The 142,777-nt window shown below is 32.2% G+C and overlaps 2 protein-coding genes and 2 long non-coding RNA genes across 8 annotated transcripts; 1 reads left to right on the top strand and 3 right to left on the bottom strand.

Moving 5' to 3' along the window:
- Positions 1-1,820: 1,820 nt before the first annotated feature.
- Positions 1,821-37,684, bottom strand: LOC118191166 (uncharacterized). 3 transcript variants are annotated; one of them, XM_035361970.2, is made up of 11 exons: positions 37,169-37,684; positions 31,356-31,507; positions 25,972-26,034; positions 23,999-24,172; positions 23,861-23,899; positions 21,373-21,465; positions 18,729-18,839; positions 17,291-17,407; positions 15,098-15,252; positions 7,198-7,709; positions 1,821-2,268 (listed from the first exon to the last, which is right to left on the bottom strand). In XM_035361970.2, the coding sequence occupies exons 1-11, from the start codon at positions 37,390-37,392 to the stop codon at positions 2,187-2,189; spliced, it is 1,722 nt and encodes a 573-aa protein (XP_035217861.1). In that variant the 5' UTR covers positions 37,393-37,684; the 3' UTR covers positions 1,821-2,186. The 3 variants fall into 3 exon arrangements, with proteins under 3 accessions (XP_035217861.1, XP_085669182.1, XP_035217862.1); XM_085813056.1 differs by having other exon boundaries at positions 37,172-37,684; XM_035361971.2 differs by lacking the exon at positions 18,729-18,839 and having other exon boundaries at positions 37,169-37,682.
- A 33,685-nt stretch (positions 37,685-71,369) lies between these two features.
- Positions 71,370-108,013, top strand: LOC118191165 (serine/threonine-protein kinase haspin homolog). The gene is made up of 10 exons (XM_085812435.1): positions 71,370-71,442; positions 74,831-75,027; positions 78,713-78,840; positions 79,768-79,944; positions 81,026-81,088; positions 90,645-90,736; positions 90,847-90,920; positions 93,869-94,100; positions 100,591-100,702; positions 107,773-108,013. Exons 1-10 carry the CDS (start codon positions 71,370-71,372, stop codon positions 107,978-107,980), a joined length of 1,356 nt encoding a protein of 451 aa, XP_085668561.1. The 3' UTR covers positions 107,981-108,013.
- Positions 108,014-114,969: 6,956 nt separating this feature from the next.
- On the bottom strand, positions 114,970-130,603 carry LOC118191164 (uncharacterized). Of its 3 annotated transcripts, none has more exons than XR_015040001.1 (2): positions 130,473-130,576; positions 114,970-115,320 (listed from the first exon to the last, which is right to left on the bottom strand). It is a non-coding gene; the product is annotated as an uncharacterized LOC118191164 (long non-coding RNA). The 3 variants fall into 3 exon arrangements; XR_015040000.1 differs by lacking the exon at positions 130,473-130,576 and adding an exon at positions 119,943-120,076 and having other exon boundaries at positions 114,976-115,320; XR_004758535.2 differs by lacking the exon at positions 114,970-115,320 and adding an exon at positions 127,327-127,666 and having other exon boundaries at positions 130,473-130,603.
- A 7,638-nt stretch (positions 130,604-138,241) lies between these two features.
- LOC118191163 (uncharacterized) lies at positions 138,242-140,699 on the bottom strand. The gene is made up of 2 exons (XR_004758534.2): positions 140,601-140,699; positions 138,242-138,545 (listed from the first exon to the last, which is right to left on the bottom strand). It is a non-coding gene; the product is annotated as an uncharacterized LOC118191163 (long non-coding RNA).
- Between the last annotated feature and the right edge of the window lie 2,078 nt (positions 140,700-142,777).

The raw sequence follows: 142,777 nt of genomic DNA, 5'->3' as shown, positions 1-142,777 counted from the left end.
AAAATCTAAGCCAGACACAATGTTGTTGCTTTACCTAATTTTGTGTTTCACTTTGGCATATTTCACTTTTGTTTTGATTACCATTGTTCTAATAATTAAATTTAGAGTTCAACTGTTAATTTTAAAGACAGGTTTGAATGCAGGTTTATATGACTATAAATAAAGCAGCTATTGCATTTGGAGAGTAACTGAATAACATTTTTGGAATTTATCTTGTGCAAGTATCTAGAGCTCAACACAAACACTTCTAAATTTATCAGAAAACACTTTTCTTAAAAAAATTTTGGATTTTGGAAATGTGCCTGCTTCAGATTACAGAAAATTTAAACTATTATTTGCTTGAATTTAATAACACCTCTTTGTATTGTAGTGATTTACAAATATCTGAAGTGTTAAGTTCTGAAAGCTACAGCTGTAATTATGTTTTTCCTGAATATTCTTCCACATCTGTTCACAGAATTATAAGGATGTTTTAAAACACTGATTCGAACACTTCATATATCTTACTCAGATATTCACATTGATTCTGATTTAAGACTCCGAAAAGTTATATAGCACTCTTTGGCACCAAATTCACTTTGGTAAATTTGCCATATCATGTCGTGTGTTTCTCTACCTCGGAGAATTTTCCTTTTGTTGATTTTTTTTTATTTTGATTTGGCCACTAAATATTTGTATATGGTAGCTTAATGTTTATGTGCATTGATTTGCAGCTCAGAGGACTGGGACAGATTTTGTTTCTTGGCCCCCTTTTATCCTTATTAGTTCTGCTCAAAATATTTTCATATCAAAATGTAAATTTTTTTTATTCAAAATATATTTTTTTCATAATTTTATAATTGTCTTTTCCTGTTTAAACTTTACACTATAGTAAAAAATGTAGTTTAAGTATTAAATTTCAGCAGAAATTCTGTTTTTACTCCGAGTATAGAAAAATTGTTCCTAATACTACAGCAATGAAACATATGTGACATCTCTTTTTAAGGTCCTGGTCTTAATTAATGATATAAGATTACATTCAATTCATTAAAATTCCTATTTAATTCAGAAATCCAATCTTATCATAAAATTATGAAGTTACTAGCAATGATTAAAATTTTTTGATTCAAAAATCCATCATTGCTAGCAGCTGCACAACACCAAAAAAATCAAATATTTTGAGAAACTGCTAAAATCTAGCAGATTGCATTAACAATTAAAAGTCTTCATTTGGAAGTTTTTTTTTTTTTTTTTTGGGCTATTCTATGGCATACCAACAAAAATTCTGTCATATTCAGTTCAACTGCTACAAGAATTTGTAAGAAACATTAACACTAAATAATAAAAAAGTTCCCATGGACAGAAAAGTTGTAAAAAAAGGAAGAGGGTGGTAATAGAAGAAATCAATCTAAAGAAAGCTTTTAAAGGTAAACTTTTTATAACAATATTTTATGATAACATTCAAAACAGTTGTACACATATTTAGTTTGAATATTTTAAAAACAAACCCATTAACATTTTGAGAAATTAGTTGGGGGAATTTCTAATTGATAAATCAATAGTATGAACAAACTTTCAGATTTATTTGGATGCTCCATTTTACTTAATTTAATTTTTTTAAATATTCTTCAGAAACTTTTATTAAAACTATTATTATTGAGAAACTTTCATTGTATCATATCAAATTAATAATTTGCATTTTAATGATATGCTTTAATTCCATTTCATTTACTTGAGCTTCTTATAAAAAATATGCACTTCCATCTTATTTTGTAACCTTGCATTTGAAATGACTAACATGTAGATGATACAGATAAACTTTTATACTAAATTTTGAAATACACTGTGTATAAAGACAGTTTTATTCAACATAAAAAAGTTAACAAATGCTGCCAAAAGTTTAAGATAAAATATCGTAAAAATCATTATTAATTTTTAAACAGGCTTTGTATAAAAGTTTTAATAACAACTTACATTTTCAAAATTTAGTAGTGTTCATAATAGTAAAATACATGCAAAGAATTTACTCAATTCCTTCACATCAACAGATTTTAAGTTACATTATACAACTCAAATTATCACAAATTTAATCAATTAAAAACCTTTGGCAACCTTGATCATAGGCACACGGGAAAATGCACAGATGGCACTGACTAAAAACATGGCACACAAACAAATCATAAAATGCACAAGTATAGTAAATTTCATCAGAAACAGTCGTCACTCCAACTGTCATCATCAGCATTAGCCCTGGATATATAAGGCATTGAAGGCACTGGTATTCCAGATCTGAAGAAAATGAATTATAATATGCAATTGGAAATTGAAATGATTATAACAGAATATATGATGGTACATGCAATGATTATAGAAGAATGTATGATAGGTGCAATGACATTCATAAAATTATAAACTGCTCTTATTAAACATTTGCTGCAAGAAGTCCTGTCCTTCACATTCCTTTTTAATGTTTAAATTTTTTTATTAATTTAGTTTTGAAGCACATACTATAAGTTATACCAAGTCATTTATCTATTTGTATTTTCCATTCTGTTACAGTATTGCACTAGACATGTTCTGTTTTCAAGTTTTATAATTTTTCTTGCCAATATGGTTTAAGTTACATTTATCACATAAAAGAAAGTTTTGCATTAAGGAACACAAATATTCTTAGCCATTCCTTTTATCCAAGTTTAACAAAAAACTTCCAGTTAACAAATAAAATTTCCTTAAAGCGTCATTTATCAAAATTTATCAGTTTTTCCAGTCCTGTTTATATCATAATTTCTTAATTCTTTTTTATTTTTTTTCAATAAATGACACTTCTAAAGCTGTATCTTATTATTATTATTATTTATTTAATCCATTTAAGTGACTGTGACTATTTCTAGCAAAATGGCATATAATAATTTTGTTCTTTGGGGGGGGGGAGGAAAAGTTCTTTCTGATTGACAAAGATTTATGTTCAGTACTTTCAAAATGCATAAAAAACAATTTTTTAGAAACACTGGGGGGGGGACTTTTAAATTTCAATGCTAAAGCTTTTGTAATATTACATGTTTCTTTTTAAACTGTTTCAATTTAAGTCCATGTAACTGTGATTACCATTATTATTATTATTATTATTATTGCTTGTTCATGAGATCACATCACTGGTTATAATTTTACAAATCTGGCTTAATATCCAAAATTTCTCATAAGAATATTTTTTATTGTGATGAGATATATGTGGTACTGTTTGTTACAATTCTCTGCTTTATGGAAATGTTAATACATAGCATATTTGCTTGACATAAAAGCAACTTGTACAAGCCAATCACAAAATCAGTTTGTCCCATTACAATAAAGCAAAGATTTTTACAGAAAGCATATATATGTGAGGGCATATTCTTCCACTCCCTCTACTTCAACTTCTACCCAGCAAGGCACGACGTCATCACAGCTTAGCACAGCGTGGAGCAATCAAGACAACGCCCAGATAGCTTCCAGACGTGGAAAGGAATGGAGGCAAGCAGACGGCTTGCGTATCCTCCAAGAGTTGGCAGAAATAGATGATTTCCTTCGATGATCAAGTTCCTTGTGGTCCAAATGGACGATATTCGTCTATAGTTAGCCGTGGGTGAATGAGAATAGACGTATTCTCTCATGGCATGAGCCTACGTGCCTGTAGAACTGTTAGAAACTGATAGTGTATGAGAATGATCATCGTTACATGAATTCTGTTTGGACTTACTTTAATTGTGAGGTTACCAGCTTATTCACTTTCACCTTAATTCATCTTTTCATTCATTTTATTTCATAATAGTAAAATAAAGTACTTAGTTATGTTTAAGTCGTGCTCTACTATGTTCTTATTGAGGTTAATCTTACATATATATATTTGCTTTAAAAGATGGAATAGTTACAGTAGTTATGAATTTATATTTCTTTCAGGCAAGGTTGTGAATTTTTTAATGATATAATATTTTTATAAATTTTTTACACTATTTCATTTTAATTCTAAGGTCATGAATGAAAACTGAAATCCATGATAATTTAAAACAAATATTAACAAAAATTAACAAATTTAAATTACTGAGAAGCTATAGGATATATTACTATTAATTTGTCATATAAATGTAATGAATTTTTAGTTAATCACTTTTAAAGAACAGTCTTCCTTTAGAATGAATGTACAAGCAGCCCTCGATTTTTGCACACTTGAAAATTTTTTTTGTCAATACTGCAAAAATTATTTGTTTTTATACAGCTGCTCCTACAGAGCCTCCTAGAGTAGTCGACTTTTCAGAATCATAGTGATATCTTTAGGATTCCCAAGCTGTGGTGGTGGGGTCAAATGTAAACAGTGTATTAGACAAATTCCGTCTTACATTAGAGCATGCATCGATGCATTGTATGTTTTACCAATTTATTTATCTACATTTAAATATTTTACCATTACAAATTTATGAGTGAGAAATGAATATATATAAACAAACCGTAGTTAAGCTCTCATAAACTTCATAGAATCGAGATAAAGATGGAAATATTGAAACATTCTGAAAGCGGTCAATCTTTTCCTTCAATTGCCCATTTGTATGACATAAACAGGTCTATGATACATTCCATTTTGAAAAACAAGAATAAAATTAAGGAATACATTTAAAATTGTACAAATATATCAAAAAATGTTTTCAAAAGACCATAGTAATGGATGGAATGGAAAGAACTTTGTCATCATGGACTGATGGTCAAAATCAAAACAATGTCATTCTGAGTTTTTTAATTTTTTAAGCTAAGGCTCTTAGTTTGCATGAAGATTGAAAGATTAGATTAAGAGATGATTCCAACATGGTATTTCAAGCAAGTAGTGGCTGGTTCGACAAATTTAAAATGAAGTACTAGTTACATAATATTAAACTTACTAGAGAATTAGCTAACGCAGATAGAGATGCTGCAAAGAATTTATTTCCTCATTGCCCAGAATTATTGTAGATGGAGGATATTCTCCTAGCTAAATACTCAATGAAGACGAGGGGGAGGGGAGGAGATAATCATACATATCTATCAAAGGAACAGTCTGTTCTCCTGGACATAAGCATTCTAAAAGCTAATTGATATTGTTTTTTGGTGGAAACTCAGCTGGTGATTTAAAATTGAAGCCAGTGTTAGTTTAGAATGCAGAATATGCCAGAACATTTAAAGGAAATGATAGAGAATTGCTTCCACTCATTTTGAAATAAAATAAAAAAGCCTGAGTTATTGCATTAATATTTAAAGATTGGTTCATGTTTTATTCATATTGGCATTTAAGCAATATTGTAAAGATAAAAATTTACAATTTAAAACATTATTAATCTTAGACAGTGCTCCAGAAGACAGAAAATTTCTTAAAAATTTATATCCATAATCAGTGTTTCTTACTACTTGCCCATACTGCCCATGGATCAAACAATTTAAATGATATTATATACGAACAATAATAAATCAGATCAAGGCAACTAACTGGCAGGAAAGGTGAGCTTACATTAAGAGATTTTGGAAGAACTATAATATATGGAACACCCTAAACAATACTGGAGATTTGTGGGCTGAAATCAAAGACAACAATGAAAGCAATTATGCCCACCAATGATGAACAATTTTATAAATTCTGAAGGAACACCTGAAACGCAAATGAAATTAGCTTAATGACTGAACTAAACTTGGACATCTACAATGAAAATGTTAACTGAATGTCACTCAGTAACCTCTTCCAAATAAAGCAAGTTAAATGAATAAAGCAACAAGAGTTAAATGATAGTGAGGGAAAGAAGCTGATAAATTCATCAAAACTTTGTCAATAAAAAATATGAATGAAGCCTTCATGCATGCAAATTTTTGATTATCATGGAAGAATGCTATCTCAATGGAGAATGTACACAGTCAAGTACACAGGTCGACTGAAGAGACACATCATGTTATTCAACTCTTTATCAAGGAAAGAAAAAAAATATCTGATGTGGACACCACATGACTTCATTTTATGGCCTATATTATACACATTTTTTGCTGCACTTCATTTAAACTTACTTCCTCGAATTTCCTTACAGATAGGTTTCTCATTCCATTAATTCAATTCTCACTTTGTGACAAGACAAACATACATAAAACCTACATCTTCATTGAAAATTGTAAAATGCAGAAAAACATGAAATACAGTTAAAAACAGCAAAAATAAATAATTAAACAATTAGAGTTTCTATGCAAAAGCAAGCGATTTGACCAGTGGGCAGGAAGACAGACTTTTTTTATGCATAAAATTTAAAGTTTACTTTTGGTCTAACTCGGAAAAAAAGACACTGAAGTTGGTGCACAAACTGACTTAATTCACTATCTACGAAGACTTTTAAATGTAAACAAATAGCAGTCACATTAGGGTTATCAATACTTAAACAACTTTTAAACTGTTGCATGCAGATTAACTAAAGACATAAAAACCTTAACTGGAACATAAGAACAACATAATTCAATCAATATATATATATATATATATATGTACATGTTTCAGTGGTACATATGTTCCGATTGTAACAAAACAGAGAGATGCACAACTACATGTTAAAGTGTTACATGTTAATATACAAAATTTCAACGTTCTGAGTCTACTTGTTTTTGAGTTATGCAAGATACAGACGTATGTATGTACAGACCTATTTTTTTGTGGAAAAAAAAATCTCCTCTGAATCCATTTTAAATCTATTTTACAATTCATTCTGGGAAAAAAAAAAAAAAAAAAAAAAAAAAAAAAAAAAAAGTATTTTAATCTGTCCTTATGTACAGATGTTACACAAAAATGTCATTCAAATGGATTTAAAAGCACTCAAATTGATTTTTTCAATGAAATATGATACCCTAAATTTTTTGTGATTATAATATTACCTTTACATCGTACAAGTAAAAAGTTGGTGTTTAATTACCTTTTGACATGCTTATAAAGAAAACACCTAAAAGTGCTTAAATACACCTTGTTAATTTAATTATTTATGTTGATAAGTAAATAATATTGCTGATATATAAGCATTTTAAAATACATTTAAAATTTTTTTTAAACATCCTCTACTTTCAAACATTAAAAATTTGTACACATTTTCAGCAACCAGTTATGTGCTAAAATCGAGGGCCGCTTGTATGCAAAATCTAAAAATTTACAGAATTTAAATTAGCGTTAATATCATTATTATATAACATACAACTTACCTTGAGGCTGGATTAGGTATTTTAGATGGCAATTTCAAGCTTCGGAAGTCCCCATTGCGAGGTGAAGCTGGACTGTTGCCTCGCTTTGGTGATTGATTATGAACTGGATTTAAAGGTAATCGTCTAGATGGGGAATGTGAAGCATTTCGGTGGTATTCTGCACTAGGTGGAGTCTTCTTGGTTTGAAATGAATTGTTGTGTGCTTTGGTGGGACTTTGTAATACTGGTGAGGATGCGCTGCATCTTTGGTATAGTGTTGGAGATGATACTGGTGATAAAAATCTACGAGGATTACATGGTGCTGAATCTCTTCGATTTGTGTCTGAAACAGGATTGCTTTTATAACTGGGGAAGAAAGGTGCAGATTCACGGCGAGGTGAAGGAGTGAGATTCAAATCTCTTCGAGAAGATGACTTACTTCTCGAATTGACTCGATACGATGACGGTAAAGTTCGAGATTCTCGATAAGCATAAGGTGGAGATGTCATTTTAGCTTGAGATTCAATAGGTAACTGAAAAAGAGAAAGTAAAAATGCATGTTAATAATCTCAGAACTTATGTCTAACATAGGAAAGTGTTACTAAATTAATGTTAAAACTTCCTTTAAAACTGTGCATGTTTAGGTCATGCTCAAGTTCTCCATTAGTTACTAATACGAACTGCAAATATTTAAAAATTTACTTTGGTGTGATATAAAATCTGCATCCTAAACTCAATAATCATTATTATTTAGCCTTTCTCTTGTTGCAATCCACTCATATGTTTCATATTAAGGATAAAACTATGATCTACTCTTGGTGAAACAAAGTTGCCTTGGATCTCACTGATCTCAGCCAATTTCTGTGCAGTTGTAGGAAACTTTAAAATCAATGTAACAAGAAATACCTAGTATGTACATTTAAAAAATAAACTAGAAAATCAAGTTTAAAATTTCATGTAATGTACATATTATTTGAATTAATCAATTTAACAAGGTCTCTTATGGCCTCAAGTAAGTTACCTGCAGCAAATAAAATATCCCCAGTTCTAAGTTTACAAAACTTCTAAATGGTTCAGTGACAAGTCAGAGGTCCAGCAGATGAATCCACAGTTCTCATCTACAGAGTTTTTCCTTTTATTTTATTTTGTGCAACATTTTTTCCTTATAAAAATATTTGAATGGAGTAATTCAAAAAATGAAATTAACTTTCTATAATATTTCTCTTCTTTCTTTAAAATGCTAGCTTTCGTAAAATTTAAATTAATTTTACAACCATTTTATTGCACCAAATCTGAAATTTCCTTATCAGAAAATGCCATCAAGATTTATTCTTTAATATATTAATATCTAAATACTCAAAAAATTAATATATGATTGATTTTTCTCAAGGCTTAGTAAATTATGGATGAATGTTTAAGAAAGTTAACAATATATTTTCCTTCCTTTGAATTTTAACTTAATATAACCTTTTAATCCTTTTCTGAAAAAAGTTTAAATTGTAATATAACATTTTATACATTTCTTTAAAATAATTGTTATGATTATTTTACCTCCAAATGGAAAGGACACCTGAAGAAAGAATTGTGCACATTTAAAATCTCAAATCTTTCATCTGCATGCCAGTATGTTATCCAAGTGACAAAATTTATTTCCAGTTTGACAAAGTCACATAATATACTGATTATTTCAAATTTTTGATTTGATTTTCTTCTTGAGAGATACATGCTAGGCACTTTCAAATGTAATGCTTTTAAGGTCTCTTGTAATTGCATGAAGTTTGAGTGACAGTGGTGAGTTAACAGTTCTACAGTAGGTATAATATGTAGTTTCCCAATATGTGCATTACTGCTTGTTAGTGTATGCTAAGAATATGTGGAAAGCATTCATGATTGAAAATTTTGGTTTCCTACATAGTTTTTGAACCAGCACTTGAACATTCACATAAGCATTTAAATTATACATCTTTACAAGAATTACATAAAATCATGTCCACTGACTCTTCATACATATTGGCCCATGTTTTATTGATGCAAGATTATTTTTTTATTCCAAGAAAAGATACAAGATGTTAGTTACAACCTATTGTCTAATTTTTTATTCCAAGAAAAGACACAAGATGTTAGTTACAACCTATTGTCTACATTTCTTACAACCACAGTCTATATTTGCAGTTACATCAAGAATGCACAAGTACGATATTCTTTTAATGCACTTCAGGTACTTATATATTTAGTGTGTATGCAGTTATATATTTAGTGTGTGTCGGAATTCAAACATGTATTGACAGGTTCATGAAGAAAGAGAAATTTATGCAATTTCATGGAGCCCTGCATTCCAAAGGACTAATTAATAATAAGAAAGACTTACATGTTCATAGTTGCAAGCAGATTTATGAAGTGAGGGATCCACTTCATCAGTATTTGGGGGTAAGGTCCTTCATTTTAACACATAGAATATGATTATTGGTATTACCAATAATAATAAATAGTGTTAAAATGTTATATTATTTGAATCAGATCTTACAATTTTATAAATTTAGTTCAGTTTGAAAATGGCTTGAAAGTACTCATTCAGTTGATAACACCAATTTCTAATTATCAGGTTTAAACAAAAGTTTCCCGCCACCACAAACAAATATTGTCTGCACAAACAGTTCATGTTGGCATGTTTAATCAAATTTTGTCAAAAGATTTTTGGCATTTGAAAGAGACTTGCTTTAGAGTTTAGATTTTATGTTTTTTAGACCGTTTTGTGAAATTTGTATAAAATATCGTTATCATGAATAGCAAGGTGTCTGAAATGGAACTATCACACTACTAAATTAGAATCATCATTTACTTCCAGTTTTGTTGCAAAACGTCAGCTACAGAGGGTCATCAAATCATGTGTACAGCTTTAGGTACTAATGTTATATCATATGACACTGTGAAGGCTTGGTACCGAAAGTTAAAAAACAAGGACAAGCTTGCTAAGGAGTTAGACGTTAGTACCATGTCCATTAATCACGCTATGCATTGCATAAACTTGATGTACAAGTTCAACTGCTGAGTGCTGCATCAGCTGACTCAAGCGGATAAGGACAGATGCGTTCAGGCCTGCACTAATCTACTCAAATATCAATGCAAGGACAAAATTTTCTGGACCAGATATTTTTTGCCTCCCTCATTATTTTCACATATTTTTTAATCTTCCTCAAGTCATTTAGAAAGCAAGCTTCTCTAAAAATTTTTAAATAGATTCACTTATATAATAGTTTTTGTCTTGCAATTGATTTGCTCACAGATTTTGGATGCTTGGGCTCTGACTGATGAAGAAATAATAGTAAAAAGCTTAAAGGAAAAAAAAATTACCCCACACAGGAATATCTAAGGCTTATGATGGTTCTAAAAAATCATCAGACAATGCTGAAACAAAACCTCCGTGGTATCATAGTTAGGGTAAATAAGAAAGGCTGGATTAATTCATTGGATTAATCTAACCTAAAAGATATAATCAAAGGTTGGATCATTCGACTTGATAAAAGAGTGGTTCAAAACTGTATGGAACCATCTTCTACAATAAGAAGTCATTATTAGTTTTCGACAGTTTCCACAGGCATCTCATGACTCTGTTCCTGTCATTATTCTAGAAGGCTTACATGAATTCTGCAGCCTTGAATGTATCAGTGAATAAACCATTCAAAGACCATCTCCAAAAGTTTTATAATGAGTGGACATCAACAAGATAGCACTGTTTTACTAGAACTCGCAAAATTCAGAGATCATCCACTGAACTGATTTGCTTGTGGATTTTGGGAGCACAGATTCTGACTGATAAAGCAATAATAATGAAGAGCTTCAAGAAAATGGATATATCTAATGCTCTTGATGGTTCTGAAAATCATTACAAGTATGAAGATGGATTTCACGATGATGCAGACTACGAAGATAGCTTGTAAGCTGTAGCAGAAGCCTCAGATAGCAGTTCCAGCAGCATTAAATAATTTAAGGCATAGGGAGTAGCAGTAGACAGCAACGAGAATGAATGACATAAAAGTTACAGGGAAGCACAAATGAAGATATCGTATTAGCTATTGTAATGTTAATACTATGTATTTTTATTGGAATGCAGGGGTCTGCCACCGCTGCATCTTAGTGTGAAAAAAGAAGCAAGTTATCAAACAGTCACCCAATTAGGCCAACCAGCAACCCTCCATGAGGATAATTATTTCCCAGAGGAATATGAGAAGAAGTTGATCCGGCTATGTGATCATCCAGCGAAACAGGGAAAAGGGTTGAACATTAATATCAAGCAAAATACCAACATAATGAATGCTGATTTAGTGTATTATACAGATGGCTCCCAAATAGATGATAACACAGGCTTTGCCTACATAGCCCTGCAAAACCTGGATACACTAACACTTTGGAAAGGTCACCTGGACACCAATAATAATGTGTTCCAGAGTGAGGTGTTAGCAATTGACCGGGCACTAAACCACATCATATACAGCAGCAACATAATGGAAGCTTCATACTGACAAGATAGTTTATCGTCTCTGAATGAACTTTTAAATCCAGTGCACTATTCCCCGCTCATAGTGGACATCCAGTCGAAATTACATGACAACAGTCATTTAAACGTAAAGCTGCAATGGATAAAGGCCCATGCTGGCCAAACAGGAAACGAGCTGGCGGATCAGCTAGCCAAAGAAGCAGCACAGAACATAAATGCTGAACAAATTAAGATACCCTGGCCAATATCTTGGCTAAAGAAAAATCTTACGCAAAAAATCAAATCCCTATGGCAGGAATAGTGGAACTCAAACGACACAGGACGTAGTGTTTATTATCATATCCCCACAGTAACTTATGATCGCCTCATAATACATGCTCAACTTGTATGGTATATAACGGGACATAGTCCTTTTCCTGTATATTTTGAAAGGTTTGGCATTACAAATACGGCACAGTGCATTTGCGGTGAGTTGGGCACACCCGAACATTATGTAGCTAACTGCCCACTAACAACTGATTTGCACCTGCCGATCCCGTCAACGAATGAGCAAGCATTTAGCAGTTTCATGATTAATAACAAGCAAACAGTACGGAAGATTAACAAAATTGTTTATAAACTTACCTCGGTACTGACCTGTGTCAAATCTAATTTTATATATATCTCTAAAGTATATCATAAAATAAACTATCTTGACCTGTGCTAAAACTAATGCAAATAAAAACTAAGAATTATCCCGTTATGTGGACTCCCTTGGCTTTAAACAATCCTCTGGCTTTGGAGCGGACATGTCAGAGTCAGAAAATCACTCTCTTGCTATTCCAAATGTATCTAAAACTGTTCTAATGTACTGTAAATAACATACTGTACTATACATAATGTACAGTACATCCAGTAATATGGACTCCCTTTGGCTTTACTTTCCTTTGGCTGTGGAGCGGATATGTCAGGTAGCTGTTCTGCTATTTCAAAATTAATACTATAATAGGTACAATATGATATACTTAATGTTTTGATATTGACTTGGCTAATATGACTAATAACATGTATGGTTTTATTATTATTTATTTGAGTAACTGCATAAAATCATTGAGAGATGACTTTGCTTCCTTGTACTATAAAATTTACATTTAAACTGAATAATTATTTTAGTAAAGTAATCGTTTTGTATCAGAGTAATTGTGTATAGTATTAATTCATTGTATCATAGTTTTGAAACATCGTAATAGAGTAATCATATTGATGATCGTATAGATGATAAGGTTATTACTTTTAATGTTTACCTAACTAGTATAATTGATGGCAGAATAGTACTGTTACTAAATAGAGTAATCATATTAAATAAGAGTAATTGTATTGTTTTATAGTATCATTGTGTTAACTGGTTTGATATGATTAATCATTGTACTTAGTAAATGCATAGAATCACTGTAATAAATTATTATATTTTAGTAATCATAAAGAATCATTCTATTGAATCACTGAATTGAAAAAGCACACAGAATTTATTGCATCTGAAGCCTATATGAGAAGATTTATTGGAATATTATTGCTTACAGGATAGCATTCTTTACCTCAAGAAAAAATGTATTGGTCTTTTGATAGGCACATTTCTGTTCCTGTTGTACGAGAATCAACATCATGTTTGCAGTACAGAAATATGAAGCAGAATTTGCATTTGACAATACTGATAAATTATATGAAGTGAGACCGTATCTAAACTTATAAATATCACCACTTTTTACTACTGGAAATATAAAGTCTCTTTTAGATTTCAGACGTGAGAATGCATTATTCCTTTTGCAAACTCCTATTGAGAGTGTAGAATCAGTCAGAAATAGATCAGCGACAGGAAGACCTAGTACATTCAGCATTCAAAAACCATTGCATGGAGATGGTAGACATTTTATCGTAAAATCCGTTGATAACAAAAGACTTCGTTGTAATCCTGCGCGCCACTCAAAAGAAACATCACACGAGTACAATCCTACTCACTAAACATCCGTAGTCTTATTCCGCTGACGTTGCGCGAACGCAACACTCGCGTTTTCCACAGGTAAGAGCATTTTTTTTAATTTTCACTGTAAATTTATGTTATAATTGCTTAATTTAATATTTGTTATTATTTTCATGAGAAAAGAAACATTCCTTGTAGTTTCGGCGGTTAATGGGTTAAGCATTATTTTTCAGCAAATACATGCCTACATGAATTGACAGAGGGCACTATTATTATTTTTCTCATCAAAATATTAATTTCATGTGTAAAAGCTCTAACTTTCTGTTCCCTTTGATTTGTATAACAAAACATGATCTCTTTTTATTGAGAACTTGACAACAACATAAAAATCTGCACAGATTAAAAAAAAAAGTATTTAAAGTTTCTATTAAAATTATATCAGTTATATTTTATATGTATTACACAGATTTAAATCTATTATTATAATAATGTATTATTATATAAATAATATTACATAATTTTATTTCATATAAAAATTTGCAGCAATTTGTAATAATAATAATAATTACATCTTTATTAGATGGAGTTTCATCATAGGCATACTTGATTCCTTGGATTATGCATTCCTAAATCAGTGGGATCAAATAATCCTAACATTGATGGATACAGCTTACTCTAACTTAGCCTCTTCTTACTTCTTACCTGATTTGCCTGCCAGCCACCTGCCATATAGGACATTTCTTCACCAGCTCAGTGCTCTACTTCATTTATATACAAATCACTGTTTCTTGTACCATATTGCTATCAGCAAGCTACTAGATGGAGTCGATTCAGGGAAGGTTTCGGATGATGTTGCTCATTTATTTTACCGACTTCATTACTATTTACATTGATATTTTCAACTCCTATCTACTGACGTCTTCCATGAAATGCTACTTCACTACTGCTTATCGTACAAATTCTCTGCAAAATGCAATGAACTCTCACCCTCTATATATTTTTGCTTATCATGCTATCAACTGATCGAAAATTGTACAACTACTTAATTGGATTAGGGCCCTGCACAGGCACAAGCACCTGAACATTCAATCAAATAACCTTACCATCTGTTCTAAACAAAAATCATTTATAAATAAACATCAATCATAAATAAAATTACTACAATTAAATTTCTTAAGTTGCAAATGCTAGAAAATTACATAAGTAATGTATTTACTTCTAAGAAAGTGGAACCTAGCCATTTAGAAAATCACTTGTCATGTTAAAGCAGCTACAAATTATTATAAACTACTTATTTTTGGCCAAAAATATAACATTAAATGTGTTACCAAATTTGAAAATGTTACTTACTTGATTTTTATAAGCTTTCTTTCAGGAAACAAATATGCTTAGCAATCATAAATCCTTAGTCTCCCTTACCCTTCATTAAATTATGTGAATAAGATATTAATAAAATTCACTTTTAATACCTCCTTCACTGATCCGTTGGCTGTCACTTTTGGATGGGAAGGATATATTGGCAGTGGACATGGTGATTTCTGATCACTAGGATGCTTTGATTTCCTTTCTCTTCTAAGGCTGTAATACCCACGATTAATATTTGGAAGACTACCGCAACATAAATCTGAAAAGAAATGATATTTCACATAAAAAAGATCTGGATATGTTAGTTGTTTAAAGTAAAATTAAACAATTTCTTCAAAATAACTCTCTTTTTGAGTGTTAAATGAAAGTATATTTATATATATATATATACTGTTTATAATTGACGTTATTCTAAAAGTGAGAATTTTTATTACATAGCACGGATTTTAAGAAGTATTTAAGGTGAAAATAATTCATCTCTGTGCTAGTTTTCATTCATCAACTGATCAAAAGTAACCAGAATTTCTTTTGGACTCTATCAAATAATGTGAACAATCTGTCAAATATCATTTATCTAAAATATTTTTATTATGCTTTGTTCTGCTGCAAATCTTCATGTTTACCATTTGCTACTAACATATTAATTAAATTGAATTCTTAAATAACTATCTATTAAACACATTAAAAAAATTTTTCACTTTCTAGGATGGGATCTAAAAATAAAACTATCCACCAATATGCCAATTAACACTCTGATGTATCATGGGACAAATGCATCTCTCACACTAAACTGCATGCCTTAGCTCATTTATACATACAATAATGCCAATGATTGCATATAACTAATTCGGATGTCTATTATTCGGAATGATCTGTAATCCGGACCTCAAAGCTACAAACTAATGCATGTGCGTAAAGTGTTTATGCATGTGCGTTTGATGCATGCATCCGCTACGCATGGGCGTAAAGTCAGTAAAGCCTTTACCCATGCGCACTTCCGATAGTGAAGAAAGTAACAGAGAACATTATTGAAAACAAAAAAAATTTCGATATACAACTTAGTCGGTATTCTCGACACAGTAATTACAGGACTTGAACAGTGGAACTTTGTAACTGAACAAAAAATTATGTCTGTTTATAGAATTAAAGAGAAAGTATTAGCACAAAAAACGAAGTAACTCAAATAACTTACATTGAAAGAAATGTTTAATAAAGTAAACAAATAAATATTAATTTTCTTTTTGTAAATTTTGATACCCTTTAGTTCATAATTCTCTTTATTTCATAAATTATGATTTCATATTTTTAATTGTATAATTTCTGCATGCCATCTTACCAGATTTAAATTGATGATCTATAATCCGGAAAATCCCCTAATCTGGAATCGTTGAAGTCCCGACGAGTTCGGATTACGAACTTTGTACTGTACCAACAAAATTTTAATCTGATGTTTTCATCACTAATTAAGTATTATGTTAGCTGAGTATTCTTTTCATTCCTAATTAATAACGTTCTTTCAAAAACCAACCTTTTTAACATCTTCATTTATTTTTTGTTAACTAATTTCTTACATGTATGAAATTATTTCAGTTCTCCAAACTCATATGCACTTTTTCTCTTTTTAAGTTCCCCCAAAACAACTTAAACACTTTGCGCATACCAAATTTCAGCTGAGGTGTGACACTGATCCACTGAATATTTATTAATCTTATTACATATTTACTTCTCTTAATATATTAGAATACGTGTTTACTTTAAATATCTACTAATTACTGCAAAATCTATTAAAATATTTATTAAATTGTTATTAAAACTTATTTTTTGGCTTTATAATTACAAAACAATTTTTTAAAAAACATAATATAATTATGCCTAGTATTTTGCGCATTAAGCTGCTAAAAAATCATCAGTAAAGACAGATCTTTGTGAAAAATTGGTTCTAAATTTCTTTCTATACATATTGTTAATTTCATTCCTTGCAAGTTAATTTTATTTAACTTTATGTTAGTTTCTTATGAAACAATATCTTATTTATATATATATAGTAAATTGCATTAAAATAATTACCAAAGTAACAAAAATAAACAAATAAATAAAATAAAAGAAATAATGTATGTGTCTTGGTTACGACTTATTGTTAATTTCATTCCTTGCAGCAATGGCGCAAGAGAATTATTTAATTTTAATTAACTTTATGTTAGTTTCTTATGAAATAATATATATATAGTAAATTACATTAAAATAATTACCACAGTAACAAAAATAAACAAATAAAACAAAAGAGATAATATACGTGCCTTGGTTACGACTTAAAGATGCCGAAGAACCAAACATATGCTGCTGTTTTATTCCCTGCATAGGATGTAATCCATATGCTCCAGAATGGTTAATCTTCCCATTACATATATTCAGAGCTGAAAGAAAATTACATTAGGATGTTGCATTAAGTGCAAACAGATAAATTTAGAATCAATGTAGAATTAATAATCAGTTTTATAATTCCTACAGAAGTTTGTATCAGTATTAAATTTAGTAACAATTATTCAATTGGCAATAATTTATAAAATCGTCTGCAGTCTTTCTCTCCAGTTTGTTTTAGAATTTTTGTGTTTTTTAGCTCTGTGCAGCCATGAATGCTAAACGAAAAGAAACTTTGCCTGAAATTCGAAAATTAGTTATTAATTTGCATATTGAACGTGGAAAATCTATTAGAGAAACTGCTGAAACAGTTAACATCAGTCATTCAACAGTTTTTAATATCATTAAACGATATAAAAAGAATCATATGATTCAGGATAAAAGAAGACCTGGCCGACCATCAAAGCTATCCAATGGAATAAAGCGAATTATTGTTCAAAATATTAAAAAAAATCCAAGAATGAGTGCTCCTAAAGTTGCTGCTGATTTACAAGCATTATACGGAGTAATTGTTAATCCTGAGACTATTAGAAGAGTAATTCGATCTGCTGGATATCACGGTAGAGCAGCCAAGAAAAAATTCTTCATAAGTGAAAAGAATAGAAAACTCAGACTGGCTTTCGCAAAATCCAACATAAATAAGAACTTTGATTACTAGAATGAAGTTATATTTGCTGATGAGAGTAAATTTAATATATTTGGTTCTGACGGTAGAATCTTGGTGTAGAGAAAACCCAGGAAAGAATTTTGCAAACAGAACTTGGTGCCAACAATAAAACATGGTGGAGGAGGAGTTATGGTATGGGGGTGTATGTCGTCCGCTGGAGTTGGTAATCTTGTTTTTATTGACAGTATAATGTTGCTACTGTTGTTCCATAACAACAGTAGCAATTGATGAATTTAACTTGTTCCATAATAATAGTAGCAAAAGCCAATAATAAAGAATGAAACTTTTATCATCAAAATACTAGATTAAATGCAACGGTAATGTTCTGTTATTGGGACATCATTAAAACATGTATAAATGAGGTAGATACACATACATACACATGTGTATGTATGTATGCACATGTGTATGTATATGCATATATGTGTGTGTACACACACGCAGACATGCATGCACACATATATACACACAAACACATCCATCCATCCACACATGCATACATACATTTCTGAATCCGGTTATGATAACAGAACAATACCATTTAAACAATATATTAAAAATATTACTCCTAATTTTTGTTTTGAGGGTTGAGATAATTTCTGGCACTTTCAATAACTTTGTTACTTCATACTTGTAAGTAGGATGGCTACCTTGTTCATGAAGCTTTACTTTTTCTATAAGCATCAGCTCAAAGTTCCTGGAGCCATCATTCTTCATTGCTTCCAGCATAACTTGTTGAAATAACAGAAATGTATTATCCACTATTTCAGGAGAAATATTATCAAAGGCTATGTTTACTGCTTCTGAAAACATTTTATTTAATCTGAGAAGGTATTTTATTTAGCAAAACCGAAATTAGTTACATTATTTTTAATTTAATATTTACTGGAAAGGTTTTGCTAATTCGTCCCAAATTCTATTGAATTTATACAATTATAAATACAAACACATAATTATATTTTAATTTTTCAGCAGCTTTCAAAAATTATAAAATTTTAACAATATATATATAGATGGTAATTATTAGAAAAACCTTGACTTGTATTATTAAATCAGAAAATAAAACAAATAAGCACTTTACAGCACTTCCATAATTATATACAGGTTAATGGTAAACTGAAATTTTACTTAATCTAAGACTATGTTTAAAATACTAGTTAGATCAAAATTATACTAATAGCTTAAAATGGTATTGTGATTTATACATACTAATGATAAAGTAAATGCATAATTAACATATAAAAATCAACAGTGCTAATTTTTATATAAGATATAAAACAATAATACATTTTATTGCTTGTAGTATTTTGGTTCTTTAACTCTGAACAACTGCAATGAAAAGTGTATTACATAAATTTTTTTAAACATACAGTGTCTCACAAAAGTAATGGGACACTTGTGCTTTACAAAAAGAAACTGTAATAAAATAAATTAAAAAAGCATGTAAAAATTTTCTGTGGGTGTGTTTCATACTTAAATTTAGTAACAATTATTACATAACATACATTTTCTCAAAATATTAAAATAGTAATTTAATAAAAATACAATTGTTTAGAACGGAGCAAAAAATGGCTCACATAAGTGATGGGACACCATTAGATACTACTACGTACAACAATAAAAATATTTTTTTGGGTTTTTATTTTTACTCAAAAGCAATTGGCAATAATTTATAAAATCGTCTGCAGTCTTTCTCTCCAGTTTGTTTTAGAATTTTTGTGTTTTTTAGCTCTGTGCAGCCATGAATGCTAAACGAAAAGAAACTTTGCCTGAAATTCGAAAATTAGTTATTAATTTGCATATTGAACGTGGAAAATCTATTAGAGAAACTGCTGAAACAGTTAACATCAGTCATTCAACAGTTTTTAATATCATTAAACGATATAAAAAGAATCATATGATTCAGGATAAAAGAAGACCTGGCCGACCATCAAAGCTATCCAATGGAATAAAGCGAATTATTGTTCAAAATATTAAAAAAAATCCAAGAATGAGTGCTCCTAAAGTTGCTGCTGATTTACAAGCATTATACGGAGTAATTGTTAATCCTGAGACTATTAGAAGAGTAATTCGATCTGCTGGATATCACGGTAGAGCAGCCAAGAAAAAATTCTTCATAAGTGAAAAGAATAGAAAACTCAGACTGGCTTTCGCAAAATCCAACATAAATAAGAACTTTGATTACTAGAATGAAGTTATATTTGCTGATGAGAGTAAATTTAATATATTTGGTTCTGACGGTAGAATCTTGGTGTAGAGAAAACCCAGGAAAGAATTTTGCAAACAGAACTTGGTGCCAACAATAAAACATGGTGGAGGAGGAGTTATGGTATGGGGGTGTATGTCGTCCGCTGGAGTTGGTAATCTTGTTTTTATTGACAGTATAATGGATCAGTACAAGTATATTGACATTTTAAATCAAAATTTGAAATCTTCAGCACGAAAATTTATCCTTCATAACGATTTTAAATTCTACCAGGACAATGATCCCAAGCACACTGCTTTGAGACTCTGCCTGCTGTATAACTGTCCTGAAATAATAAAAACACCACCACAATCTCCAGACTTTAATCCCATAGAGAATATTTGGCAAGAATTGGAATCAAGAATTTGCAAACACACCATTTCTTCAAAACAACAATCAAAATCATTGCTTCAAGAAGAATGGGGTAAAATCACTCCAGAAATCACAAAAAAATTAGTCGAATCCATACCAAGAAGATTAAATCACGTTTTAAAAGTAAAAGGAAATCCAACAAAATATTAAAACATTTTAAGAAGTAAAATTTTTGGATAAATATTTGATGGAAAAGTAAGTGTCCCATCACTTATGTGAGCCATTTTTTGCTCCGTTCTAAACAATTGTATTTTTTATTAAATTACTATTTTAATATTTTGAGAAAATGTATGTTATGTAATAATTGTTACTAAATTTAAGTATGAAACACACCCACAAAATATTTTTACTTGTTTCTTTAATTTATTTTACTTCAGTTTCCTTTCATAAAGCATAAGTGTCCCATCACTTTTGTGAGACACTGTACATTACACGGAATCTCTGTGCCTGCCACATTAAATGAAACTAAAATGCATTAAATAATTTTATAAAACTAAGTGAAGGGGAATCATAAGTGATTAGTCACAAAATAAAATGAGTAGTCCAGAATTATGTTGAAATATTACATACATTATATTTGTTTATAATATATATCTATACACAGATATTAGTTATTTGTTTTACATTATACAAATGAAAATATTTATTATTAATGAAAAATTTCATAAAAACTTCACCTTCAACAGAAGATGGTTTTGTAAGTCCTACATTTTGAACAGATATACTGGAAGTCATCTTACTATCTTGATGCAAATGCTTTCCTGAGATGTCTATAAAAAGATTTCATCAGTAAACAGCATAGTTTCTAAATTTAATAATACTTAAACAATTGCATATATCTATAGCAGATATTTATTTTAAAATCTACTCTATATCATAAACTCAATATTTTCAACTTAGTGTCAGATACATTTTACATATGCAAAGTGTAAATATGCAAACCTACATAAAGGTACTACTTATAACTAAAACCCATTTTTTTTCACATACAGCAGAATTATGATAATACACACAACTTGTGGCTGGAGCTTATACGAAGTAATAAGTTTTGCAGATTATAAGTTCTTTCCCAGTTTTGTTTACATGTTTCCCTTTATAATTTTTACATTAAATCTGGATTATATATAACCATGAATAATCTTTTAAAATACATTCATACTTCAAGAGCTATTTAATCAAGATTCACTGAACATAAAACTATTAAATTTTTTTCAACATGCAAATAAAATAATGTCAGTACAGAACATACATTATTATTACTATAATTTCCATTTTTTAAACAATAAGTTGATGCTAGGATTATTTCCAGATTCATGTTTAAGACTCATATACATTTTGTGGCTATCATGTTTCTGCATTTGCTTTTAAATCTAGCATCAGAAGAGTTTTCTTGTTCCAAGGCCTTTTGTGACAAAACTCACAAGGTAAGACTCATGATGATGACAAAGTGTGCCTCGTTAATTTTTATTATGCCACTTAGCCGAGCACCACAGTCTTTCAACATTTTGTGTATGAACAGCAGTTTCTGGATTAACAAAACAAAATTTACGGTTAACTGTAAAATGTCTCCTACTTGCTGTTACCATTCCTTTGTTTTATATGTTTGCCAACAGTCTGAAAAAACTGTTAATCCCTCTTGTACATGGTCATGGTTTTTGTAATGAGTGAGGCTGCCTCTCTGCATGGAGCCTGACCAAGAGAGAACCGACCAGTTTCTCAGTGTAACTGAAGAACCAAGTTGCCTTTGTTTTTTCCCTGTAAAAACCCAATATTGTTTATGTCAACAATTTTTCAAGATCTAGCTGGTTGTCAGATTGATACAGAGAATATATCTCTCTCATAAACTGTTCCAATCCCAGTCAATAATTGTAGTTTTGTAAAGCTAAGTTGCTTCTCTCACCTTTGTCTAATAAACGTCATTTCCTCTGACCAACAGTAAATAAATCACTGTGCTGTTACAAAAAGTATTCTAAAACCATTGAACCAATTGTCAAGATGTATGCCTTTCCTTCATGTATAACTTTTCAAGTTGTGTCTCTAAATGCTTTCATCGATATGCTGCTTTTTCGCTTGCTGCTTTTATCGATATGCTGCAGTTAAATGAGAGGTAAAATGCATCTTCATCACTTCTCAATAAATCAAACATTTTAAGAACATTTTTTTAAAGAAAATACTTTAACACATGGAATAACCAGAGCTCTTTTCATGATGACAGAATCATATCTGATTGTGACTTGTTAACATATGATAATGTGTGGTTTATACATAAGTTACACATAAGGATACTATAAATTATTGTTGTAGATTGCCAGCCATTTGAAGATTGCTGATGTATTGATAATCTTGGCACCATTTACAGAATGGAGGCTGCAGTAATAAGGAAGTACCCAAGGGAGAAACATTAGGAGAGTTAAAATAGTGATTTTTTTAGTACAGAAACCTTTTCATAAATAGAATTTTATTTTTAATTTCAAAGTAATTTTATGCTCTTAATTCTTTTATGATGGTTATATTAGCCATTAGTATGCCACTAATGAATTTAATGAAATTATAATCTTGAGATACTGATCAGTATATTTAATTATATATAATTGCTATTTGCAACAGTCAAATCCTATTCACAACTGAGGTAAACATGTTCACTGTATGGATAGTACATATATCTATTGAGGCATGCTTAACCTTCTGACAGGCAAAGCCATATAAATATGGCCTAAAATATATTTTATGATGTCCTTAGAGAATATATATATATATGTCATATTTTTTAAGCACAGTCATACTGGCTAGAACTCTCAACAGCTTTCGATGCCCATCATGGCTGTGGTTAAGGCATACAGATGAAGATGATAAAACATGAACTTGAAGAATTTCCAGTCTCTATTTTCACACATAATCCAATTAATTGTTATTCATTGTTAATATAAAATTCATTGTTAATATAATTGTTATTATAAAACTGTTATTCATTTTACACAGTAGCTTTAATAAAATTGAGAATAAAATAAATCAGTCATTTCTTGTTAACATTATAAATTCTACCATAACCTTTATACTATCATAAAACAGCCATTAATATATCATCAAATATATCTACATATTTCTTTTCCCAAACTAAAGTTAAAAAATAGCAGTTTTGTTCTGAATAGTAAAATTGATATATACCAGCTTGACTTTGAAATCTAGATGTGCTTTGCTTCAGCCCTGTTAAAAAAAGAATTCAAATTTCAGAATAAAAATAAGAATATAAGCAAAATTAAATTGCATATTTCAGAACATTTATGTTTCTATTATTATACATACGTTCTTCTTGCAGCCGAGCAATTTCATGCACATCCATAACATCTAAGACATTTTCTGAGTTTTTATTTGGCTCTTGTTCAAGTTTTATACTACTAACTATCTGCTTCTGATTCAGATGGTTATCTTTGGCTTTTGTAGTGACTTCAACCGCAGGAATTACAGCAATTGTTTTATCTGTTCGCAAAGATATAAATATAAATCTAGGATATTAATAACACAATAACTGTAAAATTTATGTCTGTAAACTTATTTTAAATTAACTGCAAAATTTATAAACTTATGTTACATATGCATGCATGACATTTATTAATGCTTTCATGCAATGGGTCTTTCATAACAGAGATAATGTGATAAAAGTAGAAATATAAGTTAAAATTTTAACTTTAATGTTTTAACAACCCTCAAAGTGACCCTTTCAATTTAATTATTTTCCATTTCTATTCCAAAAATAGTAAAATATTGTTACGTTTTTCTTCCTTCAAGTTCGTACGGGGTTCGTGTGGATTTGGAGTGAATAACTACGACACTTGATGAAGTATTGAAACATACTTTATTAGCCAGTATTGTCAGGACAGCTCCAAAACACGTTTTACAGTCGTCAATGAACTACTATAAACACGCTGACACGATAAGAGCCTTCAGGTTATCAGGCAATCATGGTGGAGACAGCTTCACTGCAAAGCACCAGAGTAAAGCTTGCGACACTGCTCGGTCGTTCTCGGAACTCCATATACTCTCGATACTCTCCACGCTACAACTCAAGATGCACTCGACGACACACAGAGCACGGCTCCCGACTCTTCGGTTCAGTCATTCCCGGAGCTCAACATGCTCTTTCGACGATGCACTAACCGTGATACACTGAGACTCCTTCGGTGCACTTGATGACCCACTCGGCACTCGTTGCCCGGCTGTCAACTCGATCGACTCCGCAGGGATTGATTCGCTAGATGAGACACTAACTCGATACTGACTCTTTCTCACTCTATGTGAGGCACACACACTGACTGCAGACCAGCACGGTTTATATAGTTTTCGGCTTGTGTTCGAGAACATTTTGGGCTAAACCGATAAGAATTCGTTCCAGAAGGTTCTCCATCCGTCCATGGGATATAGCCAAATGTGGCAACCTTGCCTTATCTTGCCATTTTATGGCAACCCTAAAGCTGCTTTGTAGGGAAGCCGTCTTACCGCGCATTGACATTGCGTAACAATATTTACAATAAGTCATTCTGAAATGTCTCATTTCAAAACGAGTTCATCATGTGATTCTCATATGATACAAATGAGACACACATTTAGATAATGGCAAACGGAATGAAAGAAAATCTTTTATCAAGTTTAATCAAAATATTTAATTAACCAATACCAGATACAATGTCTTTCGACTGAGTATTAAAGTAACTTCACCATTCTTAACTTAACATCAGAAACATAAACAAAACATAAACTTGATTTTCTAAAGCTAGCTTTCACTCTAAGAACATGTCTTCTGCAGCTTCTTTTCTGTGAAAGGCATGCTTAAAACTATTAAACTCCAGAAATGCTCACTGTTCAAGAAATAAATTACCATTACCTAAGTCAGAACCACTCCAAATTCTATTAATTACACATATAGCTAGGACCCGGATGTTCACTTCTTTCTGTTCACTTGTATGCAAATAGTTTGATAATACTTGTATTAGAATACTTATAACAAATAAAGTATTTAAAAAAATTAACATTAGAAAAATTATTGCACATATAAAAGAACCTTTTACTATACATGTATATTTTTCACACTTTTTTATCTAAAAATTCCTAAAGATAAATTTTACATAATTTTGTAAGAAGACATACATGGTGAAAATCTGTGCATACTTGATTGTGAAAGTATTAATTTCTGGATTGTTTTACAATACAACAAAAAATATTTTGTTTTCAACATTATTTTACAGTTGCTATAAATATAATACACTGATTAAAAATCATACCATTTATCTGATTATGTGATGCAGTTGTTTTGTCTTTGGTTAACCTTTTTTCTACATCAGCATCTAAAACAATAATTCTGTTAGTTAATAAAGATAACAATAAATCTAACAATAAAGCAAAAATATTAAAATTTAACAAAAAAATTTAAAAGGGGGGAAATTAGGAAGTACATACTCGATTAAAAAAATTATACATATACATAAACATATAATTATATAGAAAAATAATTAACTAAGCTTGGAACTGAGATCACAGCCCATTTTGAATAACTGATATATGGATAATGACACTTTTTTTTAAATAATGCACATGTTAAATACAAAACATGAATACCTTATACTTAAAAGGGAGAAAGACACATTACCCACAACAGGACAGGACAAGAAGTAGGAGGGAGACCACAACTTACCAATGGCTTCACAAGTATAGTCAACATCACATTAATTATACAGCTCAACAGATACCTTAGGACAGGGATGGGTAAACTTTTTCGGTCGCGGGCCACAAATCAATAAAAAAAAGTTTGGCGGTCCAACATAAATTTTTCTAAAATTTTAAAAACAATATACAAGTATTACAATTTAAATATGTTAATGAGATGAATGAAATTGCGATTTAATTTTTAAAAGTTCCTTATATTGAGCTTCGAAGTGAGATGTACTGATTCTAAGGAACGAGGCTAAATGCTCATCAGTCTGTCTACTTCTGAAATAATTCTTTTCCAAGGTTTATACTTGAAACACTTGTCCACATATATAAGATGAAGCAAACATAACACTGATTTTCTGGGCGTGAGATATTAAATTTGGGAAACTTACGTTCGATAATGATTTGTAAAACTCTAACTTTGGCATATTTAGAAACAACTGCTTGAGATGATTGTTAGATTGCAATTCAATTAATTCAAGCTGCAAATCTGAACACACTGCTTCACAATTTATGTTGAAAGGTATGGTAAAAATATCCACTTCTGTTTGAATGGCACTGAAATCTTGCGATCTGGATACTGTTAATCTTCTTATAAATATTTTGTCAGCCAAATAATTTTTTACAAAGACTTTCTGCATTTTGTTTGCTTTCATATTCTTCATAACTGGAATTCTTATGTTTAGGTGTGAAATGACGGGAAATGTTATATTTCTTGAAGACTGCTTCAGCTTCATTGCACATGAGACACACTGGTTTATCTTTTACAACTGTAAAAAATATTTCCAGGTCCATTCATCATTAAAAGCACTGCACTCTGAATCAACTTTACGTTTATTAGTAGCCATTTCGGGGCTTAAATATTTTACGAATAACACAAACAAGCACTAGCTACGCTATACTTTTAATAATTTCACCACTATTCACAATGATGCTATATGTCCGCAATCTTTCCATACGCAATGAATAATATTAGACCTCGCGCCAAAAGAAAAGGACGCTGGCGGGAGCTTAAAATGCGCAGTCTGCCACATGTGAAATCTAATTCACCTACACTAGATTCCCACATGTCTGCTCCCCGAGAAAGCGATAACGCTTGTTGGCGCCAATCTACAGCTATAACTAAGAAAGAACTTCCCGCTTTTAACACTTTTCCGATTGAAAGCCATCTGTGCTTGCTATTTCCATCAATTTATGTTTTGTAGAACAAAAATATAGAAAATAAAAAGATCATCAGTCTTTTGGGAAAGAAGAAAAAAATAATATTTAAAAGAAGTAGAAACGGAGATGAATATATAATATATAAATATGTATTTCTTTTAATTTGCCTCGGACCGGCAAATTAAAATTCTATTGGCGGGCCGGATAGAATCTTCAGGCGGGCCGGGTTTTGCCCGCGGGCCGTAGTTTGCCCATCCCTGCCTTAGGAGATGGATTAAAGGATTAGGAGACCTTAGGGAAAAAACACCTTAGGAGATGGCTCTGAGGATCTTCCATCTCAATTTCCTTACAACTAAACCTCTCAAAAAGACTTCTAGATCATCAGTATTTTAAGTGTATCCACAGCACACAGGCACTATAGAGATATGCTGCAGACTTGCAAACATCCAAGCTTTCTGTGAGATATAAACTCAGGCCTAACACTCCAACAGTTAGCACCAATCAGTCTATAAGAAATAGCACTTCTCCTTTAGCTGGACACAAATGTTGCTAAAAACTGAATTTTATCTATTTTGGTGATGATGCACCACACCACTCTAAGTTGAAAAATTTAAACACATACGTATCCACATTAAATGAATAATACGTATCACTTAAAATGAAATAAATCATCTCTTTCTCTTCTCCCACAAATTTAGCCTAGTAAGACTCCATGTCAAAACATACTGTTCCACAATACTTCCTCTTGTGAAATTTTGATTTTGAGAAATGACTGTAATATCAGTGACAGCAATTGAAATAATATTTAATACTTTATTAATTGTGCCTAGCTAAAAGAAAAATATCCCCAAAATAATATGACAGATATCACAAAGTTTTTTTTTAAATTAAATGAATGATTTGCTGCATGCTACATGGGAAGAAAATTCCATGCAGAATGATGAAACTAACACAATACTTATTATGCTACTATTACAACTGTTATTATGTTATGTTATTAAGTACTTATTATATTTAAGCAATGAATTACAAAACAATTTCCATCAATGATTACATCCTATATATTTGCTGGACATTGCAGGCCAGTTTACATGCCATAAATCTAAATGAATCCAAGAGCTTCTTAAAAAGTACACACTATATATATATATATATATATCACAGATTTATATTATTTACACTAATGTAAAAATATGAAAAGCAAATAAGTTAAATTAGAAGCAAGCCTTATACAGTACAAAATCTGTAATCTGGGCTTGTAGGGACTTCGGGTATTCCAGATTAGGGTTTTTTCCGGATTATAGATCATCAATTTAAATCTGGTAAGATGGCATGCAGAAATTACACAATTAAAAATATGAAACCATAATTTATGATATAAAGAGCAATTATGAACTAAAGGGTATCAAAATTTACAAAAAGAAAATTAATATTTATTTGTTTACTTTATTAAACATTTCTTTCAATGTAAGTTGTTTAAGTTGCTTCGTTTTTTGTGCTAATACTTTCTCTTTAATTCTATAAACAGACATAATTTCTTGTTCAGTTATAAAATTCTACTGTTCGAAGTCCTGTAATTGCTGTGTCGAGAATACCAACTAACTTGTGAACCGAAATTTTTTCGTTTTCAATAACCTCTCTGTCACTTTCTTCACTATCGGAAGCGCACATTAAATGCGCATGCGTGAAACTTATTAAAAAAAAAGTTTGTGGCTTTGAAGTCCGGATTATAGATCATTCCGGATAATGGACGTCCGCATTACGGACTTTTGTACTGTATTAGGTTACAAAGAATATATAATTAAGGTATATTGGAATGCTACTGCTCAACAAAAAAATTTATTATCCATTGATTATATGGGTACATAATTGTTGAACATTATGGGATACTTTGCATAGTCTATTAATCTATTATTTATTTATTTTTCACAGTTTATGTGACAACCAGAGATGTAACCAAAAAGTATTCATATGGTAATGCAATGCATGTAGCAGATGTCTATTTTGGCCAGCGTATGTATACATGGACAGAACAACAGTGCAAAAAATAAGAGTGCCTCGAAAAAAATAAGTGCTTTATTACAGATGTTTATTTGCTTTTTGAATTTTATTGATTGTTTACTCTTGTATGGAATTCTTAATGCATTACCATTTTGAAAACAACTATTGCTTTTCATACATAAGCTTGATGAAAATTTAGTCAGCAATGAGTTTGTAACTTTTCAGTGGGAATATGAATAGTCAGGAAGTACCACCAAGTATTTCATAGCCACCTCTCTAAAATAACCACCTCTAAATTATTAGTCGTGCGGATTTCACAACTCTAATAAACAAGAAAAAAGAAATATTCTGTTAAAGATATCTTTAACTGATCTAACTTAATATTTTTATGAAGACTGAGGATATTTAAAAGATTTACAACATAAGAAAAGAAAAAAATTATAAAAAATATTAATCTTTAAAAATATAGACTCTGTAAAACAGGATAATTTATATGTCACACTTATGAAGAATTTTCTCCCTTTTTTTCTGCAAGTGTAACTGCAAGCATGTCCGACACATTATTTGGCAGATCTGGAGTTTGAATCCCTGTGAGGGCAATTGCATATTTCTTCAGTTTCATGATATAAAAAAAAAATTCTAAAAACTCTACGAATGGCACCTGATATAAAAGGTGATATATGATAATTCATCACCACTACGAGTTGGTGAATTAATCATTTAATCCCCAGTCACCTTTGAAAGGGGGAGTATAAAGGTATTTTCTTCCTTCTTTCTGCATGCCTTCATAGAGTAACTGGAAGCATGCTTGATGCATATTCAGGAGGTCCGGAATTTGAATCCTGGCAGGGGCAATTACATATTTCTTCAGCTTCCTAATGTCAAAAAACATCTAAAAGATTACACGTAAAACTTATAATTCACTATAACTAAGGATTGGGGGGGGGAATCTTTTTATAGTATCGACAGTAAATGAACAACTTTTATTTATAAGACATATCATAGCAGAAATATCAGATTCTAACATAGCGCTGATAAAACTATTCCAGATGAATTATTTACTAATAAAGCAATGAATATAACTATTACATCAAAATTTCAAATATCATTACTCAAAGACTATTTTAAAAGCATTCTGCCGCAATTCATCTATTTTATAGGAATGTCCTAAAGAAAGATTTATAAAAATCAATTGAAGCTTCATGAAAATTATAAAATTTTTTATGTAAACTAGCATTTAGGCTGTGCTGCAATTCTGAAGTTAATTTCACAATTAAAATATATGAAGTAATAACACTTAATTCTTAACACAATATTTACAGTAGAACTTCAATAAATTGAAAATTTTTATATGTCCAATTCAATACCAAAATATTAAAACAGAATTTAATACTTCTTCAATAAACAGGAATTTTTTACTACTCGAAATACTTTTCTGATTCCTTCAGTTTTGATCATACATAAAATCTTAATTAATTCTGTAAATGGTTGGCTATTTTTATATATTTATTCAATATGGTAGTTGTTTAGATTGCAATGATTTTTCCAAAGGTGTTTTAAAATTTTGTTTAATAGCTTTCACAGAAAAATTTCGTTAGGTTAACATAACTTCATTATAGAAATTATATTAAATTTAAATGTGACATACCAAAATTCAGTAAGATATTTCCAAATTTATGATAGTGTCTAATCAAAATTCTAGCTTCTCAATAATTATTCAAAATCATAAAAATGAAAAATAACAATAATAAAAAAAGACTGGTGTTTTAAGATGTAATAAACAATTACCACTTACTAAGCATTTTTAATTGATTAAGTTTGCTGACAAGAGCATTTTTTGTCACATACAGCTCCACGTTATCCATTTCTTCAACATCTTTATGAAGCCACTTGTATGTGCTAAGTGCTTTCTCATCAGAAGTGAGTTTCTTTGGTGATTTATACAACCTAAATAAATATAATATATTAAAATTAATTTGATAGGTAATAATTTTAGGTACCTCATAAAAGTACTGCTAAATATCTTCAGTGAATTGAGTACTTTATATGTTAAATTATCCAGAATTCAGCATTTCCTGAGCTAACACTGTATTAAGGTTAAAGCACAGTTATATGCCACTTCACATTAGATGCATTATACAGTACAAAGTCTGTAATCCGGACCTCAAAGCCACAAACTTTACGCATGCGTGTAATGTATGCTTTACGCATGCACCGATTGAAAGAAATGTTTAATAAAGTAAACAAATAAATATTAAGCTTTTTTTTGCAAAATTTGATACTCTTTAGATCATAATTGCTCTTTATTTCAAATTATGGTTTTATATTTTTAATTGCAGAATTTCTGCATGGCATCTTACCAGATTTAAATTGATGATCTATAACCAGAAAAACCACTAATCCGAAATCGCCGAAGTCCCGACGAGTCCTGATTGCGGACTTTGTACTGTACTAAAAATATGAATATGAAATGCAATTCGTATTAATTATTGAATTAGTCTGGTATGAAACTGTACTTAATTATAGTTGAATAAATATCTAGCTCTTGTTAGGGGTAGAAATAACTGCTTTATAATGGACTGGATGCATAGTTTGAAATGTTAGTCTGAACTGAGATCTTCAATTAGGATATAAATTTAAAATCAAATGCATTTCTTCAGAATGGATTATTAATAATCACCACTTCAAGTAATACTGTTTTTGGCCCAATATGAAATATAGCGGCAGTTTGGTATACATCATTAATCTGTTCCCGTTCCTTAAATGTAAATCAAATGAATTTTAACATAGTTTAATACTAAAATACAAATACAGTGATAGAAATACATCAAGTATATAAATGAAGCACTGCAAATACAGTCAAAAGTCGTTAATTCGGACTTCAAAGCTAAAATCTTTCTGCGCATGCGCCACATTGACGCAGGCTCATAGGCGTTTTACGCGTGCGCGCAAGACATTTACGACTGCGCATATGCGTCTGCGCAGAATACGTTTTTGCGTGCGCGTTTAATGTATAACGGACAGTATAAGCTAAAATTATCTATTTCAGTTAATGTTGATGATTGCGTTGTTCCTTAATCTTCGAATTGGATATTATTTTTTGCAGACTGTAAGAGCAATTTTATAAAAGTAAGCTTGAACTTTCGATTATGTCAAATAGAATTTCCGATGCTGGAGCTCCCAAAGGATCTAGAAAACGAAAGTATGATTCTATGTCCATCAAACAAAAAACGAATTGCTACAAAAAATGGATAAAGATATATCCTTTGTTTATCTAACTGTTCCGAAATCTGTTTATCAATTTCATGCTGCTCTGCGCGGGGGGGGGGAGGACAACGCGGCGCGCAATGAACTGGAAGTTGATCTGTGACCACTCGTTATCTTCCTGGCAGATGTTTTTATTTTATTCGGCTTATAATTCCTTACTAAATGTAGTATTTAATCTTGATGTACTCCGTCTTTTATATGATTTAAATCAAATTCCTCGTCATTATAAATATCACGAATACAAATCAAATAGTTTTCTGGTTGCAATTTTCTAATTTCGGCTATGCGTAACGTACGCATGCGCGCGCTGAAAGAAATGTTTAATAAAGTAAACAAATAAATAAAGCTTCTTTTTTTGTAAATTTTGATACCCTTTAGATCATAATTTCTCATTATTTTATAAATTACGGTTTCATATTTTTAATTTTTTAATTTCTGCATACCATCTTACCAGATTTAAACTGATGATCTATAATCCGGAAAAATCGATAATCCGGAATCGCCAAAGTCTCGACGAGTCCGCATTAAAGAGTTTTGACTGTATTTCTGTCATCTGTATTAAAAGTAATTTTTCAACATGCTCTAAATGTCTCTGATCTTTGTTTGATAATTGGTTTCATCCTCTTTATATTATCAGCCAATTTAATATCACATTGACCAATTTAATATACTTGATTGTATGCAATAATAACAATAACTGACTAATAACAATCTAATAATTTTCTTTATCACTTGACTCCTTTCATTAACTTTCCTAAAACTCATTGTTAATGAATTTACAAAAAAAAAAAAAAAAAAAAAAAATTACATAAAAAAATACAAAATCACATAAAAATTCAGAATTACAGTATAGGATGCTTTAGTAGCAACAAGCATACTTATGCCCGTAGGCAGTTGTTAGCATTATCTCAAAAGAGGTAAACGAATGTAGTGGACACAGTCTTGACTCATCCTCATCGACCACACGTATTTCAAACAGGACACATACCAAGTTGGGTGTATTTCAAAGTAGAAGTATACAGATATACCACATTACTAAATAAAGCATATATTCTTGAATAAAATACTATAGTCAGCTATGATTTCTGGTGCAATAAAACATCTATTACTCGGCATTTTTGATAAGTCACACTGAATATGAAAATAAAATTTGAAATTAATAGTATTAACTTTTAATAAGATGATTTTCCTCTTTCAGAACTCTCCCCCCCCCCTTGATTGTTTCATTTGGCTTATCAAAGTTCAACCTTAATTTCTACTCTATAAAAATTTGAGTTTTGTAATTTTACAGTACAAAGGGTTCTTTTGATGTTTCAAATAATATGATATGGCAATTTTCTGAAATTATTACATTAAAACAGTGGATTAGAATTTGATGCTCAATCCCTTTTGCAATCACTTGACGAAGATGGCATATTTTTTTAGTATATTAGTTTTACTCTTGGTATAGTAGCTGTATAATTTTACTAACACAAGTTGGAGCTATGGCCCTTTTGTTCATAATCAGGGCCAGTTTGGCTGCACCGGGGGGTGGGGAAGGATTTTAAGTCAGAAAGTAAAGGGGTAGCAGAATTCTCACAGAGTTTGCAATAAGTAGTGAACAATTTAACAATAACCCTGTTTGTAGGCATGTATTATAGCAAACAAGTCAAAAGCATACTTAGAATATGCAGCTAAATACAACATACGGTTTTATACTACGAGCAGTTTTGGTAGCCTTCTTGCACTGAGATGCATAAGCACAAATCCTAGTAAGCTCAGGAGTATATGAGTTAATCCTAGAATTTGAATAGCAAGCTTAAGAATGGAGCAAAATAGTTAATCAAAAATGGAAGATACATCAGTTCCATTTTGAAAGCATTAGAAAAAAACTGCATTGGAATTAAAGTTAAATTTTTGGAAATTAGAAAAGCTCCAGTTCATCAACTAAATTATGCAGTTAATTTTAGCAGAACCAAAATCAAAGCTTCCATTAAGTGACCAGCTAAAATTAGCTATTGGAGTTTTATTCACTATTCCTTTTTGAACAAAAGATCAACATTCTGCTTTTATATTCTTTTAGCATTTACTTAATACTAGTATGCATTAAATAATACTAAGAAGTATTACAAATTCTACAGAAATTAAAATCAGAGATAATGCTTTTAAGAACTGAATCAGGAATTTTATTGATAGATTGGGGGGGGGGCTGTGAAAATTGTAAATGAAAAAAAATAAAATAGGGTCAAAGCAAGAAGACTATTGTTAATTCTAACAGGATAAATGGCAATTAGTTAATTCTAACAGGTGGCAAAAGAGAAAAAATTTAAGGGGTATCAGAAAGCCCTATACCGACAATGTTAAATTGGCCATTTTTGATGTACCTTTTCTCAAAATCTGCTGTAGATACAAGCTTGAAATTTTTTCTGTACTTAAAGTATACCTATCTGATTATACTGAAATGAGCTTTTGAAGTATTTTGAATTTTAGAGTAAATTACAGAATATTTTGTTAGGCATAGTAAAATTTAGCACTTTTCTCACACAAAAAAAAATTAAAAAAATTTTTTTTTCTAAGTTTATTAGAAAAAGCTCATTTCAGTAAATATTAGGGAACATAATAAATAAGCCATAAAAAGTTTAGATACCTGTGAGCAGAAGTTCCTGAGAAAAGGTACATTGAGTATAAAAAAATCACGTTTGGAGAAAAACGCGTTTTTATGTAAAAATCATCATTGATCAAAGCAGTAGATGACAAATTAAAACTAGATTTTTTTACAGTTCTAATTTTCATAGAGATTAAGGAATGGTATTTTTAGAAAGATAAAAGTGTAGAGAATTTGAAAATGCAAAAATCCGAAATTACAACTGTTTGACGATTTCGGGGTTCCAACACCCCTTAAAAGCCTCTTACTATTACTAGAGATTTATCAGTATAAAAAGATTCCAAGGAATAAATCCTGAGGTCAAAATAAATATAAAAATAAAAAGAAGCCATTTTTTAAAGAGCAAAATGATACGATTCAGTGGGGGAAAAAAATAAACAGAAAAGGTGTTTTCTGTTATCAGAATCTGATTCAGAAATGTATGTATGTATACATGTATCTATACATGCAAGCGTATATACATTTCTGAATCCGATCCCAATAATAAAAAAGTACCAAAAACGTTTACAAAAAACAGGAATATTGAGATCAAATTTATTACAGTATGTCTAGGAAAAATGGAAGTTGCGAGATTTAATTTCAAAAGTTAATTGCATGATTCGATCTTCCGAAATTATACAAGGTAGAATATTTGCTAAATCTTCTTTATCACCATCCAAATACAGAAAAGTATCAACACACAATTCGGACTATGAAAAAAGTTTTTCGAATATTTTAATCTCACAATGGTATATACACTTCAGTAAATATGGAAAGACTTCTGATAATCATTCAATTTGACAACAGTTATTATTTTGGAAAACGATATGGATCTCTGACTCTGAGAAAACTTTTAGCAACAGAGTTTCGTTCTGAAAACTCAATAGCTTAATTAATGACTGACTAATTAAGCCAAACCTTCATTTTACAAATACAATAGGAAAATTCTTTACACAGTTACCATATGCTGTTTTATGCAAAGCTAACTTTAAATGTTAACCTTATGCATAGTTTTTACACATGAACATCAGGCCCACTAATGTTTCACTAGATAAAGACACAGAACAGTGATATCTGAAAATAGGTCAGACAGGTAATCTGATAGGTTGCCAGAATTTTTTCAGACATATAGTGCATGTCAGCCAATTCATTTAAAAATGCCCTTTACTAAGGTATTTCTCCCCTTAAGCCAATAGCTATTGTATATTTTGCCTAAATTAATAAAATACCAAATTTCTGTACTGATTATTACAATATGTAAGAATAAATGTTATATGGCAGGGTTGCTCAGCTTTTTCAGGAGCTGAGTTGCAGGGGGTGATATCACAGTTTACAAGTGCACAGATAATATAAAATAATTTCATTAAGGCAGTAGATCAATAGCTCAGGTTTGAAGGCTGGCCAGTAGTGAAGTTTAGTAATGTGGCATAAATCTGCTACTCAATATCGAATTTACTTTAATTTATATTTCTAATGTTTCACCTGAAACAGGATAACAGATTACATGGGACTTTATGAATTACACACTGTACAAAATATCATGCACAAAGGAAAAACTGAAAACGGAATTTTTCAGATAACGCTCTAAAATCCTGTGATGACATTTCCGCAATCTAGAGAAACAGATTATCGTTCTCTTCGTATTAGAAAATATGATTCAAAGCCATTGCAAATAAAACATGTGATCTATTCCTATCATAAATAATTACGATTATTACCACGATTCTTCATCAGAAAGCTCTATGTCGTCAACGTCTATAAGTTCGGTCTCAGTTGGAATCGAAAGTTCAGATTTATTGGTATGAAAAGACTCAATTGATGATTCACGATCACTGGGAGCATCAACAAACTCCGCTTTATCCTCTTGTGTTTGGTCTTCATTTGATGTTGCGGAAGACGATTGATTCTTCGATTCCATATTATCTGGCAAAGTAAATTGCATAGTCCAGCTTCTAATTCATCTTCGCGAGACGAAGAATTAAAGAGCAGAATATGACTAGATTTGCATCTTTCAGAAATCTTTTGTTCCGTCATTTGTGTATTTACTTCAAACTTTCCATCAAATTTGCTGGTATAATTATGCTTTTATATTACATGACATGAATGTAATCTACTGGTACCTTAATAATCGGCAGATTAAAAGAATATATGTATATATACAGTTATTTAGTTGTAAAACGCTAGTCTAATTATCGTACTAAGCGATTGGGAACCATCAATTAGTCTGTCTGAGTTGTTTCTTTCTGCTGGTTTCGGATTCAAGTTTCAAATAACGCTAAGTTAATAACGGTTAACTTTTGCCGGTATTTAATACGAAAAGTACTAAAATACTTTAGAAATTTTCCATAAAAAAGCTGGGTTACAGAAGGAAGTCAGATCCCGGATTTAAGAAAAAAAGAGTATTGTATGTATATAGACTTCGGCCTTGTAGGGGTTGAATTGCTAACAAAGACACAGATTACTTTGATTAATTTTCTGAGATTATTTTTAAATATTAAACTTTAATTTTTCATTTGTGCCTTTGTTAGTTCAGAAACAGTCTAATGTATTTCCTTCTTTCAACCCCCTGATACCAATGCAACAAAAGAAGTAAATTATTGTTTCTTTTTTGGTTTTAACAATTTTTGAACCTTTCATGCAATTTTACAATTTTACGCCGTACTTCTGGTATTTAATTTTTGTATATGGTTTGTTCCGAACTGAGTATGAGATAGATTTTAGGTATAGTAATTAAATTTATTTTGCATTATTACCACCATTTATTGTTGGAAGAAGCTCACACTGCTTTTTATTTTGCATTTATTCATTTATGTAGGTATATGTTGTAATAATTTTGCAGATGATGACACCAAATAATTCTAATGAGATACATTCCGATGACCTCGTTGATCACGTGACTTATGTATACCTTTTGGAGATCGGAGATCATCATTCGTTAAGTGGTGTTCGACCCGAGGGCCTTTACCACTACATGTTTATCAATCCCCTAAGGACCTGTAAAAGTTCGGTAAATTCCATAAACTGGAAAAGTCCTGTGCACTTGTAATAAAAGTGCAAAGTCTTCAGTAGTGAAGAAGTTGATCAGGGGTGGCGACTTATATCGGCCACAGATGAAGTCTTCGTTGGATAAGCTATAATAGCAACTAAATTTTGGCATATCTTTTACACATTATCGTATATTTGACACAGTATCGTACATTAGTAAGATGAAAAGGATGATAAAGATGAAACAAAATCTAGATTAAATAGTTGAAAACAATAAAATATATACAAGAACTAACATCTAACATTATGATGTATAGTTCTGGGCCGTTTATGCGGCTGTTCGATTAGATAGTCGTACTCCCCTATGTTTTTAATAACTTCGTGAGTGGAGGAATCACATTTTTCGCAGAATTTGAATGTAATCTTTAGTAATTCAGCATCTAATGGTAAAATCTTTAAAGAATTATGGATGACAGTGTTCCTAACGAACCACGGAGAGTTCGAGAGGAATCTGAGAGTTTTACTCTGAAAACTTTGAAGCCTTGCTCGGTATGAACGCGCAGTAGCTGCCCACGGCGGAGCGGCATATAGAATTATGGGTCGGATTGCCTGTGCAGATGACCTCAGAGATCACGTGGCTTATGTACAAGCTAATGCAAACAAGTAAGATCATTCTTCCTCTTCTTCTCTTGCGGAATGTATCTCATTATGACCGAGGCGTTTAGAGATATGTGACTGGCAAACAAATAGAATACTGTTACGAATTTGGTATTTATAAAGCTAATGTTAGTTCAATTAAATGGTTTTATTTCTCGCGCAGTGCAGCGCGTGACGAATATTAAAAGAAAGCTAAGCCGGAAAATTGAAAATACAAGAGCGCGTGCATTAAATAAATAAATATCTTTTTTTGATTTCGAGAAAGTACTGGAAAATTCTAGCGCGTGATTTTAAAACCTTATAAAAGGAGAAAAACATCTCAGTTTGTAGTAGTTGCTTACTTTGTTGTTGTTTAGAAAATTGCTCTTGTTGATTGTAGCGAATTCGCGGATTAGCGTTCTTTAGCTGTTTTGAATTACGTTCTATTGGACATTTGAGTAGTTAAAAGAAAACTACTGTGAGATATTGTAATACTGCATGATAATTTGAGAAAATTTAAGCATTTTTGTAGTGATAATAATAAATTTTGGTTCATTTTTCATCGGACTTGTGCATTCATTTCGTAACGAAATCGTACGCACGCAACAATTTTTGGTGTCAGGAGTGGGGTTTGAATGCCAATAGCAAGAGCCATGGAAGAGCAATTAAGGCAGTTAATATCAGCCTTTGCCTCATCTAAAGAAGAAATTAAAGAGGAAATGAAATTGGGCCAGGAATCCGTTAAGGAAGAAATGAAATTGGGCCAGGAATCCGTTAAAGAAGAAATGGAATTGGGCCAAGATTCCGTTAAAGGAGAGACGAGATCCATTAAAAAGGAAATGGAAGCCGTTCACGAAAAGTTGGAAGCTGGTCAAGTAACTTTTAAAGAAGACATAAAAGCTGTACAAGAAAAGATTGAAGCAGGCCAAGACGAAATGAAAAGAGAAATAATCTGCGTAACAGAAAGTAAATTTGATGCTAGGGAAGACAGAATAGGAGCTGTCGAAAATAAAGTCGGGCAAATTGAAGAAAAGGTTTCGTCTGTCAAAGATGAAATAGAAGATAGAGTGTCGGCTGTGGAGCAACGAGTCAAAGGAAGAGTTTCGGCCTTCCAACAACAAATTGAAGAAAGAGTTTCTGCCGTCCAAGGACATATTGAACAACAAATTGAAGACAGAATTTCTGCTGCCGTCGCCAAAGAAGTTGACACTTTAAAGAAATTCGTAGCGACGGCAGGAAGCACTTCACTTCGGATGGTTTAAAATTTCTACCCATGCCTGCTCGTCCCTCTCTGAAGCTATCGACATATGATGGGAAGACCTCCTGGCAGGTGTATAAAACACAACTTTCTATCGTGGCGGATGCGAATGGATGGGATTCCCAAGCTAAGGCCTGTCATCTCGCCGCTTCTTTAAGAGCCGACGCAGCGGATATCCTTCAGACTCTTCCCGAAAACAAATGGTTAGATTTCGAAGCTCTGTCCGGCGCCTTGGAGCTGCGCTTCGGGGAGAAATGTTTAAAAGACTACAGCAGGCTCCAATTAAAATCCCGTCAACAGAAGCTCACCGAAACACTTCAGGAGCTCGCCACGGATGTCGAAAGGCTGTCACACCACGCCTTTTCAGAGTGCCCGACAGAAACAAGGGAAATCCTGTCCCTGCAATATTTTATCGATGGCATCCGGGACCCTGAAATACAGAAAGCACTGCGAATGGCGGATGCTAAAGATCTGAAAAGCGCTTTAGTGTACGCCATGAAATTTGAGGCAGCCCAGCAAGCCACTCGTAGAGACCGCCACCCAATCAGAGCTGCTCATGTCCGGGAACCAAGGGATTAAGTTACTGTTCGTCTAGATGATATAACCAGACAACTCAATGACTTAAGAAGAAATATCAGTGAAAAGAAACCGACCTTAAATTGTTGGAACTGCGGTGCTGAAGGACACATACGACGAAACTGCAGAATTCCCTACAGTACGGATGTTAACACCGCTCCTAACAAACAGCAGGGAAACTAATTAGTGGCCATCTCGCGGGGCGGAGGTTGCCAGATAATGAAAAGCCCCAATTTAAAGCGTGTCAGCTTTCTGCAGTGAGAGGCGGCAGTAATGGACTTTTCATAATAGGACATATTAATGGAGTTCCCTGCAATATGACGATAGATACAGGAGCCAACGTTACCATCATCCAAAAGGATTTGGCTTGACAACTGGGAAACAAACTTATCTGGACGCCGCCCTGCGTTACCCTCCAGACTGTGTCCGGTGAGAAGATCGACATCGATGGAAAAGTAAATGTTAATATCACGTTTGGAAGTGCCGCTTACTATCACACGGCATATGTAGCAGAGATCACTGATTCTTGCATACTCGGATTGGACTTTCTAAGGAAATACAATTTTTTCTTGTACTTTAAAAATAACGAATTGCATTTTAGATCTGAGGACATAGCCTTATTTGAAGTTAATGATGAAGAAGTTAAATCTGTCCATAAAATTATAGCACATGACAATATCACAATACCGGCAAGAACAGAAATTTTACTTCCTGGATCCATAGCCGAAAACAGAAATTTCCGCTACGGCATCATAGAATATCCCAATAGCTGTAATAGCCCGAAAGGAGTACTAGTAGCCTCAACACTCGTCGACCTATCCAAAACGGTTATTCCAGTGAGAGTCGTCAATATAACTGAGAAGGGGAGAGTTGTTAAGAAAGGTGAAGTGGTTGCTGCATGTACTCCAGTAACCAGCGTTGAAAGAAAGAGTAACATCCAAGAATCCGTATCTTCAGAAAGCATTACATCGGAGTTATTGCAGAATGCGCAAATAAACGATGAAGAGAAGAATGCTGCCGATCGCGTCATTAAAGATCTTCAAGTTGTTTTCTCCCGCTCGTCTTCTGACGTGGGTCGAACTAGTTTGACACAACATAGAATCGATACCGGCGATCATCCCCCGATCAAGCAACATCCAAGACGTCTACCGTTTGCTAAACAGGAAGAGGTACGAACACATTTAAAGGATATGGAAGAAGGCGATGTCATCGACCCTTCAGCAAGTCCATGGGCATCTCCCATCGTCCTTGTCAGAAAGAAAGACGGCTCAACAAGATTTTGCGTCGACTATCGGCGGTTGAATGAGGTTACGAAGAAAGACAGTTACCCTTTTCCTAGAATTGACGACATTCTAGACACTCTTTCTGGAAGCAAGTGGTTCTCAACACTTGATTTAAAGAGTGGGTATTGGCAGGTAGAAATACAGCCTGAAGACCGAGAAAAGACGGCATTTACTACAAGGGCTGTGGCAATTCAAGGTAATGCCGTTTGGACTGTGTAATGCGCCGGCAACATTCGAACGTCTTATGGAGACTGTTTTGAAATGCCTTTCCTAGGAAGCCTGCCTGATATACCTGGACGATATCATCATCGTCGGAAAGAGTTTTGAAGAACATTTAGAAAATCTTAGGAAGGTGCTTCAGAAACTGAAAGAAGCCAATCTGAAGCCGAGTCATTCTAAATGCAAATTGTTCCGAAAGGAAATGACTTACCTGGGACATGTCATCTCTGCAGAAGGTGTGCGCACGGATCCTGAAAAGGTATCAGCGGTTAAATCCTGGAAACGTCCCGAAAATGTCCATCAGCTGAGAAGCTTCCTAGGGCTTTGCACCTAGTATAGGAGATTTGTGAAGGACTTTTCTTCCATCGCAAGAACGCTTCACAAGCTGACAGAAAGCAAGCAAAAGTTCTTGTGGACAAAAGAATGCGAGGATGCATTTAAGAACTTAAAGGAAGCTTTAACTTCTGCTCCAATCCTGACGTATCCTCAGCTCGACAGAACATTTATTCTCGACACGGACGCGAGCAATGAAAGTGTCGGTGCGGTTTTGTCCCAAGAAATAGACGGCCAAGAACGTATAGTGGCGTACTGGAGCAAGTGCCTGTCTAAATCGGAGAGGAATTACTGTGTCACCACGAAAGAGTTGCTCGCCATAGTCAAAGCTGTAGAACATTTCCATCATTATCTATGCGGCAGAAAATTCCTCCTCCGCACGGACCATGTCTCACTGGCCTGGCTTTTAAATTTCAAGAATCCTGAGGGTCAAATAGCCAGGTGGATAAAGAGACTCCAAGAATATGACATCACTATCCGTCATCGTAAGGGATCATCCCACGGGAACGCAGACGCCCTGTCTAGAAGGCCTTGCCAAGAAAGCTGCCGATATTGTTCCAGGGTGGAAGCGAAATACGAGCTGCTGACTCCGGTCGCAAGACAAATTACAACATCAACATCGGCTGATCGAGAATCGTGGAGTGATGATGAAGTCAGGAAAGACCAGCTGGAAGACCGCGACATTAAACCCATGATTGATTTAATGGAGTCATCAAACAGAAAACCTACCTGGCAGAACATTTCTATCTGTAGTCCTACAACCAATCAATACTGGGCCCTCTGGGATTCACTTCACATTCGAAACGGCGTCTTATACCGGAAATTCGAACCAGATAATGAGAAGACGTTCCGATGGCAACTTATACTTCCAAGATCCCGCATTCCTGATGTCCTTAAAGCATTACATAGTAGCCCTACAGGAGGTCACTTTGGAATAATGAAGACCTTGGAGGGAGTTCGTGAGCGCTTTTACTGGAATAATGCAAAGGATGACGTGCAAAAGTGGTGCCGATCTTGCGATGCCTGTGCAGGTCGGAAAGGACCGAGGAGACGCAGCCGAGGCAAGCTGCAACGTTACAACGTAGAGGCGCCTTTTGAACGCATCGCCTTTGACATCCTGGTACCTCTGCCACGAACTGCTGAAGGAACCAAATACATACTCATTGTCATTGATTACTTCACCAAGTGGCCTGAAGCTTATCCTATTCCTGATCAAGAGGCTGTCACAGTAGCTGAGGTAATGATACAGCAATGGATTTCCAGGTTCGGAGTGCCTCTTCAGTTACATTCCGATCAGGGAAGGAATTTTGCCTCGGCAGTAATCAAAGAAGTATGCAAACGACTCGGCATTGACAAAACTCAAACGACGCCATTGCATCCCCAGTCGGACGGCATGGTAGAGAGGTTCAATCGAACCATCCTTAATAACTTCTCATTAGTGGTTTCCAGAAACCAACAGGATTGGGACAAGAAATTACCACTCTTTTTACTGGCTTACCGCAGTGCTGTCCACGAGACTACTGGCTATTCTCCATCACACATGCTCTTCGGTCGTGACCTTCGTCTGCCTTGTGATCTCTTGTTTGGTCGCCCTCCGGATGCTCCTTCATCGCCTGAGGAATATATTCAAGATCTCCATGCCCGGTTTGAAGTGATGCACAACTTTGCACGAGAGCGAGTCAACTTGGCGACGGAGAAGATGAAGACCCGATACGACACAAGAGCTACTGAACATCAATTCCACGAAGGAGACAAGGTGTGGTTGTGGAATCCGACTCGACGGAAGGGACTCTGTCCGAAATTACAGTCACCTTGGGATGGTCCGTACACAGTTCTAAACAGGCTGAATGACGTCGTGGTTCGGATTCGTAAGTCTTCGAAGTCTAAACCTAAAGTCGTTCATTACGACAGGTTAGCTCATTACTATGGCCATAGTACGTAATGTAAATAATTGTAAATAGTATCAGACCATGGTCCTTTATGTTTTTAAATGTGTATTTGATTTGATTTGTATTTAGTATTTGATTTGTATGTGATAGCATTTGATTTGTTTAAGTTAGTTATTGCATTTTATTGTTCATGTTGTTTATTATTGTAATGTAATACTTATTATTGTATTCATGCTTTAGTTGTAAGTTTGGCTTCCTGTCCAGGGATTGTACTGCCCGGGACGTGCAGTCCTTGGGAAGGGGGCAGTGTTACGAATTTGGTATTTAAAAAGCTAATGTTAGTTCAATTATAAATTAAATGGTTTTATTTCTCGCGCAGTGCAGCGCGTGACGAATATTAAAAGAAAGCTAAGCCGGAAAATTGAAAATACAAGAGCGCGTGCATTAAATAAATAAATATCTCTTTTTGATTTCGAGAAAGTACTAGAAAATTCTAGCGCGTGATTTTAAAACCTTATAAAAGGAGGAAAACGTCGCAGTTTATAGTAGTTGCTTACTTTGTTGTTGTTTAGAAAACTGCTCTTGTTGATTGTAGCGAATTCGTGGATTAGCGTTCTTTAGCTGTTTTGAATCACGTTCTATTGGACATTTGAGTAGTTAAAAGAAAACTACTGTGAGATATTGTAATACTGCATGATAATTTGAGAAAATTTAAGCATTTTTGTTGTGATAATAATAAATTTTTGTTCATTTTTCATCGGACTTGTGCATTCATTTCGTAACGAACCCGTACGCACGCAACAATACATAATAGATATTTCGATAGAATTTAGAACACCAGAAATAGTTGTGTATTCGCCACATAAACTTGTTTTCTTGAAAAATAACTTCTTAGGGCACATTTTCTCCTTTTCACATCTCTATGGCTGCGACTAGCACTCACATATTTATATATATTTATTATATGTCGAAACAATCAACAATTAGCAAAGCGGTGAGAAACACGAAAGCAAAGCATTAACAAGTAAAAAATTCAGCAAAGGCATATAAGATCTGAATATTTCATTTAAATTCTGATGATAATATATGATCTAAATGATATTCTAAGTTACTGTAAAAACACAGGAGTCTTGCACAAGGGGATCCATGGCTCACAGAGCAAGCTCTTCCACTAGCTCTGAATTTGGATTTCTTTAGGAAATAGTTACTTAATTTAATCAAATGACATTAATTAATGCAGATTAAGTTAATGTTTTCAATGCAGGAAGAAAATGACTTTGAACAATTTATTTGGCATGATAAAGAAAATGAAATAATAAAAGTAGAAATTTTACTGATTAGAGTTTTGATTGAAACAATTAGCCCCGGTCACAAGACTTTACAGTCAAAAATTTGTATTAATAATTTTATTCCTTACTTTAGTAACTCTAGAGTAGAGTTTTCATTTCTCTATTAGATAATTCTATTCTAAGAAGGCATAATTCTTTTCTTAAAATTTTTCGCAGAAAACTTATATTATTAGTTTTAAGAAAACTAAATTAGAATTGCTGAAAAATAGTACAAATTAAAAGCATCAAAGATCAATCTAAAGATATGATATAGTATTAACAGCTTCTGTGCAGTTGCATTTCAGCCGCAAGGTATTAATAGCCGAATGGAAAAGAATTTGGGGATTTTAATTAGGGTATTAGTACATAGATATAGAGAAGTATCGATCATTGTTTGTCGCGTTTTTAATTTGCAACATATTAATTATAACGTCAAATTTTTGACTCCTTCTAAATCACCTTTTTAACTGTACTGAAACTCCTATGATAGTTCAGATAAGCGTTTCGTAAACGCAGGCTCGTGACCCCAAGGAGGTTAGCCTAACCTCCTTGCGTGACCAGATCAGGGAAGCAACAAATCGGGTGCAGGTAAACTTAACGAAATTCCTAGTCTTAGAAATTGCAGTAACATGAGATTACGTTATAGTTTTTCAATAGAAAATGTCGCTATTTAGTTATTAATGTCTTCATAGATGACACGTGATATTGAAATTGATCGCACGTAATCGAAATTAATTTATTTCTTAGTTTAGTTCTGTAAAGTATAGCATTGTTCATCTACATTCAACAAGTGTAATATTAATTTCCTTTTAGTTTTGCTTTGAGTGGCAACAGCTGTAAAACATTATTATTTTGGTAGAATAAACTTGTTTGGTTGTGTTTAAATTCTTTAGAGAGATTATTTAGGTAGAAATGAGTAGATGAATGGGCAAAATGGCGTGAACTTGTCGTATATAACAAGTTCTGTGGCATACCTTGAATTTAATTTTTGGGAATAAACTCATAACCATAATATCAAAACTACCATTGCACAATCAGTCTTACTTACCATTTTGCATTTTAAAAATTGAATTTAATATAAAAATCGTATCCGCAAATATATCAGATTATTCAAGTACCATACATGACACATTCAATTGCAATTGTAGTATTTTGCTATTATTAATGAAATTTTAATAAAATACCAATCAACAATAAAAAATGCTTACCTTATTTTTGCAACAGGATTCTTAATGTTTTTTTTTAGTACGACGGCTCCTGCAAGTATTCAGGGCAGATTTTTGTTTTTATTTTCGATTTTATTTAGCTTGACGAGAGTTTTGCAATACGAATTTTAACGCATATGGTTTGCCTTGGCTAATAACAGTATTTTCTAAAGCATTAGCAGGTAATTAGGAATGCTTTTGACATTTTTTCTGTTGGTGGTCACGGAATCCCCTATTGCAATTTTAGAATTACGAAAACGTTCGTTCCTTCATTGTCCTAATACTTGGTTGTTTGATTGGTCTGTATATCTCTTGGCGAATATTACGCGATATTTAAAAAACACTACATCTTAAATTTTAGAGTAAGACAGCTAAGGATATTCAAATAGTAATGCATATTTAAATTTTTTATTTACATTGTCTAATGAAGAGTTTGGAAAAACGTACTTTGCTGTTGGACTTTCAAGAAAATCGGGATTCGTTTCGGCATTTAATTTACGATTTTGATGCTTCATATTTTTCCTCTTTTAACAGATTTTAATTTCAGCTAAAGCTTCGTAGAGGCATCTGAATTAGAATCAAAAGTACTACCAGAAACAGATTCTTCAGATGAGTTCGTTTTCAGCTTCCTGCTGAATCTTAGCACTCTCGAGTGGTCACTCATCCTTGGATGCGATAGTTATTTGCTTGCATTTCATTTTTCAATTCAGCTTCATGATAAATTTTGAAGTAATTTAAATGAAATTTTATCGTTTCTTACTCAATTTGAAATTAGTGTATCGACACTTTTATGACTATATCACTGTGTCTGAGTTGCTCGAGTTTGAGCAAATTACCCCTTGATATTCAGAAATGTTAAATAAATAGCAGAAAATAAAGCTAAAGAAATAACCAATACCCCTTACCTAAGGATAGTATAGTGACATTTTTTCTCTTCAACGAGAGATGAGGAAGCATCCTGAAGTAACGGGGCCTGGGATTCTAAATTAACTTAAAGTGCCCGGCTTGATGAATTTTTTGTTTTCAAAAGCAATTTCGGTAACTGAGATTTCATTTGGGACTTGGGGCTCCACTCACAGGTTAGGTATTTTTAAACTCACAGGTATATTTTTAAACTGGATCATTTGACTATCATTTTCTGCAGCACGCTTTTAACAAATGTGAACAATAACTCTTCAGCGGTTTGATCACCAGAATACATGTTTTTCAACTGTTTAGTGAATAACGGGAATAGCCTCAACAAAATAGGCATATGTTATTTCTTCCGATAAAATCGGAAAAAAAAAAAAAAAAAAAAAAAAAAAACAGAGAAGGCAATCCAAAAAGACCTCCTTGAATAAAAAATTTAAAAAATAATAAAATCTTCAGTTTTTATGAATTTTTTTATCCAAAAAAAAAGTTTGAGGGAATGCGTATGTACTCCCTGGTTTAGTTATTTATTTCTTAATTAATGTTATCCGCGGCGCCACCAAATCTTAACTAGGTTTTACTGGTGTACGACAGCAGACGTAACCAATGCTTTTTTATGTGAGCGATGACTTTGAGTCTAGATTAGAGCGAAAAAACATTGCTAGAGTCCACTTTTCGAGTTAACCTTTGATAGCGACACGGATTTATTTGCACTTTCTGTGATTATTTTTTAGTTATTAGCTTACACACTGAGTAAGTTTTTACACTTATTTACTATTGTTGCGTTTCTTACGGGTTCCTGGATTTGGAGTGATTAACGACAACACTTAATGAAGAATGAAAACAAAATTTATTAACCAGTATTACTCAGGACAGTACCAAAAACACGTTTACAGTTGTCGAAAAACTACGACAAACATGCTGAAACAATCAGCAACACAGCCTATCAGGCTATCAGGCTATAACGATGAAGACAGCTTCACAGCAAATTGCTAGAGTACAGCTCCCGACTCAGTTGATCGATTTCGGAGCTCAACAACACACTGACCTGACCGCCACTATGAGAGCTCCCGACCGAAGGAGTTAACCAAACGGGATAATGCTTTCATAGCGGATTGTCATTTATTGAACAAAAAGTTTTACAATTACAAGAAAAATGTTTACAAGATGTACATTGCAGTTTAGCACAAAGTGCTGCGTGTACATTCATTATTCAGTACATATCTTAATTAGTACATAGTTTATTTAGCTTGTAAGGATCCTAAGTTTAACTAACGTTTATTTTATTTTAAATCTTTACTATCACTTCTTATTTTCTACTTCCGGCCAGAATTAAAAGCTTTAACTTATTTATGCAAATTTGTCTTGCTAACGCCAAGTATTTAAGTTGTGACTTTTTGCCAAGCAAGAGAGAGGAAAGAGTTATTGCAAGCCGCTTGCCATAGTAGTTTTACTCGGCTGCTGGTTGCCTTCAAGGCCAGAGGTTTAGTCCTCTTGATAAGTTCAAACGTATCGTAGTTTTAGCAGCTCTCTGTACTACATACGGATTTTGTTAAATAAAGGCCAATCTTAAAGCTAGGCGCTTGTATATTAATCCAAAGTTTAGTTAGAGTTTTATTTAATAGTTTTATATTCTTACGTTCAGACCACAAGTGGTTGATCTCTGTATTCCGAAATTCCGGAAATCTCTGTAAAGCTAGAAAAATAAAGGTTTTCGTATACCCTTCCTGTGTGTATTGTCTACTTCACAATTTATTGAACATAGCTTGAGTAAGCTCCCTGTTCCGTAGACTTTGAACAATAGCGAAGTCATATGTGTAGTTCTTGACATGTCGCAAGTCAAATGAGCAATAATCATGTCATAGTCTTTAGAATCATAAAATGATTAAATAATCATGTAATAGTCATAGTTTATATAATCATATCAGAGTTATTATTAGTCATTATCAGACATTAACATTACAATTATACAAATAATACAATTGTACAATTATACAAATGTTGATAAGTACATACTTTCATATCTTACAATATAATGTCAGTATTACAATACAATGTCAGTAGTACTACATATCTGAATCACGCGTAATACAGTATATTCAGGACATTATTCATAACACAATTAATACACTTAATACATTATATTCATGACACAGTTTAAATTATGCATATTAAGAATATAAGAAAGTTCGTTTAAACACAGTACTATTATTATCACTACAACGCTATCATCATATATACACATATAATTATATACCAGCATTTACGCATACCACTATTAGATACTACTGTCGACTATGTATCACAACAATAACAATGTAAGTCAAAATTCAGTCCTACACACCAACTTCCACATTGTTCACAGTACAGCAGTGGAATATAAGGTTACTACCAGAAATGCATTGGTTATTAGGTATTGGGGAAAATAGGAATACGATAGAAATTAATACATAACAGGTATAGACACAGAGCAGGACTCAAGATTACCACTGACTCAATACAAAACTATTAGCTCTATACGAAGTTAGCATTTAAACTTAAAATCTAAAACAATTATATTAGCAAAGTGAAGAATGATTATAAACATATCTACACTACATCTATATAAACATTATAAGCATATTAATATTACAAATATTTCCTAAGTTGAATACTAAGAAATTAAAGTCAAATAAGTAATGATATAGGATTATTATAAACATATCTATACGACAAATATTGACTCATTATTAACATTTGATACACTTATTCCAAATTCAAGACAGAAGAAATAGCAAAAGAGACAAATATTAACAATTCGGTGCCCTACTCTGTTCTATTGCTGACTTCCCTAAACACCATGCAAGACCGTGAATTTGAAGGATGTTCAATATCATATAATGTACCATGTTTATAATTAGACTAATGACAATTAATATACGACGGTGCATTGGAGCATGAATGCAAGAAACCATCATGGACCTGCGCACAAACTGGACATATTTGAACTTGAGTACATGTGTTCGCCGAATGACCGAAACACTGGCATTTAAAGCAACGTTGGATGACGAAGAATTGACGATAGTAATAGGAAGTAAAACCGACATATAACTTTCCACGACGACCCATCTGATTATAGAAAGATCTGCGGAGATTGACAATCCAATTACATCGTCCATTCGGACGAGTAAAAGCAGTGTGCAGCGTCAAGTCCTCCCGTGTAAGCGAAGGGAATCTACTAGAGAAAGATGCAAAGAAATCATCAAAAGTTATGTCCGAAGGTAATCCAAACAAGACAATAGGAACTACTGCCAGCCCCGGAGAACGGATTCGCAATTTATGCCTCAATGATTCAGAGCCCTTTAGTAGAGAGAACAACTTGGAAGCCGACGTAGGTGATGAATAAACTATTTTTAGTTCGCCAGAACGGGTAATTGCCGTGTAGTTGATGTTAAGATTAAACTGTTTGTGCGAATATGTACTGGCCAGTAAAGAACGCACCTCAGAAGCAGAAAGTGATGAATCAATTGAAGACACCAATAATGTCTGATCAGATGACTGACGTTGAAATGAGTGAGTACCTGAATTTGAAACTGATGGAATAAAAGTCTGCGACTGAAGTTCAACATCCTTTCCAGAACGAAGTGTATGCGGAGTCACCTGCTGAATCCTTGTGGCTTAATGAGTCCGTTTGCACAGCACTTGAAAGAATAGACAAAGAAGTATCCAAAACTGTAGTTTGAGTTGCTGTATCCTTACTGGCGCCATCTAGTTGAAAATCAACTCGAGGTACGATTCCCGATATTAAATCAGTAGTTTGGGAATCACTATCACTAAAATCAACATTAACGGAAGAATATTCTGTCTGAATAGTAGTCTACCAAGATACTTGGGCTAGTTAGAGATAGACTATTTTCAGTCTGTGTTACTACAGAAGAACTTAAAATGACTGTTTGAGCTTTTTTTATCTTCGCTTGTTACCAGGATGCAATTCTGTATAACGCACAGACCGTATCGGAACACATTCCTTCGTCTGATCAATTTTAGATTGGCAACTTGATATAAATTAGGAGTAGTTAGTAACTAAGTTTCCAGAAGTGTCTAATAGTTGTTGCAGTTTCAGAAAATCTTTCTTAGAGAATTTAGTCGTAGAACCTTTTAGAATTTAGTCGTGATGCCTTTTAATTTAGTTATAAAGAAATTAGAGAGTTTTTGAAAATCCTGTATTGAGACTTCTGTAGTTTTCGTACCTTCTGCCATAATAAGCAGAGAACACAATGATCAAGTGAGGTCAATAATAATCTCTGTAGGTTCTATCTTAAATCACTAATGAGAATACTGTACTAACAAATATTGAAAAAACAACAAAATACTATGTATAAAATACTGCAAATAATACAGAGAACACAATATAAAACCAATATAATGTGTACAATATAGAAGTTTGAAATAAAATTGACACTAAGTATGCTAAATATGTCACTATGCAATTAAAAGCTATTGAGTTAACCGTATTAAAGGATTTAGTGGAAAAATGGGTGAAGTCAAAGAAATTACAATGTTAAACCTATGGAAATTATATTTTTGTGATAATACTATGAAATTTGGTGAAAAGATGGCAAAGGTGAAAATGTGCTTTAGCCCACTGCTTGGCGATTTTCAGTAGTGGCGATGTTTAGAAAATCGCCAGTAAAATCTCAGAATACGTTGCTAAGGCGGAGCTAAGTGACGCCCTTAAATGGATGGGACTAAAATTGTGACGTCACAATGTATTCTCTATTGATATAGAAATAAGTATAATAAATTCGTTTTTAAATTTTAACAAACATGTATATGCGTAAAAGTTATAATAATGCAGTAAGTGAATTGTACCAGTTATTCAAACGGTAAACAACGTCGCAGTCTCTCATATTTGTATTTCGTACAGCTTCAATATTTTCAAAGATTTTAGAATTTATACAAATAAAAAAAATTTATTATTATATTTATTGCGGCAATTATATCAGAATGTTGCAAATTATTGCGTGTCTTTTAAATAATATAGTATATACTCTAATTTACGTTAAATCTATTAATATAAGGGCTTAATAAATTTCAAGACTTATCCCCCCTTTGATGGTTTTTTTAAAGCTGGATTATATTCTGAATAGCTACTAGAAAAATACTAACTTCTTCTTTTGTGAATGATTCAACGTAAAATAAATCATACACATGATTTTGATTTTTTTGGGTGTTTATATTGACATAATATTATTTACATTTTTAGTTTAAAAGGATAATCATTTAAAGAACAATATCTGATTACAGCCGATTCAAAAACTACCAAAAGTCGAGTTCAAGTTCTAAAAAAAAGTGCTAGTTCTACGGTTTTTCGTCTGGTTTCTCTCTGTTGCCGATACGCTCGAATAAAAAACCATTTTCCACTTTTTTTTTCTTTCTTTCTTTTGCCGGAATAGTTACCAACAAATTTAAATTCATATTATCGAACATTTTAATTTATCATTTTTACAAATTACTTTGTTCCTACGTAACAACACAATCCCTTAGGTACTAGTAAGTAGACAATCTTCATTATTTTCTAAAAATTTTAAACTTTACATTAATAAAAAAATAATAAATATTTTTATTGCAGATCAACATCATACACAGCTTTCATATCACCGTTTCTTAAATTCTTAAATCACGTCATAATCTAAAAAATCTAATTTCTCACAATGAATGAAAATAAACACTACAAATTTGGAACACTAAGCAATGCTTCACACACACACACACATCTTATCAATGAACTCATATTATCAAGTGCAATTGCGATAGCAAATACTAAGTATTAAAATAAAAAAAAAAGTATAAGTTATTTATAGGGTAAAATTTTGCTACTATTGAGTAGATCGTCGGATTATCGATACTTTTCGGAAACATTATCAACATATCAAAACCAAACAATTAAAAGTACAATAAAAAAAAGATGTCTAAAGTATAACTTGCAATTAAAACAACAATGCAAATTTAAAATACACAAACGACACATTAAACATTGCATATAAAATACGTAACATTACAGCTCGGTATAACGTACAGCCTCGCTTTGTTCATGTGCCCAAAGATCTGTATTCGCTCGAAAAACTTCAAAGAATTCCAAAAAATTGGTGTCGATGTACACATCCATCTATGTTCACTAAAAAAAATCAGAGAATTGCACAAACTTGGCATTGCGCATTGCCTTGGCTTTGTCCATGTGAAAGTCGATATATTTTTCTTAGAAAACATTAGAGAATTCCACGTTACATTGGCTTTTCCCATGTACACATCCATTTATGTTTACTAAAAAAATCATAGAATTACGCAAACTTGGCATTGCGCACTGCCTTTGTTTTGTCCATGTGCAAGTAGATCTATTTTTACTTAGAAAACATAAGAGAATTGCACAAACTTGGCATTGCGTGCTACATTGGCCTTGAACATGTACACATCGATCTATTTTCACTTAAAAAAATCAGAGAATTGCACAAACTCGGCATCGCACACAACGTCGGCATTGCGCACAGCATTGGCTTTGCCCATGTACACATCAATCGATTTTCACTTAAAAAACATCCCAGAATTGCACAAACTCGGCATTGCGCACCACATTGGCTTTGCCCATGTGCACATCGATCTATTTCCATTTCAAAAAACATCCCAGAATTGCACAAACTCGGCATCGCGCACATCCTCGGCATTGCGCACCATATTCGCTTTGCTCATGAGCACATCGATCTATTTTCACTTCAAAAAACATCCCAGAATTGCACAAACTCGGCATCGCGCACAACCTCGGCATTGCGCACCACATTGGCTTTTCCCATGAGCACATCGATCTATTTTCACTTCAAAAAACATCCCAGAATTGTACAAACTCGGCATCGCGCACAACCTCGGCATTGCGCACTGCATTGGCTTTGCCCATGTATACATCGATCTATTTTCACTTAAAAAAACATCAGAGAATTGCACAAACTCGGCATTGCGCACTGCATTGGCTTTGCCCATGTACACGTCGATCTATTGACACTTAAAAAACATCAGAGAATTGCACAACCTCAGCTTTTCGAATCTTCTAGGATCGAGCCAAAAAGAAATACCAAATATTAAAAATAAGCAACTTTAAAACGAACTATACAAAAATATTTTTTTCACTTACCCATTTCAAAAATCTTTTTGAGGGGTTTTATATATGTATATTGAATTTATCTCAGGGGGAAACCTTTTGGATCCCCCCTCATCTTTAAATAAATTTACTAACGTTTTATACTCCATTTCCGAAATATATGCAGAAAAAAGGCAAAAACCCACAGGGGGAAAAATACTCGATTGAAAAAAGAACCACCACATAAGAACATTCAAACCGCAACAGACCATAAAATTCAATTCAACAGCAATATCGCAAAATAATTTTAAAATGAACATATATCTTTAGAATTTCCGATACACAGTTTTGCGTTTTGCACGTAATTTTTTTTTTTTTTTTTTCACGTACTATGTTGCCGTTGTTCGCTTTGAAATCTTTGAGTTTGTTAATCAAAAATTCGTTCAAGTTTACAAAATATCAATCAGATAATAAAAAAATTCCAAATTCCAAGTTTGGGCTTCCAGATGCCCATATTAGTTTGGAAACGTATGTTATTCAAAATTTGATGGCTCTAGGTACCGTTGTTTTATCACAATGCGAGAAACATTTATACCGATTTTTTCATATTTAATTTCTTTAAATATAACACAGGGCGATAACATCTAGTGACAACAGAATAACAACACAGCTTCAAAACATCGGGTTAGCCATATTGGCACGTTTATTGCCCATTGAAAAACAATCGCAAAGCAGTGGGATTCAACCGATGGCAAAGTAGTCGAAAACGTCAACACCACCCTTGTTTTTTCTAAGATCGAACTATTATAAGGGTTATTAATTGATAAAGTTTTGTTATTATGCTATGCTAAAAAGAATAAAAAATACACTAAGGCAGTATTGTTATGGATATGGTTATGAAAGATAAAAATAAGAATGCATATGAAAATGAATTACGCGAGGTATTTATATGATTAAAATAAAAATAAGTAAGAAAATAAAGTGACAATTTAAATTAAAGCATAAATATACAAATAATTATTATCAAATATTTATGATATGAGAAAAATAGTCTGTTTAGGAGTGGCAACTATTATTTAAATTTCAAAGAATTCAAGGAAAGCTATTATGAGCAAATTTAGAGGGAAAATGGCGTTTGTATCACATAACTCTTTTTAATTATTAAATGTGAAACGCTATATAGTGATGAGATTATAAAAGCTACAGTTTTTTCCAAATAGGATTTAATACATCTCATTAAAGCACTTTTTACTGCAATTCGCGCATTTTTTTCACGCATAATTTATGTACAAACATCTTTACTTTGGTAAAACGGTAAAAACTCTAAGCACAAAATTTATGAACTTAATTTTGCGTAAAATAAAATTAAATAAGATTTATAGTAAGCGATGCTTTGAAATAAATAAGGTAAAATTAAACAAGATCTGATAAATTTTTTAAAATTTAATGAACATTTTCAAGCAGTGATTTTCCAAACTATAATAACATTACAAAACGATCATATTTACTTGATTATATGATCATTAAATTATTAACATTAAAGTGGATTAGTTATTTTAATAATTAATAAAATTCGGAGCATAAAATTTTCTGAGCTTAATGGAAAATAATAATAATAATAATAATAATAATAATAATAATAAATAAAATAAAATCTAAAAGCACTCAGGTTTTATATTACGTCCAAAAGGAACCTCTTTTTAAAGTCTTGTGTGTTACCTATATTTATTGAATATCATGTTCTTCGCCCTTAAACCATATACATTTGAAAACAGCATATCTTTAGAATTTTCGCACTGGAGATAAAACTGTTATTTTCCGTACAGTGCTCGCTCTGAACTCGTTGAGTTTGTTAATCAAAAATTCGTTAAAGTTTTACAAAATATGAAATAGATTAATAAAAATTCGAAATTCGGCAGTCCAGATGCCCATGTTCGGGTGGAGGATTACATTATTCAAAATTCGATGGCTCTAGATACTGACGTTTTTGTCACAGTGCGAGAAACATACATTGTATTCATGCAGATTCTTCATTATTTAATTTCTTTGCATATAATACATGGCGATAATATTTGGTAACAACAATTTGCAAGGAGACACGGAGATTTATAGTAAAACAGCGCAAAATGCCGCTTTGAAACTAACAGCCTTTCTAGGCGACCGCCCCTTTAGGCTAATAAATTAAATTAACAGTAAATAAAAAAAATCTTACGCAAAACTAAAAATAAATTAAACAAAAATCAGTATAAAATACAAGTAAAATTAATTATTACGGTTAAATACAATTTTAATATTAGAATTAAATGCATAAACGTTTTTAAGGAGTCAAATGTGTTTATCACTATGATGTATTATGAAATATACTTGAAATAAAATTCCTTTATAGAAATTGTGCTATAATACTCATCTATAATTTAAAAAAAAAACAGCACAATTTAGAATTTTAAACACAACTTTCAAAAATTCATTTTTAAATATTTTAGTATTTTTTACTTATTCACACCAATAAAAAGCATAAAAATTGCAAGAGAAAATTGCTTGTTTGAAGTTTTCTATTAGTTCAGATTTAAAATATTATTTTCTAAAAGAAGTAGTTACAAATTTCCTTACAACATAGGAAAAGCTAAAAAATGTCCAGGCCTGAATGCATGCAATAGCTTTTTAATTATTTGGAACATTAATTATGCTTGATAAATATGCTAAATTTTTAAAAATCAATCTCAATTTCAAAAATAAAAATATGTAGAAATTCTAATTTGTGAAATGAGGCTCTACAACCAGCTTTTCCTTGGCAATTATACACGCTGCGATAGGCAACCAATGTTAAATTTCTGCAAGTAGTCCCTACTCCTCCGGGTGTGATCAAGGTGACAGCCAGCAACGCCTCAGACGAGGGAGAAAACTCGTTTGGGTTAGTCTATTTCTTATAAGGTCCATGGTAGTCTCGCATTTACACTAGGTGTACTTTCTATTTTTTCTTAAAAATAACAATAATAAATTGTTTATTATTGTAAATTAATATCAAATTCTTTACTTTTAATTTACATTTATAACATTTATGTTTAGGCGTTACTGGTAATAAGTATAATAAATTGTTTATATTTAAAATTACCATGATACAGTGAGCGAAGGTAATTTTAAATATAAACAATTATTAAAATGATAAACAACTTCGCAGTCTCTAATAGTTGTAGAGCTTCAATGTTTTCAAAGATTTTTTATAAATTATTATTATTTTTTTATTAATTTTTTTTATTTATACTAATAAACTATTTTTTAAATTTAAATTCATATTGTGGAACATTTCAATTTTTATCATTTTTACAAATTACCTTCTTGCTACGTAACGACATAATTCCTTACATACCAATAATTAGACAATTTTCATTATTTCTAAAAATTTTAAACTTTACATTAATAAAAAAAAGAAGAATATTTTTTATTGCATATGAACATCATTACACAGCTTTCTTATCAGTTTCTAAAATTCCTAAATCACTCCATATTCTGTGTAGGCATGCTAGAATTCTACGCATTAATAAATAAAAAAATCTAATTTCTCAGAATGAAAGAAAATAATATATAAAATAATACTACAAACTTGGAACACTAAGCAATGCTTCACATACGCACACACACACATATTATCAATGACCTCATATTATCAAGTGCAATTACGATACCAAACACTACGTATTAAAATATGAGGTAAACGTTACTTCAAGGGATAAAGTTTACAGTTTTGCTACTGTTGAGTCGATCGTCGGATTATCCATATATATCGTAAGTCGGAAAGCGTTATAAACATATCAAAAAACAAAAAATTAAAAATACAATTTAAATGAAAAATTATGTTTTAAATATAATTCACAATTAAAACAACAATACAAATTTAAAATACACAAACGATATGTTAAACATTGCACATAAATAAAGTTACATTACTCCTCGAAATCACGCACAACCTCGTTTTCCCTTTTACACAACGATCAGTACTCGCTCGAAAAACATCAAAGAATTCCACAAACTCGGTGTTCATGTGCTCATTTATCTATTTTCACTTAAATAAAAATCAGAGAATTGCTCAAACTCGGCATGGCGCACCACATCGGCTTCGCCCATGTGCACATCGATCTATTTTCATTTAAAAAAACATCCCAGAATTGCACAAACTCGGCATCGCGTACCACAATGGCTTTGCCCATGTGCACATCGATCTATTTTCACTTAAAAAAACATCCCAGAATTGCACAAACTCGGCATCGCGCACAAACCCGGCATTGCGCACCACATTGGCTTTGCCCATGTGCACATCGATTTATTTTCACTTAAAAAAACATCCCAGAATTGCACAAACTCGGCATTGCGCACCAGAAATTTGCTTTCACTTAAAGAAATCACAGAATTGCAGAAACTCGCGCGGAACCAACTCCATTGATTCGAGTTGCAAGAAATGTGTCCAGAAAAATGATACAAAACAAAAATAAAGCTGCCAGAATAAAGCAACTACCAAACATCCAAACTGCCATATTAGAAAAGCACCCAATATTTTACTCAAGTCAATAATAATAAATGAAACTTATCTTCAGTCGGTTGATCTTTACAATATGGTAACTGGTAGTTTGGCGACATTTTGAAGGCGATAAAGGTTACTACCTGGGACTTTGGTAATAATGTGAGCAGTACTCAGTTCCGATTACGCATTATTTTGTGTGGGGGGAAATGAGAGATCATGGGATATGTCATGTGATATTAATGGACGAATTACGGTTCTTTAATCGGAAAAGGGGGGAATTTGGACAAGTATCTGTGGATGTATATTATTTTGTATTAAGCTTCATTGTGTGTTGTGTGAAGTAGGGTTGAATAATTTTGGGATTGTATGGCGCTGTCTAAAGTGAATTGTAGATGTGATAAAGAGAATTTTTTTTTTATCAAATTCTATCAAATTCGGAAAAAAAATCGTTCAGTAATTTTATTGAATCCATAATAAAAGTGTATCCACCATGTAAGGAAGATTCGGAAGAAGATTAGGTTAGTTAGACTTTGTTAAGAATGTGAGTAGTATTCAGTTCTGATTACGCATTATTTTGTGTGAGGGAAATGAGAGATCATGGGATATGTTATGTGATATTAATGGACGAATTACTGTTCTTTAATCGGGAAAAAATCTGGCAATTTTGTATTTGGCTTTATTCTGTGTTGTGTGAAATAGTGTTTGTGAATTTTTGGATCCCATGGCCGTAACTAAAGTGAATTCGAAATGGGTATTTAGTGGTATTGAAAAGGATAGTAATAAATGTTTTTTAAGGTTGTGCGAGAGAGAAATAAAGATGTTTTATTATGTTATTTATTTTACCTGGTATCTTGCTTTGAAAGATAAGTATGATTTTAAAAATTCTGAAACAGAAGTAAGAAAAGTGTATCCGCCACGTAATCAAGATTCTGAAGAAGATTAGGTAAGTTAGTATTTTTAATTATTTGAGGATATTATTTTTATGCATTGTTGTAAATGTAAGGTGGAAAGGAATTTGGTATTATTGGGAAAATTGTTATTAGCAATGATTTAGTTTAAAGTAATTAGGATTGTAAGGTAATTTTTATTAATTTAATGTATGTGCTCATTTATATTTTAAGTAGTGTTTTTGAATTTAATTATATTTTAATGAAATGATAGTTATTTTGTGAATTTTATGTTTGTAGGAATTTGGTATACGTTTAAGTTGAAATAAACGTGCATGGAAATAATTTAAATATTTGATATTAAGTATTTGTAATGCTTGAGGTATGAATTCGTTGGTGACGTGTATAATGTAATAGATGATTTAGAGGTAAAAGTTTTTGGATATTTTATTTATTTTATATGTGGAAATGTTCATATTTGTAAAGGGTAAATACTTTTTCGCGATCAGGTAATTTCATATATGTTCTTTTTACCGGGTTTAAAGATTGAGAAAATTGTCATGTATTTTCGTGAAATTTTTGTAATTTATGAGAAAAAAGGAGTGTACATGGATATAGTGAAGAGTGTGCGCAATGCCATTTTTGTGCAATTCTGGGATGTTTTTTTAAGTAAAAATAAGTCGGCGTGTACATGGTTTATGTGTATGTGTTATTTTGAAAAATGCGTAAGGAGAATGGTATTGTGCAGTTTTTCCTAATTTTGCAGTGAATGTTTGTCATGATTAAGCAGTTTTGTTTGATAAAATTTCTAGCATAAGTGTAATTCGGCTAGTAGATTGTTGGAAGAAGTGTTCAGGAGATAAAAAGAAAAGAAACATGTCTTTACTTCGTGAAGACAAAATGGCGGCGGGGGAAGAAAATAGAGGGTTGCTGTAGGAGAGTTTGTCGCCAAATTTTCGCCAAGTTACCATAACGTAAAGATCAACCCTTCAGTCCTCTCCTTTTGCAGAATATATGGCTGTGATCTCACTGAGAAATGTACGCATCAGTTGGCTGGCGTCGGATTTCTTGTGTTTCCTTCTCCAAATATATTCCGCAAGATAGGAATCAAACTGTCCTTTTGTCTTACTAGAGCCACGGAAACTTCTTTTGATTGCCGCCCAAGTTCCTTCAATACTATTGGTATGCGCATCTGTTTCTGGATCTTTAAAATTCAAGCTATGATTGACTTTCAGGTGCGCATACCCTTCGAACTCGAGACCATAGACCTGTTATATACTAGACGGAGCATCGCCATTCAAAACCGGGTGAAAAAGTGGCACAGGAATGAGCTGCAGGAGTTTGGCATGAAATGGAACTGAATCCGGACTTTGGCGTACTATCGCCATGGCTGGCGATTTTTCCCTCTCTTTTCTCTCAGTTCGAAATGCGAAATTGGAAAGACGTCATTTCGCAGAAGCTGCCGTTGAATTTGCAGAAGAGGTTAGATCGATAAACACCAGTCAAAATTAATAATTTCCCTAAAATTGGACACTTTATTTTAAAATTTAACTTTATTTTAAATTTTAATTTTTTAAATTTAAATAATTTTCATGCTGTAGAATAATACTTTGCAATATGTCCATCGGCGTCTAGAAAATTTAAAATAAAATAAAAAAAACTGGAGAGAACAAACTAAATAATAAACTAATAACTAAATAATAAACTAAATAATAAATTAATAGCAAACTAAAAAATAAATAAGTAAAATAAATAAATAAAAAAGAAGGCCTTTTTAGTACTTAGGACAGAATAAAAAATAAAAAAATAGATAACATAAGAAGAATGAGTGAAAACAGAAAATAGTACAAAAAAGAAAATTTAATATTAATACGAAAAGGAAATTTAATGTTAATACGAAAAGGAAATTTAATGTTAATACGGTGTATTACAGAGAACTACAGAGTAGGCAAATCAAAGTGAGAAAGATATTAAATAAAATGAACTAAAAATGAATGTCAATATAGCAGATATAAGTTAAAAGGAAGAGAGAGAGTGGTAAAAAATTATGAAACAAAAAGGTGGTAAATTAAGACTTCCTTTTACTAGCAAATATAAAATAATAATAATAATAATAAATATAATAATAATAATAAATAAAATAATAATAATAAATTCCTTTTACTAGCAAATATAAAATAATAATGTAAAATATAATAAATATAATAATAATAAAAATAAAATAATAATAATAAATTCCTTTTACTAGCAAATATAAAATAATAATGTAAAATAAATAAATAAAAAAGAAGGCCTTTTTAGTACTTAGGACAGAATAAAAAATAAAAAAATAGATAACATAAGAAGAATGAGTGAAAACAGAAAATAGTACAAAAAAGAAAATTTAATATTAATACGAAAAGGAAATTTAATGTTAATACGAAAAGGAAATTTAATGTTAATACGGTGTATTACAGAGAACTACAGAGTAGGCAAATCAAAGTGAGAAAGATATTAAATAAAATGAACTAAAAATGAATGTCAATATAGCAGATATAAGTTAAAAGGAAGAGAGAGAGTGGTAAAAAATTATGAAACAAAAAGGTGGTAAATTAAGACTTCCTTTTACTAGCAAATATAATATATATATTATGCACGTTACACAATGTAGTCGCACTTATTTTAAATAATTTTAGAAGGTAAAATTTAAATAATGTTCATTATTTTTAAAAAGAAACTTAAAACTATTAAAGTTTTGAAATTTAACTGCTATACAATTGCTATTTTCTTAATACTTAACAAATTATTAATATTTGAATAAATGCCAGAAACATGATATAAGAAAGAAAATACGTGATTGAAGGTAAACAAATTTGTTATATTTGGATGCAAGAAAAGGGGATAAAATAAAGTCATTCATGTCCCCCCCCCCAAAAAAAAACATAATTTTATGCAGTTGTTATACAGTGTTACATCAACATTACCAAGTATTAAATACATACATTACTACTTCGCACATGTCCGCATGAGCAAACGCATACAAAGAATATATAAACAAACGCATTCAAAGCAGTCTGTTGGCGTATAAAAAATGTCGCCAAAGCAGAATACTAGACTAATTAAAATTATATTGTATTACTAAAATTTTAACATTTTTTTCAGAAAACAGTTATTAGAAACATACATATATATTAAGATACTTTTATTTAAATGTTATTTCAAGTATGCATATATTATATAAAATTAGAAAATCTATTTTTTTATTAGAAAAAGAAGAGTGGATAAAAAAACCTCTACATTTTATAAAATTAGGTTTTAAAACATTAGAAAAAGCTCAGTTGTGAAATGTTACTCCCCCATCTTTCACATATCTGGAATTACATCCATATGCGGAGCACGAAAGTATCATTTTTGAAGTCCGAAACAATGCGCTTACACGCAAAACACTTGCTTCTCACAAATTCTCCATAGAACTGTAATGGTAAGGAAGATCCGCGGGAAATACGATTTGGGAAATGTTCCAAATGTCACGTGGTTCGCATTCCTGTTCCCCTTCAGGGTTGCCGTTTCTCTCTCTAGTACATTACAGCTCTATGCTCGAGATAGTCGTACGCTTTCCAACAATCGGATACAATAATCGATCTTGGTAGAACATTCTCTTTAATGATTTCTAGCAATGTTTCGGCACCTCTGTTTTCAACAACTCTAAAGACGCATTTATCTGTTCTTCTCTCAACCAAACCAAAAACCCATTTTTCTTCGACTCTTTTCCCTCTATGATACTTTTGCTTGCCAAACTTGTTTTCGTCGATTTCGACAATGACACCTTCCAAACCCAACTTAACATTCTCCTTCAAACATAACTCACAATACGCATACTTCTCTACAAAAACTTTTCCAATCCGTCACCGTACTTTTAGCAATACGTAATTCCGTTCGTATAAAATCATTCCCGCACTTACCCAACCACATATAGGTAACTCGCAAAACATCACACATGCTCAATTTACTCTTCGCAAACCAGGAGTTCTTTCGAACTGACCTTGAAATTCGATGCCTACATTCGCCTCCAGTAACTCTGCACATCCACTCAAAACCGTCTATCCGTTTTTTTCGCTCTACTAGTTTCATATTTGTTCCACAAATCGGGCACTTATACGATACTGGAATCAAACCTTTCTCCATACACCATTCAATAACGCATTTTTTATCTCTTCGCTCCAACTGATAAAAGAAATCCAGATTCAGATACTCATCCATTCTGCAGTAAGCACCGAATTAGACACACTCATGAATAATCAAAACATTCTTTAAGCAAAAGAATTCTTTTCTGTATTTTCAGAAGTTACGGTTATAATTTTTAATTCATTATTTCATTCAATATTTTCAATCGTTTGCTAATGATCGTTTTCAATCGTTTGGTATCTTAATAATACATTTGTGAGAGATAATTCGTTGCGTTAAATGCTAACAATACCACACAACACACAAAAGTAGATTTATAATTTAAAAAATCTCGCACAGAACATTATAAACCTACCATTTCAACTTCAGTTAAAATATAATTTAAGTTTTCTTTAAATACGAAGCTATAGCATACTTATAACTTGTTTTGAAGAGGCGTAACCAATATTACGTCATAAAAAGGCGTGTCCAAGCATAAGAGAAATAAACACACCATCGACTGATGCAGCCTATTCTGCGATTTAGCCAAATAAGTAAATACTGCTCAAATATTACTCGAAAATCTAATCAAAATACAAGATTACAAGTCTATTTAAACATATAAACACCGATATACTAAATATAAACAACTTATCCTAGCGACACCAAATGTCTCTTGAATAACCCTATAAATGTAAATTCCGCATAAGATTTATAGCTTCAATAGGTGCACCGTATCCATAAGAGTCCTAATCAAGCGTTTGCAGAACAAATTAAGGTATACCAAAGTCCAAAAGATTACTTTGATGTACCAGTTTGAGCTTTCACAGTATTGTAATTGAAGAAAATCATAGAAATCAAAGTCCAGAAAGTCGTCGATAATTCCAAAAATTCCGATCGCATCAACAAGCAAGTGGTCCCGAAAGATGTATCTTCAGGCGGCTTTAAAAGGACACCGGAATTTTCGAAAACACTTGAATATTTCCGAAATTGTAATTATTTTTAACGGAGCTATACATTTCACCAGCCAACAGCAGGAAAAAGTATAGGTCTGGAAAAAAAAAAAAAAAAAAAAAAAAAAAAACCCTCTCTAATGAAATTCCGGAAATTCTGTGAGTTTAAAAGAAAAAAAAAAATCTTTCTACTGAAATTGCGGAAATTCTGTGAGTTAAAAAAAAAAAAAAAAAAAAAAAAAAAACCCTCTTTAATGAAACTGCGGAAATTCTGTGAATTTAAAAAAAGAGAGAGAGAGAGAGAAGGAGAGGCTGCAGGTGTTCATGGGATGCTTACATAATAGCTCAACACACTCGAAGATGCGCTACGATATACTCGATAGCCCCAATGATGCACGCTCTCGATACATCAACTCGGAATACACTGACTAGACACACTGCGATGCACTAACTCGCGATATACCCGACAAACAACTCGACACTAGTTACTGTACGCGACTGCTACTCCGCGTACAAGCAAGTTTTATACAACTTTTGGCCTGCCTTCGAGACCATTCTGGGCCAAGCCGATAAGAATTCGTTCCAGAATGTTCTCCATCCGTGTAATGGCATATCACCAATTTTGTCGTAAAATGGGCGATTTCGTGCTAAATCTGGCAACCCTAAACCCGCTTTACGGGGAAGCTATCTTACTCCGGCTAGGCATTTCGTAACGCTATTAATTATAATATTATATCTAACTATCAATGGATAAATCGTTAAGAAAGTGACAACAAAAATAAAGTGCTGGTTATAATCGATAAAAATCAAATGATGTCCAAACAGGAATAATTTTTGTTAATGACACTCAAAGGAGGCACTAGGCTTTTCGCCTCCTGGTGCAAAATTTGCGACTTATAAATTTTGGCACACGATTTCTTTTAAATTCTAAAACTTTTTCCGCCCGGGTGCGACTGTACATGTTGCACCTCGCAAAATGACTGTTAGGTGAAACTGTTAACAAAAGAACTGTTAACAAAAAAACTGTTAAGTCATTTTCAGGCAGGCAGAAGTTTCGAGAATAGAGCTAACAAAAGCCATGAAATGTTGTCCATAAAAAAAAAAAAAAAAAAAAAGGGGGTAAGAAGAAGAAGAAACATTCTGGATTCGACAGTTTTCTGACGATTACATAAAATTTGATTTGATAAAAGATGCTGACGAAAAGCCAATGTGTGTTATTTACTATACGGGTTCATCAAATGAGTCCATGAGACTTCAAAGTTCTAGCAAAACTTGGATTTAATACATCCAAACTAAAATAGCAAACTGATACATTTCTTTATAAATTAGACGAAAGAATTAATAGCTGGAAAACAGGCTATGTATTCAAATCTTCCTCAGGGGGCTTTGTCTGAAAATCGAGTTATAACTCCTTATGAAATATCTGAGTTAATTGTTGAGGCTGGATATTGTTAGACTTTTGCGGAAAAATTAATAATTCATGCAAAGAAAATGTTCGCATCTCTATTATGTGACAAAGAGCAGCAAAACAAGATAAATATTTCATCTTGCTCTAATAACATAGTGAAACGCAGAATCGTGGAAATGAAAGATAATATTGAAGAAATTTTGCAGTTCGCTTATAACAATGCTGTTTTTTTTAGGCAGTGAAAGAACATACACATCGGACAATGCAAATTCAATGTGTTTTTGAAATATGACTTTTGGAATACATCTGATGACGAATTTCCAAAATTATAAACCATTGAATACGCGAACAGCAAGGCATCCGTGTCATTAAGTGCATAGTGTCTTTGTGGTATGGGGTCATTAAAATGCTGTCAAGTCGAAAGTTTTCTCGAGAGGTTTGTAATCGGAAAAGAGGAAAAGGAATTATAATTATAAAGAAAGGAAAAGACAGCGACGCAAGAAACAGTAGACACTTCGGAGTCGTTACAACTTCTCTGCATTCAGTTTTATAGACAGGAAAATGTAGAAAAAATGAATTCTTTAAATGAATGTAATTTTGTAATACAAAAACGAATTATTAAAAGATAAACTATTGTAAGGATCCTAAGTTTTACTAACATTTATTTTATTTTAAATCTTTACTATCACTTCTTATTTTCTACTTCCAGAATTAAAAGCTTTAACTTATTTATGCAAATTTGTCTTGCTAACGCCAAGTACTTAAGTTGTGGCTTTTTGCCAAGCAAGAGAGAGGAAGGAGTTATTAGAAGCAGGCCGCTTGCCATAGTAGTTTTACTCGGTTGCTGGTTGCCTTCAAGGCCAGAGGTTTAATCCTCTTGATAGTTCAAACGTATCGTAGTTTTAGCAGCTCTCTGTACTACATACGGATTTTGTTAAATAACGGCCAATCTTGAAGTTAGGCACTTGTATATTAATCCAAAGTTAGTTTTAGTTAGAATTTTAGTTAGCATTTATATTCTTTTATATTCTTACGTTCAGACCACAAGTGGTTGGTCTCTGTATTCCGAAGTTCCGGAAACCTCTGTAAAGATAGAAAAATAAAGGGTTTCGTATACCCTTCCTGTGTGTATTGTCTACTTCACAATTTATTGAACATAGCTTGAGTAAGCTCCCTGTTCCGAGTCAGGACAGTTCATGTTTCCAAGGCAAGTAAAGAGGAACACAAGTCCTGATACTATAAGCCAAATAAATTTTTTAAAGGTATAAGAGTAGATTGACACATATTTGTTACAACAATGAATTTGTATTCCGTAAACTGAGTTTTGAATTTCGAATGACTTGTTTTATGAATACGAAGTATCTGAATATCTCAGAAATAGTTTTAACTTATATGCCTTCCAGCCTTTTTATATCTAAAACCGCTTTTCAAATTACAAATGCATTGCGGGTGGCTGCTTTATGATTAATTTTCTAATGCGCTTTAAATATTTAATTGTTTTTAATTCGGAATTTACGGATAAATGTGCATGTTATGTGTGTGTATGTATATAATTCATTTCATAGAATTATTAGGGGTGAAGCTCTAATCATAACTTATCTTTTTTATTAATTATGATATTTATTATTATTAATCAGGATTTATCATGACACAACGATAAATTATGTCGCTAATCCAAATTCTACATTCATTCAGAAATATTTATTCTCCAAAATCCTCAATACTTGTCTGAAGCTTGATTCATTTCCTCGTTCCTGGAAAAGAGCGAATGTCGTTTTAATCCTTAAGAATAATAGTAATCTTATCAGGTTCAATGTTCCGTCTTACTTTCTTTGGGAACATGCAAGGACCTGACTCGAAACAGAGAGCTTACTAAAGCTATGTTCAATAACTGTGGGAAGTAGACAGGATACACAAGAAGGGTATACAAAACCCTTTATTTTTCTCTCTTTACAATAACTTCCGTACTTCGGAATACAAAGACCCACTACTTGTGGTCTAAACGTAAGAATATAAAAATATAACTAAACGCTAACTTGACTTTGAAATAATAAACGTGGAAGATTGGCCTTATATTAACAAGAAGCCGTATGTAGTACAGAGAACTGTTAACACTACAGTAAGTTTAAAATTATCAAGAGCATTAAACCTCTGGCCTGGAAGGCAACCAGCAACTGAGTAAAACTTCTAAGGTAAGCGGCCTGCTTCGACTAATTCCTTCCTATCTCTCGCTTGGCAAAAAGCCACAACTTAAGTACTTGGCGTTCGCCAGACAAATTTTGCATAAATAAGTTAACGCTTATAATTCTGGCCGGAAGTAGAAAATAAGAAGTGATAGTAAAGATTTAAAATAAAATAAACGTTAGTAAAACTTAAGATCCTTACACTCTTATCACCTGGTTCCTGCATAATAAAAAACTATTAAACAAAGCACAATTTGGTTTTACCCCTCATAAGTGTTGTGAAGATGATCTTTTGTACTTAAAAGACATTGTGGTGTAGTGGTCGAAACCGCTACACAAACCCCGGATTGTAATACAGGGTTGAAATGAACTTAAAACTCAGGTTCTCGTAATAACATGAATTTTAATGAAATAAAAACATTAACAGTTGCGAATCTTGACAGTATGGGACTTGGATACATTTAGTCTCGTAATTTCAGAATTTTGTTACAGGAAAAATGATCTATTGCATTATACAGGAGAAAAGATCGTTCTAGCAAAGCAAGCCAAGATGCCCATAGCTCTAAACAGGAAAGTTGTTCTCTCTTCTCAGGAAACCACCTTATATATCTCCATGTGTTTACCTTGCGCTGAACTCTCTGGGGGATAGATTCTTTCACTCATACATAAGCAAGGGTCCATCTTCTGACCCTGATTTTCATCAGTGTCATCAGACTTCCTTTATCTCTTTGTCCACTGGAGTAACTTTCGAGGCTGCAACCGGAATCATTAACAAAGGCACAGGATTTCACCACTGATGAAAATTATTGCACTTTGAAATAACTAGACAAAGAACCTTTATGCCACCTTATAACATTGCTTTAAGTAAATGCTGCAGCAAACAGAATTTAATTTATGTACAGTTTTAATTCTGTTTGCTGCAGCAAGTTTAAATATTAAGAAATTTCTTTTTTAAGTGCCTATTAATCTCTATTTCTACATATAATAAAAGAAAGAGTCTGTGTGTGTGTGTCTTTCGTAAGCGCGTAAGCTAATAGACCCAGGGCTACTAAATTTGGTACATAGGTGCATCTACAAGAGCGAAGTGATTTTTTTTTTTAAATTCGAATACTTTTTCTTAAAATTTTATCTTTTTTGATGAAATCGCATCATTTTGAATATTTTTATTCTTTTAAAAAAATGTGGTTTTGGTAACAGGTTTTCATTCAATACTTTGGATACTGTTCTGCTCACTGTTGAAAACCAGCACTGTTGCCACTTGGAAAAATGAGGGGATAATTCTGTGCTGTTTTTAAATTTAATGTTTCTCTTGGATACTGAGAGAAGGCAACGGGAAGTTGGTTAATTTATTTATTATGATAATTAATATTTGTATTGAGGAATATTGCTAATTTCATTGTAATTTTTTTATATGTAATACATTTTTATTGAAATTTGTGTGTTTCTTTTCTTTTCTTTTCTTTCTTTCTTTCTTTCTTTTTTTTTTTTTTTTGGTAAAGTTGTTCTGCAGAGTAAAATTCTGTGCAGTTTTTAAATTTAATGTTTGGTGTTCCCTTTAGGCATTTTTCTGGTACATTTGAAAGCCAGACGAAGGCTGGCCGCATAGCGGCTAATATAAGATAAATGTTTGGTGTTGAATGATTCAGGCTGAGCAATATTTTGATTGATTAGTTTAAGCTTTAAGCTCTTAAATTAAAAATTATCATTAGCTGGAGCGTTATGCAAGTATTTGCATTATTAACGTTATGTAAGAATAATGAGAGAAGGATTAATTTTGAAATAAATCAAATTAGAGCAGTTTATTTAGAAAAGAATTATAACATTTTTAAACAATGAAAGATTAGACAACAGTTAAGACTAAGTATAAAATAATGCCTTTTATGAAACACTGCCATGAATAGAAACATTTATGATATACAGCTTGCTATTGTTAAACAATAATAAAAACTAAACTTTATATAGATCATTAAGTTGCATCAGCTTGTCCACTATTCAACTGTAATTTTTGTTTTGCATTACCTAACAAGAAATATTTTATTGAATCCCATCATAGAAATACGTTTATAGTATCTTTATTAATTGAAATATAGTTTCGTAAAAATGAATGGAAGCTTGTACAGGAAACCGGCTGAAGTATTCTGTATTGTCAGCGCATATTTTGGAATACCAATGGGTAAGCATTAATCAATGAAGTAACTTTTAAATTACAAATTTTTTTCTGGCATTATGTCTGGTGCAGCATTGCTTTTAAATATTAATATGGGGAAGGATTGATGATAAGCATAACTACAACTCATGAAATTAAGCTAGGATATATTTATTTACATTAGAATGAAAATAAAAGTAAAAAGAATAATTGTTAAAACATTTTGCACACGTCTGTCCTCACTATCGTTCACGTCTCATCTCATCTGCCCACACCCTAATCCAGATGGCGCTCTTACATAATCTTAGTTACAGTTACAATTCCCACATTAATACTTGTATAAAACAGTTAGAATTGAAATTGAAGTTTTAAATTTGAAGAACACCAAATTTACTTTTATATATACTAAACGTGCTACCCTTGCCCTATATAATATTACTGCGATATATTTGAAAAATCTAACAGATTTAATGCTTTCAATAAAAAGTAATTAAAATAATATTAATACAATAACGTATTAGAAATGTTTGGATATATTTAAAACAAAGTAACGTTATATTGTTTAAAAGTATAATGAGTAATTATATTTTCATGTTTTAGACGATCAATAAATATTTTACGAGTTGTGAAACATACAGAAGTCAATTCTTCGAAACTAAAGTAACATTAGTATTAAAAATAAATTTCTGAACTGAAGCCAGTATTCGAAAGCTTTTTTGCAAATGGTAATAAGGAGTATATTTGTAGAGACATTAGTTTTTTCTTGAAGCAGGAATGTAAAAAAGGAGCAATGCCCTCGGCGGGACTAGAATCTGGACCGCTCGAATACTCGCCAAGCGTGCTACCGTTACACCACGAAGATATGCAGAAAGAAGGGAGAACATACCTTACTTCCCCTCTTAAAGGGCGAATGGGGATTAGGGGACTAACAGACAAATACTGATGCTGAAAAATCATCATCCAACACCTTTTAGCTCAGGCATCACTGTAGAGTCATTAGGATTTTTCAGTGTCAGGAAACGGAAGAAATGAATAAAGCCCTAGCCGAAACTCGAACCTGGACCTCTCGAATACACGCCGAGTGTGCTACCGTTACAATACGAAAGCATGCAGAAAGGAGAGAGAAAATACCACTAAGGTTTGTGTTGATGATCCAAACCCAGTTAGGATATCAGTTGGCGGGACAACGAATTGTAAAATTTTATCTTATCTTAAATAGCATATGTTCTAAAACACTATTTAGAAAAGCAAAATTTTTAAAGAAAGATATTGGGACAAATCAGAAAACTCTGCCATATCACGTCATCATTATGTATTGATAATTTTCCCTAAGTACAAAGGACAGAAATTGCTACTGCTAGGGCAAATGTTATGGACGATTGAGTTGTTATTCATAGGTATTGAGATGAAAAGCGATTTTTTAATGTAACATATTAAAAAATCGCTTTTCATCTCAATGCCTATGCCTTCTTCTGCGAACAGGTAAACAGTCGTAAAAAAAGCTGTAGTGCAGTTCTATAAAAATATTACTGTACTGAAATATAAAACAAAAATTTCCAGTTTTCTAGGTTTTCGAATCATTTATTTATTTTATGCCAGTTAATTCCGAAAAAATGCCATACATGTAAATTATTAACTAAATAGTAATGAGTAGTAGGAAGGTAGTTGCATATATAAACTGATCGCTTGATTCAACTGATGGCATGTTAACTGGCACATCCTTACTGGAAGGTGCAGGACCAATGATGGGATATAGTCGGTTCGCATCAGTAAAACAAAGCCTAAATTATTTTTAGTTTGGCAAGTTGAATTTTAATATTTATTTAGGCAGTTTATAACTTTTAATAACTAATTTTATCTTTAAACAGAGCAGCGAACGGCTTGTTAAAATTTTTGAATTCCGCCTTTGATCTCTGACTGTTTTAATCTTAGTTCAGTTGCTGTGAATATATAAAATACCATGTAGGGTTTATATTTATTTTAACTAACATTTATTTTAAGCTATCTTTCCTGTCAAGCCTTTACTTTTCCCTAGAATTGCCAATGCCAGAGTATGTTAATCGTAGTAGAACGCGCAGAGTATTCAAATTTTTAGCAGAAGTAATTGAGTTTAAAATAGAAGGGAAACGAGATTTGTAAGTGTGCTTCTTGAATCACGAGCGTGAAGGTTGCTTGGTAGAAAGTTTAAGAACCGCGCGTTTCGGCCTGTGTGCCTATTTCGACAGTTCGTTGAATCTTTCAAATTCTTAATCAGAAAGTTTGCTGAATCTCAGCTGTATCTTAGAACGCGGTTAAGATAGTTACCATTATAGAGCCTCGTAGATAGTGACTTCGTTAGTTATGCATCCTGTCATTTATTTTTAGTTGTACTTTTCTATTTTTGTTTAACCGCCGGGTCGGCGTAGTTTGTGAGTGTCAAGCGAACGCAACTGTGAGTTCTAAAGTGAAATAAAAAGGGAGTTAAACCCTTCTTAAGAGTCTGTGTAATTTCCAGTTCATAGCAGTCAGTACTACTATTGCTGACAAGTTGGGGCCTCCCAACATCACAACCAAAAGGGAATTTATGTCAGACTAATAATGCTAGATTATTTTATTCAAAAGCAAAAGTAGGATGAAAGATTTCGGTGTCGATATTCAAGGTTACTTTTGAAAAGAGAATAAACTTTAGAAATGTATAATTTCTTAGATTGTAATTTGCAGTTTTTTTTTTTTTTTTTTTTTTTTTGTGCTTTCTTTATTTTAGTTGAGACCCAAAGAAAGTTCACAATAAATTGTTTTATTTATACAAATGATGAATCATATTTTGTATCTGAAATAATACTCGCTGAGGGTTGCTAAAATGTAAGAAATCAATCAGAAGTGAGACATAAAAGCTCCCTTTTTAGAGAAAACAGGTGATGAGAGTAAACAAAATTTTAACTTTTATTCTAAAGTCTTTATTTCTAATCATGCTTTCAGATGTTACCGAAGACTAAAATTTCGTATTTGATCTCTATCAGTCAGATTAGGTTAATACTAACCAAAGCTAAACATAAATATTACTAATCCTAAGTTGATCGTATATACTTTAAGTAAGAAATGTATTTCAGAAACGAAAGGGCCGATGATCACACTTTAATAACTGATTGCCTGAGTTTATTTCTTCTTCTAACGCTTGATTTGCTTGGTCCTAGTGAATAATATTGAGACATTTTGCCTCTTACTTTTATGTATCTCCAAAACACTGAACTTAAAAAATAGTTTTTTTAAGTTTTGAATATTGAGATTTCATGCGAATTTTTCTCCAAAGAAAAATGAAATTTAATAATAAATACTCATTCAGCATAATTCTTTATGCCTATTACGTTAGTATTATCCCCAGTGCTTGTTTCGTTTTGTACATTTTAACATTTTACTTTGGGAATTATCTTTTTAGAGAGAGAAGATGTAATCACCTACTGTCTAAAAAGCCCAAGAAATTTTCGGTCACGAACATTGAATAGGAAACTGGGTATCCTGCTGTCTAAGATTATACAAACAAACGCATCTGGAACGCATAAATTATTCTGGAAAACTGTAGAAGATTTGGTCAGGAATGCAAGAGATTTTTTATCTGGGAAGAACAACAAGTTTGTAAGTTGAAAAAAATATTTATTATAACTCGTAACATTATTTTGTAATTTTGTATTGAGAAGAGTCCCTTTACAGGAAAATATAATTCCTTACTGGATGGGTATTAGTAAGCAATATTAGGTATAGGATGAGGATTTTATATATTTCTGTACTCTCGGGATGTCTGAAAGTTAGAATATTCGAAATGTAGCGTAGATTTTGGTAAAATATCTCTTTCTGTTTCTTCCTCGATTCATTCTGTAAATATTGGTAAAGGTATGTTGTGTAAAGGTATGTATGTCTTTAGCAAGATCTCGTTCATAAGGAAATGCAGTGGTAAATAAATGAATGAAAATCGACATTCATGAATGAAAATTGTGTCATAAATTAGAAAAGAATTTGCGTTTTACGAGTTAGTGGATTTGAAGTGATTGATGACAACACTTGAAGAAGAATCAAAACACGATTTATTCGTCAATATTACACAAGACAGTTCCATATACGCGTTAAAGGCGTCGAAAAATTACGACAAACACTCTGAAACAATCAGAAATACAGCTTTCAGGTTATCAGCATATAACGGAAGACAGCTTCAGGGCAAAGCACTAAAGTTGGTTCGGTCGCTCTCAAGCTAATCTCTGAACTCAAAGCACTACTATTGAATTCAGCATACTCTCGACTACTCAAGGTACATCGCGTACAGGCAGCGTGTATATAGCTTTTGACCTGCCTTCGAGAAACATTTTTGGAAAAACCAGTAAGAATTGTACTGGAATGTTCTCGCACAGCCTATAGCATATAGCCAATTTTGTCGTTAAATGGGCGATTTGGCCCCAAATCTGGCACCGCCGCCTTTCTTTTTCATTTTCTGGCAACACTAAACCCGCTTTGCGAGAAGCTATCTTACCGCAGCTAGGCATTTCACAACAATAAGCCTTTAAGTGCATTTAGCTTAGAATATTGTTATTAGTAAAATAACCTAATCCATTTTTATAACAGCATATAGCGTCTAAATCGAGTAAAAATGTCAGGTATATTTCCTAATAACTCCGACTTGTGAAAAACGCACTAAAAGAGAAACTCGTGAAGGGTGTTTTACAGGCGGGTAACGTATGATAGCATCTCGTACAGAATTGAAGATGGCTATAAAATTTTTGTATTTGCTATTCATTTCAGCAACATTAAATACATAAATCTAATCTCGAAACAGAGATCCAATTTTATCAATAATCCAAAAACAAAATATTTTCCTTTAATCTATTTTAGTTTAGCAAGGGTCCAATATACTACAATTAAAAAATAATAAAATAAATAAGTAAAAAAATCTGAAAAAACTACAATTAAAAAGTAATAAAATTAATAAGTAAAAATCAGATTTGAAATTAGTCCAAAGGGGCGTTTTTTTAACACTTTGCGAATTACTTTTATTTATTAAATATCATGTTCTTCGCACACAAGTCATAAAATTCAGTTCAACAGCAATATCGCAAAATAATTTTAAAATGAGCATATCTTTAGAATTTCCGATACAGAGTCTTGCGCGTTGGAGATACAAAGTTTCCCCCCCCCCCTGTACAATGTTGCCATTGCTCGCTTTGAAATCGTTGAGTTTCTTAATCAAAAATTCGTTGAATTGCTACAAAATGTTAATCGATAATAAAGCAAATTCCAAATTAGTGCTACCAGATGCCTATTATTCGGTATTTGAAAAGTGAAACAACTTTATCGTGAATCAACGAAAAAGGCCAAAACGAAATTAATAGTCCTTCTAGGAAAATTGCCCCTTTGGACTAAATATGCTTTTAGTAGGTAGGGTATAAATGAGAAATCTTGTTTAGCAAGAAAAGAGTCAATAGTTTTGCAGAACGTCTTCAAACTATAAAAAATAATATTCACATGTTTAACAGGTAATTGTAAAATTTAATTTATAAAATAAGAAATATAAGAAAATGTTTTAGGGTATTTTTTTTTACTTGACTAATAAATTTTAGTGTGCTTTTCAGTCTTCTTTGTGTTTAGTTTCTTGTTGTAAGAAGTATATAGAGGAGGGACGATTTAAGTTAAAAAGAACTAAACAGATTGGAAGGAGATAAGAGCTTAACTGCTAGTTTAGTAGAGTAAGATGTATTCTTAAAATTTTCTCCTCGATAGTTATAAACTCGTTGACAATCATGAATAGCTGAGTATTTAAATGTAGCTGCTAAGTGGGGTGGGCGTCAACTCGAAGAATAATTCGCTTGGAATAATTTGAAGAAATTCAAGTTAAAAGACCAACAGAGGTTAATTAAATGAGTAACATCGAAAGCCAAGCAGAGCTGTGGAATAAACAACGAAATTAGGAGAAATGTGTCTGACTCTCATTACTGAAGCACAAAGTAAACGAAATAAATACATAAAAATTCGATAATTGTTAAAGCCATATAATAAGCAAAATTGAGGAACAAAGAGGAAAAGAGCTCATTTAAAAAGACAGTTAAAAGCTTTTACGTAGTTTTGAAAGGAAAGGAATTCCATTATTATCAACTTGGCAGATTTTTTATAATTATGGAAGGCTTCAAAATAAATTTGAAACTTTTTTTGATAATTCTGGCAGAAAAAATTAAAAGAATGATTGAGGAACTAATAATAATTAGAGAAGATTTATGATTTTCGCCTGTTTTGATACGTGTGTTTAATATGCAATTTTAGGTACTATAAGTCTGATGTATTCCATAAGAACTCGAATCTAATAGGATCACTAAGATCCAAAATACGAATTTTATTAATAGGTGAGAAAGTAGGAATTAGTAGGAATATTGGAGAAGAGGAATATATAATATAGGAATTTATGGACTATCTGGGCAAATATTCTATTAACAGAAGGTAGAAATAGAATGGAAAAAAGATTCTGACACTTTTGACATGAAAATGCTGTTTGTAACACTAAGAAAACATTTTCTAACAACTTTCTCAGTGACAAAGGAGAAAAGTTTGCGTATAATCCATTAAAATTATTTATTTCCTCTGCGTTGCTTAGGTAAACGAAAAGCTAATGTAGAGATTTAAAATGTTTTCATAATGTTCAACATAAAGATAATAAATGTATTTTTAGTCCAAAGGGGAAATTTGCCCTGAAGGACTATTATTTTCGTTTTGGTATTTTGCGTTGGTTCACTATAAATGTCCGATTCACTTTTCAAATTGTTGCCACCAAATATTATCACCCTGCATTATATTTGAAGAAATTAAATAATAGAGTATCTGCACAAATGTATGTATGTTTCTCGCATTGTGATAAAACAATGGTACCTAGAGCCATCCAATTTTGAATAACGTACGTTTCCACCCGAATATGGGCATCTGGAAGCCCAAATTTGGAATTTGTTTTGTTATCTATTTCATATGTTTCAAATCTTTAAAGAATTTTTGATTAACAAACTCAACGATTTAAAAGGGAGCAATGGCAACAATCTAACGGGGGAAAAACCTGTTTATCTCCAGCGCGCGGAACTGTGTATCGGAAATTCTAAAGATATGCTCATTTTAAAATTATTTTGTGATATTGCTGTTGAACTGAATTTTATGGTTTAAGTGTGAAGAATATGATATTTAATTAATAAAGGTAACACACAAAACGTTAAAAAACGTCCGTTTGGACGTAATTTAAGATTTGAAACCTTTCAGATTTTTTTAAAAGTATTTTTATTCCATATTTTTACCTTTAAAGGAAATCGGACTGCATCCTATAGTACCGAAGAAACTTAGAAAGTCTGCCAGTAGGGTAGATGTCTGTAGTGTGCTCAAGATAGCTGCAGTACATTGTCCTGTTCCTTTCTGGTTTGCCGCACCTGAGCTGTAAGAATTTTTTCCTTCTTTAATTTTTTTTTCATAATTTTCCTTGTTCAATAAACCTGTCAGAAGTTGAGATTCATTTAAGCGGGAATATAAACAATATCACAGTCCGAAATATTTGAAATATCAATGTCGTTTTCATAATCACTATCCAAATTCACGTTCGACGCCATGTCGGAAAATACACAGCTCCAAAAGAAACTTAAAAGCCCAGTACAATTCAAAATACTGGGCGATAATGAACAAATAGGTGGCGCTGGAGATTTCACACACACACGTCTTCCATTGTCTGCGTCTGCAAGACGAATCCTAGATTTATCCAATGTGATTTGCTTTTGCCTACATTTTAAAATATTTCTAAAATGAAACATGACATTAACAATGAAAATGTTTATGTTGTAGCTTGATACTGCTTTATGAAGATAAATAATTATGCGAAACCTTTGCATTTAAATCAACTTGTGCAAGTTTCACGAATAAAAAAACGAAGGTCATTTTCCTTTCTTCCTCTTCTTCTGAAGCAATCTCTTCCACAATCGCTTTTTATTGCTGCTTCTGAATTTGAAATTATTTCTTGTTGAGCTAATTTTATGGTCCTCTAGTAACTTCTCCACATCTTCACCTTTTACTTCCCAGCCAAGGGTTTTGTCTAGATACACAATATCATAGATAAAAAAAGAGAAGTTACAAGTGCTGAATTTTCGTAAGATTTCTTTCATACGAAAAAAAATTTTCGGAGCAACAATTTGTTTCCGCGAAGAAAGAAAACGATTATTTTTTAAAAATAATAGGCTTGAAGTTTTCTAATTTTCAGTTAATTCCAAAAGTGAAAATAAATTTTACCAGTAATTAATTTTTGTTTGATATTTTTGAAAATATTCGTGCGATCAAATGCTCTTGAAGAAAGAATGAAATTTTTTTCTTATAAAGATTGCACAGCTCAATCTCGAAGCTGTCGGAGGGAAGTTTCGGAGAGATTTTTGAAATAACAAAGGCGACTGGAGAAAAAAGGATTTTAAAAATCGTACCTGTAGGAGATACTGATCCACAGACTAAACAATTACAGCTCACATTCAAAGATATAACAGCGGAGATATCTGCCTCTGTGTAAGTATTACCATATTAAGAATATTTTTGTCATGTTGATTTAAAATGCTTACACTTTTGCGCCTTTTTACTTTTTTTCAGTCTAGCTCTGAATTTAGATATATGCATGTTTGTGAATAACTTCATATACTGTACAACCAGTTATAGCAATAAAAAGTTAGGAAGTTTTTGTTAAAAGTAAATCTTAGCGCTTTTACTTTTACCAAGGTTTACTACTCGTAGATCGATGGTTTTAGTTCGAGCTGCTCTATAGGCTAAAATTAAGATTACAGATCTGAGATAAAATTAGTTATAGAATGATATCTAGAATAGTATTACTATATTCTTCAGTTTAGAATAGTATTACTATACTCTTTAATTTAGAATAGTATTACTATACTCTTTAGCTTAGAATAGTATTACTATACTATTTAGAATAGTATTAATATACTATTTAGAATAGTTTAGAATAGTATTGTATTTAGAATATTATTAGTATATTAATTAGAATAGTATAAAATAGTATTTATTATAGCGTGCAGATATGTCGTAAAATTAAATCATTTAAAAGAAAATATTATTATTAGTTAGTACCATTAGATGCTTATTATCGATTATTTTACATTCAAATCTGTCGCGAATGAAAGCAAATAAATTTTGTATTCTACGTGCAGAGAATGACATTGGAAAACGATTGTGCCCATTCAATGTTTTTTTTTTTTTTTTTGGACAACTGAAAATAATATATTATTTCAATAGAAAAATTTAAATTTTAAATTAACGCGTGCGTAATTTAATCATGCATGAGAAAGATTTAAGCAGTTTCACTGAATTCGAGCAAATTAAACTAAGCACAACTAACTTGAAAAGTGCATTTATTACAGATTCCACTTAAAAATCATGCTCATAATTAAATATCTTATAATCAAACATTTTTACTACGAAAATGAAATTTTAATAAAATTATCATGTTAATATTGCGTAATGTAATATTCAGTTAGGATAAAAAGTATAACAGGAATCTAAGATTTCATTAGTTTTATTGTACTTCAGTATATTAAGTTCTAAGTTATTAAACATTTTACTTTATATACTTTTCCAGGGAATTAGCTAAATTGTTGCACGATAAAAGAAACCACTGTCCATCTTTTCCAAGGATATATAGGTATGCAAACATTTATAATAGTATTAATTTATTAATGAAATACTTTTTAATGAGGTTCGCTAACAGGCTGAGACACTTAATAGTACAGAATCAAATTAATGATTATAAATATAAATATTTTTATTTAATGTATTCTTTCTTTAAAGTTGAATTACTAATTACTTCAAAATTCCATTATAACAGATTTTAGTAGCATACTTAGTATTTGATCTATTTTAATAGCATATTTAGCCACGTGCTGTTAAATTAGAATTATTAGCCCAAAGGAGCGTTAGCTCAGAAGGGCTATTAGTCTCGAAACGGGATTTTGCATTGAATCTATGTTAAAGGCTTAATCCCTTTTTAAATTGTTGCCACCAAATAGTATCGCTCTGTATTATTTTAAAAGAAATTAAATAAAGAAGAATGTGTATGAATGTAGGTATGTTCCTGGTATTGCGAAAAAACGACAGTAACTAGACACCTGAAGACGGTCACCTGGAATCCCGAATTTGTTTTATTATCTATCTCACATTTTTCAAAACGTTAACGAATTTTTGATTAACAAACTTAACGATTTCAAAGCGAGTAATGGCAACAATGTAAAGAACAATTACTTTTATCTCCAGGGCGCGAGACTGTGTATCGGAAATTCTAAAAATATGCTGTTTTTAAATATTTTTTGATATTGCTGTTGAATTGAATTTTATGTAGTTTAAGTGCGAGAACACGATATTTAAGAAATAAAGGTAAAAACGTTAAAAAAAAATCTGAAAACTTTCACATTTTTTTTTTAAATTTTAATTTTGGTATCTTTTTATTTATTTTTACCATATTTATTTTCACCGTGATTTGTTTCGTTGCTTTTCTATATTTCATGTATTTAAATTTTACAGAACATTTCAAAAACGGAGAACGAAGAGTTCAGACATGGAAAAATGACAATTCATTTAAAATAGTACAGATTTCGTTAATGCATATTTATTTCACAAATTACAGCATCTACCAAATTTTACATTAGATTTATTTAGAAATTTTGCACCAGATATAATTTGTATATATTTAAAACAAATCCCAATGTTTACTTCTATTTACGTTTGTTATTGCAAGCTTGCTGTTTACAACTGATTGTCCTTCGCCTCTGTTATAGTTTAGGATAACATTTTGTCCATTGCCGATTTATGCTTTATATCTCTTATTCTAACATTTCAAAGTCATGACTTTTTAGCATTTTTGAGTGTTTAAAAATTTTTTCAGTGTAGACACTCATCTTTTCTTAATCTTCAGGATTGTAAGATTAAACCTAAAAGAGGATTTGGACACAGAGTACTATTTTTTTTTCTAAGAAATCCAAACGTTTAATTTTTACATGGTACCTTATAAAAGTTAGCACCGAAGAAATTTATTTTTCTCGAAAACAAAACCATTATACCCTAAAATAATACATAACAAAATGGATTGGACATAGGACTTTAATGTACTATTTTGGAAAATTTGCAGACTCTCATATGTGCTTAGAGAAGATGACATTTTCAACATGCAGTCAAGGCAGCTATTTTGGAATACATAAGGGTAATTTTATGCTTCACTTTGACGTGTTTCTCTTCTGTTTTGATATAAGTGCATGTTAATTTCCAAAGCAAAGCAACCATTCTCGAAACATTAATCTCTTGATTATTAATAATACGCTTCAAACTTTATATCTTATTAAAATAATTATCTATTATGCACCATACTGAATAATGAACTGCATAAAATTTCATGGAATAACAAGCCTTTTGATTCCTTCAGTCTAATACTATTTTCTTTCAGTATTTAGAGGAGAATGGTTATAGAAACATTAGGCTATTTCGAAGCAGGAGACATGAAAAATGAGAAATGCCCTCACCGGGACTCGAACTACGGACCTCTCGAATACGCGCCGCGTGTGCTGACCACTACACCACTAAGGCATGCTAAGAAGGTCGGAAGCCATCATAGCGGTGCACTCACTCACTCACCTTACATACTCCCTCTTTTGAAGGGCGACTGGGAATTAGGAGATCCAATCTTCCAATCCTGGTGGTGGAGAATCATCATCCACCACCTTTTTTAGTTCGGGCGCCACTGTAGAGACAATACGAAGCAGGAGACCGCGTGTGCTGATCACAACACCACGAAGGTATGCTAAGAAGGGGGAAGAAATACCTTATATTATCAGGTTCAATGTTCCGTCTTACTTTCTTCGGGAACATGCAAGGACCTGACTCGGAACAGAGAGCTTACTAAAGCTATGTTCAATAACTGTGGGAAGTAGACAGGATACACAAGAAGGGTATACAAAACCCTTTATTTTTCTCTATTTACAATAATTTCCGTACTTCGGAACACAAAGACCCACTAGTTGTGGTGTAAACGTAAGAATATAAAAATATAACTAAACGCTAACTTGACTTTGAAATAATAAACGTGGAAGATTGGCCTTATATTAACAGGTAGCCGTATGTAGTACAGAGAACTGTGAACACTACAATACGTTTAAAGTTATCAAGAGGATTAAACCTCTGGCCTGGAAGGCAACCAGCAACTGAGTAAAACTTCTAAGGTAAGCGGCCTACTTCGACTAACTGCTTCCTCCCTCTCGCTTGGCAAAAAGCCACAACTTAACTTAAACAACCACAACTAACTTAACAACTTGGCGTTCGCCAGACAAACTTTGCATAAATACGTTAACGCTTATAATTCTGGCCGGAAGTAGAAAATAAGAAGTGATAGTAAAGATTTAAAATAAAATAAACGTTATTAAAACTTAAGATCCTTACATACTTCCCGCCAGAGTTAATTAGTTTGAAACTGAGGTCTAAAACGACCTTGTTAAAAACTTTTAGCTCTAGAATCTAACGCGAGGCCAATCTTTTACAAACATTTTTCGCTAGAAACTAGAAATTTAAAAGAAAGAAATTTGTTTTTACAATAGCAGCTCCCAGGACACGCAATTTTTTCATCTGTACTGCATCTAAACAGGAGCTTTTATTCAAATCTGGTTCCTTCCAGAGATCTGGAAGGAAAACTAGTTTAATGAAATGTTACACAATGAAATGGCAAGTAACATGTATAATTATATTTCTCTTAACATTCTTATTTCATTCATGACTATTTTAATTATCTCTCCCCGTGCTCTCTGACATGTGTTGTAAAAGAACACCAAACACGAATGTGTTTATGTTTACGTGTTCAACACTTCCTCCTACAATCAAAGCACTAACGTGTTAAAAATTCAACATACCAAGACCTCGTAACACACCCTAACTTCAACTCTAAGCCCTGAGGTACTATTCTGAAAGTGGCTAACTCTGAAGTGTAGCGTCAGAGAGCCTAACTATTACATTCATTCAACCTTTAACACATATTCATCATAATTTAGTCTTTTTACAGTCACACGAATAAAAAAAAAATTTAACATTACTTTCACTTTTACCATATCACGGTATTTCTTAACATTTAAAATAACAGTTCACATTGTATATAAGAACATATTAACATGCCGTTAATTTTATGCATTTGAAAACATACATTAGTAGTACATTGTTAACTTCTATTCTTTTCTAAGGAAGTGCCAATTCTTCTACATTGAAATAATACATTTCAAAAAGTCTTTCAGACTAAAACTTCTTTCTTGCCAGAATGTTTTAAATAAAATTTATACAATAACTTTTACAATATTTAAGTATTTACACATTGCTATTATACATCAACTTTAGTTTTACGCGCGAGTAATTGAAAAACATAATACCAAAATCGGTAACAACTCATTTCTCGCCCTTTTGGCGATAAAGGTAGACTTTGCATGAGGTAAAACTTCTTGAAATCTGCCACTTGCAGTAAGAATGAAAGATTAACTTAAGTTTGCAAAGTAACATAAAATTTTACTTATCTTTGTGATATTCGGACATTCTTTTCTGAGCCCAGTCTTGGAAGGTCGCACAGATTCTCGTTTGATTTATCCTCCTTCTTGTGCGGGCTCGCCCTTCAGTGCCTTCCTCTAGAAGCTTTCTTTTTTTTCCAGTTCGGTCACCCTTGAATACCTTCTTTTTCGCCTCTGCCTGTGGTCTTGGCCGTTTGATGGCAGCTGGTCTTGGCCGTTTGATGGCAGCTGGTCTTGGCGGAACTGGGAAACTTCTTTCGTGTTCCTGCTTGGACCTCGTTGCTGGCCGTTCAAATTTTCCTTGTAACTTTTCCTCCGCCGCTGATGGCCCTTCCGCAGTTCGGCGACATTCGCTGCGGAGAGTCCTGTCGGATGAGTAGATCTTCCGTTTTAGAGCCGGGTTATAGTTGCCGTCATTTCTCCTGGCTCTCTATGCATACGTCGTCCTTCTCCCTTCTTCATTCTGGGGGTGTTCGTGAGCTCTCTTTTCTGGACGGTGGAACGGCTTCTTTTTCTTGCTACCTTCAATTTTCCCGCGGGGAAACTTTCTTTTCACTTGCTCCTGCCTCTTAATGGCTTGCCCTTGTACTTGTCGTTGTTCCACATCTGGAGCTTGTGCCTGCGGTGTCTGCCGTGCCGGATCCTGCAAAAGATCTTTGAAAATTTGCATTTTATTACGATCATTGTAAGGTTTGATTTGATCAATGTTTGCGGAGCAGGTTTCCCCATTCCTGGCTTTTAACACTACTACAGCGTGAGTTATTTTTTCTATGACATATGGTCCTTCAAATCGTGGAAAAAATTTGGCAGTTTTATCTTCTGGTGCTGAAGAAAGTGAATGCTTAATTTTTAATACTTCATCCCCTACGTTATAAGTTATTCCCCGTCGTTTCAAGTCATAATACAGCTTTTGTTTTCTCTGTGCTACTTCCGTATTCTTTTTTGCTTCTTTAATTAGTTTTTCTATATCACCCATTTTAAATTCTGGGGCTCCTTGTTGCACATAAAATAATTTATCTAACGGCGTTATAATCTTTCTGCCTAAAAATAACTCAGCAGGAGTTTTGCCCGTTGTATCATGTTTTGCGGTCCTAAGGGCGAAAGCAAATTCATTGACATATTTATCCCAGCTTTTATGAAAATTTTTAACATAACTACGGATAATTTTCACTATATTTCTATTGACCCGTTCCGCTATATTTGATTGCGGCCGATACGGGAACATTTTTAAATGACGTATTGCCAGTTTTTGGCACATGTCTTCAAATACATTACTTACAAATTGAGGACCATTATCCGATATAACTTTTAGGGGCGCCCCGTATTTTAAAATATATTTATTTAAAATAGAATCAGTAACTAATTTCGCGGAGGCTCGTTTTAAGGGAACAATTTCGGTCCATTTACTAAAATGATCAACCATAACAAGGAGATAGCGACTTTTATTTAACTGACTTTTTGGGAAAGGGCCCAATAAATCGATGCCAATTATTTCATTTGGAAATTCGGATTTAATACTATTTAGAAACCCGGCCGGGCGGAAATTAATATAATTAACGGCTTGACATGTTGGGCAGGACTGGACATACGCCCTTGTTAACTTTTGCAGTTCAGGAAAGTAGACTGCCTCGCGTACGCGTTGGATAGTTTTTCGAATACCAGCATGAGAAGCTAAAGGGCTGTCATGGAGCTCCTGCAGGATATTTAATCTAAGACTAGCTGGGATAACAGGTCGAAATTCGTTGTTGGAATTCGTAGTTTTTGTATAAAATAATAGACCATCTATTAGTTCGTAATGGGCCGCCCTATTTCTTATCGCCACAATATCTTGGTGGCTAAAATTTTCAGGATCCTTTAAATACTCATAAATGCTTCCAAACTCAGGATCCTTACCCAATTCGGTTATTACAGTTTCTCGGGAATTTATTGTACATGCTGTGAGCACTGCCACCTTTACAGTATTACCTTCTTCATCTATTTTAATTCTGGATAGGGCATCTGCTACGATATTTTCCTTTCCGGGGGTATGCTTGATTACCAGATTATATTCTTGTAGCTTGAGTGCCCATCTTATTAACCTTGGGGATAAGTTTTTCCCTGAGTACAATCTAGTTACCGCCGCATGATCAGAGTACACTGTTATTGGCGCCTTTCCAAAATAGACTCGGAACTTTTGCACTGCTAACAAAACTGCAAGTGCCTCTCTCTCGGTCGCGGAAGAGTTTCTTTGTGTTTGATTTAAAGTTCGGCTAAAAAATGCCACCGGCTTCTGATTTTGCGAAAGTACCGCTCCTACCGCATAATCCGAAGCATCCGCTGAAATTTCTAAATTCTCATCCTTTTCAGGAAATTTCAACACAGGGGCTTGCGTTAATGCTTGTTTTAATTTTTCGAAAGCACTATTGGCTTCGGCCGTCCACGAGAATCTTGCCTTTTTCCTTTTTAATTTTAACAATGGTTCAGCAATAGCTGCAAAATTTTTTATAAAGGACCTATAATATGAACAAAGTCCTAGAAAAGAAGAGAGCTTCTTCGCCGTGTTTGGAGTCGGATACTTTTGTACAGCGATTATTTTTGATTCGTCTGTCTCGATTCCTTTCTGAGATATTTTGTAAGCTAAATATTTTAATTCAGGGGCTGCAAATTTGCACTTTTCGACATTAACTTTTAGACCGGCCTCATTTAATAAAGAAAACACCTGCCTTAGATCCTGTACATGTTGGTCGAGATTATCACTAGTAATAATGATATCGTTTAAATAGATAAATGTGGATTTTCCAAGAACAGGTCTTAACACAATGTCCATACATCGCTGAAATGTTGCCGGCGCCCCTGAAAGGCCAAACGGCATACGCTAAAATGCATAAGTGCCAGACTTGGTTATAAAAGCAGTCTTAGGCACGTCCTCAGGGCTAACCCCTATTTGAAAATAACCAGTCGTTAAGTCTAAAGTCGTCATATATTTGGTGGATGTTATGTTCCTTAGAATTTCTTCAATAATAGGTAACGGATATACCGGATATTTAGTTATGGAGTTTAATTTACGGTAGTCAATTACGAATCTCCACCTTTTTGGATATGTCAATGGATAGTCATTATTTTTCTTACATAAAACCACCGGCCTAGCATAACTACTTGAGATGGGCGTTATGATCTTTTTACGTAGCATATCGGTGATATGCCATTCTATAATTTTTTCCTTATTCTTATCATACCGGTATGCTTTGTGGCGAACTGGCATTGAATCTCCGGTGTCAATACTATGGTTAGTAACCTGAGTAAATCTTGGAATATCACTAAATAACGAAGCAAATTCACTTACGACTTGTCGGATTCTTCGTTGCTCGTCATTAGGCAGGTGGTCAAGATTTAACATCGGCGGTTCAGCCTTTTCTCCACGAACTGGTTTCATCGTCAGCTTAAGGGACGCTTCATTAAAATCCAGCGTTGCTTGTGCCTCTGAAAGAAAATCTATCCCTAAGATAATATGTGCTTGCAGATTCGTTACTATGAAAAACATCAACTTTACTTGTTCGTCCTTGATACGGACATACAGTGGTAATTTACCTATAAACTTATATTTTTCTTCTTGCGCCGCTAACACTGTCGTATTATCCGAATTATATATGCGGTATTTCCGAAAATACTTCCTAAAAAAATCTTCTGCCACACAGGAACACTGCGCGCCTGTATCCAGGAGTGCGGTGGCTGGGATGTTATTCACCAACACTTCAATCTTCGGAAGAGTCAAATTTTTCACCATTACTGTATTTAACTTGAAGGAAGAGGGGTTTTCGTGGCCTTCGGATTTCCGCACCCTCCCATCAGCAGAAATCCGTTTTAGTTTAAATTATTTTTCATTTCCGTGCTTTCCTTCTTTTTCCACTGGCCTTGAGACTTTTTTCCTGGATTGCTATTGAACTGTCGACGTTCGCCGGCTGTTTTTGAATGCTCGGGTTTCCTTGCCTACTGATTCGTTTTGCTTCCGTAGCCGTGTGCTTGAGTTTGCTGTAGTTTTGGCGCACCAAATTGGTTTCGCTGTTGATATTGGCGTCTTCTTTCAATGTCCGCCGTTCTTCTACTTTCAAACTGGATTGCTAGCTCAAATAACTTTTCCAGTGTAGTCGGATTTCTTAATTGAATGAGGTCTTGCACTTGGGGCAGTAACCTCGGCAAAATCACTTGAATTATCTCAGTATCCGGACGGTTTCCATACAAGAGTTTGAAGACGTGAATTTTTCTTAAAATAAAGCTTGAGAGATTTTCGATTCTTTGCTGATATATACTAAAAAGCTCCGTTTCTAATTTCGCACGATCCCTTACAACAGGGAAGGCTTTTACTAGGGCCGTCTTGAAATTCTCGTAAGTATAGGTGGGACTTCCTGCTTGACCCAAGAGACTTCTGCCTATACACTTGAACCAGTTAAGCGCTTGGCCCCTCAAAGCGCTGGTAGCTAAGGTAACTTTTTGAAATTCGTGCATGGGGTAGAGCATGAAGTGGTCATCCAATTTTTCCAAAAAACTGGTTACCGGTGAGTTTCCATTAAATGTTGCTTCTGGTTTCATCGAAGCGCGCATGGTCTGGACGATGTAACCAAATCCTTCCAGGGCGGCAGCTGGCATTTCTGGATTCTGAGCCGCTTCTGCAGGCAGCACAGGTTCTTCTTGAAACTCGGCCATGGTTATTCTTCTTTGTTGGGCGCCACTATCAGGTTCAATGTTCCTTCTTACTTTCTTCGGGAACATGCAAGTACCTGACTCGGAACAGAGAGCTTACTAAAGCTATGTTCAATAACTGTGGGAAGTAGACAGGATACACAAGAAGGGTATACAAAACCCTTTATTTTTCTCTCTTTACAATAACTTCCGTACTTCGGAATACAAAGACCCACTACTTGTGGTCTAAACGTAAGAATATAAAAATATAAATAAACTCTAACTTAACTTTGAAATAATAAACGTGGAAGATTGGCCTTATATTAACAGGTAGCCGTATGTAGTACAGAGAACTGTGAACACTACAATACGTTTAAAGTTATCAAGAGGATTAAACCTCTGGCCTGGAAGGCAACCAGCAACTGAGTAAAACTTCTAAGATAAGCGGCCTGCTTCGACTAACTGCTTCCTCTCTCTCGCTTGGCAAAAAGCCACAACTTAAATACTTGGCGTTCGCCAGACAAACTTTGCATAAATACGTCAACGCTTATAATTCTGGCAGGAAGTAGAAAATAAGAAGTGATAGTAAAGATTTAAAATAAAATAAACGTTAGTAAAACTTAAGATCCTTACAATATGGTAAAACTTAATTTTAAATTGTCAAAAGTAGGTATAAAAACTAAAGTTACATTATGCGTATAATTCCCTGCCGCAATTTTAATTCAGTAATTCTCAAAATGGAGAGGCATTTTATTAATAATAAGATCAGGATAGTGATGATTAATGATCTCATATCTGAAAATTGATGACATTATTTGCGACTTATGTAGTCAATTGTAGTTCCAAAGCCTTTATTTAAATAAAATAATTGATTTACCCTTTTCTTAATTATACTTAAATGCCATAAATATAATTAATTTTCCATCCTTCTTTCTTACATAGATAGTAATAATCTGTTATGTACATAACTCCTTCTTTCTTAAACATTATATACATAATTGCTTTCTTCTTAATTAGAGTTTGCGTGGTTCAAGACACATTTCCTGAAACTGCCATAAAAGCGTGGAAGGCCTACTCATCAAGTAATTCAACATATCATCCTAGCCCTGGTAAGCAAAAGCATGTAAAAGCATTGAAGCATATTGAATTTCAGATACATAATACTTGTTACCAAAGTTGCAATTCGAAATTTTACAGAGAAATTTTTGCTTTGTTCTAGATGCTTACAAACCTGATCAGGCTTTCATTACCATTGAAACAGAATCAGCAGGGAAGTCTTTGGAAAATTACTTGGTTTGTATATTCGTGAATTAAGTGCTTCGTAGATTTTATGTTTTTGATATGGGTGTAGGAAAACGGAAAATGTATTTTAAATATATATATATATATTAAAATTTTGTATACTGAATACGTACAAGTAATGAGGATATTTTTAATTATAAGATCAGTAATGAAAATGGCCGAGACTAACATAAAATTTCAGTGTTTCTCTATATAAACACAATTGCTATCTATATATTGACGAGAAAAAGAAAGTTTAAGCTTGTACTGAAAAGTTTGCTTTAATAATATTGTCATTCAATGAATTATTCATTTTCAGCAGTAGATGAAACCACCAGAATATTAGATGTTGATAGAACGTTTACAAATTAGCAATTATTACTGAAAGAAGCCAATTTATAAGAATTGTTCTTTAAGTTAAAATTTTAAGTTTATTATCTTCAAGTTCATTATTCTCAAATTTTAAGTCCATTATTTTTAAGGTTATTTTTTAAAGTCATTAAATAATCTAAAGTTCGTTATTTTTTAGTTTTTAAGTTATTAATTTTTTTTATTGCATTAGAGGAACGAAACTTTAAATGAACATCAGGAATTTAAAGTGAGTGAAAACTGTCATCTTAATATTCATTAACAATGCTTCATCTCATTTTGTACGATTTCATTCTTTCATTAACATTTTTTCCCATTGGCGGGCAATTAGCCGACTTAGGCTTGGTTACTATAAGGCCGCAAGTGGTGGCTATTTTACTGTAGATGCACCTAACAGGTGGGCCACCGTTACTTCCTATGAGAGGACGTGCAATTACGGCCATGCCATTTCCGGGATTCGAGTCCGGGCTCTTACGTTTCGCAGTAGGCTCACCTAACCAGACGGTATGTCTGGGCGGCTCTGTCATTAACATAATTTCTTGAATCTCACTGAGAATGGTCAGGCGATTTACCGCTCCGTCTGTGAAAGTAGTAACTAAAGAATCTGAAGAAGGTTTAAACACACTTTTTTATTTAAAATTTTAACTTCACACACACAGCTTGTGCTTACAAGCAATCTCGGCTGCTTACAGAATTTCATGTAACATAAAAATGTGAATTAAAATTTAAGTTAACACTGGAGATTCACTGTGCAGAAATCTAAAAGTCTAACAAGGATTAGCTGAATTCTTATCAAATCCTAGACCGAATCGGCTATCGCTGGATAACGTGATTCTCAGAGTTGGGAGAAGAAATAATATTGTGGTCTTTGTCGCTACAAAAGCTCTCTGTCTAACTTCCAAGAACTCTGTTCTTAAATAAACGTATCTCATATACATCCTGGTGTGAGCTAACGAAAAGTAGACATAATAGCATATTTCAAATAGAAGGCTAATGAATTAGTTAACGCAAATAGTGACCAACAGACTGGCAACTTTTTTATGTACTTTTACCCGTGTTGAAAGACAATTTCTGTAATGATCTCACAATTCTCCTTTGAATTCATTCACAATTGTTTTGTCTCATCCTTTTATTAATCGAATATCAATGTTTATGTGTGATTTTACATCGTCAGAGTTGTTATTTGTGATGAATACACATAAATTAGGGTTCTAAAGTAAACAGGATTGAACGTAACGACTTTGTTGTTGATTGAAAAAATTACTCTTCAGTATTATTTGCTATTATCTAAAGAATGGTATGCTCTGAACACTGACGAATGCTGCCACAGTGAAATATTGACAATTTAATGGCCTAAAGATGCAACAAACTGGGTCAAAAGAGTACATTTTTAATTCTTGAAAAGTACATTTGATTCTAATATACTCTCTTCAGTTTCAATAAAAGATTTATATCTATGGCTATGGGATTTAAAATTATTAACGAATTCTGAATTCGATGCCTTTGACTCAAGAGAAAATATCAGAAGTAAATACGTACCGCAATTTTATTTTTGAAGAAATACAAAGTGTTGTTTCAGTTTAACAGGTATAAAAGAATAATATAGCATGTCAAAGCTCTTTAACCTGTAAATGCTATGATTGAAAATTGTTTGTAAATTGTATATTTTGCTTCCAAAGGTGCACAAATAAAGTTGTAAATTTTGAGAATACTCTTCAAATGCACATTGAGTCATTCATAGTAATGATGAATAAGAATTAGATTCTAAAATTAATACACTAACATATTCAGTACAAATGATGAAAATGGAGTGATATCAAATTTATTTCCCAAGTATACGATAAAAGTTATTAAGTAAATGCTGATATTTATGTCCTTGCGATCTCATAGCACCAACTGATGGCTGAGAGATCTCCTTGAATACTATCGTACTTAATATACTTCTTATTTTCAAAAATACATGAAAAGTCCAGAATATAAGATGTTAAAGTGAAGTAATAATACCAAAAGGAGCTAATGCATAGGAGTTTTTTTTGTTTGTTTTCTAATCATGTATGAGAAGACAGTATTTTATTTCTTTAACAGCTGTTCATATCTAAGCTGAAGATTCAAATCAAAAATTGCTGTTTTCGTTAAGATATTACTTAGATTAAAATTTCATTAAGATGTTACTAGGGGATGCTAAAAATGTGAAAGTTATTATATAAATTGCGTAAACAAAACCGCACTTAATTCAGTTGTTATTATTGCAAAATTGTGGTTTTAAATATCTTCTTTATGGTATCATCATATAGAATACTAGTTATCGGGATAAAAAGGAAAAAGTGATTCTATATTACCCATTACTAGTCTTCCTGAATCTTCTAAGAATATTGCTACACTAAGGAGAAATGTATTCTGCAGTTTTTGATATGTATGCCACTTGTTTTCTGATAAAAAAGAACTTTTCAGGATTGATGTTGATGATAGTCAAAATTTGTAAAAAAGGTATAATTATGTATAGTTACAAATATATAGTTATGTATAGTTACCAAAATACTGTAATTTTAGAGCTGTTACATTGCACTCAGAAAGTGAATTTTTTATGTTAGGTTGGAAGTTATCTCAAAGCAATATCCATCTTTAAACAAGTGGCGTTAGCTGTTGCTGTGGCTGAGGAGAAATTAGAATTTGAACATCGCGATTTGCACGTGGAAAATATTCTAATAAAAGAATGCGCAGAAAAGAAACTTGACTTCAAGCTTCGCAATCAGAAGTTTAGTGTCGAAACTTATGGAGTTAAAGCCACCATTATAGATTTCACTTACTCACGAATAATGACAGGTATGTGAGTTTGAAACATGTTTTAACCATGGTGATTTCCAAATATTTCGCACTGTACAACCATATGCAAATAAAATCAAAAATACAAATCCCATATTAAAAAATTATTTTATGCGTAGGTATCACTTACGTACGTTATGTAAAAAGAGCATTAAATTTTGTTAAGGTATTTTAATTTTGATGATGGGCACATAAAAATATCAACTACGTACTCAATTAAGAATTAAGTGCAAAAATAGATTCTCAGTATGTGCAATGACTGAATACTGTTACAAATACTGTTAAATGTTTTTTAATGTTGAGAATACTATATATATATATATATGTTTAAGTTTTTCCTTGTTTTTCGTCGTGTGTGTGTTTTGTGATACGAATTCTGAAGATTTGGTTTTATTTGACTTTATTCCAGTGCTTGATTTTTAATTGGTATCATAGTTTCAAAAAGCCCCTTAAATAAGTACGCGAATACAAATAAAACTATTTGTGTCCTTAATAAACTCTGCTTTCTAAACCTAAAACTCTCATATTACATAGAAAATGGTATCGGAGTTAATTTTTCAAATACCGAATAATATAAAATTTATAGGTGCTTATAGGGGCACTGAGTACACTCTAATATTGCTTTGTAATCGCCTAGAACTAAGCATATTCTTCTTTAATAGAACTGTTTTAAGTTATTATTGACTACAAAAAATAGAAAACATTGTATTCACCCTGACAAACATCTGAAAACAAGCTTAGTATCTGAGTATTGAAATTTTAATCGTTATTTACAGCAAGCATTTTACATTTAATGTATTTCTTTTATTTTTACTTAATAAACACTAAAGATACCGTCATTTTTTAAATGAAGTTTAATTTAGCTTACATCTGTTGTTAAATATAAACTAACACGTTATACAGTATTTTATAAACTTTGAAAATATCCACAGTCTATAAAAACTTTACCTTTTCATCTTTAATCGAATCTTATGAAAATTAATAATAAATAATTATATTAAATCAGGAGTAAAGTACCAAAGTTTAGTGCCTTTAATTACTCAGCAAATGAACAAGCGAATTTTATATTGCATTAATGTTGCTAATATGCAATACGAAGATATACTATACATTGCACTTTTCCGTTTATACCATATTCGATACTGTTCATATTTATATACACTTTTGTAAATAAATAAGCACTTATAATGCTACTTTCATAAAATTACTCTGATTCAGAGATTCATGTTTCTTGAAAAATATTTCTTGAAAAAAGTTTCTTGTTCAGATAAATGTTTTCTTGAAACATTCTTTTGATTTCTGAGAATATATAACAGATGTAATTTTACAGTTCCTTCTTTTAAGAGGCATTAAAGTTTCTATATTGATGATCAAAACTTAACAATCCCATTTTGTACTGGACATAGTTTAGAACAGTACGACGTATTGGATAAAGGAATAAATACTTAGTATATGGATATGGCGAGAAAACATTATCATTGGGAGCAAAGACGTAAAAATGAACACAGCACAATAACAATCAGAGGTATAAAATTTACACAGAACATTAAAAAACGTCTATACTGCCTTGCTTCACTGATATTTAGATGAATTACCGTCAGAGATAAAACAACGGTATGGTCTTCCAAGTTTTGCATCATATATCTATACTTTGAAAGGAGTTCGATACATTCTTGCGATAGCACTGCACACTTCTCTGTCAGCGCAGCTTTCATCTATTCAGTGGTGTTCAATGAGTGTGAACATTTCATAAAATAGTTCCCAGGAATTCCAACATGTGTTTAATGGGACTTAAAACGGAGAAACGGTCAAGCCATTCACTCGAACCCCGTTATCAACTTTCCAAGGAGTATCAACAGTCGCACTGCGATGAGGCATCGTGTTATCATCCATAAAGTAAGTTTCAATAGTCTATAAAATAAATTCTAAGTATATCCCTTTTGATTTAGTCTATATCGTCCATTTAATACTAATGACTCCTTGGTAAGATAATTTCGACGTGGATATCGATCTATTTTACATTTGTGAGATCGTATACGAAACTCATACCAGAATAATTGACAGCTAGAATTAGTGATAAGGCTTCATTCTTATTTTAATAAATAGGGTCTTACATTATTATACTGTTGTCTAGTCTTTTTGCTCATTGAACCAGCAGAAATAATGATGCAAACAGCAGGTGTTAGATAGAGACAACATACTAACTACCGAGGAAACAATTCACTTTTATGAAGTCATCTAGCATAACAAACCTCGATATCTGACACCATGAGAAACGTTCACACTATAACTTGATAGTCATAAGTGGCATAAGTATAACATCCTTGCTTCGCAACGAGATCCTGTTGCGTCATGGAAGTTGGTATAAGAATTACGCATAAGTTTACTTTCACCTTTTCATGTGCGAGATCACACTGCGCAAATTTATCTTCATTTATTATCTATAGTTTCGCCTTGTTCAGTAAGTTTGAACGAAGCTATGATTTATGAACGCTTTATGAATATGTTAACTGTGATGCTTAAGATACAGCGTGAAAGATTAATCTTTAGATCCTCAAGTCTCAGGTCAAACTGCCAACGCAAAAGAGATTTGCCTGGTATATTTCCCATGACAATCTGACAGAATATCAAACTCAGAATACAATCAGTGTCATTTTACTTGGGACTCAGGTATCAAAGCGCAGAATAATGCCTTCAGTCGCTGAATTAAACAACAGATTAGTATTAATTCGGAAGTAAAACAACAAAAATCAGCGTTATATTTTCAAAATTTTCGCAGGACTAGTTTCGATGGTTTTACCGAACCACCATCCTCAGCTGCAAAACCGCAAATGATTATTGTATCTTAATAACAGATTAGTAATCTAAAAATCTGCTATGAAATGCAAAGACTGAATCATTGAATCTAAAAGATAATTCTTTTTGGTCCTTTGAGAGGAAATTTAAAGGAACCACTCTTATTGCTATTCACTATAGGCAAAATGTTGCCCTCCTTATACTAGACGTGGCAAAAGTCTTTAACCACCTTCGGCATGAGAGACTTATAAACAGAATAATTCAGCTAGACTTGAGAAAAGACCTGATTCTTATCATCTTTCTACTTAACAGATCAGTGATAGTTAAACGACGACACTGTAACTGTCTTACCAAGACAATTTACATCGGTGGTCCCCCAAATGCCAGTTCTTGGCTCTGTTTCTTGGCGTTGTATCATTTGTAAATGTATGATTTTCCAGAATGTGAAGACAATATATATTATTTTTTGGCTAGCTGTACCGAAGACACCGCAATTTTTATGTAATTCTAGAAAGCCCAATAAGGCAATAGAAAAAATATAGGAGAAATTGTCTGAAATGAAAGCCTTGGTCTTGAAGTGCCTCCTTGGTTTTCGGAGATTCTAGAATAACTTCTTTAAAATTATTAGTAATTTGCATTATTCCACCAGAAACTGTGTGCTGCACAAAGATCTGAAGCTGCCTATTATTCATGAATTTATCAACAATGGAAAGAAACGTTCCGTAGCAAAGTTATTAGAATGAACAATAAATTCTGTTCAAAAACTCTGCTCAATTATTGCAGGAACAATGTAATCGGTGAAGAAAATTTATATCTGAGATCTTACGCCGTTCACTTACTCCTCAATTCTATTACGAGACAAGTATCTTATTTTCTTGGGAGTCATTATACTCCTATAAAATCTCATATGTATCATTATGCACAATTTCTTATGTAAATATTCTTATCAAGTTGTTTTCGAATTTTTTCTGCATCTTATATTCAGTAATCACTGAACAACTGATTACGTGGTCTATGTATGTACTGTACTTTACAATCAGTTATGAAATTTCTATAATTTTTCTTTTTGTGCCACATTTTCGAAACTTTTGTTTTACGGACTGCTTTTCTAGTAATTTTTTATATTTGCTTCTTTTTCTTTCACTAGCAGAAAGATACGTCTTTTTCGTTCGCCAGCAGTCAGCCTTTTATGGAACCCACATCCCAGGACTCTGGGAAGACAAGCTTATCCCCCCCAAAGGAGTAAATTTAGTTATGCTAGAAAATACCAACATAGACAATCTAACGAGAACCTTAATATTTAAGTCAAGTCTTTCATTCTATTGCAGCAAGTTTGCACTGATTTCTATGCCATGTTTCTATCAACCTTCAACATTGTAAAGTAGTCATCACTCGATTGTTCCCTATGCGCCACCGTAACCTATCCTTTAAACAGCTGTACCTCCCTTATAAAAATCCACTATACAAAGTTAATAGCAGTCATATGCTACATATTCCCAATTTCTTCTATCTTCTTAAGAATTCCATCATGTTTAAATTGATTTAAATATTTCCCAGTACTTGTTTCATTGTTTGAAGTGTTTAATGAAACTTGCTGAATATATATATATATATATATACTGGTTATCATAAATTAAGGAAAAATCACAAAAATAGCGATAACTCCCTCAAAAATAAGCAAAACCGTATAAAATTTGAATATGTTGCCAAGTAAGGGTAGCTGAGTAAAATTGCGATATGCAAATTAGTGGCGTTGCTTTCGGAATACGTCATCTGCGAGGAGCCTAAAAGCCCATGTTTGAGAGCAAGCCCACATATTTCACTGTGACAATGACATCAGAAATCCGAGATAGCAAATTCGTAACAATGACCTCCAGGCATCATTTGTCTGCAGAACTGCGATGGAGAGCCATTGGGAGACTAGAGGCAGGACAAAGTCAAAGAGAAGTGGCCAGATGGCTAAATGTGAGTCCTTCTGGGGTTCATAGACTTTGGAGGCAATTTCAAACCACAGATTCGGCATCTAGAAGTTTCAGCCAAGGACGGGCAACTGCTACGACGAGCGCCGATGACCGATATTTGACATTATGTGCATGCAAGAATAGAACCGCTACTCCGACTCTTCTTAGATCCTCCCTTGCTGCAGCCAATGGAAGGTTCGCATCAACATCAACTGTGCATGAAAGGCTTTACGAAGGTGGTCTGTATGCGATGCAACCAGCCATTTGAGTGCCTCTTACGTCACGCCATAGGAGAGACCGTTTTCAGTGGGCACAACAACATGTCCACTGGACACCTGATCAATGGAGGGCCGTTCTTTTTATGGATGAGTCCAGGTTTAGTCTAGAAAGCGCTAGTAGGTGTTATTTGATATGAAGAAAACCTAGAACCCATTATCCTCTGTCAAACATCCGTGAAAGAGATGCATACGGAAGGGCAGTGTCTGTGTTTGGGGTGGCATCTCTTTGGGTGGACGCACAGACCTCCATGTCTTTCCAAGGGAAACCGGAAATGCTCAGATTTATAGAGATGACATCCTTGATGTTTATGTGCGCACATATGCCGGGGTAATTAGTGATGCTTTCCTGTTACAGGACGACAACGCAAGACCACACAAGGCTCGCATCGTAGATGATTATCTTCAACAGGAAACAATTATGCGCATCGAGTGGCCAGCTCGATCCCTGGACTTGAATCCTATCAAGCACGTTTGGGATGCTTTAGGGAGACGTCTAGCTGCTCTCAATCCGCCCCCTCAGAGCCTTGTCGCGCTTGCAACTGCTTTGCAAGAGCAATGGCTCTTGCTTCCTATGGAACTGATAGACCACAGAATTGAAAGCATCACACATCGCTGTATGTGCTGTATGGCTTTTGAGGCGATCATATTCCATATTGAAGGTACTTTTCCTATAGCATATTGACACCTTCGATTTGTTCATTTTATACATGTGCTAATTTCTATACTACCATATTTGTCTGGTAATTTCTTTTTATGTTATTTGATACCTTACTATGTGTTGTATATTGTAGGTAAGCTTCATTAAATTCTACATGTAACTTTTTCATAAATCGTGATTTTTGTGATTTTTCCTTAATTTATGATAACCAGTGTATATGAAGGTGATCGCGCTCCTCATTCGGAAATTTAAGAGAATAATTGAATTTCTGCCGTTATCGTTTGTGTTCTAAAACATCATGATTCGAAAAATAATAATAAGCTTTCTGCTAAAGACCTATGATTATGCAAATCGTCGCATTTGTTTATCTTTAAAGAAAATGAAACTGTTTAATTTAATTTAAGAGGTTTGAGCCGCGAAATTTACGTAATTTCTCCATGTGTGTAATCTATCATATAGTGTAATAAAAGCCATTTCCAATTACGAAGTTCATCACAAAGGAAAGTCTTTTTTAAAAAAAGATAATCTTCGCGTGTTTTTGGATAATAAGCAAATTATTGCATCAAAGATCATTGCAGGTATTTGAATTGTTTACCTCTGTTTTCTAGGCACGCAAAATCACGCTATAGTAATCTGAAAAAAAATTCCCCGAGAAAAGCATTATGCTGTCATATGAACTTGCAAGTTTTGTTTGTTTTGATTTTTTTGAATAGCTAAAAGCAAACAGATGTTTACAATAAACAATGATAAATAAGCCATGAAATTCACAGAAATTCATGCTCATTTTTTAATTTCAGGTGATGGTGTGAAATATTTGAATTTAGACAATATTTATGATCCCAGGTCCAGATCGCCTGATGAATTCTTAGACCATCGATATGTGTATGCTAGAATGGGAGAAATGACTCAGTAATTAATTTAAGTTTATATCTTTTGTGTGCTTGCAAAAAATCTGCTCTACTTGTAATTTCTTTATTTAAAAAGAATTTCTGAATGTTTCATATTCAATTATCATTCAACACATTCATATCATATCTACTTGAAATATGCTATTTTTCTGTCGCTGTTTTAATAATAACCATTCCAATTATTTTAAAGAATGGCTTTAGAGAATTTAAATCTTACATCTAGTATCAGCCCAGGAGATGCATTTTATACGTTTAAGAAGATGAGAAATGCATAGAAATTTGTTTTATATTTGCTTTATGTTTCACCACTATGTATTGTGCGACGATAACTTTGAAATTATTCAATTTAGTTAGTGCTTCTTTTTTAATCAAACTGTTTTACGATGATGTTCTAAAACTGTCTTTTGCTTTCTTTTTTATCGCTGGCGCTGCTATGTTAATACTGAGTCGTTGTTCTCAGTAATGATGTCGATGAGCTTACTTTTACTTTAAATAGATAGCTCCCTATTTCAAAAATATATCATGTCTTTAAAACTGAGAAAATAAAAGGAAAACAAGTCAGAAACTTTGTTCACAAATCTTTTAATGTCTGTATTGGAACATACCTTGTCATCCGTTACGCTTAGTCAACTGTAATCGACGATAAGGTGCCAAATATGCGAGATCATACGATTAGAGCTCTGAGACTGGTTTCATGAAACGTGCTTAGAATGCAAAAGTTATTATTCACTCGTTTGCTCATTCATTTAATTCAACTATATCTCGTTACAATAAAATGATATCGTATAACTTGAAATTCATTTTACTAGATTTTGATTTAATGATACATTTTCCAAAAAGTTTTATAATCATTTATATTAATTTTAAGCTTAATGTAAGCTCAAATATCACGTTAAAAAGAAGTAGAAGATTAAAATGCATAATGATTTCAATTCTTTTAACATGGAAAGGGAGCTGGAAATTTCTTCTTCACAACAGAAATTACCAAAATAAAGAATCTTTGCTTTTAAACTTTTATCATGTTTACTTTTGTAATGTTTCAAGTTTCTTTCCACCATTATATTCTTCTGATAAATAACGTTGACAATAATATCTGCCAAAAAATCTAATCACTTTTTCACATAGCGGTAATTTTTTTTATGCTATAAGAGCTGGCTAATGAGATAATTCCTGAGCTGGCGCACAATAAATAGAGATTACAGTATAGAAGAAGTATAGTTCGATAGCTTTTGGTCTGCTTAAGGAAACAGAACGTAGAAAAAAAGTACCAAATCTAGAACTGTTTTCGAAGCTTAATATCCTAATGATTTAAGAATATCACCGCTGTAGCTACTACGGTACATCTGTGATGCAGCGGCTTTGGCGAGAAACGGGAGTTGCAGTGTTTCGCCTTCGCGTAAAACAGACGGTTACTAATACAGACGAGTAATTCATTCAATATCTGCAGTACACAATTAATTTAATGTACTATATACATACAGACGCAATTTAATATAAATGGTATATTTATTATTTTATTTAATACGATTTTGAACGCAATTTATTTAAATAAACAACATACAGAAACATATTCAAAATTTATTTTAGATAGATATTTTCTGGTGGTCACATTTCAGCAATTGCTGAGGTGCTGTTCTATTACCAGAAGAAGAATCGTCACCAAAGCTTTGCTAAGCTCGCGAAGAAATTGATGAGTCGAGAGTGTTGATGAAAGCACTTATCAAGTCGTCAGTGTTTACTTTTAAAGTCCTTACAATGTTTACTTTTTTTAAAGAGTAAGAATGCCTTTTCATGTGGTGGTACTGAAGTTTTTCAATTTTCGTTTAAATGGTACGCGTTAGTCAAAAGGTTTCTGCTGGTCTAGACCGTCAGTAAAAATTGGTGGCACTGGTAATATTGTCGAAGTTGACGAAAGTATGTTTTTCGCTTTAAAAAAAAAAAAAAAAGTTGCTGATATCCTTCCGCTCCAGCGTGTGTGCGGCGGGTTTGTCGGGGAATAAAAGAGTGTCGTTTAGTAGCTGTGCTTAACTGCCTTCCCAGAACTTTGCTTAAAGTTATTGAATAAAATATTGTTGATTGCACTATAATATATTCAGACTATTAGAGTATAACCCTGAAGGGTACTATTCTGTTTTGAGGGCCGTAAGAAAATTGCAGCGAAAATGTAAGCGCAAAAGCGCCAAATCTAGCAAACGCCCCCATTTAACAGCGCGCCAAGTCTAACGTACGCGTTGATTTCAGATTGCGTAAGTTTATATAGTTCTTATTTCTTAAGACGCCATTGAAATAATAGTTTAATTTTTAAATCCTTTTTTGATATCCTATGGATTTAACAATTTGGGAATTGCCTATGACGAAAAGTCGGCAATAGAATTTTGGGTAAAGTGCAGAATCACCCACTGCTTGACGCGTTTTTAAGAATTGCACAAACTTGGTATCCATGTGCACATCGACCTATTTTCCCTTAAAAAAAAATCCTAGAATTGCACAAAAATGGCACTGCGCACACCCTTGACTTTATCTATGTACAGATCAACCTATTTTCACTTAAAAAGTAAAAGAAAATTGACAAACATGCAATTATTTTTACCCTTGTAAAAAGCGACAAACAAATAAGTGAGCGATTCTGCACTTTAGCAAAATTATTTTCAAAGAAAAGGCATCATTCATTATAGAAAATTACGTTTGAACAACCAACGAGATGAAATTATGCTTTAGCTATAAGTCGGTAGCGAAATAGTGATGCAGGCATCCATTCAGTTATGTTTAGCAATTTTTATATAAATTATAATAATGATCTGAAGTAGTTATTTACTCTTATGCTTCCATTCAGTCATGTTTATCCTTTTTCATATAAATTATAATAATAAAAAAGTATTATATGAAATTAACCTTTCATCTAAATCAGGGGTCTCCAAACGTTTCAGCCCGCGGGCCACATTGGCGCTACTTTTTACGAAGTTTCGAGAGCGAAGATCCACTTAATCCATTATACCACGGCGCTGCACTATGATGAAGAGCATACACCTTTTTAACCAAAGCAGTAAATATTTTTGTGATTGGATCTGTATCCTATGATCTTATGAACAGCCTTGTTGTTTAGACTTTCATGTAGTTTCGCCTAACATAAATTTCTTAAAGCTGATTTTAAACATTTGTAAAAATATATTTTTGTCTCAGAATATCAGACATTTCTTCGATTTATGTACTTTACTTTTCAATGGATTTACCTCCCCGTTGTTACAACGGGACTTAGCACTATGTAAACAAACAACGTTGTTGTTTACACAACAACGTTGTTTTACATTTTGATCAGCTGCAAACTTTCGCTCGTAAGTATTTCATATCTTGGGCAAGTTTTGTGTGAAAAAAATCGTCCAAAATTAAAGTAAACTACAGCATATACAGAACAAAAATTAAGATTTAAATAAAATCACTACTGAAAATTTCTATGAACCAACTTATAAAACTACTATGAAAGTAGGAACGATAACACACGAAACCTTTATTCTTGTAAAAAGTACAATCAGAACTTTTTACTTCCTTGTACGAAGTAAAGTACTGTAATTACGAAAAAAATTCGGATATCATATTTTAACAAAAATATCAATTTTGACCGCTCTCGAATCCATTTGAACGATTTTTTGGCATGACATCTGTACATACGGATAGAGTAAAGGAACCTTTTCCCCAAAACGGACTGTAAAATGGATTTAAAATGAATTCAGGAGAGATATTTTTTGTGACGTCTGTAGGTACGTATCATATATTTCGCATAACTCAAAAACAAATAGCCTCAAAACGTTGATATTTTGTATGTGGGACTGATATAACATATACCTGTGCACCTCCCTTTTTGGTAGCAAGCGGCTGTGTCAGAAGTCAAAATATGTGTGTAATTTAAAGGACGTATGAGGAAGTCTTGGGGGACCACATGAGATTTGTTATACAGAGTGTTACGGTATTTCCCTGATTATAAATTTAGATAACATTTATTATATGTTTTATAAATAACGTGCATGATAGGCAATGCATTTCAATCTAGAAATGCATTGCCTATCATGTTATATAAAATAGTTAAAGTGTATTATTTGTTACTTTAGATTTTATAAAACTATTTTTAAAAAACCCTCTGGCGGGCCGGATCATTAGTGCTCGCGGGCCAGATTTGGCCCTCGGGCCGTAGTTTGAAGACCCCTGATCTACATTAAAACATCAATCTTAGATAGTTATTAACTATTATACCTCCTTTCTTATTATACTTCCTTTCTTGCCGCAATTATTAGGGTTGCCACAATTCTTTTTGGCAGCATTGGCATCAAAAATAATTTGGCGATTTCTTACGGCCCTCAAAACCGAATAGTACCCACTGAACAATAAACAAAAGCCGGCTTTGAACATTTCATTACATATTCATATATATATATGTAAGATAAAAAATATGAAGGCAAACTTCTAAATTAAATTCACTATAACCTCTTTTATTTTTTATTTCATTTGGAAACTTCACGCTCTGTCCTAAAAAATAAAGCTGTAAGTCTAAACTGTGTAATTCAAATTAATCATGCGATCTTTCGTAACCCTTAATGCAGATGCCTCTTGACCAATCACCAAACTGCAAACCAAAACTAAAAAACTGAAACTTGACTTCCTTCCTTTTTTTTCTATGAACTGATGCGTCACTTTTGCTTGTGCTTTCGTCTTGGCCAGACGTCTTTCCTCAATCATGTGTGTGCTGCTATATTCGCTTCTATGGCAATAATATCAAAATTGTAAATGTTCTTTAATAGGCAGGAGTAGAGTGCCAAGTGAATTGTGGCCACAAAATGAGAATTTAAATAAAAAAGGAATTTAATCCGGCTCGACTGCTCCCTCTTCAAAAATGGATGGACGCTCTAAGCATCAAGTATCTACGCAATTAGTATTTCTACGCATCTACGTCTCAGCGTTCTTATTTCATTGCCTCTAAGATTTTTCTGCCAGTACATTCTTTGGCCAATTTTAATTATGAAAAATTCTGCACGAGTTTGTTAAGCTATGTTCACAATGAATCATGGGAAAAGTCCTATTTCACCGAAAATTTTAATGCAAGTTTGTACCTCATTCAGGATCAATTCATGTCGTGTCATCCAACCACAGTTTCATTACATATATATATATATAACGAATGTTTTCGGTAATTGAATTTCTGTTACCTGGAGACGGTATATGAACAGTTTTCTTATTATAAATTATTCGTTTATATATATATAATTATATATATATTTGCTCCATATTACATAAAAAGTTTTTTTTTTTTTTTTTTTTTTTGTGAAAATTATAATTGCTAAAAAGTGAATGAAGTAAAATTTAATACTAGAACAACCATTGTGAAAAAAATGAAAAACTTACTGTTTCCGTAAACTTCTATTCTAGAAAGTCAAAAGGCGCCTAAAGTTGTTCAAAGATCGCATGTGAAAGAAGGTTTGCCAAAATTTAATCGAAGCCTGCTTAAGAATTTACCAGAAAGTGAGAAAAGTGATTTCAAACTGGCATAGCCAGTGGCTGACAAATAGAAAAGAACAAAAAACAATTAAAAAAGCCCGCGCTTTGTAGGTGTGAGTCTTGGTGAAAAAACGGGAAAAGGGGTGTTAAATTGTGAAAATTATAAAGAAGGCAATGAGTTGGAAGAGAAAATGGCGTCTTGTTTTCTGGTTAAGGTCTTGAAAACTAACCAGTAAGGATGGCGACGTAATTCCACAATTTTAAATTTTAATACTGGCCAAAATTTCAGAAAAACGAAAAACAGGTGTTAAAAAAGTCAAAATTCTTCACGTACTCGAACTATAATACGTCTTGGAAATCTAAAAAGGCCATGTTTTCGTTAGATATAGGATGTAAATGCCAATATTTAAAAAAAAATACATAAAGAGAGTAGTACATTCATTAAAGCCTAGCATATTTACTCAGAGAAAAGAAAAGACTTTTAATTACATATTCACATTAAATTGCTTCTAAAATGTCATTCAACTATTACCCTGGTTTCAGGTTTAGGTAATAATTATCATTTCACCATAAACAAGCAATTTAAAATATAAAGTTAATGCCAGCTTTCTTTAAAGCGTGGAAAAATGTGAATTTGAATTTCTAAGAGAAGATTTATTTAGTAATTCCTCTTGGAGGTAATCTGCTTATCTGCTTTGTTGCAAAAGTTTTTAAGCCCTTTCTCGGAGATAGAAATAGGTAAAACTTTATATATTTTGGAACTAAATTTTTATTTAATTTACGTTCTGACCTTTATTATAAATTTATTATGACATAGAAGGTCCAGCACAGATCCGTCTTTTGTCTTTTTAAATTCGTTACTGCTTCAGCTATGACTATTCTTTAGAGTATATGTATATATATATACCGAAAACGTTCAACATTTCGAAAATTATAAACATTCAGAATTATATATGCAGATATACTATGCATTGAAAACGATAATAGTTGTCTCCAAAATATTTAATCTGATATTTTATACCTAAACATACATTTTAAAAATCTTATAATTTTTTTAATAATGGTTTTCATTTTAATATGCATTCTGCATATCTGACGAATTTTGCTAAAAGAACTTAAAAATTTAACGCGCTTATCATCATCATCGCACAGAACATATTTTCTTCATATCATGTGAGAATGTAACTGAAGTCATCCTTCATTCGTGCGTTTTTTCAAAAAGGGAAATGAGCTAAACGGAATTGAAGTGAAAAAAAAAAAAAGAATTGGGGGACTTAATCATTTTCAGCAACTGTCGTTACCATGATTATGAACGCAAGCTGAGAAGGACAAAATAACCTTGAAATGCCAGCTTAAAATGACCTAAAGTAACAGAGTATAGTGTTAACGCAGCCTCGTTACATTATTTGTTGTTCATTTATATTTCTGAAACTACTATAAATTGCAGATTTTGAATATTACAATAAAGACCTGAATACGATTGCAAATGGAGCCCGAATAAAAAAAAAGCAGCTGCATTTCAAAGAAAATTTACTGGAACTAAATGCATTAGCGAATATTTAAACAAATCTTTAATTTTTGTTTCAGGCGAAATTGGCAGGAATTTTATCCGAAGACGAATATTCTGTGGTTGAAGCACATACTTGTATGTCTGCTTAAAACCTTGGACGCTCAAATTTCCAAACCTTTCGGAAGGCTTCAAAATTATGCATTTAGAACACTTTGGATCTATAATTATACTTGTCTTTTATATGACAGCGCTTCTCAGTTTGTGCGCGATATTGTATTGGAATAATTTCATACTTATAATAAAACCGAATTTATGTTTTAAGAATCTGTTTTGATTTATCTTTGGTTTAGACAGATAGAAATGAAACATTTCATTTCATTACTCTGTTGAAATATAATGATTAATTCTACAGCTGGAAACACAGTTTTATTAAAAATATTGGAACAATGTCAAATATACCACTATTGCTTTTGTTTAATAACTGTTGCAGTAAAATGTATAAATTTTTTAAAAATTATATCGTTTTTAGGACATTAAAAGGTAAAAACAAAATGGTGTTTAGCTGTCACAATGTTCTTGATTACATGTGATAAAAATTAAATTGTAAGATACCTATGTATGAAATGTGTTAGGAATTAATAGAATTCCAAAGAATGATAGCAATAATAATACACAAATGTCTAAATTGCAATTGCATTAAATTCAATACTGTTTTACTTTCATAACTTTGGTGTTAAGTCATCCATTTTTAATAGATCCATTATTTTATTTTTAGTGATATATGGAGAATTAAGCATTAAAAATATTAATATCTAAATAATTTAAAAGGCTATTAAAAATTCAAAAAAATATTTTCTAACTTTTGAGCATTTATCTGAACTTGAGTAACTTAAGAAATTGGATTATATATTTTATTTCATATATTTTAATGTATTGAATGCAGAAAATCAATACTTAAAAAAATAAGTGTTTGTTAACACGTGCAGCCTTGTTTCTTAATCAATATAGTATTCCAAGACGTTTGACTTTTCTCGAGAACTTGATCTATCCGATACTGTAAGTGTACTTTCAATTCTTTCAAATTTCTATGTGATTTATAAATCCTACCCATTGTGACTTAAAAAACACGGGATTATTTTTTTACTTAAAAAATCATCATTAAATTGTTAGCCTTTGCAGAAGAAATAGAAATATAAAACGATATTCGAGAACTCACAAAAATTCGGTAAATTATGTCTTGTCTGCCACAAGGAGAAGAATTCGTTACTAGCTAAATTGACTCGTTCTGAACACGAAAGTAACAGTAAAAATTTAATGTACATAAAGGTTTCGCAAAAGAAGTGGGGTGGATTTTCGAAAAAAAAAAAAAAAAAAAATTCTAGCTTTATCAGCATATTTACATCACTGGTACATTTTTACAATGATGATATCTGGTCAGAAAATACATTTCTTAGTAGAATTTATTAGCTTCGAATAAACTAATGTTATTATTAAGAAGCCCCTCTTTAACGCATATGCTTTGTTTTATTTAAAATGCATTCACCTTAAAAATTTTTTTAAATTAATCTCTGACTTTTAATTAATTATAAGCAAAAGGAAACAAAAATCATTCATCTAATTTTCAGACATGCAATAAAATTCTATATATTTATTTTAGTGCAAAGAAAAATATGTAAAGTTAAATTGTACTTAATTTCTATGTAAAATGAAACACAAGGTCCTTGCGTACAATTTCGATAATTACTAGCACAATATTAGGCTGTTTTATTAAGAGTTAGGTAGTAATAACTTGAGTATAATAAACAGTGTTCAATCTAAGAATAATCTTATTCTATTCGTTTTGCAATCAAACACTTTACTTTAATAATGAAAACTTTGGTGGCATTTTGAATTACACATTTTTTTTTTAAGTTTTTGGTATTTACGCATAACAGATTTGCAAATTCCTTCGTAAGCTTTACTTCTAGAAATCGACAACATTTTTCTTGTGCATTTCCCTTTTTATATATCTATTTCTATAATACTCATTCAGAAATGAAATTTTTATTCCAAATTGTCCCCTGGTTTCATGAATATTAATTTAAAAACTATTTAGCAGGATATAAATGTAAATACATTGTGACCTTTGATGAAGCATGATTTACCTAAATGTCTGCAACAAAAAAATGTCTTTTTCTTATCGGAAACAGAGCGAAAAGAATGTACAAATGTTGTATAACTAAATATTTTTTAATGTTAAATCTCTTAAAATTTGGGTGTTTTAATACACTTTTAATACTTTGAACCTTGAATCAACTGAACACATGGTGCCGGACAAAACTAACAAAAAAAAAAAAAAAAAAAAAAACATTCGTATATCATATTGACATTCTTATAAACATTCGTATAGCGGTAGTACAATTTAACTTTTAGGTTCGCGTTGTGAGTAACCTATGCAAAGGAAAAATCAATGACCCCAAATTCAATTAAACTCCATGTTTCTTAAAAGCCTCCCGGCTCAAACAAATGGAGGGACATGACAGATCACAGTAAATTATATACAAGATAAATACACAAATACAATTAAATTTTAAACACACATTTATTAAATTCTAGAATATTATTATATTACTAAATAATGGATATCTGCATTACAATTCTTGGAACAAGAGAATCGAAATTCTATTCTGAGCTCTACTCCTTATGCCAACGCAAATTCTCACCAGCTAAACGCCGAGAGAAAATCATATCCGCTGCTCGCTGGTTCACGCGGCCCGCAGCAAGTCAAGGCCGCAACAGGGCAAACGTCCCGATCTTTTTTTTTCAGCTTAACTTCACATCGCAAGAGTCAAATCCGACGCAATAGCTGGCGCTCGCGAAAGCAAGACCCGCAGGGGTCAAGCCCCACTCCTTTCTCCTCTTACTCTTCAAAAATCAGAATCCGAATGCACTCTAGCCTGGTGCAAGCACCCAGGAAATCTCGGTTTCTCCGCCTCTGTGAGTTCATAGGCTTTCAAAAATTATAAAATTAAAATCACACCAATGCCGTAATTTTACGTTATTTAAACTGAGAAAATGATACACCCATGACGAATCCAACTCCAGAAAATCTGACAATGCAGTCCGAAAAGCATCTGTACACACAGCGTGAGAAAATAAAAATGGACCCCCCCAACTAACAAGAGGAACTAAGCTTTACGAGAATCCAATTACCTAAGCTTAGTTCAACTCCCACTGTCTTGAAGTAAGCAAAACTGCAATTTTAACAAAGCGAAGGCAAGACGATTTTCGTTTCACACACCATTAGAAGAAGGCGACAACACAACACCCTTCTGCCTCCATTGTTATTAAAAAGGCCATAAACCAGATGGCTCTTGCAACCGTTTCCTGTCGTTGTTACACTACGCTTTCAGGAACTACCAGTTAAATAAGGCTTTAACAATTTAAGAATACTTTTTTCCAGATTAAAATACACATGAATACAAATAAAAATATTAGAATAGTAATAATTAAAAAAAACACATATTAATAATTAAAATTCGCGACATAACACAAACTTTCTTCCATCAAAGCAAAGCAAATTTCGATAAGGAGTTTATGATTGTCACAGAATTATCACACAATGGGGAATTTGAAATAAGAAGAGTAAAAAAAAATGATATAATATAACTCATGGTACTGTCAAAAAAAGTTTTACGGGCGATATTTCCATTGCTTTATACCAATGACTTTAAAAGAATGAAAGTTCATCAAGACAAAACAACAATCCATAATTCGAAAAGTACCATTGTATTCCTTGAAAAAATGAAGACTGATACAGGCATTACTTACAGACCTTTTCAATGTATTCTTGAAAAATCTTCTGATGTTTCACCTATGGACTGTAGTTCCTTTGATCTTTTGACAAGAGCTCTTTCTAAGATCAAACTCACCACGATTTCTCTGGAACGTTTTGGAAGAGGAATAGAAATTTCATTAAAAGTCCTTCTATTATGGAAATTACAATGCAGACAGTCCAGAAAAAAGGCTATCAGATCAAACTTAAAAAAAAAAAAAAAAAAAAAAAAAAAAAAAAAAAAAAAAAAACTGTTTATATTTTAAACATTAATTGTGCGGACCCCAAATCGTTCTAAAATGTGTAAGCACTTTCTACAAGTATGATGAACTTTCTTCATAATTAATTTCTAAACATTGAGATATAGTATTGACACTTTATAGTTATTGAAAATCAAAGTTTTGATTTAATTATTATTAAACGAAATATTTTGCTTTAACCTATATATATATATATATATATACAAGGACAAGCTTTATATAATTGTATGCCAAGGAATTAATTTTGGAATAACGCATATCCAATGAGAAAGATTGCTTCAAATACTTTGCTATTCTTAGGCTTGAAAGATAAAATATTGAAATTTACAAAAAAAAAAAAAAAAAAAAAAAAAAAAAAAGACAAGACTAGTCCTGCTATGCCACATATTAAAATTAGAATATTATATCACACATGTACACACACGCGCGCGCACATACACATAGATATGCGCAGGGTGATTGAAAGATATCTGGCGGCAAAAATGTAAAGGCAAATGAGGATACCTTAATAGATTCTGGAACGGAATGCGTATGTCAAAATGGTGATACAGGGCACTGTTGAGCGGTAAGTTAAAGCATTTTGTTGGTGTATATTTTCCTTCTGCTCCCAGATTTCCACCATTATGCTGGGATCTGGAATGAATTACCGGGCCAAGCAATACACGATTGTGTAGCTAGTCGATACATATTTTATCCAGTTGATGTCCAACTGGTGGCCGGCAATCCTATCTTTAGGCGTTCGCCAGCCGCAATCACAATATCACCAAAAACTTTAAGAATAATCATAAAAAAGATGCAAGTACACTTCGTGTATAGGAGCGTTGCATTTATGCTCACCGACTTGCGTGTTACGTACACATAAAATCCAATCAATGAAATCTCTAAAAGCTTAAAAGTAATCCTTTTGGTCTCACCGCAGCTTATGATGTTCATGAGAATTGTATTCTGACTTCATCGTGAAAGAAACATTTTTGACCTTGGTAACTTTGGCAAAGCACACTCGATGACAAGAGATGTATCACGTAATTTAAAATTCTATTATTGAAGAAAAAGTACCAATGCAAAACTCGTCCTAATCAAAACCGTTGGTGCGCCGGCTTGAGTTAGAATATTGGGTTCATTGGCACCCAATATTCTAACTCAAGCCGTAAGCAGGATGCCATATTTTTCAAATTTAATTCATACCACAGCGCCATTCATCAAGAAATCTGACCTCTAAACAGTTCACTCTTATAGGTAAGGTGGCTAAGATAAAGAAAGATTTTAACAAGATTTGGTGGAGTGCTGTCGGTGATTAGAGTTTTTTCATATCCAAAGACAACAATGACCCTATTTTCGATGACATGGAGTGATATCTGGATTTAGTATTTTTAATCGATATCACTGCAAAACTCAATGACTTGAATACCACGTTAGGAAAGGAAAATGAAAAGGAACACATGTATCGGAAATGATGAACTCGATACCTGCTTTTCTGGCTAAAATAGGTTTGTGGAGAAACTTACTGGAGAAAGACTATCTCTGTTTTTCGTCATTTACCCTCATTATAAACCAGAAATTTATTCTGGCGTATGATTTATCTAAGCATGTTGAAAAACTTCTGTTACTTAGCTCAGAATTAAAAAAATTTTGTTTTATTATTAAATAAGAGTCTGAGTAACAGATTATTACTCTTCGGACTGATATAGCATCCAAAAGCACAGAAAATAAAAGTTATGGAGTTTTCAAACTAATGGACACTATTAAATACAAAAACATACCTAGGTATACACTAACAGAGAAAGCAATTTTTAGGTCAACCTACCTCTGTGAGCAGGTTTCTTAACAATTTAAAATAATAAAAAACGAGTGCAGAATTGTATTGAATCCAGAGCACGTGAAAAACAACATGGTGCTGGCATGCTGTGCATCAGAAAATGCTCAAATTTTAATAAGTTGTCAGACAATATTAATAATCAAATATCTTATTAATAGCAATTTAATGACTTGAGTGAGCACTGATTTTATATTTAACAATTTGAGATATTTAACAATTTGACAATTTATCAGTTACATTATCTTGTATTATTAATTTTTTATTAGTACGTGCTTTTCTTTATTTTCTAATTTGAAATAAAATTAGTTTGTACTTACACCACATTTGCGTTTTATTAGTGATTTTTTTATTTAGTTTTAATTTAATTTATTATTTGTAAATAGAAAATCTTCCAATAAAATCCCATATTTTCATGAACTGTTATTTTTCCAAACATAAATAAATCACTGGGTGCCAGCGAGGCACGGCAGAAATTTAACAATAACTCTTAAGGCAAAACGAATTGGCAGCACTGATTTTATCTATAGGGCTACGAAAGGAAATGGAGCTCAGAGAAGTACTTAAAATCCTTTCTTTATACTTCCTTTTAACAGAGAGCACACCAGCGGCCGAGCGGTAAAATCGCTGAACACTGGTAGTTCGGCCCGAGGTTTGAATCCTTCGAACGGGCTGGCTGAATGGGAGTTTTTGTGGTTTTCCCCGTCAGTAACGTGTATACGAGCCAGTTTCTCTTAGAAAGTCCTCCACGAAGCCATCTTTTCCCTTAGGCAGATAGCCCTCAAGGCTTTGCCATAATCACATAAACCAAACCTTTAAGAGTTATTCTGTCTTTAGCCGTAGTCCCATAAAAATTTTGATGCCATTTTGAAATTACATTTTTGGGAGGGTGGTTTTGGTACTTGCCCTTTTCAGAAATGAAAATTCCTTTGTAAATGCATATTTAGAATCTAGAAATTAATGACATTCCCATTTTCTTCCTTTAGTTGTTTCTATATTTGATACATATTCAAAAGAACTGATATTTTCATTGCAACAATGAATTAGTTTCTTGAAAATAAATAGTTTAATTTGCCATGCTCAGAGTTAAGGTAAAAGGCTTTTTAAATTTCATGATGCATGCAACAGTTAAAATGTATCTTCCATCTGTGTATCCTCGTCTACTCTTGGCACACGAAATCGTAGAGTTCCGTAGTAGAAGAATATATTGAATAAATAGACTAATTCATATTATGAATATGAATTTACATAATCTAAATTAATGACATTGTTTTGTAATGCGGAGAGATATCAGATCCGGGCTTAAAAGTAAAATATCCAATGTGTTACATGCTCCCAAGGAATCTGTTATTTTTAATGGAGTGCATAGTTTGCTTTAGTTTATACTAAAAAATTAGACAACAGAACAAAAATTTTCTCAGAATACATTAAATTTATTTCCTTATTCTGAAGAATAAGTTCCATTTATAATTTTTTATTTCTGCTAACAATTAATTAAATTATTAATACGTTTTTCATTCTCTTTCTTTTTGCCATACTAGAGAAGCAAATACTAGCAGTCATAATCACACGAATAACCATGTGATGGAACATATTTCTGCGGAACGCTAACAACTTTGATAGTTTGCACAGCATGTGTCACGACTTTTACTGGCTGAATATAATATTCATATTTTGGGTATTCTTTTTCTTGATAGATAACTCCAGCTACAGCCACGCCGATAACAAGAAGAAATACCTAGAATAAAAAAAAATGGAGTTAAAAAAGTTGTTTTGAAAAATTGGAAAATTATTTTACAAAAAAAAAAAAAAAAAAAAAAAATAGCTCCTAATATCCGAATAGGTAAATGTGACAAAAAGTGGCACTGACTTCCGACCACACGTGGGAAACATAAAAGATTATTAAATAAGTAAAATCATGTTCGTTCTGTTTCCTAATACTTTAAACAGCTTACATTTAAACTGTTGTTGAAGGACATCCTTGAAATAAAAAATTTATTTAAATCTTTAAAAATATTTTTGGATCAATAAACTTTTTAAATTTCCATAAACTATTTGCTTACGTATTACACTCTTATATTTGAATCTTCTCTCTCTTATATTCTAGATTATGACATTTTTATTTGTTGCAAGAATGACTTTTAGCTCAGCCTCAAATTATACAGCACTGATTTTTCATGAAATTATCTGATTTAGTTTCTAATTTACTGCTATGATTATAAAGGCAATTTGTTACTTGTAACCTCACGAAAGTTTCAGTAAAAGGTGATGAGTGGGAATGTTTTGACAGAAATTCTTCAATTGCATCATGTTTGTTTTATTTTTTTCTGATGTTATCATAAAGTTCGTTTTAGAAATATCGAACAGAAGTGTTCATAGCAGAAAAATAGGAATGAAAACATTTAAGTAGATTTGCTTTTTTATTTTATATGTATATTCATATATATTCATTTTACAGTTTTATTTCAGTCTTAGGTGAAAGAAATTTGTCAATTTATCGGACTTCTTTAAATACAACATTAGATGTTACAATGCTTTCATCTAACGCTTTTTATAACTCACTAGCAGATAAGCTTTCCAAATGAGCGGGCTGAGGCCAAAACAAAAATTTGTAAGTTCTGTGTACACCTGAAACGAAAATTCATAAACATTTCAGTATGAATAAAATCATCTCATTCCTTCCAAGGAACAACCAATTCGTTTTTTGTTGCCAAACCAGGAAACAAAAACTTTTGACCCTTCACGTATGTGTATGTCCCGTATGCGTATGATTTAAATTTAATGTAATATAACAATTTGGTTCTCAATGTCAATAAAAGAATAAACGTCGCAATAACATATCATGTCAATTATTCTAAACCGAGACAAAAAAAAAAAAAAAAAAAAAAAAAGAAAAAGAAAAAAAAAAGAAAAAAAAAAATCCAACAGCAGCTATTTATTTGAAATGCTAACAGGAACGAAAAAGTTTCGACATACAATGACGTCACATGCAGTCGCGTGTTTTCTTCAACGTCAGACTATGATCTTCTGTCAAAATAATATATTTAATGTTTGGTAATACTATTTTTATTTCACATTTTGTAAAGCATACAAATTAAAAAAAAATCTACGATTTGAAAGAAAGCAGTGGCAACGCTTTTCGAAATAAAGCAGATTTTTATTTCCATAGCGCGAGACTGTTGCCGCTCGGAAAAATGAGTGCGAAAATTCAGAGTTTTTAAGAAATTTTTGGAATTCGGGGTATCTCTCTCGAAATAGTTCCCCCCGTCGTTCCGGAGGATATGATGTCACAAACAAACAAACAGACAGACGCGCACAGACTTTAGTAGAATAGATTTTAGATCGAATTGAAAGTTTTCTCATTTTCTTTAACCTTTAAAAGAGAAATTTCTGATTGGTATTTCACGATTTAAAAGTCTCTAATACAAAATTGCTAAAGTAATTTTAATGCCGCTTCTCAATATACACACAATGTATTGAGTGGCAAATCAGTGTCACTTTCTAGGCATTGAAAAGCGTAAAAATTCATTTTTGAAATCTTTCAGTATTTTCAAATATTGTAAAGTTTTAATTTAAATAGTGAATTAAATAACTTACTCCTTATGGAATGGCAATACCGCTCACAAACTGCTACTTGCTAGTCAGCGTAGGTTATTATTTGTCAAGGGATGTGCGATCACAGATTACTGATATGTGATAATATGTTAGTTAATAAAATGAGCCGAATAAGCTGTATTTTCAGCTAAATTAATTCAATAGATCTTCATAGGTAGATATAGATAAATAGATTGATAGTTAGATAGATAGATATAATTTAGAAATTAAACTAAAATCAAAGCAAATTAAAATATCAGAATCATATATGGATAAGCGAAAACATGAAGAATTTGTTAAATGTACTAAACAATGCAAAAAATTACTGTACAAATTTGACACAAGAAAAACTTTAAAAATTAAATAATGCTATCATAAATTTTAATTAAAAATTAAAAACAAAATCTAATTGAAAGCTATCTTACACCTCCTCGAGGGGAAAAAATGCACCAGCTGAACAAAAACGAAATTTGAAAAAATAACTACTTAAATTATTTAAACTTGAGACATGAAATTTAAAAAAAAAATAATCTGAAAGGTTTCAGATTTTAAATTACGTCCAAAGGGGCGTTTTTTTTAAACATTTTGTCTGTTACTTTTATTTATTAAATATCACGTTCTTCACACTTAAACCATAAAATTCAGTTCAAAAGCAATATTGCAAAATAGTTTTAAATTGAGCATATGTTTACAATTTCCGATACAGTCTCGCGCGCTGGAGATATGTTTTTTTCTGTACAGCGTTACCATTGTTCGCTTTGAAATCCTTGAGTTTGTTAGCTCCTTTGGACTAAAATATATATATATAATATATATATATATATATACATATATATATATATATGTATATATATTGCGTAGAATATTGCTATTGCTTGCTTTTAAATCGTTGAGTTTGTTAATCAAAAATTCGTTACAGTTTTACAAAATATGAAATCTATAATAAAACAAATTCCAAATTTCAAATTCGGACTTTCAAATGCTCATGTTCGCAGTAGGATTACGTCATTCAAAATTGGATGGCTTTAGGTACCGTTGTTTTATCACAATGCGAGAAACATGCATACATTTAATGCAGATTCTTCATTATTTAATTTCTTCAAATATAATACAGGGCGATTGTATTTGGTGGCAACGATTTGAAAAGCGATACGCTGTTATAGAGTTCCGACGCAAAATTGCAAAACGAAAACAACAGTCCTTCACGGACAAAGCCCCTTTGGACTAAAAATTAAAAAAAGTTAAATTTGAAAGCTTTTAGATTTTAACGGTCGCCCAAAAGGATTTGATAGTTTTTTTTTTTTTTTTTTTTTTTTTTTTTTTTTTTTTTTTAACGCTGTGTCGCTGAGCTGGCAGTTTGCTGTTGCACTCATCCATTTCTTTTTTACTCTTTTCAGCTTTGTTATTAAGCAACAATTTCGTCGCACTTAAGCCATATACAATTCAACAGCAAAATTACAAAAATCTTAAAAGCAGTATAGCAGTATACGTTTAGAATTCCCGATGAAGAGTTAAATGTTGACATACATATTTTCTGGTGTTTTGTTTTGGGGAGGATCTTTTCTTAGTTCATCAAATCACTGCTGTTCAGTTTTCTTACTAAGATGGCTTTACAAAACATTTTTTTGTCTTCTTATTATTAAAGTTTTGAGTTTTTACTTTATTTATTAAATATACCCTTCTTCGGATTTATGCCACATAAAATTGGATTCTGCAGCAAAATCACAAAATATTTAAAAACAAGTTATCTTACTGATATGACAATCTAGAATTAATGATAGAATTACTGATAGACTGTGCTGAAGATTAAAAAAAAAAAAAATTCGTACAGTGTTACCAATTCTCGTTCTGAAATCGCTGAGTTTATTAATCCCAAATTCGTTACATTTCCCAAAATATGAAATAGTTAATAAAATTAATTCAAAATTCGGGCTTCCAGGTGCCAAGATATGGGTTATTATTACGTTTTTCAAAATTGATGGCTTTATGTATCGTTGATTTTTCACAATGCAATATGCATATATTTAATCAGATTCTTCATTATTTGATTTATTTAAAAATAATAAAGGGCGATAATATTTGGCGGCAATAATTTTAAAAGTGACACAACCGTTTATATTGGATAACGCGAAATCCCGTTTAGGGACTAATAGCCCATTTCGGCTAACGTCGTTTGGGCTTAAAAATGATTTCATGTTTCCTGGGATATTTTTATCAGGGAGTCGGCGCCTAGAAAAGTGTAAAATAAAATTACTTTATTTCTGAGCTAATCAATTAAGAAAATTAAACAGTGAATGAGTATTTTTACTCTGTTCATCATCACCAGAACAAAATGAAGTAATATAATTATTTTGCTGAAAATGAGATATTTTATAACGATGAAAGTTTTGCGAAACTGCCAAACTTTCCTTTTTTACATAAACTTATACTATTTAGTTTTGGTATAGCCAAACGTTTTAAAATATGGATTATATTACTTTATAATAATTTTAGAATTAATTTGTGTGCATAAATATAAAGTGTCAGAATTTGTTTTTACAAAATTAAATTTCTTTTTAAGTACACTTATATCTGAGGCATGATACAAAATGATGAAAATTTATCCAAACTACTACTTAGTAGAATTTAATTCATCTACAATTTAAAATCGTGATTTTGTTAAATTAATATTTTAGTTATATATTCATTATACGTAAAGATCATGCGCATTAAACTGTTGAAAAGAATATTGGGTTAAAATCACGATGAGTGAGTTAAAATTCTTACCATAAATTTCAGCATGATGTTGTTTAGTAATTAATTTTCAAAACAGTGAGTATTTAGAAGGAAATTCCAGCGCCTCTACTGCGAATGACTAAAGAAGTCATGAAAACCCCTTTTATATAGTACGAAATAGCTTGCAAGTAAAATCTAGAAAGTTAAGAAAACCAAATCCAAAGTTTTTAATCTCTCCTTTGAACCGAAAATTGGATTTGAGATAAATATTGATCTATTTTCCGTTTCTCATTTTCGGTCATGCAGATAAAATTTCATAGTTGTTTACAATGATCAGTTTATCTTATTAATTAGTACTGTAATGAAATGTAAATTATATTCTGTTATTATTTTCGAATATCATGAAATACATCAGTTACTGCATATAATCGTAGGCGATATATCTCGATGACCTACTGGAATTATGCATCTACATATAAATGTATGAGAAAAAATTCTTTAAATAATCATAATATCTTTATAGTATCAGCAAACAGTAATGCAAATATGATCGTTGCCGAAGAATGAAAGCGAGTGAAATAAACATTTATTCAGCTTCCACAGCAGACGATATTGCAGATTTGGGTGGAACATTTCCAGAAAGAAAGAAAATGAACTAACCTTTAAAATCCGATATTTACATATACAATTTGAAACCCAAGTTTTCTCTACGTATCACTAAAATCCTTTATTCTACTTATGAATAAATGTAATAAAAATAGGAAAGCCGAAAAACTGAATTTTAAAGAGCTAAAACTAAGCAATAACAAGTGTGAGTCTTTGAATGAGTAGTGAATCGGGAAATTATTTTTGCTAGGCGGAGAAGAGATTTAAATAGCATTTGTTTTCTTTTACGATTACATAAATCTATTTAAAAATTTTAATTTATTTAAAATTGATTGTTGATAATTATTCAGTTATTATTAGCCCAAAGGGGCAATTTGCCTAGAAGGGCTATTAATCTCGTTTTGACATTTTCTGTTGATTCACTATAAACGGTGAATTACTTTTTAAATTTTTGCCACCAAATATTAGAGCTCTGTTTTATATTTAAAAAATTAAATAATGAAGAATTTGCATAAATGTATGTATGTTTGAGCACTGTGATAAAACAACGGTATCTAGAGCCACGAAATTCTGAATAACGTACGTCTCCACTCGAAAATGTACATCTGGAAGCTTAAATTTGGAATTTGTTTAATCTATTTCATATTTTGTAAAGTTTTTGATTAAGAAGCTCAACGATTTCAAAGCCAGCAATGGCAGCACTGTAGGAGGGGAAAAAAAACATTTTTATCTCCAGCGCGCGAGACTGTGGATCGGAAATTCTAAAGATATGCTCTTTTAAGTATTTTGTGATATTGCTGTTGAATTGAATTTTATGGTTTAAGGGCGAAAAACATGATATTTAATGAATAAAGGTAACACACGAAACGTTAAAAAAAGTCCCTTTGGGAGTAATATCTGAAAGCTTTCAGATTTTTTTGTTTATTATTTATTATTAATATAATTTCACATCATTTTCTTCTGGATTCCATCTTTCTGTGACTCTTTTCTAGAGAGCAACGATCTGCTCTCATATCACGGTGCTAAAAAATCTGGAAAACACTTGATCAAGAAAATACTGAATAAGTGGGTATGAGAGACTGAAACGCTACTCTTTTAACAGTAAAAATACTTTTTTATAATTGAAATCGAAATGTAGATTGATATACAGGAGAAAAATCGAGAGACATATTTAAACCACTGGATAAAATGTTTAAAAAATGGAACATTACAGAAGTATTAAAGATTATAACAGATTTTATATAAAACATTACATTATATTTAGAAATCTATATTAGTTCTAGCTAGAAGAAAGGTATTAAAGAAAAAAAAATATGCAAAACCTTTCCATTGCTTATCATTGTTTTCTTTAAGATTTACATACGAATATCTTAGCACTCGCTTTTAGGAAAGTAAAATAAGGAAACGAAACTTCGTCAAACGTAACCTGCAACTGCATTATATTAGTTTAAATACACAGTATTTTATTTTACAATATTTACTTATAATTTTTCGATTTAAAATATTTATTCGTCAGGTATGCATTTCATGCTGGCATTGTAATGAATGGGTCTCTTTTTTCTTATGTATACATATGGAATGATATTTTTTATTAGGACGTCGATGAAGGACAATGGAAGCCGATTCATGAAGAAGTACGTATATAATGACGAAGTGACGATGTATAGAATACGTTATCAGTAATACTGACTGATATAACACTTTTTTTGCTCCTGCAAAGTACATTCAACATCAATTTCCCAGCGTAATAGGCGCAATCTACGTGCCAGTTCTAGATCACGTTTGTGTCTTTTCTACATCTTTAAAGCAATTGATTTCTATGAAGGAAACAGTAAAAGACTGCAGCACGCTGGCAAAAGAGTAGCGAGAAAGAAAAGAAATAATGCAATATGTCTAAAATGAAAATACGGCTCAGAATAAATCAGTTTTGGTTCAGGTTTATCACTATCGGTAACTAAAATTGTAAGGATCTTAAGTTTTACTAACGTTTATTTTATTTTAAATCTTTACTATCACTTCTTATTTTCTACTTCCGGCCAGAATTGAAAGCTTTAACTTATTTATGCAAATTTGTCTTGCGAACGCCAAGTACTTAAGTTGTGGCTTTTTGCCAAGCAAGAGAGAGGAAGGAGCTATTAGAAGCAGGCCGCTTGCCATAGTAGTTTTACTCGGTTGCTGGTTGCCTTCAAGGCCAGAGGTTTAATCCTCTTGATAATTTTAAACGTATCGTAGTGTTAGCAGTTCTCTGTACTACATACGGCTTTTTGCTAATATACGGCCAATCTTGGAGTAGGCACTTGTTTGATTAATCCAAAGTTAAGTTTAGTTAGAGTTTAGCTAATAATTTTATATTCTTACGTTCAGACCACAAGTGGTTGGTCTCTGTATTCCGAAGTCCGGAAATCATTGTAAAGAGAGAAAAATAAAGGGTTTCGTATACCCTTCCTGTGTGTATTGTCTACTTCCCAAATTTATTAAACATAGTTTTAGTAAGCTCCCTGTTCTGAGTCAGGACATTTAATGCTCCCAAAGCAAGTAAAGAGGAACGCACAACCTGATAAAATTTACAGCATCAAAATTTAAAATTATTATTAGCTAAAGTTTTATATACGTATATGCATAATAATTAGTAATAATTATGTAAGTGCATTCGTAATCATCAATAATAATCACGCGAGTGCTTATAATAATCACGTGAAGCAGATAAATTTTGAAATGGCACAATTTATACAGAGATTTAGTATAAATGCAGTAACTATTTTTAGGATGGAAAGGGCAAATTAAAATGGCGAGCTAAGGGACTATTCCAGATTAAAGTCAGAATTTCGATTCGTATATCTTTATACATATGTAAAATATAAAAATCCGAAACAAAACTATTAAACTTAAATTGAATCAGCTGGCAACAGACCTTCAAATTCATAAATTTTAATTAAACATATTCGCGTTTCAAAGATGCGATTTTGCGTCACTCTGCCGCATGTTACGTCATTTTTTCTCTGCAGTTTCTTTGCACTGCGACATCTTTAGCTCAATCACTGCTCAATTTTAACGTAAAGACTGTCCGAATTATCAATGCGACCGAAGGCAATACGCATTATTTTTTTCTCTCCTGCTGCTGCTTAAATTAACCACATCTTTCGCTTTGCCTTCTTTATTTATTATTTGAAATGTAAACTTCGTATATGGAAATTCTATGACGTGTTTAACACCCTTAATGTTGTACCAGTTTTAAGCAAAAGTGCATTTCTGAATAATTGTTCCTGTGAAAAATAAATATGATGTTCGTCAAGTCAGCTGTGATTTTTGTACGAATCTTCGTCTAAGTAACAGTCTTCTCAGCCACGACTAAAGAAAGAATGAACGGGTTTCATCTTCCGCAAAAGAACAACACCACACACACACATATATATATGTAATAATGTAAACTTAGATGTAATGTCATAGAAATATATAGGAAAGTTGATTGAATAGATATTGGCGAGAAAAGAGGTAGAAGCAAAGTGTGCAGGTATCCAGAATGACAGCTTATTAAAGGAAGTGTCGGCTCTTTAAATTTTCAGTTAAGCTCTTAGCTACGTCATCATCTCTGCGTAAAAGTCATATGACAGGATTAATCTAGAAATGACGCCATCCAGAAAAGAGATATTACTGATTTTTGAATATAGAAGGAAATCATCCAAATTAAAATGAAGAATTAAGGGGTTATTGCTAATTTAAATTATAATTAAATTTAATTAGTCGGACAGCATACCTCAAGTGCAAAATGGAAAATTTACTCCTCATTTTAAAATTTATTCGGCCACCTCTTCAGTATTTAAAAATGATAAAAAAAAGTGTTCATGATTTAATGCTTCAAGAGATCAAGCATTACTGTCGATTTCAAGATCATGAAGTTACACAAAAAGTGCTTTAAACTGCCTGTTCAAAGCGATGCTCAATTGTTACAGCGTACTCTCTATTAACCAGACTATTGCAGAGCAAGCAGGTCATGGATAACTAAAAAACACGGATAATCCTAATTGTCAGTATTCATACATATTGTATTTGTCCATTTCTTATAAAAATCAGTAATTTTTGAGAACTTTGTTTTTGAGAGTGTTTAAATAGTTGAAGAATTTCACTGCATATTTTTCGAAGTGTGATTTTATCTTTTTGTTCGAATTCCCTTTGATCGAAGAAGTATAACAGAATCATTGCTGTCTAGGGATTAATGTAATAGTCAGTATCTTTTTCACTTGTATTTTCAGTATCACCCTGTTCCTTTCTGTTGATCTGATACGATATTCTCATCACTCAAGCACTGAATGTGCGACTCAGTCGAGTCGTCATTGAACCATTCCTCGATGTTTTTTTCCCAATCGATATTTTTGAAAAAGTTTTATATTTTCTTTTCTTTTTTTTTTTTTTTTTTTTTTTTTGCATGTAACTTTAGTTATTACATCGACTTCTTCAACATTAGATAAATCTCCGATTTCTCTATTATGAAGAATTTTTTCCATGCTTGGATTTGCGTGTGTTTGTTTTCTACACACATTGATTGTGAGTCATAGCCTTAAATGTGTATCCCCGGGCACCGCCAAGCACGCATAATTCGCAAACCGGATAACCCGCATACGGATAATTGAGACTATACTGTAGTGTTTTGAGCGAATACATGTTCAAAAACAAAGGTTTGTTTTTACATGCGTATAACAGTTTCTTTTACTCTTCTTATAATATATAAATATTTAAAGGCTCTCAAATGATGAAAAACTGGAATTTTTTAATTATAATAACTTTTATTTTTTCATATACCAGCGCATGCTTTTATTTTTTATATGTAATGCTTCAGTGCAGTTCACAAAGACCAGTTACCTTATGTAAGGAACGGAGGTAATTGCCAATCATCCCTTTATAATGTATTTCTTCCGCCTTCTTAGCGAGTCTTTGTGGTGTAGTGGTCTGCACGCTCAGCGCATAATTGAGAGGTCTGCCGTTCGATTCCCGGCGAAGGCTTTGCTAATTTCTCATCTTTATTGCTTCCAAAAAATACCTAATGTCTCTGCAGTGGTACCCGAATTAAAAAAAGGGAGGGCGGATGATGAGTCTCCTCACCCAGGATTTGGAAACTGAGTCCCCTAAAAATCCCAGTTGCTCTTTAAAAGAGGGAGTATATAAGGTATTGCTCCCGCCTTCTTAGCGAGCCTTCGTGGTGTAGCGGTCTGCACGCTCATTGAGAGGTCCGGGTTCGATTCCCGGCGAAAGGGTTGCTAATTTTTCATCTCTCACCTACTACTGCTTTAACCCTTTTTCTCTAAAAACGATTCTGTGTAGCTAAGTCTTTTTCTCTTTAAAGGGGAATAGGTAAGCTAAAAAAATATGTGTAAGATAAAAAAATAAAGCTCAAAATTATTAACTTTAATTTATCTTTTTATTTTGCTGGTTTTAATTTGGCCACACCCCTTGTCTGGAATATAAAGTGCGTCCTATGAAAATTAATCTGTTTCGTCTTTATGTAATCATGCATCAGTGTGACACCTCTTGTCCAGTCGGAGTAAAGGAATTTTTTTGCTAAGAATACAACTGATATTATTTTCACTCCATTTTTCTCTCTTCTGCTTACTACTGGCAACTTGCGTGTTCTCGTTATGCTGCTTTGTCCATTGTTCTAAAGATATACTCCTTTGTATGAAAGTGTGGAGGGTGCGACAAGAACCCAAAATGATGTATGAACACGTTCGTGCATACTAGAAATGTCTGCGAATAAACTAATATATTGTGTTGTGGGTCGAAATGGCGCATTGAGGTGATACAGGGTACTGTTGAGTGATAGATAAAATCATTTTGTTGGCGTAATTTTCCATACGCGTCCGGAGATTTCGACCATCATGCAACGCTACATGGATCTTGCCAATATGCATTTTATCAGTGAGGCTACGGGCGGAAACGGAGGAAAGACACTCAAAGGAGGTACACGGAAATCGTCCTTTGTACTTCTTTGAAGAGCTGTTCCGACTTTAGCCGCAGTCCCATAGGTAAAATGTGTGTCGACGAACTCCGTTTCTTGATGGAGGGTATTGAAAAATGTATAAAATTAAATTGTACAAGGTTCCTAAGTATGTACAATTTCGGCTCTTTTTATTATAAAATTAGGTTATTTTATTAAACATTAATTTGCAATAAATTGAGTAAAATGAACAATTTTGAATTTAAGAATCATCTCATCATATTCATTTAAGAATTAAACATTTTACTTTATACATTAAAATTTTGATGACATTTTGAAATTACGTTTTTTAAGGGATCTTCGGTATTTGCCCTTTTTAGAACTACCAATTCCTTTATAAGTGTATATACGGACTCCAGTGTAGTATAAGTGTATATACGGACTTTATCGCCATTCTCTTTTTTTAGTTGTTTCTATATTTGATATGTATTAAGAAGAAATGATGTTTTCTTTGCAAACTATAAATTAGTTTCTTGAATATAAATAGCTTAATTTGCCATGCTCAGAGCTTAAAGTATAAGGACTTTTAAATATGATGACTTAATCAATAGTAAATATGTATCTTCCACCTCTGTATCCTCGTCTACACCTACAGCATGAAATTTTAGTGGTATACTATTTATCAGTTTGCACGATCTGACTTATCTGATATGACTTGGTTTTATGTGTGCAAGGAGAGAGATCGGATTCAGCCTTAAAAGTAAAATTACTAGTACTTTAGAAGTTCCCTATTAAATACCCTCATATCCTCACCTTTCTATATTTAAGGAATCTCTTATTTTTAATGGGATGCATGCTTTGCTTGACATTATACTAAAAAATTAGATAACGGAACAAAAATGCACTTAGAAAATAATAAATTTATTTCATTATTTTCTAGAAATAGTTCCACTAATAATTTTTTTCTTCCTGCTGACAACAAAATTCGTAAATTTCTTTGAAGGCGTTTTCTTTGAAGGCGAATACTTTTTGTTTTTGACACAGACAAGGCCAAATGCTAGCAGTCATAATCACATGAATAGTCATGCGATACAACATATTTCTGTGGAACGCTCACAACCTTGATAGTTTGCACAGGGTATGTGACAATTTTTACTGGGCGAACATATTCGTATTTTGGGTATTCTTTTTTTTGGTAGATAACTCCAGCTACAGCCACTCCGATAACAAGAAGAAAAACCTAGAACAAAAATACTAAAATTAAAGTTGTTAAAAAAGTATAGGAACAAAATATTTTTTGGAAAATTATTTTGAAAAAGCAACTTCCTCAAAATTATATGTACTAGCTGAATCTTCGTGAAAACTACTGTTAAAATTTTTGTATTTATTTCTATTAGGAAATGCAATTCGTTCCGTTTAATTTTACAAGTAATCTTCATGGACACGAGTGTATTTCTATATAAAATTTGATGGACATTAGGTGGACAAATTTGGTGAGACAAAAATTCTTCCTCATACTGTCTTTTATTTTTCTGATGTTTTCACAGGGTTCGTTTTAAGAACATGAAACACAAGGTATGAAAGGGGAAAAATTGTGATGAAAAAAAAATTTATTTAATTTGTTTAACTATTTATCTATTAATTTCATTTTACAGCTTTACTTTAGCTGAACGAATTTTAACAATTTATTGCACCTCTACTACTCATACAACTTTGGATTTTGCAATAGCTTGATATATCACTTCTTATATCTCATTTTAGATCGAATAAAAAGTTTTCTACTTTCTTTCATGTTTAAAAAGGAAATACTCGGTTGGTTTTCAGAAATTTAGAAGTCTCCAATAGGAGAAAATTACTGAAGGAATTCTCAGTGTCACTTTTCAGTACTGATGCAACTTATTAGAGTGGGAACTTAGAGTAGCCTCTAGACAGTGAAAAGGGTTAAAATTCGTTTTTGAAATATTTCAATATTTTTAAATAATGTAAATTTTAATTTTGAATAATAATAAGTTAAATGACTTATATCTTGTCAAAGGGCAACAGTGCTGAGCACTTGCAATCTGCAGGTCTGCATAAAAATTATTTGCAAAGTGGCGTGCATGGTTACCGATAAGTGATGATATGCCTGTGAAATAAATGAGCCTTAAATATACATCGTAGACACAAAACTCCTTACCCAGCCTTATTTTTGCAAAAATCGGTCGTAGACATGCATTTCCAATTGCAAAAATGTTTTAAAATAATGCAAATATTCCCATTTTTAATTTTTAAATTTAAAGAAATCAGTTTTGATTAAAATAAAAGAAATAACTTTTTACTCGTTCATCCCGTCCTTGTATTTATGTTTAAGAAAATTTTATTCGCTTTGTGAAAAATAAAACACAAAAAGTGTGATCCGTAGAACAAGAATTGCCCAAGATATTTGATATTAAATCGGAGACATAAACAGGGTCGTACATAAATTGTTTGCATACATGCATAACTAAAAATAAAACATCAGTTTCAAATAACTGTTTCGGATATTAAGAGATTAAATGATGAGTATTTCAGAGAAAAATATGGATCAGTATAAGGCTTTTCAAAATGGAGATCTGATTCATAGAATCTTATAGAATTTGTGGCCTAGAAATCATAGGCAGGCTTCACTATTGGTATTTGACCAACTCGTATTATTATTTGCATTAATTAAAAGGGAGAAGATTTTCACATTAAAGAATTTGGTACAATTGCCAGATTATGATTTTAAAGTGACAGAATTTCACGAGAATATTAATAACATGGTTGTAGACTTCGAAAACATATAAGTTGCTTTTGTGAAAATTCTTTCCGCATACCAGATGTAACAAAACTGTAAATTAAAAAACGCTAGTAAATCTCAAAAGAATATAATTTAATCAACCTCGAATTATTCTCATTTATTTATTAATCTTCTCGGTTAATGCAAATTCAAAATAGCTGAAAGGAAACTGAATGTGATGTGAAAAATCAAAAATTTTGAAATTAAATTAAATATCTCGGTTAGTTTTTGTCGTAGGAAGTGAAACTTTTTTTAACGCGTATAACAGTTTCCTGACCTATGATACTTTCCTAAGTATGAAGATTTCATAATTCTAATAAAAGCTAAATTCTTTAAATTAAAAAATAGGAAAACCTAAATAATATAAAAGCAAAAATCTTTGAGTCATTTAAAACACTTTTGTAACTGGAAGTATATGTTTACGACCAGCGATTGTGAATATAAAAGTTAAGCATTTACGCAAACACGGTATATATAGCGCATTATCCTAGTTAATTTTTCTATGTAAATTAAGTAAAATAAAAGGGAAAATTAAAAATGTTGGTAAATTAAACAAGTTTAAATTTACGTTGTTCCGGAAAAAAAAATTCCATTTACTTAGCACATGAATAAAAGCACAGTATTTTAATTCTAACTACCAGGAAAAGAAAATTAGTGGCTTAAGTTTCGTTGCTGTAAATGAAATATTTTAACTAAATGAATGTTTTGCAAAAATGCCAAAAGAGAAGTTTATTTTTCTTATATGAACTGACAGTATTTAATAATGATGCAGAAAAAATATTTACAATGTAAATAATATTCCTTTGTATGTTTCTTCATCTAATGTAAACAATTTTTCTCCCTTAATATTATAATAACTTCAGAAATACTTTGTATGTATAAATAAAATGCCCTAGAATTTTTTCCAAAATTAAATTTCTTTTTAAGTGTTCATATAGTATTTGAAGCATGGGTACAAAATAATGAAAATGCATTCAGACTGTTGTTTAGTAAAATTTAACTCGTTCATAATTAATCTTAAATAAATATTTCATTTAAATACATTATATGAAATCATATAAATATTATAATTCATTCAAATCATATTTATAAATATATATTTCATTTAACGTAAAGTGATTTTATTTAACCATTAAAATCGTGTTTGTTCAATCAACTTTTTAATTATATTTAAATTTTCCGTTATATGTAAAGAGTATATGTATTAAAAATATTGCTGAGTTAAATGCTGAAAACTTATAATGCTTACCATGAATTTGAGCATGTTGTCTAATATAGTGAACGTTCAAATCTGAGACTGTTGAGAGGGAAATTCCGGCGTCTCTGCTGAGAATGAACAAAGAAGTCGTAAAAACCCTTTTATAATGGGCACCAACTTGCCAGAAAAATCTCGAAACCTAAAACAAACCCACTTAACGTTTTTATCTATCCTTTGAACCGATAGTTGGAATATTCGGAAAATTTGATCTATTTTCCGTTTGTCATTTTCAGAGATGTAGATAAAATATCGCAGCTCTGTATAATGATCTATTTATGTTATTAATTAGTGCTATTACGAAATGTATATTACATTATGTTATTTTTGAATATCATGAAATATTATCAGTTACCACAAATAATCGTCGGAGCTATATCTCGATATCCTGCTTAAATTATGCACCGGCATGTAAATGTTTTAGAATAAATTCTTAAAAATAATCTTCATATCTTTATATCAGCAAACAATAATGTAAATATGTTTGTACTTGTAGCGAGGAATCAAAGCGGGTGAAATATTCACTACTAGATCGCAGATTTTGTAGAACATTGAGAGGAAGAAATAAAATAAAATAACGGTAAAATCTGATATATAAATGCAAAAACTTGAACAAAATTTTTCTCTCTGCATTGCTGTGATCATTTTGATCTCTGTATTATATGAATAAATGTAACGAAAAGATGAATGTCACAGAAATTTAATTTTAAAGAAAATAGCAGTAAACAATAACAGGTGGGCCGTGACCGAGCAGTGAGTTGTAAAATTATTTTTGTTGAGCAGACAAAAAAATTTAACCTTTTTGTTTGCGTTTACGTTTATATATTTAAGTATTTATATATATTTATACTTATTTAAATTTGTTAGATAACTGCTGATAAATATTCATAATTATTTATTAATTATAAATTATAACATTTTTCTATTTCTGGATTCCGTCTTTTTATTCCTTTCTTCTACAAGCTAAACCACAAAAAACATTGAATAAGGGAGGGGAGATGAAATGTTCTATTATTAACATTAAAAATGCCTTTTTACGCCTAAAATTAAAATGTAACCTGATAGCTAAGAGAAAATTCAGGTAAAATATTTAAACCATAACATAAAATGTTTACAAATTGAGCATTAGATAAAGTATTAAATGTTTGGTATAAAGCATGGTATTAAATTTACAGTTAAAATAAATTACCAATTTTTCGCTTTCTTTGAGGTTTACATTTTAGTACAGAGATTTCACGGAAACAAAATAAGGAAAAGAAACTGCTTAATTTGGTGCCCTATCTGCATTGTTTGGGCTTAAATATACAGGGAAAATATTTAATTTCAAAATAATTCTCTCAGTTTTTTGTTTTAAAGCGTTTATTTACAGTTTTGAACGTTACTTTTGGAAAACATTTAAATTTTATTCATTCCATATGACATACCAGAGGCCGAACGGTAAAAGTCGCTGAACGCTGGTAGTTCGGTCCGGAGTTCAAATCCCGGTGAGCGTACAGGCTGGAGTTTTCGTGGTTTTCATTATGTGTAACGTATATATGGCCCAGTTTCTCTTAAAGTCCTCCACGAAGGTATCTCTTCCCTTAGGCAAATAGCCCTCGAGTGTTTTGTCATAACTAAAACCATACAACCCAATCATTATATATGTATGTCGCGCTGACATTGCATGTGAGCGATCTCATTGTTTCTTATGTATGTATATGTGATGCTATCATTTTTTATAACCAAGTAAACGCATGACAAAAAGCCAATTCATGCAGAAGTAGATACATGCTGGCGAAGTGAAGGTGCATAACATATAATAGCAATCATATTGGTCGATTTAACGCTTTTTCTTTATTCCTGAGAAGCACATTTTTAACACGAATACAAAGCGTAATGACGTAATCTGCGTGACCACCTTGATCACATTCGTGCCTTTTGTCTTTAGGTTTGGTTTGGTTTATTCAATTATGGCAAAGCACACTAGGGATATCTGCCTAAGGGAAGGGATGCGTTCGTGGAGGACGTTCTAAGGGAAACTGGCTCGCATACACGTTACACATGGGGAAAACCACGAAAACGCCTATGCAGCCAGCCCGTGCGCGGGATTCCAACCTCGGACCGAACTACCAAAGTTCAGCGACTTTACCGCTCGGGGGCCTCCTTTTGTCTTTAGAACAACTGATTTCGATTCAGGCAAGAGCAATAGGAAGCAGCACGTTGAAAGAAGAGTAGCGAGAGAGAAAGAATGCAATGTGTCTGACATGAAAATACAATTTAGAATAAATCAACTTTGTTTCATGTTTACTCTTAGTGGTGGCTAAAATTTATGGCACCAAAATTTAAAATTATTATTGTCTGAAGCGTATATAAGAATCTGCGTCATTAGCTTTAGCCCACCAGCAGCCGAGCGTTAAAGACGCTGAACACTGGTAGTTCGATCCGAGGTTCGAATTCCGTGAACGGGCTGGCTGCATGGGCGTTTTCGTTGTTTTTCCCCATGTGTAACGTGTATACGAGCCAGTTTCCCTTAGAAAGTCCTCCACGAATTCATCCCTCCCTTAAGGCAGATAGCCCTCGTGTGCTTTGCCATAATTGAATAACCCATAACCCATTAGTTTTATGCATAATAATCATGTGAGGAGAATTAGTTTTGAAATAACGTTAATTTATGAAACTAAAGTTTAAAATTATTGACTGAAGCTTATAAACCTAAGAACCTGCGTCATTAGCTTTATGTATAATAATCATGCGAGGAGAATTAATTTTGGAATAACGTAATTTAAAGACATTTGTTATTATAAGCAATAAATATCGTTAGGATGGAAAGGGGAGATAACGGAATTAAATTGGAGAGTTAAAATACTATTCCAAATTAAAATTAGAATTTGATATGCACATATATATATGTAAACGCTCTTGTACACACACACACACACACACACACCTGTAAGAAAAAAAAGAAAATTTCACTTACAGTATCAGCATACGGCCTGATTTGCTCATAATCCATCATTTCTTTTACGCAGAAATATCAAATGCTGTATCATAATATTACTCAAATATTATGATTAGCAAATAGCAGAAAACAGTGATTAGCTACTAGCAAATGGCAGAAAACAATGATTAGCTACTAGCACGTAGCAAAAACATCAAATGTTGTATCGCAATATTACTTTAAATTATTATTATTATTATTATTACTTTTAAGAACTTACATTATGATTTATTTATTACGTTTAAAAATTTACTACATTTACTTTTAATTAACACACACATATTAAAAGTGTTAACTTTTAAATATTATTTATTTATTTAAAAACTTAATTATTATTATTTTTAAATTATACATTTAAAAATTAAGCGCGTCTTTCGTCTTTTAAAATTAAGCTTTATGTAGTAGTGAGTTCTTATTATTTTATATTTAACTAACAGAAAACTTTTTTAGTTTCTAAGCCCTGCAAGAATGAATAATAAAATTTTTGCGAGTGGCTTCTGAGATCTATCAGAACGATTTTAAGAGCATTCAGAATTGAATATATGCAAATTATTAATCAAATTTGTGAATCTATTGGTAGTGCCTCAGTGTCGAATAGTTTCGTATTGCGGTGATCTTGCTACAGTATTCATACCTGAAAATTTCCGAAGGAGACGAAACAAGAAATATACGCTGAATTACACAAATTATTAATCTTTATGTCGTTACGTATTTGCAGTAATCAGAATAGACACAAGAAAATGGAAAAATAGCATCACGTAAAAATATAAGCACCAAACATCATTACTATTTCATTAAAAGCTGAGGATTTCTTCAGTTGGTCAGCTTGTAAGGTTTATTCTAAGTTTTTAACAGTTATCTTTAGTTAAAGATACTTTCCTGTCTCTCCTAATTTCAGCTTACAATTTCCTACCAGAATGTGATTTAGAAATCGCGGTTAATGCAAATGAGTGGTATTCGAAGTTCTATTTACTTAGTGAGACAGCCAGAGTTTCTGACTAGCGCGCGTTCGCCTTTTGGCTAAGTCTCTCGCTAAGCTATTACTACGCTTGGCCGTATTTTAGGTCTTTGATAGCTTCGCCAGCTTATTTGATATTTAAGCGCCAATTACTTGGAAATTTTGATAGGTTCGGCTATATCTTTTAGTTAAGCATTAGTTAGGTTTTATTTCTTATTATTTTGAGTTCAAGCCCAAGTGGAGGCTTTGATGTATGCTCTGAGAAAGGAGCCGACTGTCCAATTCTTATTTGGAATAATAAAAGGTAATTAACCCATCTTGAGTTTTACGTCTCTGTTACCGAACTCAAGCGATTATTCGCTTAACTGTTCACGAGGTTCGTACACATTTAGCTGTTAGATAAAAGAGTGGAACCACACAAGCTGAATATATGTATTTTCACAGCTGAACAATAGTTTGCTTAGTGAAAAAAATCACGAACAGGGTAGGATCAAAAGACAGAACGAAAATACTTCCTTACGGAAGTTAAATTTTATTTAGATAGAGACAGATTTTAAAGTGCCTATGCTCATGCGGGATTGTTTATTTTCACCACTGCAAACGAAAGGCCTAGATATATCTACGAGAGCGAAAATTATGTAGTAAGAAACTTTTCCCAGAAACATGTTCCTCTCGGAGTATAAAGGCAGAGAAGAAGAACCTCCGTTGATCAACTGAAGTTTCGAGCTCAATTTTTACCCCAATAAAAATCATAATAAATAAAATGTTCCGTTTACATAGAAGAAACAAATCGCTGAACGCAAGATTTTCCTCAAAATTGCGTTTGAAAATCTGCTGGGTTTAAACCTGAAATTTCAAAGTTCCTCAAAATGTCATGAATAAATGATATTTTCTTGATTATAATTAAAAAAACGACTCTCTTAATTTGATTCCTTTTCTTCCAATGAACATCCAACCTGAAATCGGATGCACTGAAAGCTGGCAGAAATTTTCATATGTTTATGAATACCAAACTACCTTTTCTACTCCGAATTTAGTGTCCATTTACGCTAAGAGAACTAGATAAAATGCTTTTCTCGGAAAAACGCAATTTTTTTTTATTGGCTAACTGACGGGTATTTTGCTAACGAAGCATTTGTTGCAAATTTCTGAACTTATCAGCAATTTGCTGTCTCCGAACTGAAAGAGTTTTCGATGGTATATCATAGTTTCTCAAAATGAATTTTTATTGCATTCTGCATCCGTAGGTTTGATAAGGCCGTAATAATGCACAAGGGTGTGTGTGTGTGTGTGTGATTATGGCAAAGCCTCGAGGGCTATCTGCCTAAAGGGAGGGATGCCTTCGTGGAGGACTTTCTAAGGGAAACTGGCTCGTATACACGTTACACATGGGGAAAACCACGAAAACGCCCATGCAGCCAGCCCGTTCGCGGGATTCGAACCTCGGACCGAACTACCAGTGTTCAGCGACTTTACCGCTCTGCCACTGGTGAGCCCCAATAATGCAGAAGGAATTTATTTGTTGCTTTTCAGTTTTTATAGATTACTGGAATCTAGGCTGAAAGCATGTTTGTCCAAAAAAAAAAAAAAAAAGTCTCTCTGAACTTTAAGAATCAGAACTTTTTTTTTTTTTTAATGAACAAAGTAACGTACTTATTTTGAACCCTTAAAGTGAGGCGAAATCAAGTTATCTTATAGTGGGATTTATTTCTGACAGCTCAGGGGTTGTATCATGGTACAGAAGGAAGAATGTTTCAAGATAATCAGATTCTATATTATAGGAGTAAATATTAACTAATAATACCGGAATTGTTATGATAATACCGGAATTGTTATTATGGTTTCATCAGACTGGTTTTTGTCGCCTTTTAACTGTTAGCTTTTGCCATTGTTTAGACTAAATTTTTTCTTTTATTCTATATTTATGAATGTAAACAAAAAGCTAGTAGATAAGAAAATAGAAGATAAAAGGAAAAGAAGGGAAGTAGAAAAATCTTGAAAAGAAAATTACTTTAATTTGCATGACGTTGATCGAAAAATAATCAAAACGTTCTTTTTTCGTAAGTCTCATGTCAGCTGACTTGCATATTTTGTTGGCCACGAAAAAGAGCCGACAGTCGAAAAATTTCTTTTCAGCACTCTCACAATCCATTACACTTATTTCACTCTGCTTGTCAAAATTAAGGGGTAATATTAAATAATATTCTTCTTCACTAAAGTTTTTAACCCTTGAACAATAGCGTAATTCTTTATGTCAATTTTAACTGATAACGTATCGCACAATGTACGTATATTGGAATTAGAATGTTTATTGTTGTTTAAAGTTAATGGGGTTTCTAAGTGTGATCAGTAACCTTTAATTATAACTCAATGGCATCATTAAGTGAAGAGCAAGAGTATCAGTTAATTTATGGACTCAAGAGGAAGGGAAATACAAATGGAGATAGACCAACAGCTGAAAATTCCACAAAGTATAATACAAAGAACTTGGAACGCTTTACAAGCAGGGAATTAGCAAGTAGACAGCCTGATTAAAGGCAGACTAGAGCAACACATGCATCCGAAGGCAATTTCTGTCAATGTCATCTGACAGTGTTTCTGTCAATGTTTTAACCGTACTCAATTTTATTATTCAATAGCTTTCAATTTTTAATGAAGATAATTTGAGTTTTACGTTTTTTTTGACCTTGCCGCGAACCGAGAATTGAATTAGTTGAATGATCTTTAATGAAATTAGAAGAAATAAGTGTTTCGTATGAGTAGCAACTATTGTCGCCAGCCTATCTCGAGCAGAGGAGAATGTTTATGAGTAGCGCATGCGCATTGGGTAAGCGGCACTGAATCGTCTGCGAAAAACTGTTTCTTTTGTATTTGTTTAATTTCTTTTAAAATCGTTTTAGATTTACAGGACGTGGCAAATAAAAGTGGCCAGGAGAACACTGTTTTCCGAGACACTTTTATTTGCCCCACCCTATATTATATTACTTGAATAGAACATGTGGAAACAATTAGATAATTATTCAGATGATGTAATTTTTGTGTATTCTGAGTTACAAAATGAATAAGATGTAATGCTGTTAAGTGAAACAAGCGCCAGAGTGTCGCTATGGTAAATAAATATAGTGAATTTTAAACAGTGAATTTATTCTATCGTGGTTTATGAGCTTTCAACGAAGTAGTTTTAATTCAATTCAATAAGTTTCAATGAAACGCAGGAAAAATGCGTATAATTTAATATTTCGTACAAGGAAGTCATGTGGTGTACAGATCAGATTTTTTTTCTTTGTAAAGCTTAAGAATGAGTGAGATATGAGAGCTCGGGCTGTGGTAAAGTTGTAAGCCAAGATACGCAAATTGTTTTAAAATAACATGCCAACAGTTTGCATTTTCATTTTTTGCTGTACCGATTACTCTGATTATTGTAAAATTGACATCACCAGGTTAGTAACCTGCAGAATGTTTTGCCTTTTGTTTACTACTTTAATTATTAGAATGCGTAAAGTTTTCAATTGCTGCCGACTTATTGTATGCATGATGTAATTTAAAAATACAAATTGTTATTTTTTAAAAAAGCATTATAAAACAATTTTTTAAAGAAATTTCATCTTTCAAACGATAATTAGATTTTAAAAAACTATTGTTTCTTAAAAGAGTAGCTCTATATAATTGCCAAATTCCTGCATGTGTCTCCCCACTCGCACTTTAATCATACCCGCTACACTATAAAAATGTCAGATGTAACTCCTTTATTTTTTTGGTGCGTGCGTACGTGTGTGTTTTTTCAGTTAATTGTTATTAAAGTAATTAATGGGTTTTCATTTTGGAAAATTTCATATCTTCATTTCTTTATTTTGAAACATAAGTTTTTCAATTACAGTTTTTTTTCTTCCTCCCGAGAAGAAACCTCTTTTAATACGTTTCCTTTTTTTTTTCACATACAAGACACCTACTAGCAGTCATAATCACACGAATATCCGTGTGATACAACATATTTCTGTGGAACGCTCACAACTTTGATAGTTTGCACAGGATATGTCACGACTTTTACTGGTTGAACATACTCGTATTTTGGGTATTCTTTTTCTTGGTATATAACTCCAGCTACAGCCACGCCGATAACAAGAAGAAACACCTAGAATAAAAACACTTGAGTTAAAAATGTTGTTTTGGAAAATATAAAAACGACATTTTTCTTTTAGAAAATTATATATTATGCATATTTCTTAGAAGCAATATTTCTTAGAAGTTGAGTACATTTGGAAACAAAACGTCACATTGATATTCAAATCATGATATCAATAATTAAGTGAAATAAATGGTACAATTCATGAATGATGTTTTTATTAGTACTTCTTTAGCGTTTTGTTTTCTAAAATGTTTGCGAACTTACATAAAAACTATAAATATGAAATCCTTAAGACAAAAAAAAAAAAAAATGTTCAAGCTATATTCAATATTTTATTATTAATTTATATATATATATATATATTACATCTCGTGAAAAATAAAATATTTACACTTCCATAAAGTATTTTCTTAGCATATTACATTTGTATATCTGAAATATGTCTCGCTTCATCTGGATTATGACATTATTACTAGCTCAAATTTATAATTGTTTAATACTGGAAGAAAATTCTTTAGATCAGCCACAATTACACTTTCAAATAGCACTATATTTTTAAAAGTTTACTAACATTAAAAATTCAATTTGTTTTTTTGCGATCTCGCAAAATTTATGTATTTTTGAGTAAAACTAGATAAACCTAAATGAATATTTCAATGCAAATTATTCTGCCTCTTTTGTTCTTTTTTATCTGTCTTATATTTTATGATGTTTTCATAAAAGCTTTTTCTAAAAATGTCGAATACAAACAGAAAGAAAGATTTTTTATTCGATTTGTTTGACAATTTGTATCAATTTCAAATTAGTTTTCTTTCAGTCAAATAGGTGAAAGAAATTTAACAATTTTCTAAGCCTCTATAAATGGAAGTACAATATTAGAAATTGAAGTGCCTTCTCTAATACTTTTTATAAGTCGTTTTAAATCAGATATTAAAGTTTGTTATTTTTTTATTTCTTTAAAAAATATATATTTGATTGGGCGTTGGATTAAAAAATCTGCAGAAAGGAAAAATCGCTTAAATTGTTCTTAATGTCACCTTTCAATGTTTTCATAAGTGGCAACTGAGACTAGCTTATCGAATGAAAAGAATCAAAACTCATTTTTGAATCATAAATAAATAAATATTGCATTTATTTTTTAAACAATGTAATATTTTTATTAGAGAGGTAAGTAAAAAATCTAATGCCTTGACGAATAGCAATAACTCTGAAAACCTGAAATTTACCAGTTTGAGGATGTAATTATTTGGCTTGTTATATGTGATCGTATGCTATTCATATGTAACGATATATTAGTGAATTAAATAAAATCAGAAAGATACCGTGCATGTTTAACTAAATTAATTTAATAGATATGGGTTAGAATGTTTTATCTTTCTATATAAACTAAATCAATGGAAAAAGTTAAGAAAATAATTTATCGCAAGTTTAGATTTCCATGGCTTCTAAATAAAATGAAAACTAAGAATTCCAGGTAATTCCACTCTAGATAATTAATAATACTCTAAATATTTTAGTGCACTTTTTATACTTTTATTCTAATAAAACAGCAACATAAGAAAGTGAGGCAGTGAAAATGAGTTGCTATAAATAAGGACACAATGAAAATTTGAATTTTATGCGAATGCCGAAAGAGAAATTCCTTTTTTATGTTAAATATTAATTTAATATTAACAGAAAATATGTTTCAGAAATATGTTTCAGAAATAAATAATGTTTCATTGCAATTTCTTTATAATCACTTTGAAAGTCTAAATTAAAAATACCGGAAATATTTTCCCTAAGTTTCATTTTGTAAAGAAATTTAATTTTAAGGGGGAAAATAAAATTATTTTTATGCCATGATATAAACGATGAAAATATAACCAAACTGAAATTTTGTATACTTAATTCATCTGTAATTAAAAGCAAACATAATATAAAGCTTTTTGCATTATTAAACACATCGTTATAAGTTTCGTTAGTAATTAAAATCACGTATTAGTGAAACAAGTTCTTAAATTATATAAAAAATAAGTAAAGCTATTACATGCAGACATACTGAAAACCTAAAATACGTACCATATATTTCAGCATGTTGTTTAATAATGAGGGTCGAAAATAGCAACTGTTGTGAGGGGTAGTTCAATGTTTTTGCTGCGAATGAACACAGAAGTCGACGAAACCCTTTTATATCGGGCTGCGAGTGAAATCTGCAGACCTATAAACTTACCATTCAAAGCTTTATCTATCCTTTGAACCGAAAATGTATTTTCGGTACATCTTGATCCACTGCCTTCTTGTCATTCTCAGCGCCATAGATATCAAATCTTGGCTATGTACATGATTTCTTCATCTCCTTAGTTAACCTTATTATGAAGTGTTAATATGTTATGTTATTTTCAATACCTGAAATGCACAAATTGCCTTACATAATCATGACAGATCTATATCGCTGACCTACTTCGATTATGCATATATATATATGTAAGCATTAGAAAATCTTTAACTAATCTTGGTATCTTTATCAGAAATCAGTAAGCGAATGTATTTGTTACAATGGATGAAAACAAGAAAACTTTAATTCAGTTTAAACAATATGCAGGATTGTTGATTTTGTGGAACGTTACCGAAGAGAAAAAAAAAATTACCTTAAAATGGGATATAAAGTTTTACTATAATTTCTGTATGTGCATTGCTACATTCATTTAACTTATGTATTAATAACATTTAACTTATTAATTAAATATTTTAGCACAGTTTCAGAACTTTTCCGAAAATAAAATAGGAAAAAGAAACTGTATTATATAGTTTAACGTACATAGAAAATCATTTTATTTCTGAATACTTCACTCCATATTTTATTTTTGAAGGCTTGTTTATGATGCTTTGAGTTTTGTCAGCACTTGAGAAACTACTGTCAATCCTATCCCTTTTCGGTGTTATCATTTTTTAAATAAAAAGTCGATCATACATGTATACACTTAAAATGCTATAATGATACGTATAACGCATTTAATGCTTATAGCTTATAACTTAACTTTTGTAACACTTACACTAAAAAATATCGTGTTGTCGAATTTTTGGAAAAGATAATATGTATAACGGTTATAACGTATCGTCATTTTCTGGTCGAATGCGGTGTATCACTTTTGAAATAACGCTTATAAAGCATACAATGCTTATAACTTATTCTTAGTTTTGGTGTGTATAACTTTTCAAAAAACGAGTATCGATCGCTTATAAGGACCAGAACTACCATGTTGTTGAACGTTTGCTTTTAAAACGATACCATATATAGTTTACAACGCTTATATGTAATAAATATATAAAAAGACAGAAAAAGAGAGAGGGTGGAAGAGATAATTACCTCAGAGGGTTTGAAAACCCTCTAAGAGGATTTAGAAATCTAAACTAGTAGAAATATTGAAGATTATATCATAACATTATTTTGACAAAAGGGCTAAGAATTTAAAAATAATTAGCGATGTTTCTGCTGCTTTCTTTAGTTAGCGAAACCTTTTTATTTTGATTTAATTAACTGAAAGTATTTTACTTTTATAGTACTTAAAATCTGCGAGAGGAAAATTTTAATTACTGCAAATGGTTTCTGAGTAGTATAACTTTAATTAAAACTGGGAGAAATGTCTTTGCATAGAGTTGTTTCCCCGGTATGTTAATCTTATCGCAGTATTAATCTTTGAAAATTTACAAAGAAGACGAAAAACAATAATTTATATTAACTAAAAGCATAAAAACCTTAACCGGAACATAAGTACAATATAATGTAATCACTTTTAAAGTAAAAAAAAAAAATGCACAATTTAGCAACATTTAAGATTAAAAACTCTGAGCTCACCTAGCCGGTTTTCAAAGTGGGTATATTTTTGGCGCGACCGATTGCAATCAAAAAGGGAAGCACATAACTACATATTATAGTAGTCCCATATGCAAAATTCCAAAGCTCTGGAGCAACTCGTTTTTGGGTTATGCGAGATACATACATACGTATGTACGTATCTACGTACAAATGTCACATAAAACATTTCTTCTGAATCCATTTTAAATCCATTTTAGCAATCGTTTTGGGAAAAAAGTCTTTTATTCCGTCCGTACGTACAGGTGTCACGCAGAAACATCGTTTAACTGGATTCAAGAGCGGTGGTCAAAATGGATATTTTCATTGAAATATGATACCCGAAAATTTTCGCGATTATTACATGTTATAGCAGTCCCATATACAAAATTTCAACGTTCTG

This window comes from Stegodyphus dumicola, chromosome 3 (genome assembly GCF_044657685.1).
Source record: "Stegodyphus dumicola isolate Sdum_Otavi_A_Nest chromosome 3, ASM4465768v1".
Taxonomy (NCBI): domain Eukaryota; kingdom Metazoa; phylum Arthropoda; class Arachnida; order Araneae; family Eresidae; genus Stegodyphus; species Stegodyphus dumicola.
The sequence above is the reverse complement of the archived record's forward strand: the minus strand, read 5'-3'. Positions and strand labels throughout refer to the sequence as shown.

Excerpts from the sequence above, each read along its gene's own strand:
- LOC118191165 (XM_085812435.1), top strand. The coding sequence starts at position 71,370 with ATGAATGGAAGCTTGTACAGGAAACCGGCTGAAGTATTCTGTATTGTC. Across the intron at positions 71,443-74,830 it reads ATATTTTGGAATACCAATGG|AGAGAGAAGATGTAATCACC; the intron begins GTAAGCATTAAT and ends TTATCTTTTTAG. Across the intron at positions 75,028-78,712 it reads CTGGGAAGAACAACAAGTTT|GAAATCGGACTGCATCCTAT; the intron begins GTAAGTTGAAAA and ends TTACCTTTAAAG.
- LOC118191166 (XM_035361970.2), bottom strand. The coding sequence starts at position 37,392 with ATGCAATTTACTTTGCCAGATAATATGGAATCGAAGAATCAATCGTCT. Across the intron at positions 23,900-23,998 it reads TGCTCGGCTGCAAGAAGAAC|GGCTGAAGCAAAGCACATCT; the intron begins GTATGTATAATA and ends TTTTTTTAACAG. Across the intron at positions 17,408-18,728 it reads AGTAAAGCTTCATGAACAAG|CTCTGAATATATGTAATGGG; the intron begins GTAGCCATCCTA and ends ATTTTCTTTCAG.